Source organism: Lissotriton vulgaris, chromosome 3_1 (genome assembly GCF_964263255.1).
Source record: "Lissotriton vulgaris chromosome 3_1, aLisVul1.2, whole genome shotgun sequence".
Lineage (NCBI taxonomy): Eukaryota > Metazoa > Chordata > Amphibia > Caudata > Salamandridae > Lissotriton > Lissotriton vulgaris.
The window spans coordinates 62,701,152-62,845,330 of NC_141689.1; the positions used below are offsets into that span (position 1 = coordinate 62,701,152).

The following is a 144,179-nucleotide window of genomic DNA, read 5'->3' on the forward strand; positions in this document are numbered from 1 at the left end:
TACAGTTTTTTCACATCTTGGAACTGCAACTCCCACAATGCCGTGTGGCAGCAAGGTTGGCCGGTGAAAATAACGGGGATGGAAGGTAAGTTGTGTGTAGCGGTTCCCAGTAGCTGGCAGGCACAATGACACCATCTGCTGAATCCTCCCACGTCCGGTCTCCCCTCGAGTCCCCTTTACTACCACAGCCCCCAGTGTCAAGAGTCAATAAGGCAGGGACTAGAATGCGCAATGCAAATTGTCCAAGAGAGGTAAATTACCTCAACTGCTTGCTTACTCCTTCAACCAGGGCGGGTGCCAGGAAACTCCGTATCCGGACAAGTAGAAAAGCCGTGAGGCGTGCCAGTAGAAGCCTGAACCCAAAACGTGGCAGGGGTGTCCTGAACTGCGCTGCTGGCAAACGCAGGAAATATATGATGGTAAATTCTGCCTGTAAAGGAAGAAGCAGGAACCCAGAGGGACAGGTAGAAGAGACTTTAATGATGAGGAAACTGCTCCAGTGGCGGCAAATGCATTTCGGACATTTCCTTCTTCAGCGCCCTGCACCGGACCCAAGAATCCCCGTGAGTATCCTGCTGCAGTTAAGAATAGTTCCAACAGGTCCGCTCCTCCCCGTTGATGATCGCATTCACCTGTTGCAGTTTTTTCACATCTTGGAACTGCAACTCCCACAATGCCGTGTGGCAGCAAGGTTGGTCGGTGAAAATAACAGGGATGGAAGGCAAGTTGTTTGTAGCGGTTCCCAGTAGCTGGCAGGCACAATGACACCATCTGCTGAATCCTCCCACGTCCGGTCTCCCCTCGAGTCCCCTTTACTACCACAGCCCCCAGTGTCAAGAGTCAATAAGGCAGGGACTAGAATGCGCAATGCAAATTGTCCAAGAGAGGTAAATTACCTCAACTGCTTGCTTACTCCTTCAACCAGGGTGGGTGCCAGGAAACTCCGTATCTGGACAAGTAGAAAAGCTGTGAGGCGTGCCAGTAGAAGCCTGAACCCAAAACGTGGCAGGGGTGTCCTGAACTGCGCTGCTGGCAAACGCAGGAAATATATGAAGGTAAATTCTGCCTGTAAAGGAAGAATCAGGAACCCAGGGGGACAGGTAGAAGAGACTTTAATGATGAGGAAACTGCTCCAGTGGCGGCGAATGCATTTCGGACATTTCCTTCTTCAGCGCCCTGCACCGGACCCAAGAATCACCGTGAGTATCCTGCTGCAGTTAAGAATAGTTCCAACAGGTCCGATCCTCCCCCTTGATGATCGCATTCACCTATTGCAGTTTTTTCACATCTTGGAACTGCAACTCCCACAATGCTGTGTGGCAGCAAGGTTGGTCGGTGAAAATAATGGGGATGGAAGGTAAGTTGTTTGTAGCGGTTCCCAGTAGCTGGCAGGCACAATGACACCATCTGCTGAATCCTCCCACGTCCGGTCTCCCCTCGAGTCCCCTTTACTACCACAGCCCCCAGTGTCAAGAGTCAATAAGGCAGGGACTGGAATGCGCAATGCAAATTGTCCAAGAGAGGTAAATTACCTCAACTGCTTGCTTATGATCGCATTTACCTGTTGCAGTTTTTTCACATCTTGGAACTGCAACTCCCACAATGCCGTGTGGCAGCAAGGTTGGTCGGTGAAAATAACGGGGATGGAAGGTAAGTTGTTTGTAGCGGTTACCTAACTCGATTTAAAACCAAGACCTCGTTCGGCCTGAATGGGGACGAAGAAAAGTACATTCACCTATGAACACATGACAGCAACCATGAATTGGGTACTAAACCCTTTATGATCTCAAAGGACTGTCCTCATGCATTACATGATGGGTCTCAAAATGACAACTGAGGTACTATACCTCAAAAATTCCGACCGGAAGTGCAGTCTCATATATACCAACATATCACTGAGATTTAAATAGTCTTTCGGTCAAACACATCACCCAAAGGAAAGCATAGACCCTTAGTAAAGAGCATTAATGTGAACTGCCGCTTGATAAAGTTTTAATTGAAATGTGCAAGAAAGTTGAAAACTGTGAAGCCACAATTACCAGAAGACATCGCGCTGGTTTAAACACTGCACTACAAAAGGGTGACACAAAAAACGGACTCACTGCACCGTGAGAAAGAACATTTCTTGTTCCAAACGTTGGTGGGTGGTGGGTGGTGGATGGTGGCAGGGTTCATCATGCTTGAAAAAATACAAGCATCACAAGAGTTCCTGTTTTCTGGAATGCGGTCTTTTCAAAAATGTGTTGCTGAATTTAATACGAGGCTTTGTCTGGCCTCGAGACCGGCACCCGCTGAAAGAGCGCACCAGCCTCAGACTGTTTGTTTTTCATATATATATATAATGTTTTTATCATTTCCGCTTCCGTCAGTATTTATCCATATTTAATATGGGTTTTGTGAAAAAAGTAAAGATGAAAATAGTATATTTCCACATTTATTTAACCAATAAATATGAAGTCATACATGAATGCCTGGCAGACTTCAATGATAGGAACAACTGCAGAAGATAAATCATGGGACTTATATGAAAATATGCACATTTCAGTGTCAGCCTTGTGCATATCTACGGCTGTTTAAGCTTCTTTACTAAAATGTATTTATTGTGTAACCCCCTTAACTATCAATCCACACAGTTATTGGCCTGGCAGTCATGACAAAGTGTATTTAGAATCATTCAAAAAGCACCAAATTTCCTTTTTTTATCTAAATTTAAAAGTAAATACAGACAAGAAATTAAATGGTTTTCAGTCTGTCTTTATCTGTAAAAATCAGTAAAAACGGGAAACAGGGAGCCTTAATTATAGGTAAATATAGGGGCTTATTGTTTGCCCTCTTCTCCTGTTGTTCCTTCTGCCCGCTCCAGCATGGGGCACAGGCAGGGGCGGATTGGCAATGCGGGCATTCGGGCATCGGCCGAAGGGCCGGTATCTCCGTGCCCTCTGTGGGCCGTTTTTTTTCTCCCCTTTCCCAGCCGCACAGTGAAGCTGCATTAATTTCTCTGTCTCTGTCTCCGTGATCTCTGTGGACTAGGAAAGGGGAGAAAAAAAACCAGCCCACAGAGGGCACGGAGACAGAGACAGAGAAATGAATGCATCTTCACTGTGCAGTGATTATCCGCTGTGGCCTCTCCTTCACCCCCTGCCCAGCAAAGCAATCAGGCTGCCCAGCAAAGCAATCAGGCTGAGGGTGGCTGGGGAGGGGGTGACTGTTTGCAAAAATCGGCCTCCCTGGGAGCCAGGTTTTGCTCAGGCCTTTGAGCCATTTTCACCTCGGCCCCCCTGGGGCCCACGCAGCACATAAACAGTGTTATTTTTTTTGTTTTTAATTTAATGCGATTTTATATAGCGCGAACTTTACCAGAAGGTGTCAGAGCGCTTTACATAAGAATCAGTTGCGAAACATAAGGACTTAGGATTACATGCGTTACATAAAAGATGCAAGCAGAAAAAATTGCAAATGTACAAGATGTAAAGTCACACAAGGAAGAGATACAAACAGAATGAAAAATTGCACATGTACAAGTAGTAAAGTCACTCAAGGAAGAGAAACAAATGGATATACTCTAAGAGTCACATAGGAATGGTAGAGAGTACAAAGGTCTACTGCATATACTAGTGATTAGAGTTATCTCTAAATACCTAAGGAAGGGATACGAATGGATATACTCTAAGAGTAACATAGGAATGGTAGATAGTACAAAGGTCTACTTCATATACTAGTGATTAGAGTTCTCTATATACATATATATACACACATAGTAGATTTTCTCAGGCAGAGTTCCATTAAGTGGGGTTGGAGGGGGGATGCAGTCACAGCACCGAGGGTGGGAGGGATACAAGGGTATGGAAAAAAGGCAAAACAGAAAAGGGAAGAAACATTTGAGGATCGTCAAGGGGGAAACGAGGGAGAAGGGTACAAGACGAGGGAATGGACAAGATGGCGGGTCGGGGTCCAGAGAAAAACGGCTGAGGGAATAGTGGGCGAGGAAGAATGGGTCTCGCTGTGGGGGCCAGTTGATCTTTGCAACTTGCACCATCTTCACCTCAGCCTCCCCCTGGCTACCATGGATGACCCAGCAGCTGTGTTTTGTGCTCCCCTGCCAGGACATTGCCCTGAGGCCTGGAGGGCTGGAGAGGGCTGATTAATTTACTAATTGCAGGGCCTTACTGCTGTTCATGTGCTCCTGAGCTGAAGGTCTGGGGAAGGCTGAGTAGGTTAGTAATAGCAGGGGCTTCGCTGCTTATTAGGTGCTCCTTCCCTGAAGGGCTCGAATAATTTTGTGACAGAAAGGGGCCTTGCTGTTTTCTTAGTTGCTCAGCATGGCGCCATTGTCACCTTTCCCCTGTGTCTCCTGTGCAAGAACAGTATCCTCTCACTTTAATTCATTTCTGTGCCAAACATCTTAAGGATTTTGGGGGCCCTGGGCCAAAACTATTTTTGGGCCCCTGTTCGGAACAGATTTGAATTTATAATCCAATTTCTGATCTTTGATGCCCTCTTTCAGCTGGTCACTGGACAGTGCACTACCATACTTGTCCAAATTCCTAATGTAAATGTAAATGTACAGGAATTTATATAGCGCAAATCACCGAGCGGATTCTAAGCGCTTGCTTAGGGAACCCATCCTGGTATTCCCCTGTGAGATAACCCCGGCAGGGTATCCGCAAGGTGAAAGCCAGGCATCCCGACGCGAGGGGCCGTTGTGGAGATTAAGCAAGCTATTGCCCAGAGTCACAGAGTGTGAACCCGTGAATCGAGTAGGCACCGGAGCGAGAATTGTCGAGTCCATGGACATTTTAGGACTCAAGACCCCACCGAGCTGGGAATTGAACCCTGGTCCCGGGCTGACCTCTGCTTCCAGGTCTGCATCCTCTAACGAGTGAGCCACACTTCTCCACTAACAACATGTATTTACATCTAATATTCAAGGACATTGACTTGTGTAACCAAATGGTGTTTCATGAAAGGGCACGTCCCTTGAATGTGGGCCACGCCCCTTGAATGTGGGCCACGCCCCTTAATTGTGGGCCCCCCCCCTTGAATGTGGGTCACTTTTTTCGTCAGTGCCCGGGCCAAATTGTGATCCCAATCCGACCCTGGGCACAGGGTCGACCGGCTTCGGCCATTGGCTGACTTTAGTGTGAGTGGTCGGGCTGCTCTTTACAAGGTGCACAGCCACTTACCAAGTAGTTTGCCTCAGTGCCGAGGGCCACTAGCGCTATGTATACTTTTGTAGACCAGAAAATATATTTGATTTTAGCCAAAAAAAAAATTCTTTAAATTGTCGATGGCCTGGGAACTCTCCTAAAAATAAAGTTTTACAAAAACTATGACAAAACAAGCATTGTTGAAATTAAAATGGTAGCAGCTAATGTCACTCTTGTTAACGTTGCCATGTTTTTTTTATCTTTGCCACATTTTGTTACCATGACCCTGATTTACTAATTTTCAGGCCCATTCAGAGGCGCACTGGAAAGTGCTGCGAGCGACACCCAGTGGCGGAAGCTTACAGTCCGCATTGACGTGGCTCATGGTAGCATCTAACCACATGCGTCTGCCCCTGGGCTGTGGGCTGTTCAGCTCATGTTATTGACATTTTTAATAAATGGATTATTTGCACAGGCTCAGATAATTCTTCTTAAATGCAGCCTCCCCGGTCTAATCGGCACCTTTCCTCCTCCGGTGCCTCCTCTCGGTGACTACCCTGCGCCTGCCTGGAAAGAAAGGTCTGAGAAAGAAGCCTGCCAGCTCCACACGCAACATGGCAAGACAAGGTAAACCTATACATTCACCATCTCTTTTCTGATGTTTACTTCTTTTTCATGAAGCCTTGGAAATTAAAGTTCACTTTGAGTTGCATACTATTTCATAATCCACTCGGTGCACGAAAGCTAACCAAAACATTGCCTATTAAATATCGGTTTTCCTAGGAAGTTGCAGGTTTTACTGATCGATTCCCCCTTCCTAACCCTAATAGAAAAAGCTACCAAGATTGATCGAAATCTGGCATTTTTACTATGGCTGATCTGCAGGGACGTTTGTGCAAAAGGCAGTGGGGCAGATTTACAAGAAGGTGCTGCAGCATGGAACTGCAAGCCCTTTGTTTGCGCCACGCTGCGGCACTTTCGGAGCACAGGAATGCGGCATATTTACAATGATATGTTGCATTCCTGTGCTCTCCCCTGCGCTGGTGCACAAACAGCTGCCATGCGCCGGTGCGGGCACCCTTGCACCATGGTGCAAGGGTGTCTGCGCCGTGGGGAGATGTTCCTTCTGCAGGAAGGGGGACCTTCTTGCAAGAAAACAATCACTACAGGCATTGTCCTCTTTCAATGTGTGCTGGATAATGCAGCACGCTTTGAAAGAGGAAAAAAACAAAGGAGAAATGAAAACATTTCTCCTTGTTGCGCCTCCCTATGCCTCCCCTGGGTAGACGTAGCATACTGACGCATTTCCAAGTTTATGATTCCTCGTAAATCTGGAAATGTGTCTGGTTCCATGGATGCTGAGTGGGAACACCCCCAGCAACAACCATGGAACTTCCCTTCAATGCAAAGTGCTGCGTGTGAAGGGGACGCATTTACAAGGACAGGAAAAGCCACGCATGGTGGATTTTCCTGTCCTTGTAAATATGGGGCAGGGCAATTTGCTACCTGTACGTCACAAAAAGTGACATACTGGCAGCGCAAGGGGCTTGCAAATCTGCCCCTTTTTTTGTAGTGAAACATATTTAGTGCACTCACAACGTGCAAGTCGCCGACACCTACGACCACAACCCGGATGTCCACTCCCCATATTCAGGAGCAACCACGAGCGAGAGTCTGACTCCCGTGGTGTGGTCAAACCACGACGGAGCCCTTTCATCCAATGAAAGATCAAAGCACGGCAGGGCAGTTACATGCACAAGGGAAATGGAGGCACAAAACCGCACAGCAAGTGGTCATTTCAAAATGCTGCAACATAGATAAATACAGCAGTGATTCAAGATCCAAATTCTCCATTACACATGCTCATAGCTGCCAAGTTTTGTGTTTATATATGTGTGACATTTTCATATTTTTAGTGCTGGCACTTATGAGTGACACTTCAGGACCTTATGCGTGACACTGAGTGACACATTTTAGCCTGTAGAACAAACAAGTAATTTAATTATCTGACATGACCCTGTCTGCGGAATGTAATGACACACCATCGCATTTCTGCAGGTAACACTAAAACCAGGGGAGAATCCGTCAGTGGTATTTCCTTCACCGCTCTGCCTGCTCATATTTTAGAAGCAGCTTATTTTTCTCTGTTTAGAAAACATCTTAAAACGTGGCTCTTCTCTCTGTAGACTTCGCCTAAAGTGCTTCTCTTGTCTCTGTTGGGATTGTTGTCTTCTGGCAAGCGTTTTATTTATTTATAATAATTAAAAAAAAAAATGTCCTCATCTCACCAAAGACTCTGGCAGTTTTGACAAGTCGACTTACACGTAACTGGGTCCCACTCGACTCACTGCGTTTGTCTAGCCTACCACGGCCTTCCTCTTGATCCCGATGACTGGTGTAATCATTGGACGGATCCACAAAGCCAGGATTTGTTAACAGTTTATCAAGCGCAGGCGGCGACCCCAGATTAACAGGGGAGACCAGATGTTATCAAGCGGTTCCTCTTGGTCTAAACTAGCCATGAGCAGTGCAGCTTTCAACCAGCTTTCTCTAGTGGGGGGAGCCGGATTCTTCCATCTGATACATATCTCCCTTCTAGCCAGGATCACAAGGTAGAGAAGCAAACCAATATGTGACTGTGGAAGCGACCTTTTTACATGATTATTTATACCAAAAATCGCCAGGTGGAGATCCATCTCTAAATGCGTTTGAAAAATGGCTGTCAAGGAGTCCCCCACATTTTTCCAAAATATGGCTAATTCTGCACATTCAAAAAACATATGGATGTCCTCCACCTTACTAATAGAACACCTCGGGCATACTGGAGCAGGAACAGGTGCAAATTTGGCTATTTTGGCAGGGTGTAGTAAAGCCTGTTTAATACGAAAAAGTGATTTTTCTTTAGCCTAGCAGGCTTAATATATTTATACAGTAGCTTAAGGGAGATTTAAAAAAGCTTTCTATATCCTGAACAAGGGGGGACCTCGTGATCTTCTGCTTCAAGAAGGCTTAAATACCACAATGATATTTCTTTTTTTCCTTGGGCGTGCATCTTGGAATAATGTATATATACACTTACCTTCTGCTCTCGCGCTGCGCCTCTACTCCCGGCAATGTAGTTCCATGAGCACAGACTCCCAGCTCACCACCCAGTCCCAGATCTTCTCTCATGCTATTACTCCCAGCATGAGAGAAGCACAGGGATTGGGTGAAGCGGGCGGTTTCACGTTCCCCCAAGGACTGGGAGACGGGGCTCCTGAGCCCTGCAGATATCTCCAATGAATAGCCCGGAGATATCCAAGTGCGCATGTCGGTTTGGCCAGCCGAATACGGCCAGCCAGTTTCAGTGCCCACTACTCCTCCTCCCCCTGCTGGTGTCTCTGCAACCTGGCCCCGCACACGCCCCAGAGTCGTGAACTCGGCAAATTCGGCCAAGTCAATGAAAAATAAAATGATAATAAAAGTGTTTTAATATTGTTTTATTTGTCATGTTCTGCCTTTAACAGTGGGGGGACGCTCCTCCACCTTATCGGAGTAGCCGCCACTGCATTTCATACTATCCCAATGGTGATGGAAACTCCACTGGTGGATTTTCTCCAGGAGTTAGCACTTCATCCAGAAATCAGACGAGTCTCCAATGCCACTCGCCTCTGAATCAGGCTGGGCTGCAGGGCAGCCGAGATACTGCTTCGTACAGAAGAGCTGCACTTCCTTTGCTGTTACAGACCAGGAAACCAGTGACGCACTCCACTGCTCACGACGCCTTCTTTCTGACAGATATTCTTCTTGATTTGTTGTCTTCCTCTTCTCCATTTTGCTTTCCACCATTTTTCCTTTTATCCTTTTATCTCTCTCTTATGTCTCTCTCGTCTCTCATCCTACCTTTCCTCTCTTTATGACCCCTCTCTTGAGACTTCCCCTTCAACCTACAATCTTACTCCATCTTTGCGACTCTAATTTTACTTTCCTTTGTCTCCTTTGTCTTCTTTTCACTCACCCCTCCTCTTCTCATCTTTTCTATTCAGCCTCCTTCTCTACTATCCCTCCATCTCCTTCTTTGGTCTCTCGTCTCTCCCCTCTTTTAGTTCCTAAAAAGACTAATAACTCAGGCTCCCTGAGGTTAAACTGTAATCCACCAGGAATGATAAGTATATTGATAATTAAACCTGTGATTAGTGGGAAACCTGAAAATAGAAGTTGGACAAGGTAAAGTGCCAATGTGACCCTGGACTGGCTTCAAGTGTCAGGACAAGAACATTCACATTTCAGAGGTAATTACCCATTGAGTGTTCTCGCAGCACCTTAATTTGCACAATATAATACTCATCATTCAAACAACAATGCTTTTATGTTTTCAGGTACCCGGATAAACAATATTTAAACATTCCCAATAAAGGTTGATTTAAAAAAAGGCTACGTCACACTGACAATCCAAAAAACTGTGTTATAAAGTGCATTATGAAGGGACCCCTCCTTCACAAAAACAACCCTCGCACCATCCCTGGGGTGACACAACCCTTGCACCATCCCTGGGTGACACAACCCTCGCACCATCCCTGGATGACACAACCCTCGCACCATCCCTGGATGACACAACCCTCGCACCATCCCTGGATGACACAACCCTCACACCATCCCTGGGTGGCACAACCCTCGCACCATCCCTGGATGACACAACCCTCACACCATCCCTGGGTGGCACAACCCTCGCACCATCCCTGGATGACACAACCCTCGCACCATCCCTGGGTGGCACAACCCTCGCACCATCCCTGGATGACACAACCCTCGCACCATCCCTGGATGACACAACCCTCGCACCATCCCTGGATGACACAACCCTCGCACCATCCCTGGATGACACAACCCTCACACCATCCCTGGATGGCACAACCCTCGCACCATCCCTGGATGACACAACCCTCACACCATCCCTGGGTGGCACAGGGTTTTGACGCGTTCCCAGATTTACCTTTCTTGTAAATCTGAGACTGTGCCAAAAACGGTGGGTGTTGAGTGGGAAAACCCACAGCAACGCCCATGGCATGCCTCCCGGGGGTAGTGTGAGGCAACGCAGCGACTTGCACTGCGTTGCCTTGCACCATATCTACAACGCCTTGAAAAGCCACACAGTGTGGCCTTCCTTGGCCTCGTAGATATGGGTCTGCACTGGGCGCCGCAGGAACTGCAAAAAATGTGTTGTTCCAGCAGCTCACTGGGCTTGTAAATAAACCCCTCATGTACTATATTGTGGTGTAGGGCAGCACCACCACCCTTCCTGCTGCGCCATCTTACATCAAACGAAAATGGCAGAACGCTCAATAGAACGCTCCGTATCTATGAGATGCGGAGCGTTCCTGTCCTCTTCCACAGCGCTGGTAACAAAATGACTGCCATGTGCCAACGCAGGTACCCTTGCACCATGGTACAAGCGTGTGTGCTATGAAATCAGATTCTTTTTGTGGGGAGGGGGCACCTTCCCTCACACCCTTACTCCACCCCTGGGGAGAAGTAAGCTTTTGACGCATTCCCAGGCGTGCTGCTTGTTGTAAATCTGAGAATGCGTCAAAACCCATGGGGGTTACATGGAACACTCACCGTAACGCCTCCCCATTACAAAATATATCTATGCAGCCATGCAAAGACACTCAGGGTGGCTTTACTTGGCCTCGTAGATATGGGTAAGCCCCGTGCACCGCTAGAACGTCATAAAAAGTGACGTTCCGGCGGCGCACTGGGCTTGTAAATAAGCCCCTCAGTGTTCTTGGGTGCTACAACGATACAACACGTGCCTCTCGCTTGTATTGCAACCAGGCAGCTTTTTTTTTTCAAACGTCCTGTGATTCTGGGCCAATTTTAATCTCCTGAGCCTAAAAATGAAGGTTTCCGCCTGTAACGCAACTGGTGCTTGTGTGGATACCTTTGGGTGGAGATTGCGCTATATAAAACTGCAACAACAACAAAATCGCTCTGGATCCCAAGTAAATGATAAAAGAAAGGCTGTTAGCATTAGTCCCGGCAAGGCTAAGATCAGCAAGGCAATTTACTGTGGGCTCCAGGGAGTGCAGAATTCGAAGCACCCACCAACCGAGCACGAAGGATCCCCCTTTACAAAACACATTGGGCTGATCTCATTCAACACAGAATTCATCGTATTCTGAAACTGACTGCATTGCACAACTGCCCGCCCTCCACCCAGGGTCGGACTGGGAACCAAAACCGCCCTGGCAACCTGCTCGGTCGGGCCCCCTTGGAGGGAGGGGGATGCAGCCGAGCTGTTTGCTTGGGCCGGTTTCAGCTGATTTTGTTACAGTGGGCCGATATTGCTGACCCCTGGAAACAAAAACGGCCCCCAGGGGCCTAAAACTGGCCCTCCCACTGGGAAAACGCCCGGTGCCCGCACGGCCAGTCCAGCCGTGCCTCCACCCCCAACTAGGAGGCCCATTAGGTGGGAAAGAGGCTGCCCAGGGCTTCCCCTTCGGAGCACAGCGCAAAAAAGGCACTGCCCAGGTTTGCCAACTAGCGATCCTTCGCTGCAAATTTTCTTTGCGCATTCCACATCCTCCAGCCCCCTCTGCTGGCTCTGTGTGGTACTGTAGCATGTGGTACAATGTGGTGTTACTAATAAAAGTTACATTTCGTGCAAGTACTACAACTATCCACTCAGGGAAAAAGCCCGTTGGGCTAAAAGTGCTACAGCCCCTCCGTCGTGTGTCTTGGCCCTAGCTGCTGTAGCTTCCATGACACACTCAAATCTTTATCCGATCTATACTGGACTGGACTGCAATGGAGATATGGGCCTAAATGACAGCCCCATAATATGTGGAAAGTATTTGAAGTGCATTTAAAACATTGTGGGAACTATGATCCCCAGTGTAATGTCCCTGTGGACAGTGACACAAAATATTCTGCAACTGTTTTGCGGCTCTTTCGTCTTCAGGCAAAAGATACAGCATACCTTAATTTAAAAAGAAATGTCAAAATAATCTGTGAATAAATGCATTCTTTTAGGCTATGAAAGCTGGCTTTGGTAATAGAGTCACTGCAGATGTCTGTGTGTGTAACCAGACAGCCACATAACTGAATCCTGGTTTGGGCATGCTAGTATAGTGATCTGCAGTCAGGGCACGAGTCGAGGGTACACACAGGTACACAGCATCCACCCGCTATTTTCACAGGGTGGACACCGTCCCCCCTCCCAAGAAGTTGGGCCCCACACAAATATGTTGGTGTCCCTGGGTAATTTTCAGACACCGGGACAGGTTCAGCAGCGCCTGCACGTTGCCTGCTTTCCATTCCCAGCAGCGATGTGCAGGCAGCGAGGGGTCTTTTTTTCCACCTCCAGTTGGGCCAAAGTTAAGGGGCCATCAGGCCTCCTTTAGTTTGTATATCCTGACTGGAGGTGCCCTGGAACCTCACACTTAAATGTAAATGCAACACAGGGGAAACAAAGGCACACAGCTTGTTATCTCTTCACAGATACTTAAGAGAGGCAGTTTTGCCTTTTTTCAGTCCCTGGATATAAGAGATGCATGCACCGTAAGAATGTCAGGTGTGTTTGTCTGTCCCAGTATTTACACAAATAACAATTCCAATAGCACAATTTAATTTCTTTTATATCGCTACATAGCACAATGCAGGGTGTCAGAGCTCTTTACATGAGATACACATTATAGATTGACAATAAATCATGTACATTTGTTAGTCAATGTACAATATGAGTTACACGAGACAGTGAGGGTTACAAGGTGTAGGAGTCACATGTCCTTCATACCTCACTGTAGTCTATTAGAAGGATTAAAATTTATGAACTGCAGGTAACAAAAGTATCTCTGTGTTAAAAGCAGTAACCCACTTTACTACCTACATAAAATTAAAATCTGTCATCTGTATGTTACTGATGTGCTTTGCAGAAGACAAATTAACCAGCTATGCTACTTTGATTTAAGCCTGGGACTTCACAAAACACAGATATCTCTAACGAACGCGTTCACCCCCAGAGTTATCTCAACATTATTACTATTCCCTGAAATTTACTGGGCACCTTTAAAGCAAATGCCTTAACCCAATCACATATTTTAAAATGCAGACATTGCAACCAATCAAGGAGAATAGATCTACTGCCATGCTTCTCCTTGTTACCAATTTCTTTGTGCTAGGGTTAAAAAATATATAAATATATTAGTTGAGGCCCAGATTTTGCATCTGTGTTGCGCCACTTTATTTGCACAACCCCAACGCCAGAGCTCGTAATGTGCTGAAATGTATTAATTATATACCTGATAAACATGTATGAGGGCTTAATATCTGATGTCACTTCTTGTGATGTCACATCCAGTGAGGTACAATATCACGCGTTGTGACATTATGCGTTGTGATGCCACGCGCCATGATTTCACTTTCATACTGCCTAACCTGGTTAGTTCCCACCCACTTCTTTTTTTAGGACTTGTGCCCTATCTGTATTTATAGCGCTCCGCTGTCCCAGCCTGCGACTGAAAGCGCTGGGAATATGCAAGATTCTGTATATATATATATCGCACACAGTATAAGAAAGGCTGCTGCAAAATGTGCAGAGATTATGAGGCAAATTTACTCACTGTTCATGTAATGTAGCGAGCAACCAAAGTTGTGCTGTGTTGCGTGAAAAGCAGAGATAAGAACAGCACAACATCTAATAAATTATGGCGAATATCGCCATATCTACATAGATTTGGTGCATTTTTCTTCTCTCATTGTGTTTCCACACTTTACGCTAACATGAGCCAACACACGCACTTGCCCTTGAACAAGGGTGTGTGTTCTGGCAAGCATAGGCTTTGCTCAAGGAAGGTACTCTTCCACTGAAAGATATTCAGCTTAGACATAGTTTAATACTTTTCACACTTTATATATGTGTTGTACAGTGCAGCATGTATGTAAAGTGGGAAGAACTTGGAGAAAAAAAAACATTTCACCAAGTCAAAGCCAGCCTCAAAATTGTGTAATTCTCCTGTGCAAAGCCCTGTCCACAAATGTTAATATAGGCCTTTGTGTTACAAACAATGGGTGAGTGCATGAGAACGCCCATGTATCACCCATGCTAGGCCGCCTTGACGCAAAGCAGCACTGCACTACTTGTGTTACTTTAGGCCTACTTTCCAGTGCAAATAAAGTTCTTCACTAGAAAGTAAATTCCAAATCAATTGTTTTTATTGGCTTTCAGCACTTTTATGACGCCAACCCAGAGCAAATTGTTAGTAAATCTGCCTAATGTGTTTAAAATAAAAAGCAAGTGTGTTAAAAAGTATATATTTTTAATAATACACAGACTGTGCCCTGCACAAACCTTTTTTAATTCGTTTCCATTAGAAGGATGCACTCAAGAACGCAGCTGATAATACCCTCCATTAGATCTCAGAAACAATAAACCTTTGTCACCATGAAGCCTCAAATGACTCCATCAATTAAAGCCATATACTGCCTCCTAAGTACCCTTTAGATTAACTGATTACCCATCTGTACACGTTTACATTTCTTTCAGGTTGCTAGCACCAGGCAAGTAGATTTGATTCTTATTTTGCTGCATGGCTCTCACGTTGCTTCACAGAACAGGAGGCCGATGCCCCCACACCTTTGCTTTCAGTCGGGGGCACCTGAAGGTGGTATTCGTTCTGCAATAGTGGTGGGGTTTTCTTTTACAAAAAAAGTATGGAAACTGATTGCAAACATCATATAAGATTGGGAAAGAGGTTCCCAATAGATTCCGCCCACTTCATCCAATGAGTTCACCCGAAATCCTACTGGTAGAGGAGGAGTTGTTTGATTTCATGCCTCTCATGGCTCATGGTGTTGCATTCTCTCTGTCTACTCAGCCTACCTACAAGATGCCCATAAAAGGCATGGACCCTAACTGGAATCTGAAGAGCAGAATTCCCATGTGGAAACCCTTTCCACACAATTATTTAAGGTCCAGTGTTCCAGCTCCCAGATTTACTGGGTGGAGGAACAACAAATCCAGGTTTACTAACAGGAAAATGCAGCAGCTACAAGCACTGTCAGAAAAGGATGCATTGTAGTGAGGGTCCAATTTATGTCTCCTTCCCAAACCTCAGACGAGGCACAAGGTGCTCTCCTGCCAGCCAACATTCTCCAATCCTTCCTGCACCCTGCACGCTTTTACCACTAGCTGGAGGCAGTTGGTAAATGTGTGCATTAAACCCAACTGAAAAGGAGATACAATGTGCAATACTTATAGATAAGTTTGGGTCCTAATAGTAGTTTCCTATTCTGTGGGGTTTAACTTGCATGATATGGGTGGGTTGTTACCGCCCAGAACTGATAATTACTGACGCAGAGTTTGCAGACCATAGTGCATTCCAACTTGTAATTGGGACTATGTTGGTACTTAAATTGCCTGGGATGGATCATCAGTGTTAAAAGGCCTAGTTATCACATCCCACCACATCTACAAATACATAGTAGGATAATCCATCACATGTTAACTTCAACAAAAAGACAGAGAATGTCAATCATATCTTGTGTGTAGTGTTTCAGAATTTTTAGTGGGTGCCGTCAGGCACTATACACATGGCAGGTGGTACATTTGAGAAGAAATTGATCAAAAATGAGGAGTTGTGGCTATTTTCCTTGGAGATAGCGCTTTCTCATCTGAGGAAATCCTCAGGTGACGGGTGCCTGACCTATAGGTAAACTGGGAGATAGCTCAGCTATGGGAATCCTCAACATATCATGTATGTCTAATGAGAGGCATACCACTACCCCCTAAAGAACACACCTCCATGAGCAGTTTCTCAGGCTACATGGTAAGACAGATGTAGAATTTGCTTTAAAGTATGGTTTGTGCATTTTTTTACCAGGATGAGTTGAGTTGATAACAAAGTTTATTTAGACAATATTCTATAAACCATACATAGAGCAATGGATTACACATAGTGATAAAAGATATTTAAAACCACAATTCATTTTACACATTTACAACACTTGTAAAACCATAGCATAAAATTGGGAAACACTGTACTTTTTAATCTCTCCCGCCCTCCTTTGTTACCTCCGTTATATATTCGCTTGTTGCTTTCAGAAATTTCCCCAATGCAATTGTAATATCCAAAAAAGTCATTTCTGTAAGGAGGTCAATGGCATCTGCACGGGAGGTCACCTCATATTTTATAAAAATTGGACGTAAAAAGGCTTTCCGAATTGCTAAAATCCATGTACAATCAAACAGTATATGTAAAATATCATTTCTTACTCCTAGGCCACATTTACAGGTTCCGTCCGGGTGGATCAGACCATTCTTATTTTTCTTTCAATCTTCCATGGATTTAGGCCCACCCGAACCTTCAAGATTTCCTGTCTTAGCCATCTATTGGGCAGTAAATCCAAATATGGGAATCGGACCTCCTTTTCCCATTCATTCTTTACCCAATTCCCTGATTTTTTTAACCTCAGATAGTCCATGTCTTGTGATCTGGAAAATTCAAGCCCTTTGTCTCTAAGCATTTTTTTAGTGCAGACTATATTCCACATGGTGGAGAGAGGCTCAATTTCAAGCGCGCGGCTACAGTCTGGAGAGTTTTCTTCACATCTCGCGCCCAGTGTAAGCTGCTCGCTTGAATTTCCTCTCTACACCAAATCGATACCTTCTCTTCACCATCAGACTCCTTTCGGTTCCAAAATCTTATTAAGGACGTTTGAGTCTTTACATCCCATGATGTCAATCCCACCTCCATTCTGATAGCTTGTATCATGGAGCTATTTGGTAAGGCCAACAACATTTTCAAAATGTTACCTTCTTCCCGGTCCCACCCTCTTTTACCACTCAGGTAAAGCACCTCTGCACCATAAAGTACTTGTGGGGGGATCATCACTTCAAATGCCTTTAAAAGCGGTCTGTGTGACATGTCACCGTAATCTTTATTAAATTTTTTCAGACCACAGACCGAGGAATAAGCCTTAGCCGTTTGTGCCTCCATTTGGGTATTCCACTTTAGTGTGCTATTAAACCAGAGGCCTAAATATTTGTATTCACCTACTACGTCTAGTTTATCCTGTCCTAAAAACCAATTAAAATTATTTACCCTCTTTCCAAAGCATAGGATTTTAGTTTTTTCCATATTTACAGTTAAAAACTTTTTATCACAATATTCTTTAAAAACATTTAATTTCCTTTGGAGGCCCATTTCGGTTTGATCCAAGATCACAAGGTCATCGGCATATAAAAGGCATGACACTTTATTGCAATTCATACGTGGACTCGCACTTCTTTCAACTTCCAAGGCAGCGGGGAGATCTGCCAAGAAAATTGAAAAAAGCAAGGGTGCCAGAACGCACCCTTGTCTCAAACCGTTCCTTACTGGGATTTTTTGTGTTAGTGAGCCCTTTGTGTCTGTAATGACCTGGGCCCAATTGCCACTATGTAAGTCTTTTAAGATGTTTAATATACCCTGTGGCATTCCATAATTTTCTAATACTTCACAGAGACTACTTCGGTCCACTGTGTCGAACGCCGCCCGGAAATCGACGAAACAGCAAAATAATTTGCCATTTTGTTCCATCGATTTCCTAGCCAATGCCCACAGTGCAAAACAATGATCTATCGTCGAGTGGCCTTCTTTGAAGCCACCTTGTTCGACGGGGACGATAGACCTATGTTCCACCTAAACTTTTAGCTTTCCTAGGATTATTTTAGAATTTTTTTTTCACCTATATCCAATACGTTTATTAGCCTATAATTCTTTGGGGCATATACATCCCCTTTTCACATGTAGTGGTCTTATTATTGCTCCCTTCCAGTTTGGAGGCATAATCCCTTGGTCTAAAATTAAGGCAAACATTTTCGCAAAGAATTCCGTCCACCAGGTCTGGTTTGAGTTTAGTATTAGGGCTGGTAAATTATCTGGGCCTGCAGCTCTAGTTAGATTTAATGTCCTTATTATCTTATGGACATTTATTATTGAGCATTCTTGTTTTAGGTCCTCTACTAGGCCTTTCCAATCCCCTGGTACCTCATTTCCAGTCCCCCTCCCAGGGGCGTATAATTGCTCTATGTATTCTGCCCATGCCTCTTCTTCCACTACGCAAGACATAGGAACAACCGAAAGTCCCGTTGCTGACTGGATTAGCTTCCAGAACTGCTGTGTGTTCTTGGTTTCGATTGCTTCTAATAGCTTGCTCCAACACATTTCGTTATAGGATCTTTTAGCATTGCGAATTAGGGCAATATAATCTCTTTTTATTTTTACTAGGTTATCTGCCCTCGATTTCTCAAATTTTTTCCGTAGGCTACGTTCTTCTCTCCTAACTTCTTTTTTCTTTAGTAAGCAGTCCTGGTTAATCCAAGATCCTTGCTTTGCTTGTGCCCTTCCATTGTTCTTATTGGGGCATTCACCATGCCTTAATTCTACACTTATGCTTTTCACTACTTGAGTTATTTTCTCCACGTACCAACATAAATTTTGGCCGCACAAGTGACCTAGTTGCACCTTATGTTCCAGACTAGTTAGCCTCTCGATATATTTTTCTGTTAACCGAGTGGCTATCCGCTTAGGATAATCCATCTCTTGGGGCATAACTCTATCGCATACTATATGTTGGGCACTTACAAGCTCTAATTTTAACATTTTGTGATCGCTGCAATCCGCGGGGTCAATCCTAAAATCTTTTACCAACTCAAAATTCCAAGCCAACATAAAAAAATATTCTATCGGGCAATTTTGTGACCCATATTTAAAAGTTTTCTTCGCCGGGCAGTCCTGAGTTGTCCTTCCATTTAGACAAAATAAACTTTTTGTTGCCAAAAAATTGCCCAAGTTGGCCGCGTTAGGTGGTATTTTATTTTCCAGAAATATGGCTTTTTTTACTTCACATGCCTCTAGGATTTCTGTATACAACTGATCTGACAATTTTGGGTTTAGTTTATGGTTAAAATCTCCCAATAACAACATCAAGTCATTTCCATACTTATCACATAGTGTATCCATATCATTCTTAAAATATGACAATTCGACTCCATATTCTTTCCGTGAACTCCACTGTATATACACATTTAGAATCAACATATTTTCATATTTTTTATCAATAATTGATGTTTGAATTCTACAAGCCAAGAGCCACTTGGATGTCACGGGTATCTGAAGGGCCGTACGTAATAAACAAGTTGAGATCAAAGTCAGCAAGCCACCGGCTGGGCGGCCCGAAGTAGATTTTTCTGCTGGGCGATAAATTTGTTTAAACCCTTCCACAACCGGGGGTTCACCACAGAGCCAGGTCTCTTGTATACAAATAATTTCACACTTTTTTGCGAGATCATTCAAAGCTTCCCGTTTTATTTGGGTACCCATCCCATTTATGTTCCAAGAGACCATGCATGTGCTCCGTGCCTGCCCCTTAACCTATTCTACATCACTTAGGTGGTCATAGATTACAGATTTCTCCCTATAACTTTGTGAGGGGCCTGCCGGACTTTCAATATTGCTCCAATTTTTCCAAGACTCCACTAGGTCTGTTTACCAGGATGGTGCCAGAGCACCAGCACTCCTCATGTGCAGGCTTGGCATAGCTGGGTACTGCCTCTTTAAACTAATGTAGCTTGCCAGCAAAATGCTTGTGAAACAATATTCTGCTGCCAAACTAAGCCTAGGTACTTTTAAAGCAGCATAACTTTGATATTCGGTGTAATATGTTACCAGAACAAAACCGCTGCACAATTAAAACACTACTTTGCTCACTGCTTGTTCCTGTGTTACCATAAAAAACTGGTAGCCATGTGGTCTACTTGATTTACCTATTGTGGGCCATTCAAGGTTGTCTTTTCTTCCAAACAAACACAAGGAGATGATGGACGGAGCGCTGAAACTTTTCAGACATTCACCCCAGTCACAGATCTGGGTTGAATCCATCATCGTTCCTTAGCTCACTTCGCCACCTCAGTTCAGACCCAGCTATATGCAAATCAGTCTTGACCCTGTGCCTCATGGGAACAGTCCAGCCTGAACAGCCAAGCCAGTTCTTCCCTGAACCGGAAACAAGCTTCCTGGGACTGGTTTCTGGATAAAACCCCTAATCAGCCAGGCTAGCTGGAATCCAGTGGTAAAGTGAGCAAGGGACCCACATCTGGGCATACCCTACCAACTTAGAGCGAACAAAGCAAACGCAAGGAGATGATGGACGGAGCGCTAAAACTTTTCAGACACTCACTTCGCCACCCAATTGCAGACCCAGCCATATGCAAATCAGTCTTGACCCTGTGCCTCATGGGAACAGTCCAGCCCAAACTGTCAAGCCAGGTCTTCCCTGAACTGGAAACAAGCATCCTGGGATCGGTTTCGGGGTAAGGCAGGGCTGATTGCTATAATGAATATATACTTTATGGACAACCATTATAGAGAATATGAATAGGGTCAATCTTTTCAAAATAATTTTGAAGAACTTTGTAATAAATGTTACATTTTATGATGCTCATTGCCTCTGAACAATATTGATGGTTAGTGGGTTTCACACTTTGCACTAGGGCTTTAGAACAAAATTAGAACATTAGTTTAAGTGGCACGATTTCTGTTTCTGTTGGAATTACCTCTGTTGGACGTTACCCATCTGCCAAACTTTCTATATGTTCTGGAGCTTGAAGGAAGACATTGAAAATTGGCATAAAGGGTTGAAATATCTTTGCAAAAATTGGCTCTAAAGTGTTTTGGATTGAAATTTATGAAAGATGCTTTTAGGTTGTTTTACTCAGGCCCCTTTTTTTATAGACCTCTTTCTGTAGCCTATAATCATTGCCAAATCCACTAAAACAAGTTTGTTATAATCCGACCACATTTGATCAATATATTTAAAATGCACAATTTACCTTTCTATTTTCTTGCATTGGCTCCAAGGATAGCTCCGCCCCATTTCTTCAAATGTTTGCCCAGCCTCCATTGGTTGACTTGTTGGTCCCTCCAAAGTTCAGGTCTAGTTGCGACCCTGTATCTACTAGTACAGTATATTAATGTAAGGCAGAAACAATTCGCCGCGAATATGGTCTGCAGGGATTCACCGGGCACAGGCATTGAGGATAAAAAACAAAGCTTCCTACCCAGGCTTTCTAGAGATGCCGGGAATTGCCACCCAGGAATTCGTACACATACAAAATTGCACCAACCAGGGTACCACCTTCATTATGTCTGCACTCCCCTAATCCTCTCAGACTCACCCTGTGATATTTGCCACATGGGGCCACCTGACCAAACAGAACAAAATAGGAAGCTTCGTGTCCCATGATGCTTTAAAGCCTCCAAGGTGTCTGTGGATGATGTAACCATCTGAATGCGGGGCACTTGAATTTGAGATGCCTTCTGACAACTGGCTGAAGCGGGCAAGTAACTACCCTTCCCTCCCTGCCTTCACGAATACTTGTGCATGTTGGCAAATGGGAGTTTGGTCCAGAAACCCCCGAGTTCTTCAGGGCCCATGTATTGATAGGTTACCTATAGAGCTGAAAGAAGCAAAACAAGCATTGGTAAATGCATTAGGTCTCGTCTTGTGATTATTATTGAGCTGCTTGTGTTGTAAGTTGAAGTTTGCTGAGTAGTTGCACAATTTACGTTACTGAAAGTCTGTTAAGGTGTTATATCTTGTTTATGTACAAAAAGGCCATATATTGTGCTGGTACTAGTGGTATTGTGTGGGTAATTAATGGTAACATTTTGAAAAACAAAACTGAAGAAGGAATTACTAAAATTAATTAATGTAATAGCAATATTATGTGTTTAGAGGAGTACGTTAAATATAGCATTATGTGGTGTTTAGCGGAATTCTGACATATTTTGGCCTAGTTGCTGCTAGATAACTGCACTTGTGGTTACCTGTTTATAAATAAAATATAGCAATATTGGGTATTTAGTGGGGTGCCTGAAGCTTTTGGTCTACTGGAAAAAATCAAAGGTTACAGGGATGTTATAGTTAGGTAATAGAATCTTTAAAAAAAAAACCTTCTAACTATAATGTCCCTGAAAACTTAATTTTTATATGAATTTAGAAGTTTAAAAACAATATATATTTCCTAACTGTAACCCGTAATCTTTAAAAGTGTGAGTGGCTGTGTAGGTTGGTGAGTGGGTGTGTGAGTGGCTGTATAGGTCTGTGACTAGGTATGTGAGGGGTTTTGTGGGTGTGAGTGGCTGAATGGGTCTGTGAGTGGCTGTGTAAGTGGCTGTATGTGGATGTGTGGGTATCTGAGAGGGTCTATGAGTTGGTGCATGAGTGTCTAAGTTGGAGTCTGAGTGAGTACACAAGTGTCTGTGTGGGTGTCTGAGTGGATGCCTGAGTGAGTGTCTAAGTTGGTCTGTGAGTGGGTGTGAGAGTGTCAGAGTCGGTTTGTGAGTGCCTCCATGAATGTGCGAGTCATCTGTGAGTGAGTGCATGGGTGTTTGATTGAGTCTGCGAGTGGGTGCGTGAGTGAGTCTCTCAGTTGGGGTGGGTGTGTGAGTCTCAGAGTGGGTTCAGGAGTTGATGCATGAGTCTCTTATTAGGTCTGTGAGTGGGTGTGAGAGAGGTTGAGTGGGTATGTTAGTGAGTGCATAAGTGCCTGAGTGGGGTTTTGAGTAGGTGTGAGAGTGTCAGAGTGGATCTATGAGTGGGGGTATGAGTGTCTGAGTGGGTCTTTCAGTGTGTGTGAGAGTGTCTGAGTAGGTCTGTGAGTGGGTGTGTGAGTGTCTGAGTGTGTCTATGAGTGGGTGTATCAGTGTCTGAGTGGGCCTATCAGTGGGTGTGTGAGTGCCTGAGTGTATGAGTGGGTGTCTGTGTGGGTGTATCAGTAGCTGTGTGAGCGACTAGGCCACAGGGAATCACACCTGCCCCTTTATCAAACAAGAGTCCACAATTTAGCACAAGAAATCTACTCAAGTGGAGTGATTTGTTCTGGTTAATTTTTAACAGCCACCTCATTGAGTAAATGTCCAGTGCGTAATATATCTATTTAATTGGCCACAAGGAAATCTCTCTAGTGACATTGTGTGCATTTCAGCAATGCAATTTCGGCACCAGGGACCCCATCCCCGTGGCCTCACCACATCTTTCTGGGTGCCCTGGCCCCATCCAGGACACTCGGTTTGCATATTAGGGACCGCAGGAGAAGCTTACAGGCCCCGTGGTCCTAGCAGGCTCCCCACCTCCTGAGGGACCTGGCACTGCTCTTGCACACAGAGAGCTTCTCTAAATGCAGCTCTCTGCATGTAGAAGCAATGCTTTAATCTCTTTCCCTGCCCTCATGTCGGTGGGCAAGGAAAGAATTGAAAACTCCACTTCCAGGGAGCTGGAGCATTTTTACAGCTCCCATTTTCTGGAAGTGGAGTGCTTGCTTCTGCCTGGTGGGAGCTGTCAGTTCTCCCGCCAAACAAAAGCAACCTGCTATCTCCCATGGCTGGGCACCTTGTGAAATAGCAGGAGCCCGCCCTGAGGGGGCGGTCCCAAGAGCTATTACTGGCACAAGGAGGCTGGCAGCACGCCCCCTCCTTTAATTGGCACAGGCCGGCCCCGGTGAGGTGATGGCCCCCCAGTTTCTGAAGTTATTTGGGCCGGGGAGTCTTTGCGGCCCGCACTAGATTTATTTGAGCCCCGGGTAGGGGGTGGTCCTGGGGGCTTCAAACAGTCCCAGGAGGGGATTCCATGCAGCCACCCTCCATCAATTAAATAAAGCCCTGAGGAGGTGTGTAAGACTGATTGCAATCTTGACTTCACTATCTCTTTATGATTCCACTGCTGTTTTGCCCTGATTGAGAATTATGGGGTACCCCGTGTGTACCAACTCTGAAAGGATGCTATGTCTGACCGGCAAATTCAAGAATGGAACCTGTGGTGTTGGATTTACCAGCCAGAAACTCTGCATGTTGTCTGTTTGCACAGAGTTCTTTTTTTATGTGGCAATATCTGGTAGTATACATTGTGTGTAAGTACAGAACATGGAAATGACATTCAAAAACAGGATAAGTACAATATTCAGTTGCCACTGCCATCTAGATCCATAATACAAAATATAAGTGTTCCTTGCGTAGCCTTCTGGACACATTATTCACTGCAGAAAGCTTGCTTCTACTTCTTTGGCATCTATGTCTGAAGTTATAATTAATTCCTATCTTTTGTCAATAATAGTTGTCCTTACTAGGAAACAAGGCTTTCTTCAAACATGGCCGCTTCGCGAATCAGAAAGGTTACATTTAGTGCAAGTTGTTGCACAAGAAGATGTCATGAAAGAAAAGATGAGCGGAGGTGCATAGGGTATTTGGTGCACAAACTAGTAATCATGTAGGAGCTAGGATATGTCAGCCCGTTACCCAAAATATCAAGGCAGTATCTTCACCCCCTGGGCAGCGGACAACAGTAATAACAATAATCAATCAATCAATCAGGATTTATAAAGCACAGCAAATCACCCATGAGGGTCTCAAGGCGCTTGAGTTGCTAGTGAAAAATTAGACAAAAGCATGAGAAAGCACTCAGAAAAACAGGTAAGAGGAAGGAAAAAGCAGTACAATACGAAACAAAAGCAAGAGAAAGTGCTCAGAAAAACAGGGACAAAGGAAGGGGAAACAGTAAAAATAAAAAGAGGAAAAAGCATCAGAAAAGTTGGGAAGTATTAGAGTGGTGCAGCAGCACAGGAGATCTTGGCCTGGGGCAGATTACAAAACATTAAACGTCATGTCCAGTAACTTCTGTTAAAAACACAGATGTGACAATCTAGTCACTAGATGTGGCCGAGCACCACATTTCAGCCTGAGTCCATGGGAAGAGCAGATCAGGAGTTTCATCACCGCATAAGCGCAGGGGTGGAGCAGGTGATCGAGTGCCACTTATGCATAAGGCAAAGACAAAATGATGTGACGTGGCTATTCTTGAGGAATGCATGTCACATCAATGACCATTGGACATATGTAATAAAATGATTGAGGGACATTACATGTAGATTACCCTCATTTTAATACACATCAAGCTATTGGCCCAATTACAAGTTGTGCAGAGCAAAATTCCTTTGTGCCACTCTGCTCTGCCCAATTATAATACAATTAGTGCTTCATATCTGGGCTTAACAGGTGCTGCAACATTGGGTACCATTTCAACAGCTAGAAATTTCTGCCCCTAAAATGGGCTTAGGGATTGGACTGCAGCCCATTCCCTAAGCTCCATTCCCTCCACACCCTGACTCAAAGCAAAGGGGAGTATTTAATGCACCTCCAGTTATGCAACAATTTCCCCTAGTACACCCTTATCGTTCTGTCTCTCTCGCTCCACCCCACATAGGGTAATATGTGCAAGGGAATGTCGGAGTGCGGAGCTGCGCCAAATTTGGCAGCACTGTGCTATGACATTTCCAAAATGCAGGGATTTGCCTTATTTACAACAATACAGCGCACCCCTGTGTTTTCCCTAGCGCTGGCTCTAAAATTAGATGCCTACCGCCAACAATAGTGCAAGAGCGCCTGCATTGCAGGGCATGATTGTTTATTTGCAGGTAGGTGTCCCTTCCTGCACATAAACAATCCATAATGGCGTTTTGCTCTTTCTATGTTTGCTACAGAATGCAGCTCACATAGAAAAAGCAATAAATAGGAGAACTAAAAGTATTTCTCCTCGTGTCACTATTCTAACACCTGCTCTTTAAGGGCGTTAGTTTTTAGCACCGCCTCAGATTTAAAGATCTCTGTAAATCTGGGGCAGAGTCAAAAACCAGTGGGTGTTGCAGCGGAACGCCCACAGTATCACCCATTGCATGCCCTTTTCATGCAGATATCTACGTGAAAGGGTACCATATTTACAACGTGGCTTTAAGCCACAAAAAGGGGCTTAAAGTCATTTTGTAAATATGGAGCAGGGCATTTTGTTAAAAGTGACCCTTGTAAAAATGCCCTATAGGGTCCCAGCAGACATTTACCATCTGCCCAGAATAGGTTGTATATTTCTGTGGTGAATTCCAAGGAATATGGAAGTTCCCCGAAATTTCACAAGATTGCCTGGGGTATGTGCAGCCTGTGAAGACGCGAACCATAGCATAATAGAAAGCAGATCCCTTTCCTATTAGTCCCCAAAAGACTTCATCTTCCATTCGAAGGTGCACATTTTAATACACGTCCTTGGATATAGCACCTATGTGAGTGGTTCCCACCTGTGGTCCAGGGACCTCTGGGGGTCCGCAAAGCATCCTAAGGGGTCCACGACTACTTAGAAAACTGAATATTAACTGATTAATAAAATGCATATAAACAAAGAAGCTAAATGCACAATTACATTTTTTTAAACTTACTGCAAATGTAAAGTTATTCAAAATTGGAGGCTAAAAATTTAATTAGTTTCCTCAGATTGATTTGTAGGAGCAGTGCAGCTGCATCAAACAGAATATGCTATGGACGATGAGTGGCCTCAGTTGAATTTAGAAAACCTCCAACCTTTGTATTAAATTTAGATTTAGATAATTTTTTATTTATATGTGTTTGCAAATTAAACAAAATGTGTCATCATTTGTGTATTTGTTTGATGAATGTTTTGTCTCTATTTTTTGTACTGTTTTGGGGTTCACATCATCAACAATACTTAAGCTGGGGTCCCGGGCTTCCAGTAATGATTCAGTCAGTGTCCCTGAGTTCCAGTGGTTGATAAGCTGGGGTCCCTAGAAATCACGTCATGCATATCTAAAGTTGCTACTGTGGCATCACTAAAGAATGCACTCCAACTTGCAAGTGAAACAGCTCAGAAGGATGCAGAACAGCCTTTTCCAAACCGTAGACCACCACCTGCAAGAAAATCTAAGAGAAGGAAATCTATACAAATCACTGCTGACATTTGTTTGTCAGACACAAGAACTCACACAGCAGGAAGCCCTCCCCATGTCATGACCACTACAACGGCCACGATTTAAGCAACATGGTAGGTCACACAAGAACTTCCAGCCTGCCTGCCTCAGTTCCTGTGGCAATTGCAGCTCGCACACATGCAAGTACAACAACAGAATAGGGCATAACTGCTACAGCAATAGCTGCAGCTGCTGTGACCCAACCAGCCCTTGCAGCAGAATACAGAATTCTATTGACAGGCACTATAGCCCTTGCATTTTCAATTATCTCAGCTTTTCTTCCACTACCATCTGCGCATAAAACCACAGAGCAATGAGGTGATTAGGAAGAAGAGGATACACCAATGCCAGACCATAACCTGATCCATCTGTCTGGATCCAACAAGCAGAGGAAGAGGCTTAACCCCCACAGCACCACACACAGACCCTAGAACACTTTTCTTTTCCTACAGGATCACTGCATTGGAACCTGGTCATGTGCACCTATTGTTCAGCTCCTGAGAGGGCATGGAGATCATTCTGGAGATGGGAAATTATCTGCATACTCTGTCCTACAACATTGGACAGTTGGTTACAGCCAGCAAAGAGAATTTAGGTCTGCTATGTGCCACTGGATCCAAATGTGCTGCTACATGCACTCTTCCCAAAGGCAACATGATCGACTTGGCAGAACACAGACCATTTTGATGGGCCCGATGCGGTGTGATTTATGTTAATTGTTTATGTGAACTGAGATTTTTAAAGTGCTCACCTGAATCTCTCATGGTCCTGGGCTAGTTAGGAGGGAAGAGTCAGGACGTAATAAGTTAATCAAATATAAACAGTTCAACTTCTTCCTAAATTCAATATAGGAAGCATTAGTTTTAGATTCATTAGGTGATGCCATGGTTGAGACTCTAGGACAAAAAATAAACCACCTCCTGAAGGTGTTTATCAAAAATAAAGATCATGAGGAAGAGAAAGATGAGAGGAGAGTAAAGAGTGATCTCGAACATGTCTAGAGATGCTGTGGCTAGAAAGTCAAATAGTGACTTAAAAATACATGAAATACTCTATAACAGATGAGGAGACCGTGGAGCTAAGCCAGAAGTTGCTAATCGCTTGCAAATGATGCACTATCAAATTTAGTTATGCATTTATTTGGTTAAAGTCTCTTTGATGGGGGAACCCTTAGGGTTTTTAGAAGAACCCTCACCCACCAACCTATTGGTGGCATGCTTCATCATTGGGTTCCCATCCGGAAGGCCGAATGCCTACCAGGTGTTCTTCGACACCTGATTACAGCGGCACTGTTGTTTTCCCTTTTTTGTGTGTGGGGTGAATTTTGTAATTGTGGAAAGTTAAAACTACCTACAGGATACCTAGTCCTTCAATATATGGTCCCTGGGGTAGGATAAAAAAACTAAGGGTTTCCCCACCAAGGAGACTATAGCCAAATAAATGCAGAACAAAATTTGATAGTGCATCATTTCACTGAAACCAAAAAAAGGTTTTCTAGAAGCATAGCTCTATGCTCGTTCTACTTGTTTATGTACATTTCCAAGGGGCCTTCTAGCTTACTCCTTCGACAACATTGTTTCAGTCACACCGGAAATGACCTTAGCAATGTCCTGGTGGGCGATTGGGGATGATCTATCTCAAGGTCTGTTCTTCCTCTCAGCGAAGCTGTATATGATATTGCAGTCAGACTCTTCTATGGAGGGATGGGGAGTTCACCTTCAGAAATTACAGGTCCAAACGTTAGTCAATCAGAGCATAGACCCAGAGTATCCATTCCCTGCAGGGCCACCATACCTCAGATTTCTTACCGCATGTTGTGTGTTAGGGAGTCTCCCTGAGCTCTGCTCAGTCACAGTGTTTCTACTCTTACCCTTTTGAACTGCAGTTAATTTCTACGTCCATCTCTTCAGCCGGGTCTGGTGCCTCAGTGGAACAATTCCTCCACTGCGGGGGCCTGTGTTTTTCCTCATGGTCACATGTTCAAATCCCGGCGGGTCCACTCAGTCTTTCATACATCTGAGGTTGATAAAATGAGTACCATTGAGTTGGGTAACACGAAACATCTGCTATTCTGCACCAAGATACCTCCGGGTGAACGTGCGTTTTACAAATACACATGGTGTGTTATGTACAGTTCGGGAGTGAGTGTACCTTTTTGGTTTTCTTCAAAATGTCTAAGTCTTAAAAAAGGGTTGTTTAGGCCCTGTAAGACTTGTGGAAGGTCCAGACTTTATTCTGAGGACCCACATAAGGCATGTCTGCAGTGTCTGTATCCAGAACATGAGCCCAGAAACTGCAAGTACTGTCATACTTTCTCCCCAAAAACCCTCAAAGACCATGAGGGAAGGCTGCTTCTCTTGCTACAAAATAGGAAGTCTGCTAAGGAATCAGACTCTGAGAGTGAGGAGAAGACACATACTTCCTCCAAGAAGAGAAAGGAAGAAAGATCTTCTTTTTCCCAAAGAGATCCTAAAAAATTCAGATCTCAGAGTAAGGAAAGTAAAGAGGGCTAAAAAAGAGCAGCCTGCTCCCTCTCATGCACTTCAAAGAGTTGGCTCTGCTCCTCCACCTGTGCCGCATACTCCATTCAAAGAGGCTTCTTCAGGTAAAATCTTCCCGTCAACGAGACACTCTCTGTCTATGACCTCGGTCTCCACCAGAGGTCCAACATGCTGGTGAAGACATTTATGAAGGGCTTCTTCAGGGTCTACCCACCGATAAGACCTCCTCCAGTTCTCTGGCAGCTGAACATTGTCTTTGTCTGGAAACATGGCGGAAGGCAGATATAACGGTTGGATACGCGGCCCTGTGATGACTATTTGCATATGGTATGCATGTTTTCGCTAAGGTCTATTCTTTTTCCTATAGTACTGTTTTGTGGTTGTCTCTTTTTCTACATTTACATTGTCTGCCTTTGATTTTTATTCTCGGTTTCGGGTAGCATGGTAGGATGGTTCTCCTTTTCCCGCTTTCTTTGTTACTTGCAAACTGCTTACTATTCTGATTCAAGCATATGAATCTATAAAAAATACAATACTGGAGAAAAAATAAGTTACTAACATGTAAACTGTGGTTCTCCAGTATTGATATCTTTTATAGATTCACATGTGGCCTGCCGTCCTCCCCTGTCAGGTTCACCAATACATACCTCTATTATTCTTCTAATTGCACTTGTGCTAGAAATCTGAGGTATGGTGGCCCTGCAGGAGATGGGTACTCTGGGTCTATGCTCTAATTGGCTGAAGTTTGGATGTTCTAAAATGGTGATAACTGGTTACTGAACACTATTGAATTTCAGAGGGAATTAAGTTTAAAGCATAGTACTGCTGTTTTACTGTTACTAAGGGACTCCCACCATGATGACGGGGAAGATTTAAGCATGTGAATCTATAAAATATGTCACTGTAGAACCACAATGTACAGATAAGTAACTTGTTTTTACAGTAATCAAGATGTAGCTCTATTAATGCAGAGATGGTGGATCTCCTGCCTTCAGGCGTGAGGAGAGTTAGAACAGGCCTGAGTTTGCGCATGTCAAACACACAGGGTTAGGAAACAATTGGCATCCATCTGTAATTTGGCACCCCCTCCACCCAGGGCACAACAACCTTTGCAGATAAGGGGAGCTTGCTCTCAGTATTTCCTCCCTCCCTGGGGAGGAGCAGAAAGCTGAGGCCCATCCAGGAATCGGACCATGCTCCCACCCTATCATGAACCCAACATCAGATTGGGATGTTTACACCGAACATGTCCCTGGGTGTGAAAGAAGGTGCACTAAACCATAGAGGAAGAAGTAAATAAAGAATGAGTAGGTCTGCCCACCCAGCATTGGCTTATGCCCCCACCCCAATATGGGGCCTGAAGTATTTCTCGACCCCGTAGAGGGAAAATTGGGAGGTTCATTTTCCATTTACACCTCCCTGGGAGATCAAAACACCCGATGGAAACCAGGGTAGAAGGTAAAATCAAGGGTTGAGGAGGGAGTTCCACCCAGGCACTGGCAGTGTCCCTCCCCAAAAAGGGTCCAACAGTTTTTTGCCTTCCCAGGCTTTACTTCTAATCTGAACCCTGGAGAGGGGCCAGAAGGCCAACAAGATACAAGGCAAAAAAGATCAGAAAAAGGTAGGGCTAGGAGTGGCACTCAGAGACATAGGGCCATGACCCAGAATGGGCCCGGAAAGTCTTTTAGCTCACCCTAGAGAAGATTGCCGGATTTGCCCTCTAGTCCCCCCCTGGTGGGGGCAGATATCCAAATGGATGCTGAGGACATTAGTTAATAAAAAAGAATGGGATGATGGGATGATGTATGGCCACTTCTGGCATCAGGTCGCATCATCACCCTAAAGGCCCAACATCATTCTGCCACTCTAGGATCTAGAGTACCCCCATCTCTTTACAAGCAAGAGAAAATTTGGATTATTTCAGGTAAAATCAGATGGAGGACCGGCCGCGCAGCGGGCGCGCCGCCGGCGCATCGAAGGTGCGCCAAAGGCAAGCCCGTCTGCGCCCGTCCGCGACCCGAACGCGGCCAACGCCAGCTATGCTGCCGGTGGTGGTGGGGAGGTGAAGACGATACGCTGGAACCGAGAGGAACTGTAGTCCTATAGTAATGCAAGTTGTCCTGAGCTTCTCCCGATAGATCCTGCTGCAACTCGAATGTCAGATAGCTGCCACTCGTGTGGGCAAGGGCTAAACGGTGTGGCAAGACTGCATAAAATGATCTATTCAGGGACATCTAGCCCACAGGGCATCTTGCCAAAGCACACTGACACTTTTCGGGCATGTCTAGCCAACTGTAGATCTCTCCCTAAACATGCTGAAGATATTTGGCTGGCCCTAATGGAGTCCTCTTGGGACACCATGTTTTTAACAGAAACCTGGCTCAATGCAGATACAGTGGCAGCTATTACCCTAGCCATCCCGCCAGGTTTCAAAATGTGTTTCACTAATAGGGAGGGCAACAAAAGACGGGGTGGGATTGCTATTATTTTCAGGGATTCATGGGAATTGGTCTCTTCTAGCCCACTCGATTTACAAGGCATCGAAGTCCTTAATTTTGGCTTTCAGATAAATCCTATGGTATCCCTAGCAGGCACCCTAATCTATAGACCACCTGTTTGTGCCGCAAAGATCTGCCACGATCTTTGTAACTATAATGTCCAAAAATCGCTAACCTATGCCAACTATATGGCCCTCTGCAATTTTAATTTTCATGTAAATGATCCCAATTGTTCTTAAGCAGCCCAGCTGATCTCTTCTCTAGCGGCTGCCAATTTATTGCAAATGGTTTCTGCTCCTACGCACAAGGCAGGCCACACTTTAGATTTAGTTTTCTCTAACAACCCCTCAATGGTTATGAAAGTTCCCCGCCCCCTGGTCTGGCCGAATCATAATCTGATTCCTTTCTCATTGATGCCGTCTAATACCGACCAGGCCAGGGGTAAGCGGTCCATCATGAAGAGAAAGTGGAAAAGTCTGACTGCTGAAGCCTTGGGTCCTATTTTAGAGAACAATCTCCCCTCTCTTTCTTCAGACCCTAATATAGATGCCTTGGCATTAATCAATGGATCTCCTCAGCGGTGGAGATCGTCACCCCTGCAAAAATGATGTTATCTTGCAGACTATCCCCATCGGCCCCTTGGTTCAGAAAAAATGAGCTGTAAGAGATTAGAATGCCCGTGGAGAATAAATTACTGCGACCTGGCTAAAGGAATTTACAAAAATGCCTTGAAAAAGTTACATAAGTCATTAAAAATGGTCAGGAGAAACTATATTGCTGCCTGTATTCAAAAGCGGTACAAAAGGGGGTGGTGATGGACGGAGCATCTGAATCAATCAAACACTCACACCCAGTCAAAAGATCTGGGTTTAATCCATCACCGTTCTTTAGCCCACTCTGCCACCCCAGTTCAGCCATGGCCATATGCAAATCAGTCTGACCCTGTGCCTCATGGGAACAGTCCAGCCCGAACTGCCAAGCCATGTCTTCCCTGGACCGGAAACAAGCTTCCGAGGACCGGTTTCTGGCATTCCACCCGTCTTCAGCCCGGCTTGCTTGAATCCAGTGGCAAAGTGAGCAAGGGACTCACGTCTGAGCATACCCTGCCACACTTATGGCGGCCAAAAGCGGTACAAAAGGGGGTGGTGATAGACGGAGCATCTGAATCAATCAAACACTCACACCCAGTCAAAAGATCTGGGTTTAATCCATCACCGTTCTTTAGCCCACTCTGCCACCCCAGTTCAGCCATGGCCATATGCAAATCAGTCTGACCCTGTGCCTTATGGGAACAGTCCAGCCCAAACTGCCAAGCCATGTCTTCCCTGGACCGGAAACAAGCTTCCGAGGACCGGTTTCTGGCATTCCAGCCGTCTTCAGCCGCCGTTCTTTAGCCCACTCTGCCACCAAACTAAGCTTGTTTCCGGTCCAGGGAAGGCATGGCTTGGCAGTTCGGGCTGGACTGTTCCCATGAGGCACAGGGTCAGACTGATTTGCATATGGCCATGTCTGAACTGGGGTGGTGTGGAGTGCAAAAAAACGATGGATTTAGGCCCAGATCTCTGTACTTGGGTGAATGTATGACATTGTTCTGCATTCTTTCCATCAACTGTGGTTTTTGCCTGTATTCAAAAGGCAGATCATTTCAGTAAAGATGTGTTTAAGATAGTTCAGACCTTCTTCAAGCCTAAAGCAATAGAGACTGAAGTGAAACCTTCACCAACTCTGTGCGCAGACATTTCTAGTTTTCTTTTAAATAAGATTCTAAAGGTCTATGACTCATTTTCAGTACCTAAGGCAACAGAGAAACCGGACTCTCCTTTAAGAGGGGTGGAGGTTCCTCTGTTTTCTAACTTTCTACCAATCTGGATGCATCGTTAGAAATTCAATTATGTAGATCAGGGGTCCCAGATGATCCTGGCTCCCTAAACTTTGGAAAATAATATCCCATTCCCTTACCAATACACTCACCTATGTCTGGAACGCATCCCTTGATACTGGTGTATTTCCTGACAATTGGAGGCCTCCTACCCTCCTCCCCTTGAGAAAGAAAGCTACCGGAGATCCAGGAGACCTTAACAATCTCAGGCCAATCTCTCTACTGCTCGCACCAGGTGAAATGCTGGAGAAGTTGGTCCAGAGACAACTGATCAACTTCATTGAGTGGAATGCCATTCTGCATGAAACACAATCTGGTTTCCAGTCAGGCTTTAGCACGGAGACTGCCCTCCTTGAGGTGGCAGAGTCTGTGAGATGGGCATTAGATTCAGGGGCATCAGCATTGCTGATGCTCCTGGATCTGTCCGCAGCATTTGACACTGTCGCTCACGCTAGGCTGTTTCAGAGATTAAAAGATATAGGCCTAGAGGGGAAGGTGCTGACCTGGTTGCAATCTTACCTTAGCGGCCGCTGGCAAAGAGTCGCTCTACGCCCATTTTCATCGAAACCTAAACCTCTCTGGTGTGGCGTCCATCAGGGCTCTGCGCTGAGCCCTCTACTTTTTAATGTGTACCTAGCGCCTCTCTTCTCCTTGATTGCCAACTGGGGTGTTAAGGCAATTTCTTACGCTGATGACACCCAGGCGGTTTTCTCGTACCAGGAGCAGATGGTAGAGACTTTCAAGAATTTTAAAGGATGTCTGCGTGATATCGCCCTCTGGATGAACACAAATAAATTAAAACTTAATGCGGGAAAAACCTAGGTGATCTTTTTTTGGAAAGTGCCCAATGCCTGCGCCAGACTTGTGGTGGCCTTTAGAAATTGGTCCTCCACCTTCCTCCTATTCTAGCATCAAAAATCTGAGAGTGAGATGGGAAGCCGACCTCTCTTTCTCGGCCCAAATTCAACATGTCTACGCCAGTTGTTTTAGCAAACTAAAAACCCTTTGTAAAGTCTTGCACTTGCTACCAGAAGATTGCCGTAAATCTGTAGTCCATGCCACAGTGACATCCAGGCTGGACTACGCAAGCAGCTTATATCTTGGCCTACCTAATTATGCGATTAGACGATTGCAGATGGTGCAGAATTCATCCGCGAGGCTGATCAGACTCATCCCCTTTAGGCATCATGTCTCTCCGCACCTGCAAGATCTGCACTGGCTTCCAATAGCAAAAAGAATAAAATTAAAAGCTCTTACTTTGGCCTACTGCACACTGAAGAGAAAGTGCCCCAGCTATCTCAAACTAAGACTTTGCTGCTACAAGCAGGTTCGGTCTTTGCGTTCAAACACTCAGAACCTGCTTTATGTCCCCCGCTTCGTGAAAGCCCGGCTGGGGGGTAGAGCATACTCTGCTAGAACAGCAAAAATGTGGAAGGCCTTGCCGATGTTCCTCCCACACGCAAATACAGAGTCCTGCTTTAGAAAATCACTAAAGACATGGCTTTTTAACAACAATTAGGAATGCCCCTGTTTTTTTCTGATACCATTCTGCATGTGCTGCTTGCTGTTTGAGCGCCGGGACACCTTTGTTGTTGAGGTAGCGGTTCGCGCTTTATAAAACTTCAGTATTATTATTATTATAGTTTTGACAAATAGGTGGCAGAGAGCAGGTAAATCCCACTTTCTCTCACTTGCCATGGTAAATGGCTTCACTATTTGAGCTCTGCATCAGCCAGCAACCAGGGAGCCACACTAAACCCATTTTCAGAAAACAATTCAGGAGTTCAGAGTGGGATGATATGCATGGAGCCCACTACATTTTCCTACCTAGAATGCCCAGCAAACCTCATTCTTTGTCTAAAATTACTAATTTTCCTCACATTTCCGTGAGAGAACATTACGGAATCTGCAGTGTTCCACAAAATTCCTACATCCAGCACGTCCACATATATACTATGCAAACGTGTGTGGTTGTGTGGCTGGGCAGTTTTTTATGTGGGAACACAGAATAATTAATCAAATGTTAATACCAGTTGAATTGTTCTCCAGTTTTGGCTTCCAAATGTACGGCAGTGCGCAAGATAGAGCACGTTTTATAAAATGCTCGCTGAATCTCGTAATAGTGTCTTGACCTCAGTATTTACTGCATAGATTTTCTTCTTACCCACTGCATGCATGGCCAGTAAACAATAAAAAATCATTCTAAGCTGCAGTTCAGTGATTGTCCCATATGTTTCTCAGCAACAAACAACCTATATATCCCTGTGCACAGAACAGTCTGACAGAAGTGACAGTGTATTGCTTTTATAAATCAGACATCAGGGCAAAGAAAAACAGCTATTTCAACTCTTTCCTACTTTTAATTCAACAATTAGTCGCTTTGGAAAAACTGTTAGCGACCTACACAAATGACCATTGTGAAATTCTGAATTTTGTCTAGTTTTCAAACATGTATAGCTTTCTGTGTTCATCCATGAGCTTCACATCCGTGTACATCATAAATTGCATGTAGGTTGAAACCACAATAAATAGGAAAAAAATGATTATCACTAAAAAAAAGAAAAAACTGTGGTTCAAATCATTTGTTTTACAACTTTGCTTGTTCCTGAAAGCTGGGAGGATGGTGATGTTAATAGAAAATATAGGTTCTTGCACAGCACTTCAAAAAATAAAACCACAAAATGTTGTTACATTTAGACTATTTTCTCAGTTCCCTCTAGGAGACAAACCCTGGTTACTATTAGGTTCTGCAAAATGTGTGAAACTAAGGATGTAAATTTGGCCTGGATCCTTTTATGGAAAACAGTTATGGGGCCAGATGTAGGAAGCCTAATTCCGGTCGGTAACAGCCAAAATTACAGAATTTCGGCCATTACCGACCGGAATTAGGCTTTTCAGATGTAGGTGGCCAAATAGTAGGATTTGGTAATTTACCGAATCGGTAATTAAGGAATCTGTAAATTAGCATACCGATTCGGTAAATTACCGAATGCTTAATGTAGAGAGCACTCAAGTGAGTGCTTTTTACATTTAGGGATTCGTTATTTACCACCAACTATTAGTTGGTGGTAAATAACGAATACCTTTGAAAATGCAAATCTGTGCATTTCCAGCAGTGCCATGTGGCAGACATTCATGCTCTTAGGGCATGTATGTGTGCCACATGTGCACACAAGCACTTTTCAGGGGTGCAACACGGTGTTAATGTGACACCCTGCCACCATTGAATGTTTCTCTATTTTACCGAATCAGTATTTACCGATTCGGTAATTCACATTCATTCCTATGGGCCTCCAGTGACCTCATCCAGCAGCCTCTCCAGCCAAAAACAAATGCACCATAGCCGCCCTGATAATCACTGTGGCGTGGTTAGAAAATGTAGCTCCATATGAAGCGTAAGTTTTGTTTACACATTTAGTGGGGTTGTTTTAAGGGGTCCAACGCTGATGCCAGGGATTAGGTTAAATTAAAGATTGTGTGAAAGTCAGGTATTGTAGTTTTAACAAAGTTAGAATTCGTGTTTGTATGGCATGAGCACGGGAATGGTGGTGTGTGATTGGGGGTGGGCTCTGGGTATTTTTTTTGTGGGTTAGTCTTCGTTGTATTATGTGGGGTATTTGGTAAGTGCTTTGTTGTTCGTAGAGGATGTGAGAAGAAAACACTGCTCAATAACATTGTGAAATGGTGCTTATTACATGACACGTGTTGTTCAATCTGTTTTTTTCGTGCATGGATGCTTTGTCAATCACATTTGTTGGTTTTTGGGGTGTTATATTGGGCAAGACAGTTGGTGCCAACTCCTTCTTGTGGGCTTGGCTACAATGCACTGTTTGCCACTGCTCCAGACAATGTTTCTGCGTGCCATCTGCACTCACACACATTTACCACTCAAAATATCTTCTTGGGAAACCACATAGGGAAAAGGTGTTACTACACAGAGCGAAAATAACCTACTGAAGCTTGCAAAAACTCTCTGAAAAACGTGTCATTGTGGAGGCCTCCTGGTCTTGTCGATAAATCAAATGGATCTGAATGTCCTCATGAGCTTTGGGTGTAAATGTGGCTGCTTTGGACTTAACCATAAAGCCATGGTTTATGGAATGATGATACTCCTAATGCAAATTCCTGCTTCCTCCTAAAACTAATGAAGTATCTGTCATTCCTATAAGAATTTATCTTTTAAAGATCCTAGAGGGACCAGGAATTAAGATGTGTCTTTTCTCTTGCACCCTAGAAACCCTCCTGTTCACTATTGACAAAGCCAACAACTGCAGGATTGGCTTGCCTCCAGCAAATGTTCAAGACAACTACACAGCAAGATCCATGTCCTTGGGCCGGCTGGACAATGCCAGCCACGTCTTTTTCAACCCAAAAGGAGACATGTTTGTTGTACGGGGGACGGATCTGTACAAAGGACCCACCCCTTCGTCCCCCTGGAAGGACTGGTTCGCGAGTGCGACATGTGTAGGGAGGGTGAACTGGGACCAGTTCAAGTTCCTTTATTTCAGTCGCTCCGGGAAGTTGTTTGCTGTGACCAAGGCGGGTGCATGGTACAGAGGCCCAGAACCATACAATGAGCATGTGCCCTGGCTCTACAAGCAAGCTACTAAGATAGGCGGCAGCGACTGGCAGCTCTTTCTGGCACTGTTTTTTGACCATGAAAATATAATGCACGGGGTTATAGAAGATAAGCTGGTGAAAGGCCACCCTTTCTCGACAACAGATGGAGCTTGGTACGCCAAGAGCATTGTAATTGGACAAGGGCTGTGGAATTCACTGACCTACTTCATCAATTTCAGTCATAACGGCGACCTGTGGTGTGTCCAGCATGCGGACGGAGTCGTCTTAACAGCACCACCGCCCACCAGCAAGTCGGATGCTTGGTTGTCGAGAGCCAGGACCATGGGCCGCAACTACACTATCTATAAGTGCCTGGCATTCACCCATGATAAGACCATCAAGAAGATAAAGAGCGTTGAATTCCTGGTTGACATTGGCAAGATTCTCGCCATGGAACCCTACTTTGTGAGCGAGAAAGTCTACGACAACAAGGGCAGCTCCACTCCACTGAAATCCACCTTTGAGTAAGTATCTCACTTCACCTGTCAGTATCATTGGCCATCAAAGTGGCATCCATCTGCAAAAGATTGCTGCTTTCTTCTGCAGATGGTCCAATGTCGTCACACAGCAGCTCTTCTAGCTCTCCCCACAAGCAGCCCTAAGATCACTCCCACTGTACCTTATGGCCGACTCACCACCTTCTATTGTCCTACACACTCGCAAGTCTCAGGTCTAAAGCCTGAGCTCCATAGGGCTAATCCTTTGCACCCACATACTTCACCTTCCAATTCCTTCATTTTGCAGCACAGCCATGGCGCTCTGTACTGAGGGATTTGAACATCATATATGTTAAACATCACATAATCTTCCTTTAATCCTCTCCTTTACCCTTAAAGTTCTTAGCTGTTTGAATTATTAATTTGCATATGAATAGCTAGTTTTCTGCACCTGCTGGGTAGATTCATACACAAATTTCACATTGCTTATACTGTTTCAGAATTGTAGGCATCCTACAGCAATTAATTTAGAAGCATTACCATGTTCAACCCCCTTTACCCTACACCACTCTATTGGGGTTGTTTTTGCTTTAAATTTCTTGGCCCACCCCCTGTGCTTATTTCTCTTCAGAAGGTGCATGGTACCTCATACATATATAGATCTTGACCAAGGTTGATCAACAATATATCTGGAGATCTACAGGGCGGTAATGGAGTAGGGAGAAGATATGTCAGTGTCTCTGATTAAGGGCACCCAAGACATTTTTAAAGAGGGGCATCTGTTTGAATGGAGATATTCCAGGCCTCTGGGTACACTACCTGCAGATATTGTGCATGAAATGATATGTGCTGAACTGATGAAGTGTGATCCTATTTCCAGCATCTCAAGAATGTCTTTGGAAACAACAGGTAAACTTTCGCAGTGGGTAAAGGTCCAAGCCTACCCCACTGAGGTAGTCCAGTGGGACAAGGTTTGACTACCCACTCACCCCTGAATCCCTATATTGCACATTGAGCCCAGATGCCTCTGCTCCAACTCAAGGTCCCCCCGCCCCCACTCCCACTGCACAGACGACTTGCAGGAGGACAGGTACCACTGTAGCCCGGTCCATTCCCTCCAAGTGCTCTCTTGCCATTGCGTCCTCTGGTCCAATCACTTCAACCTGGAAAACGCGCGAACATCGTGGTTAGGTCCAGCCCCAGTTGCAAATCGCCTTACAGTTGTATTGACTTAGATAGACACTGCAACAAACTCATCTATGTCCCCCCTTCATTGAAAGTCCTTTTGAAGGCTTAGAGCCTGAATCAGAGTTTGGCTAGTAGGTTATTCTGTCACAAAAATAGGGACTATTCTGCCCACCTTATTACAAGTGACGTACAAGAGCTGGGTTTGGTCGGGGGAAAGATGGCGGCCGGCTGTTGAGACCGGTCGGGAGCTCCGTGCCTGAGCTCCGCGTGCAGTTATACCTGATGAGGATGCTCGTGAATATGCTGAATTAGGAGCGATTCTATTTCTTTCATCATGGCATACTAAATATGAGTGCCAGACCTACTCTTTAGCTATTTAAAAGTTCAGTTTAGTGGAGGTGCTGGTAGACGCTGTTAGACGCGGAAGACGCCGTTTTCCTACCTGCCGGGTGATTCTTTTTTGCCCATGTTGATTCCGCTCAGCGTTAGCGTTCAAGATCCTCCCCCAGCCCCCGCTGGTGTGTCAGAGAATACCGGGAAACGGAAACTGCCCATCGGTGACTCGGAGCTCGATTCGGAACCCTTCACGAACTCAGACGCTGGAAAGTGGCAGGCTGCCCTGCGTGCACGGCGGAGCAGCAGGAAAGTAGTAAGCCGATTTTCATTCAGTGTCAGAGGTAAGGCGGGGGCAGTAGAAGCGTTTAGAACCCGGACACACTTCTCAGGGGAGTCCTTTAGTTCTGAGGTCCAGGTAAATAATAGGAGAATCACGAAGATATACCAGTCTCAGCCTCAATCCAGTAGCACTCTCCCAGTAACTGACACACCAATTTCGGGGAATTTATTTAAACTAAACAGCCCTGACTACCTGCCTCAGCTGATTTATCTGGTAGGAGCTTGTGAGAGCAGTACATTGTCACAATATTTACAGATACAGGTACATTTACAACATACCACTTTAAGGAGATTGGGTGGTGTAAAAGTGGAGGGGCAGAAAGAAAGCACAGTTTGCTCCACCTCACCCCCAGTAATCCCTGATCTATTAAAGCAAACAAGAGTTTTAGCTAGCTCCAGTGCTACAGGTATAGATAAAATTGATAAATTTGATAAATTTGATACCATAGTAGATAAATTAGATCTGGCTGCTAATCCCGAGACTGATCTTGATTTGAATCGACAGGCAAAGTCCACTTACTGCTTAAGGAACAGGCTATTTCTTAAAAAATCAGCTCCTCCGGCTCTTAAGCAAACTGTTATTCCGCGAATCACAAAGAGAATTTCCTGTAAAGCCCCTAAAACAGATAAAGGAATACCAGTAAATAAGAAAGGAGCGTCAGAAGGGAGGCTGGAACTAGATGAAAAGAGAAGAAAATCTGCATTAAAAATCACACCCTCTTTGAGGTCTTACTTTAAAGTGCAGGACAAAAACCAAGACAAAACCCCCTCTATATCTGTAATGGATAAGCCCGCCTCACCAATGTTACCTCAGCCACTAATGGGGGATATAAGCGATCCGGGCAACTTTTTGGACAGAATTCTCATTGAGGGAGTTAGAGAATCAGGATCTTGAGGAACCACAGACGATAGTCCATTCCCAGGACCTACCCATCAGCCAGACTCTGAGTCAGACAATAACTACACCTCAAGTCTCCTCTGGAAATGAACTTACCCCTAATTGTTCTACTATGCCTTCTGCTCCAGAATTGGAGAATGCTATAAACATCGTATCCCCAGACATCAACACCTTAGATATATTTAACATTAATTCTAAATCTGGTAAATCCGATAAAATGCACTGTGAGTCTAGTAGCAATATGGAGGTCCTTATGGAAAAGATGTTTGCAGAGATGACATCCAGATTTAAGATATCAGAGGATAACCAAATCAAACTCCATGATAGATTTGAATCTCTGGACTCAAAGTTATTGGCGTTGAATGAGAGAATCTCTACAGTGGAAGCTGTAGCTGTGGGTCTGACTAAGAGGGTGGAAGCATCAGAAAAAAATATAAGAGATTTAAAAGCAAAGGACAAAAGTATGGAGGAAAAACTAGAAGCCTTGGAAAACCAGTCTAGGAGATCAAACTTGAGAATTCTTAATGTGCCGGAAGGGCGAGAAGGGTCAGACATAAAGAAATTTATAATATCGCTAATAGAGGAATATTTTCCGTGGTGTAAAACCTTAGACCTGGAAAATGATATTCAGCGGGTTCACCGTGATCCTTTTGGAAAACCTAAGGAGAGAAAGAATCCAAGGAAGATCCTGGTGAATTTTAAATCTTACAACATCAAAGAGAGGATCCTGAGTGAAGCACTAAAAACTGGAACATACAACAGGGACGACTGGTCTTTTAGGATTCGATCTGACATTGCGAAAGTGACACAAGACAGGCAATGGGAGTTGGGCCAAAAAATGCCCGAACTAAAATCACTCGGGGCTACAGTCCAAATGAAGTTCCTGGCTTCACTCAGGATTATGTGGAGGAATAAGATGTATACTATTAAAGATCCTCTAGAAGTTGATAACGTATTAGCACTGATGCGGGATCAAATTCAAATTCAATCCCAAGCCCATTCCTAGACTAAACATATTTGTTCTCAGCGGTATATACTTATAATGAGCAATGAAATCTAGTATTAAGACTTACTTTTAACACTAGCGTCCCAGGGAGGACATGTGTCTCCCCGTCCCTCCTTTTCTCTTTTCTTTTTTTTTGAGTTTTCATTGAATAACCACAAACACAAATGGCTTTCAGCCATTTTAAGAGGGAAAGAGGGGGGGGGGGTGGGAGCACATGGGGGTTGGGAGCAAAATAGGGAAAAAAAAAACGTCCTCATTTCAATCCAGGGGAGAGAATCAGGAACCAATTGATTAACAATGAGCGCCAAACCTGAAGAATATTAAAATAATTACCTGGAATGTTAATGGGTTAAGAATCAAGAGCAGAAGAAGGAAAATCTTTGAATATTTAAAAGCTGCCGATAGCGAAATTTTAATCTTGCAAGAAACACACCTTATGAAAACAGAATGGGAAGAGATCATTAAAACTCTTCATTGGGTTGAGGATTATGTTTGTACTGACCAACAGTGCGTCACAAAAGGGGTTGTAATTCTCATAAAAAAATCTCTGAAAGCAAGAATATTATCATCCGAGACAGATCCTAAGGGTAGATGGGCGCTAGCCAAGATTACTTTTCTCAATAACATCTTTATTTTAGCTGGGTATTATGGCCCTAATATAAATGATCCTACCCCATTACAATCATTATACTCCCATTTGATATCGGTAGATTTTCCTGTGATCCTAGGCGGAGACTTTAACATAATTTTAAATCCAAACACAGATCGGATCCCAAAAGGAAAACAGAACAGCCTGCCTAAAATGAGAGAATGGTGGGAATATATAAAAGAGATCTAAATCTTCTTGATGTATGGGATGAAAAGGGCTCCAAACATGATAGGTTTACCTTTAACAATAAAAAGCTTGGAATTCAATCAAGAATCGACTATTTCTTAATAGATCAGGGACTAGTAGAAAATACTCATTAATTGACCCACCTTCCCGCTCATCTTTCAGACCACTCGGCTGTCCAAATGACATTAAAAATAAAGGACGATTCAACAATACAGAGATGGACTCTAGACCGTTCTGTCCTCCTAGATCCCAAAATAATTGACCAACTTACTCAGGAGACAGAACTATATTTTCAAGACAATGATGGGAGTGCCTCACCCCAAGTGGTCTGGGATGCATACAAGGCAGTATCAAGGGGCAAGATCAGTGGCTTGGCCATTCATAAATCAAGAGACGAAAAAAAAGAGATCCAGAAAATAGAAGAGAACATAAAAACACTGGACCGACAGATCTTGATAGACACTTCTCTTCTGAGATGTCAAGATTTAATTAGGGAAAGGCTCAAATTGAAGGAAGATTTATCGACTTTATTAGAAGGCAAAATTAGGGAAAGATGGGAATGTAGTAAACTTGCCCATTATGAGTATGGAGAGGGCTGCGGGAAGATGCTCGCATGGAAGCTCAAAACAGACCGAGCTAGAAATAAAATGAATTATATAGACCCAACAGACAGCTCTAAAAATGGGTTTGAAGAGAAAGTACTAAAAGAAGAATTCTCGGCCTTTTTTACTAACCTCTACTCGGAGGATTGTAATCCGAAAATTGAAGAAATAACTAATTTCTTGCAAGCACAAAATATTCCAGCCTTAACCCCAGAGGAAAAAGTAACTTTGAATAGTGATATAAAAGCAGAGGAGGTTGCCGAAGCAATAAAAGAGCTAAAGAGAGGAAAAGCTGCAGGGCCTGATGCCCTTCCAAATGAATTCTATATAAAGCTAAAAGATTCGCTGGTTCCCCATTTAACAATACTATTTAACAAGATTTTTATAAACAATGTTAAAATTCCGGAGTCATGGAATGATGCCACAATCTCTATTATACTTAAACCAGGTAAAAATCCAAAGAAATGCGAATCCTATCGCCCAATATCCATCCTAAATTGCGACTATAAGATTTTTACTCAAATCCTGGCAAAGAGATTAGGGAAAATAGCGGGAACATTAATAAACTCTAATCAAAAGGGCTTCATGGCAGGAAGGCATCTTCAGGACCTCACACATGAGTTAATTGCAGTAATTGATATCGCTATTGTAGAGAAAATCCCACTATCAATAATTACGATTGACGCTGCTAAAGCATTTGATAGGGTAAATTGGTTCTACCTAAGTGAAGTATTAAAAAAGTTTAATCTGGGGGACAACATCATAAAAGCTGTGGAAAATATTTACAACTCGCCCAGAGCCAAAATACTAATTAACGGTCAATTAACTAACAACATCCAGATAGGTAGAGGTACACGCCAGGGATGCCCTCTCTCCCCCCTACTTTTTAACTTCTATATTGAGCCGATTGCAGAACATCTTAAGAATCTCCCTTCAATCTCCGCATTTTCCTATCAAGGGTGGCACAAGAAAGTTGCTTTATACGCGGACGATCTCATGATCTTTACTTCAGACCTAGAAGAGGCTCTTAAAACAACAGAAGAGACCTTGATAATCTTTGGGAGGATATCTGGTTATCAGATAAACCAGACAAAAACTGAAACTGTAAGCTGGAATGAAAATTTTGTATCCCCCTTTAGTAAAGAAAAAATAAGATACCTGGGTATTGATCTGGTAAAGGAGATTGATAAAATTACCCAAATAAACTTTCATAGGGTAGAGATTGAAGTTAAAAAATTACTGAAAGTCTGGAGAGCGCTGCCCTTAACATTCCTGGGTAAATCGAACATCATAAAAATGGCAATCTTACCAAAATTCACCTTTATTTTTAACGCGATCCCGTTAGAGTTCAACAGAGAAAAGATAAAAAAGATGCAGGGAGACCTATCTAGTTTCATATGGTCTTCTAAAAAACCAAGAATTGCATGGCGTAAATTAAGAAGATCTAAAGAGCAAGGGGGAATAGCAAGCCCAGACCTATTAGAATACTGCAGGGCCTTCCAATTTAAAAGTAGTAGAGTGTTGTTGGGTCCTTATGAAAATTATCCACTATTCTTACGCATTTTAACAAACAATACCAGTCACTTTCTCTACAAATTTGGTCATCCGAAGTTCTTTAAAAAAATTAAACTAAAGGTCCTCAAATCAGCCGCTAGAATATGGTACTGTATTAGATCTACAATGGATATTCCCTTTTATAGTGATAAGGCCCCGATCAGGGATTCTCAGACCACACCAGACTGCCTTAAGGACAGATTAGCAACACCGCTAAGATCAGCAGGAATAACGGAATGGGGTCAGCTTCTGTTTCAAAACAAACTGCTCGATTGGGATATATTATCTCAATGCACGAACTCCACTCTTTCGAAATTTAAATATTATCAACTACTGAGTTGGAGTAAATCCCTCAAAGAAACTAGAAAAGGAAACACCGCCCTGGAGATAAAGATGCAGACGCCTAAACCATTCCGGAAAGAAACTTCCTTCTGGTACTGGGCCTTAATCTCGGCTGGGGAGGACGACTTCCGAATTCCAGAAAGTACCTGGGGAAAAGACCTGCCGACGCTGGATACAAGCAAGGCATGGCAAGTATCTATGAGCATATGCTGGTCAATTGTAACTTCTGCTGCTCTTAAAAGAAATCATTTGCTCACTGTACACAGAGCCTACTGGACACCGAAAAGATTATCCAAATTTAACGGGGCCACAGTGAAGAGCTGCCCAAAGTGTCAATTACAGATGGCTGATGACCTACATATGTTCTGGCGTTGTCCCAGCCTGGACGCCTTCTGGAAAGAAGTGGGTACTACTTTAGAAGGGGTATTTGGAAGACAACTTTCTGTAAGTATGGACCTAGTTATTTTTGGGGTCTCAATTTCAAGAACTAATGTAGGAAGACCTTTTTCTAAAGCTCAAGAGAACTTACTTGTCATTCTGATCCTTCTGGCAAGGAGGGAGATTTGTGTAAAATGGATAACTCCTGTTCCCCCTACTCATAACGAATGGTTGGCCTCAGTCTTGAGAGTGTTTAATCTAGATAAAAATAAGAAATACGCCTCTAAAAAATATAAATTCTGGGACTTGTGGGAAGAACACCATAAGAGGTGAATTAAGTGAAGTGGTATAGATAAAAAGTGCATGTAACATGATGGTAACATTCCTGGTTTTCCCTTTACTTCCTCTTTGAACTGTCCAATGATTACGCTATCGCAACAACGTCGAGGAAGGCTTGCAAGAGTAGCAATGATGGCTAGCTCAACCTACCATACTTAATCAAGCCTCCCCCTTATAAGTACATGGATGTAAGGGGTCTCTTTCTCTAGGGGCGCCACGAAGTTGAGAAAGGTCCCTGAAAACTCCTGACTTTAACTGTTGCGTACTGAGGACATGAGAAGAAAAAGAAAAAAAGAGCTGGGTTTGGTCGCCTAGTGGAATAATGCGTTCTCTGTAGGGACCTGTGTTCAGCCTCATGGCCAAAGGTCCACTCAGCCTTTCATCCCTCTGAGGTCGATAAAATGAGAGGATGTAGCCTAATGGCTAGAGCGGTCGACCTCGATGCTGGGGAACCAGGTTTGAGTGTCGGCAAGGGACGATCAACATCCTGTGATTCTGAGCAAATCACTTAACCTCCCCGTGCCTAAAAAAAATGAATGTGTCTATCTGTAATGCAACTGGTGCCAATGTAAAGCGCTCTGATACCTTTGGGTCATGTTCGCGCCATATAAAATCCCGAAGGGAAACAAATGAGTACAATTGAGTTTTGTAACAATAAACATCTGTGATTCAGCGGCAGGATACTCTTGGGTGAATGTGCACCTTACAAATACACATTATGTTATATACTCCAAGGCGGAGAGGATCTCCTCCTTGTCTGTGATGCAGTCTCCTCCTTGTCTGTGATGCAGTAACCCGTCCCACAAACTCTAAATCGACGCCTCAGTTACAGGTCCTTTTGGCAAGGTTCTTACACATGAACCTTGCATCTTAAAATGTTAGTTCAGTTCTGAAAGATGGAGTCTAAGCCATCGTCCAGTGCTTGGGATGCTGTCATGAAGGTTCTGCAACTTAACAGGACAAGCATTGGCAAAGCCAATAGATCTGGCATAGGGTCTCCACTTTCCTAACTTTACCAATGCTCATTTTCTTTGTGAATGGTTGCTGTATAAACACTGGTGGGACACATATGTCCTGGTAGTAATGTTGGGGGTCTTAAACCTCTCTATTGGCTTAGGTGTGTCCTTTTGTTTGTTGTGGAAGGCATAAGGAGCTATTTTATACCTAAAAAAGCAGATTCTGCCATCACATCTTTGTTTATCTTATTCATTGATTGCATATACAAGGGGTGTTTGTTGTACTCTGTGGCCTGAAGGAACTGCAGATCATACCACATCACACTTCAAAAGCGCTTCACCTGTCCCGCAGCATGGGGGTGCTAAAAGCGCTTTGCCTGTCCCGCAGCACACAGGTGCTCAAAGCGCGTTGTCTGTCCCACAGCATGGGGTGTTTGCTGGGCTCTGGGGGCTTATGTCAATCTTAAATCTGCATATTACTTCAGGTCCAGCGAGTACTATATGAAACTCTCCAATGAAAACAAATTAATAATAATGATGGAATTGGGACTTGACTTTTCCCCTAACCTCTGCTGGAAAGGCGTTCTAGTCTAACACCCGCCCGCCCCAAAAAGGGATTTCAGCCAACGCTTAATTGAATTTATAGCCCCCAATGTACTTTAAACTGAACATTTTCTCTTGTTGGGTGATTTCACCTACCAAGGGGAAGACCACCTGAAGGTAGAAACTTACCACCTACTATCCGATTTAGAAACATTGGGATTACGTCAACTAGTTTCAGGACCAACCCATACTGCAGGCCATGCCCTGAACTTAATTTTTACGAACACTCCAAAACTCAGTTGTGACCCACCTAAACCTGTACTTTGGACCGATCATTCACTTATTGGTTTTCGTATCCCCTTCTACAAGTCGAAATGCCAAGCACTTACCTACCAAAATAATCCCTCCTGACAATGGCAGAAAATTAACACACTCACCTGGTCCAAGGAAAAACTGCCTCCCTTTCACTCTGAACATGCAGATGTAGACCTAGCACTTTGTAATTTTAATAGGGCTCTGAACTCTGTATTTGATAAAATAGCCCCTCTTAACACTTTAAAAAGAGTCCACACAGACCTCACGCACCCTGGTACTCATTAGATTTAAAGTCCGAGAAAGCTTCCTGCAAAAGACTATAAAGGAGATGGCATCTGGCCAATCTTCTTGGGGACACAAATACCTATAAATTGGCTCTAACAACATACCATCATAACATCAAGAATGCTCGTAAAGCTTACCTTGGGAAGCAAATAGATGAGGAGAGGAACTATTCCAAAACTCTTTTTAAAATACTCAAATCCTTCTCAAATCCAGCGGCTTGCTCCCTGGTACTAAACCCATCGCAATCTCTGTGGAATGCTTTGGCCAACCACTTTGAAGGAAAAATCAAAGCGATTTACCAAAAGTTCCCCACCATCGCTGTCCAGTCGGAGGAGAGCCTGGAAGCCCCTGCTCCTTTCCCTAATGTCACTATCAACATATACAAATTTGAAGTATATCTCTCCAGAAATCACTCACAATCTTCTGATGTCTGTAAAATCGGGCTCTCCAATAGATGTCTCCCCACCCAGAGTACTGTTACACCTTGCTCCTAATTTGGCCTACTTATTTTAAGAACTGCCTGCTTTGCCCGTTGTCCATCATCCCGCCCTGTATCGAGATACCCCTCTGGGGGTAATTCGAGCGTGTAGTAAATTAAAATAACATAACATGACTAGGACCAGTGATGCTAGCCATGTCTTTCATATGCCCCCCAGAGCCTCTGGTTCTCACATCTGGCAGAGGGATGGGTCCTCTATGGCCAGGCTGGCTGGATGGCTTCAAAGACTTTTTTAAGGGGTCCCGAATCACCGACCCGACCAGTAACTCTTCGCCCTGCGCAATCTGATTGGCAAAGACATTGGTCCACTCATCAAAGAACTGCCAGTCGCCATGTCTACCTCATATCAGGACATGAGAGCTATACTAAACAGAAAATGTCTCCACAAATGCAACCTACTATGAAAACTATACCTTCAATCTGGCATCCCAAGAAAAGGACGAATTGATGGGCGACTTTATTACAAGTCTCAAATGCCTAGCCCGATACTGCAAATTTGACAACTTCACCAGGGAAGATGCCCTTAGTCTAAGAATCATAGAGGGATGGCAGTCAGAATCACCACGCCGTAATTTACTGAATTAACATTACTCACTAGACAACATAGAAGAACTGGCAAGGCTCAATGATCAGACCAAAGAACATGCCAAGAAGATAGAAGCAGGAAAAACAGAAAAAAGCAAACAAGCATTCTGACTTCAGTCTCAGATGAAAACAAGACATCAGTCAGTTCAAAGACGAACTTCCAAGCCCACAAGCCAGACACACAGTACGACCAGGAATGGAAGCAGCCAAAAACTAGAATGCTACTGATGTGGTCAAAAATACCCTCCTGCGGGCCCCTGCCCTGCCATGGGGCAGCAATGTTACTGCTGTAGAAAAAAAAATCACTTTGAACTGGTGCGCAGAGCATCTCGCAAGGAATTAGCACAACACCAAAAGAACTTAGTATCTCACCACAATGTGAAAGCAGAATGTGACAGGCGAGAACACTCAACCAGCTCATCAAGATCCAGCGTACAATCCCATCTCATGCACCAATCTCAACGCTCGTCATGGAGGGACTCACTCCTATCTCTCAGGAGAACAATAAATATGTGTGCATAGTGGCTGACCCCGACAGACTAAAGAAATATCAAAGGCTGCACATTAAAATGTGAAACCACCCGGAACAATTTGTACTTGACACTGGAGCATCCCTCAACTACATATATGCCACTGAATACAAATAAATTAACCCAAAACCCAAACTGCAGAAGGCTGCTGTGCGCATCTTCACCCAGATACCCTAAGAACCCCTACCAAGCGTAGGATAATTTTGCACATCTTTGACATACAAAGACTTAGCGGTCTATTCCCAAATCCATGTCATAGAAGGACCTGAAGCAGCTGATTGCCTTCTAAGATTGCCCACCGCAGAATGCCTAAACCTTGTAGAGATACTATACAAATTAGATGACTCACCAGACATAATCAGAAAATTTCCAAAACTATTTACCGTACTAGAAAATGTACCCCTCTTTAAAGTCGAGTTAGACATCAATGGACAGGTAACACCCGTGGCCCAACATCACCGCAAAGTGCCATTTCAACTTCAACAAGCTGTAGATGAAGAGTTACAAGATCTATTACGAGCTGCCATCATTGAGAGGTCAACTGGACCAACTCCTTGGGAATCACCAGTGGTGGTCGTACCCAAACAGGGGTCAAACAACAAAGTGCACATCTGCGTGGATATGAGAGCCCCAAACAGGGCAATAGAAGGAGAACGGCATCCAGGCACCCACATTAGCGACATGATTACCCGGCTTAATGGGGCGATAGTCTTTTCTAAATTGTATTGAAACAAAGGACATCATCAGCTCGAGCTTCATGAGAGATCCCGCTACATGACCACATTCTCAACTCAAGGCCTCTTCTGATACCAACGCCTCAACTTTGGGATATCATCAGCCGCAGAAATATTCCAAGAAGCAGTGAGGCGAGTCATTCATCACATTCCCCACTCATTCAATTACAGTGATGACATCCTGGTGTTCGGTGACACCCTCAAGGAACATGAAAAATCCCTGAATTTAGTGTGTCATGCTCTCCTAGAAGCCAGCCTCACACTCTTCATTCATTCATTCATTTCAATCTTTATTTCGGCATGAATACCATAAAAGAACAAATACATTAATACAATAAAACATTTCTTTTTAAAATGCATAACATGCTATATAAATACATTCGATTTTCATGTCGATTCTAAAGTTGTGAGTCAAGTTATTTAAAACATCCATAATACTTGGTGAGAACACTTATGGGCAGCAGGAATAGAATTTCATTAATTAACCCTCAATTAATACTAAACAGCAATTTTGACATATCCACATTTTACAATTTGTAACCCAACTTTCTTCTTTGGAAAAAGATACTGTGCAAAAATCTGCTTACACTAAATACAATAGGTTGGCTAGTATTAGACAGAAGAATCCTTAAAGCCTGGGAACATGATCTTACACCTAATGTTAAACATATTGGTTTAATCCATCTTTTTCTAGCCTGGACATATGCTGGGCAGAAGAAGAGGATATGTAATTCATTTTCTTTTTGATTACATCCACATATGGTACATAATTCATCTTCTACATAATTCTCCGAGTTTACACCACCAGACCAACGAGCTAGTGTTGAACCGATTTGAAGATTTCCATATCTGAATTTCAGAAATAAGGTCTTTGCTAAGGGTGGTTCTATTTCATCGAGAAAGGTCTCGAAGAATGGATCATCTTTAAAGGTGAGAAACCTTGTTACAAGTGACCCACTAGAAGAAGCGTTTTTGATCATATCCGTGATATACGACCAAAAGCACTTTTTTACCATAGTTTTTGATTGAGACGGAAGTAAATCAGGATGTTCCCAGTAATGCGACAAACCTAGTAGGGTAAGCCAGAATTTAATATGTTTAAACCAGGGTATCACCTTGAAGATGTCAAGCTCCATGATTTCTATTAACCCATCCTTATATACTTGCAGCTCAGGTACACGCCACAGCCTAATCCATAACAGTAAAAGACGTAGAATGATATGGTGGTCCGTTCTACGGAAATTTAGGTCGAGCTGAAGTGGGACCAACGGAGTACTTCTAGGGACTCTGACCAGACTTCGCAAGAAGTTATTGTCCAAGACCCTGAAGGTATCTTTAGACCCTGGGCCCCAGATTTCTGAGCCGTATAGCACTGCAGGTTGAACCTTAAATGTAAAAAGTTCAACTGCAGGAGACACGGCCTTACTTGTACTTTGACCTTGCTCTCTAAGAATGGGTTTTGTGTTCTGGCTAAACATCATCTTGCATTTTTCCAGTTGGGCTTTCCAGGTAAAATTGGAGTCTAGGGTTACCCCTAGATATCCAAAGTGTGGAACTGATTCCAATTTTAGTCCATTCAAAGTTAGACAGCCCTTGTCAGTCTTGGTTGGATTTAGGACCATACATTTTGTCTTTTTCCCATTTATCTCCAATCCTTTCTTAATGCAGTAATCATTAAAAGAGTTTAAAAGAGCTTGGAGACCTTTTTTTGTCTGGGAGATCAAAATAGTATCATCCGCAAACAATAGGGAAGTAACTTTTTCGCCATTCAACTTAGGAGAGTCATTTTTACATCCCTCCAAGTATGAAGGGATGTCATTCACAAATAGCGAAAACAATGTGGGGCCAATACACACCCCTGGCGCACACCACGTTCGATCGGGATTTTAGGAGTTAATTCACCTTTAGGGCCCCATCGTACTCTGGCAAAATTGCCTCTATGGAGTTCTTTTATTTGCGCTATCAGGGTGGGTGGCATTCCTACTAGGCTTAATGTTTCCCACAATAAATTACGTGGGACTAAATCGAACGCCGCCCTTAAGTCGACGAACGCGACATACAGTTGTCCCTTTTTAATCTTGATGTACTTCCAATAAAGGCAACAAAAGCGGAAAATTTGATCAATGGTACTAACTTTTGATCTGAATCCCGCTTGGTATCTAGACAAAATTGCCTTTTCGTCCAGCCAATCATTAACTCGAAATAGGATATGTCTTGAATAGATTTTTGTAAGATATCCATAAGGCTTATTGGGCGATAATTTGAGGGGTCCATCCTGTCACCTTTCTTATATATTAAAACAATTTCAGCCCCCTTCCAGCTCTCTGGGAAGTCTAGACTCCGGGATAGCTCGTTACACAGATGGTTAATGTATGGAGCCCACATTTTTAATTTGTGCTTGTACAAGTCTCCCGGAATCTTGTCTAGCCCAGGGGCTTTACCAGACTTAATCTGGATTATTGCCAATTCTGTCTCACCTAGAGTAAAATCCAGGGTATCCCCCGGAATAGCGTTGCTTGGGGTTCTATCTAAAATGGGTGCCTCATATTCATTATAGAGGTTAGAAAAATGGTTTACCCATGTCTGTTCGTCTAAGTAGACGTCCTTGACCACTCTGCCTTGATGGTTCCCATTCGCTATCAGCCTCCAGAAGGCTATGTTATCTCGAGTTTTTGCTGCGTGCAGCAGATCTGCCCATTTTGCTTCCTCCCATGCCATTTTACATGTCTTTTGGACCAGTTTATAATTATTCCTGGCTGACAAAATGTCTGGTCGAACCTTCGATTTTATCGCAGTTAAAAGTGCCCTCTTGGACTCCCTGCAGTCCTTGTTATACCAGGGTTTGCTATGGGGCAAATTTTGTGTTTTCTGCTGCCCTTTCTTCGGCATCTTGGTAACTAGGGGCTTTAAGGCATCAAAACATTTTTGATGTAATTTCATGAAAAGACCACCACTCCCCTCCTTTGGGGTGTCATTTAAATATCCTCCAAAGATGCTAGCAAAAAGCTTATAGATTTCTACTATAATTTCACCATTATCCAGTATTAGTGGCCATTTGAGGGAACGTCTATTATTGCTAATATGTATCTCATTTTGGTCACCGTTGGTTACTTCTCCAGTCGAAGGGGAAACTGAGTCTCCTAATAGGGAGTCCTCGATCTGAAGGACTAGAGGGAAATGATCGCTTTCTAATCTTTCTATTACCTCCATGTCAAGAAGGAATTCCCATGATGACACTGAGGCAATAATGAAATCTATGTTACTTTTATAGTTCCCTCTATAGAAAGTAGGCTTTTTCTTAACATCTGATGGTAACCGTCCGTTACACGCTCTAGTGCAATGTTCGGCATTTGGAGGGCCTGGGGGCAACATTTAACTGTTTTAATATTATCTAAAACAGGGATACCATTTGCCTCATCTTCTTCTAAGAAGATGTCACTGAACCCCACAACGGGCTCAAAATTGCAATTGAAATCCCCTGCCATGATCACATACGTCTCTCTAGTGTCCAGGTTACCCAATAGGAGATCAAGATGGGTTAGTAAGGAAGATTCTTTTGCAGTGGGTGTTGGTCTGTTGTAAACGTTCACCAAATAAAGTTTTTTCCCTTTGCAAACATTGATTTTCAAAATCAGTATGTCAGGGGAGTTGGTATCCACCACTTCTATATTCACTTTTAGGTTAACTTTTACCCAGATCAACAACCCTCCCGAGGGTCTTCCACTCCTGGAGGGAATTGCACTGATACCATAAGATTTGTAACCTAGCCTAGCCTGTGTGTAATTTCAACTGACCAGGTCTCTTGCATCATGCAAAAATCAAAGGTGTCAATAAAGCTTGACCATTCAGGGTCCCTTAGGTTTTTTGAAACCCCAGCTATATTCCAGGAAACCAATTTTATGGGTTGCCATGATTCCAGAATTTTTTGCGTCAGTACATCTCCCACCACCTCAGGCACTATGATATGGCATTCTTGGCTAGTTACATCAGATTCCAAAAACATCAAATCATTTTGGTGTACAACACTTCCCCTTATTGTTGCACTGTCCCCAATTATAGGGACCAACACAGGTAATACGGTTACATCCTCCAAAAATGTGGTTTCGTTAGTGTTAACACCAGCTCTTTGTAAACAGGGTTCGCTCCCTATTCCCCCACCCCCCAACAATTTGACATTCAACAATTCGTTTCCATCCAACCCCTTAGACATTTGGCATCAATCACAGTCATCTAGACCGCTGAAAATGTCAAATCTGTTAATGGTTTCTAAAGGGGTGAAGGGCTTTAGGTGGTCCATTCTTCTGTTAGGTTTGTTTTGCCTATATGGGAAACAATTCCAACCAAAAACATCAGGTGCAGGTAGAGGGTTTAGGGGATAAAAGGGCTCCATGGGATTAGGTCTAATACGTGGTTGCATCATTTGTTGTGTATTACCAGCCCTCTGCATAACTGATGGGTAGGAACAGGATGTAATTTGAGATGTTATATGAGAGGCTGGTTGTTGCTGGGAGGGAAAAACCACAGACCTAGGGTAAAAATATGTCAATGGTCTGGGTATTATGCAGTTATTTGTAATGCCCGGGGGCCAATTTAGTACAAATTGTACTGCATTGGGATCCCTAAAATTTACAACCACCACGTCTCCCTCAATGTTTTTTGGTCTGCTTCCCAACCATTGGAGGCGTCGGACATGGACAATTTCTCCATTTATATGAGGTGCTATTGGCCTGTATAGACTTAGCCAATGCATGATCTTATTTTTTAATTGTGCAAAGCCCTCCCTCTTGCTAGTTGGTAACACCGGAACCCCTGTTAAAACTACCACAAAGGGCACTGCCTCTGGTGGTAATTCTGGATTTGGAACCGGTTTGGGCCTTCCCCATCCTGGCTTTTGTCCCCTCACTTCCGTCGATTGGCTTTCATTTGGGATGCTAGCTACTTCATTAGATGGTTTAGTTGTGACAGTAGCTGGCTTAGAAGCCGATTTGTTTTGTGAGTTTTTTGGGGGTGGGATTAATTGAACAGTTGTTGTAGTGTTCCCTTTAGGCACCAAAGTAGAAGGGTTCACCAACGGTGTAGAACTAACTGATGGAGCTGGGGCGACTGGGCTGGGCTTAGTCACGCTAGATGTTTTGTGCGTTATTAGGTTTGATGTTTTTGGAATCAATTCGCCCTTATTTCCCAGTGCACGCTCAAGTGAGCTTAGTCTTGATTCTACTTCAAGCAACCTCTCCAGGATCGATGCAGAGTAGGTGTTGATTAAGTTTTCTATAGAATCTAAAGTAGCAGAATCACGAGCTATAATGGGCGCCTTAGACTGCACAGAGACTTCCATAATGTCCTCTGTGTCTATGGCCACAGCAGTAGATGGCGGAGAAGCAATGGTGATAGGCCCTTCATTAGCAGCTGGTGTAATAACAGTGCTGACTACAGCTTTAGCCTTTTTTCCGAAATCTGAGTGACTTAATTTTGATTGCGATTGAACCCCCCCTTTACGTCGTTTTTTGCATGGAGGTGGCCCATGTACCCTTGAGGCTAACGTGGGTTTCTTTGCTCTACTGCGCACTACTTTTGATGGTATGGGAGTGGGAGGTCTTAAAACATTAGGGGTGCTCGTGTGTGTAATGACATAAAGACCAATCGTGTCCAGTAGGGGAGAGTTAGTTGTACAGGGAGTGCTAACTGCTGATACCACATGTTGACTGTCCATTGTGTGGACAATGACGTCAGCTAGCTGGGAATTTACACTAGTGTTCACGGGAGGTATGGATAATGGCGACAAGCGCCGATTTTTTAAACTTTCCACAGAGCGGCGGCGCTCGGCACGACGCTCTGCCAGGACTGTTTCCAAAGGCATGTCTGGAGAAGCTTTGGTGAAGTAATCATCAAGAGTTTTGTTTAACAATGCTCCCTGTTTTTCAGACATGCTAGCTACAATTATTAAACCACAACGATGTTTTCCAAGGGCACGAAAACACAACGATTTAAAAACAATGAGTCACAGAATTGATACCAGTGTTTTATGTCCGGTCCGGTCTCCTCGGTTCTCGGAGGGTCTCAGAGGGTCCGCCCTTAGTCCAGGCTTTGTCCCGGGTGATGTCCCGGGTGATGTCCCGCACACGCGTCCCGCTGACGCGTAATGACTTCAGGTCTTATGCTGACTGTGGATAGAGGGGGTGGAGTCACGGGAAGAGGCGGCAGGTGTGCTCGATGGGGCACGCACAGCCTGCTGGGCCTCGCAGTCCCGTCCTCCTGCACAACAGCTCCCCACGCGATTTCCAATGCCCAACGGGGCTCCTTGCACACAGGTCCACAGGTTCTAATGCCCAACGGGGCTCCAGGAGACAGCAGGCAAAGCAGGTTCAAAGTCTCCTCAGCAGGCAAAACGGATTCAAAGTCTCCTCTGCGAGCGCCCCCCGCGAAGCGGGGGCCGCAAGGAGTTATCAACGGTCAGCAGGTCAGCAGGGGGCGGAGTCACGGGAAGAGGCGGCAGGTGTGCTCGATGGGGCACGCACAGCCTGCTGGGCCTCGCAGTCCCGTCCTCCTGCACAACAGCTCCCCACGCGATTTCCAATGCCCAACGGGGCTCCTTGCACACAGGTCCACAGGTTCTAATGCCCAACGGGGCTCCAGGAGACAGCAGGCAAAGCGGGTTCAAAGTCTCCTCAGCAGGCAAAACGGATTCAAAGTCTCCTCTCGCATAGACTTGCCACCGGAGGCGGCTCCATATTTAGCTGTACTGCTAGGGATCTCCGAACTACTTGATGTAAAGAAGAGGGTCTCTAGAGTTGCGGCAGAACCCGGGATGCAATAGCGCGCCGCTTGGCATCGATGTATGTGCGTCATCAGCCTCACACTCAATTGAGATAAATGTGAGTTTCACAAATCCACATCCTTCTTGGTTTTTTGATCGCAGCTTTCATGCATTTCCAAGGTATTGTTTGATTGGTCCTTTTTGGTTTTTCTGCTTTCTTTTTGTGATTGGTCATTTAGGTGGCGATATATAACTTGCACAAGGCCTACTTGATTCTGCGCCTCCAGAGATACATTTACTTTGTTCTAATTATTGATGCCTACTACTAGGGTCTGCCTATATTTAAAGGGGAGGTACGGAGAAGCAGAAAGCTGCCAGCTCCAAGGGTGGGACGGGACCGTACACACTAATCTTGCACACATTCTTAGCCCATGCAGTTGGAATTATTAGTGAAGATATTGACCTGGCAGAGAGATGCCTCTCACTAGATATAGGCAATCTGCCTCTCCCCGTTTTCTACCTTGGCCGAAATTTGTTCTAATAGATTCCACCTGTGTGAATAGGAATTCTGCCCAAGAGCCTGCGGGACTTACAAGGGCACACCCTGGCAAGCCGTCAGCCACAGGCAAAAGGAGGACTAAGTGTGCTTCCTATTACCCAGAGCTTCTTCCCTCATTAATCTTGTTTCCTCATCAACATTGGCCCTGAAACCCTTAGGCAGGTTAAGTGATGACTCCTAGGATATTTTAAGTGATATGTTAAAATTATAATGCATGTATCACCCCTTGCGTTATAAATATTGAGTTTCTAGAAACTGACATTTTTTTACTTTCAAAGTGTATCCAACCATCAGCCACTCCAACTTGCTCTGTGCTCTTACCATTAGCAGCACAGCCACTTTTAGGTACACCAGTCACTGTGCCCAGCAAACCTCCAGTCGTTATTGCCTTGTCATCTGGCACTACCCATACAACTCCTACAAGGTCATTATCCTACTGCAATCCAACCTGTGTTCCAGCTGTACCATCTCACGAGCCAGGGCAATCCAATCCAGTATCTACTTGTGCTGGTGGGTCTAATAATATTCACTTTCACTTTGGTCCACCTGAATGAAAGCTGCCTATTCATTTTGATTATGGCCAACCTGCTGGAGCTAGCTGGTACGCCACTTGAGACAACTTCGCTACTTAAACACAAGGTTAGCCGGGATTATGACAGTATTCTGTTTGTGTGGAGAGTTGATTGGATTGGTCTCTTATCAAACGGGTTCAGGGCAACTCTGTTAATCTTAATTTCAGATATCCAGGAATAGCTAGGCGTGTACTTCCTCAGCAACCTCTGTAAGTGAATGAGAAGGAGAGCATCATACTCATGCCCCTTGGTTTCTTCTGTAGACATCTATACCCCAGGCAAACCAGTTGCGTAACATAAGCCCCTGCACCACCTGAGGGTGTGGGTGGCCCGAACTCCAGGTGGCCCCCACAGCACGGTACACTGACTGGGTCTAGGACCGACGTGGTAGGTGGTGGGCTGGGGGAGCCCCCAAGTTTTGTTACACCACTGAGGCAAGCTCCAGTTAATCATGGCCCATTACCAGCCCCTTTTCTGAACCATTACCAGTCTGAGCACTCCAGGGCGGGGGGCTGCATTTTGGTAACAATTGTTTGAATCTTTAACAGGGATATATGTCGTTACAACGCGTGCATTACAACGACCTACCATTACAACGTGGTTGTAACAACGCAAGTTGTTACAACGACTTGCGTTGAGGGGGCGCTAATTTAAAACATTTAAATTACTATTCCAACACCAGTCCCCGTGGATAGCAGGGAAGGTGTTGGGATAGTAAATTAAATGATTTACTATCCTCGAGCGCCCCCCAGCGCAATGCGTTGTAACAACTTTCGTTGTTACAACCGCGTGGTAATAGTAGGTCGTGGTAACGCGCGCGTTGTAAGCGTTGTATACCTTTAACAGATCTGTATGAATTGGATTTACACGAATGGTCCCAGGGATCTATAGTGGGTGTCTTTTTGCAGGTTGTGCAGGACAACCTCTTAGAGAAAATCCCTCTTCTGGGGAGTACCAATATGGGCACCACCATCACCTCAGTCTCTCCAGCCAAACTGTCACAAGAAACCTGGCTACTGGAAATAATAGCTTGGGATTGATTTCAGAGCTTCTGCATCTCTGCTCACAGGTTGGAATTGGCAAGGCTAGGGTGGTATGCTAACCATTTGGCTGTGTATCTAGTGATTATGATATTGCTCCTGTACCCATCACCCTTCGTGGCATTCTGAGTTAATAACATTTCTTTTCAGTCAAATGTAATTAATTTTTTTTATTATTAATTTCTACAGTGCTGTTTTTCAACAGACATTGGTCCCAATGTAGATGCTTTATTTACTGTTGTACAGTGTTGAAGGGGTAGGTCCTTCCTTTTGTTAGGTTGATTAAATATTCTAACGGGAGGGTTAATGCCCATGCCATAGAGTTATTTGGTGATACCGGTTTCCAGCCTATTACCTTTATTGGATGACAGAGAAGCATGATAATTAACTATGTTTTTGTCTTCCCCTAATAGGTGAATATGTGCAATCACTTTCTGTCGTACACACTGCCTATAGTTATCATAATGCTACTGAACTGGTTTTCTTTTTCCCCATTCCTGCTAATCCTATCCCAGCAAGTGGTTCAACCAACCTAACAATGGCTGATGGGAGGGTTTAGGATTAGATGGCGTAGTGTGGACATCCGTTCCTTGCTCACCAACATGGTGCATTCCAAGTTTGCTATGATTTACCTTTTATATGTACGTCAGCCAAGTGATTTGATAATTGAAACTGTTGTAACACTGAACGATAAAATGAAAAACTGTATTCTGAGTCCAGTATAAGCTCATAAGAAATGTAAACATGGGTGGTTCACTAAGGACTGCAGTGTGGCTAAGATCAGGTTGTGGAAGGCGTTCAATAGCAATCCCAGGGATATTGCATTAATTGTGTAAGATGATTAGAACAATGTCTTAATCTAAATCTGATTATCAACAAATACACAACTGTAAAGGGAGGCATGGTTTCTCCTTGTAGGACATTTTGTACAAAATCTGGTGGGCAATTTTCTTCAGCCTAGAGAATGTCATAACCAAATATTTGGTTCTCCCAAAAGAGAACGTTAATGGTGCAAGTTATATAACCTGCTATTTGGAGTTGTAAATTCATATACTCTGCCTGAAAAACAAACTCTCTAATCTAGTGTTTCCACCTGAACAAACTCATTAGTTGCTCTTGCCAACAGAAACTCTTGAAGATTCAGGTGAACTATTGTGACATCTGCCATGCTGTCTGGCAGAGTTAGAGCCCACTCCTTGTTCAGAAGCAGAGTCCTCAATATGTGTGGCATGTTTATGTAAGATTCCAGCCTCTTTCTTCTTTTTAAATTGAGGCTTTTGTTATGGAAGCTTTTCTTCCTTGTTTACTTTGAAGTCAGAGGAGTGTTGTAAAGTATACGTAGATCTGCTGCTGTGTGGGTTGCTAATTAAGGATATTGTGTGTAGCCGGCTAAGACTGATCATGTTGGTCTGTCATTGCACACAGGACCCAGTCCAACAATAGCTAATGAATATGGAAGAGTACCTTGAAACCAGTTTATGTGTTCCTGATACATTAGTACTTTTAAAAAAATTGTATATGGTCTGTAATTGCTCTGCACTACTGCTATAGTGTATGCGTTAAAGTTTCCTGTGTTGGCATCAGCTACCGGAAATGTTACCCATGAATAGAATACCTCTGTTTTATACGCTTCAGATGGCTCTACCATGAAGGTAACATCCCCTCCTGCTAGTGGGAGCCCATGTTTTGCAACATCTGTGTTACTACATGTCTGCAGTTTTGTAGTATGTCTACTAGAACTGGATTAGTCTTTGAATATGTGGAATTCAGAGAGGGTTACTATAGAGAGGTGATCCTTTGAAATGTTTAAGCTTGAACAACATACAGGCAGAAATAAGGGTGCCCTATTTTGCTGAGGAGGATTTTTCCCTTACACAACAAACGTCTCTGGTTAAGTGACCTTAAACTTTGGTGATACCTTGTCATACGGTTCCTAGTATTTCAGTAAGGCGGTGCATTTGGGCAACTTAATTGTCAAAACTATGTGGGACTGAGTCCGAGCACACCATCAGAACATGATGACCTAATTCCGGGCTTGCTCACAGTGCATCATCTGGACCTCTAAGCCTTACAAGGTACCGGATGGTGTCTGCAGCTTTAGAACATGACAACCCTGAGTCCTCAGGGAAATAGGGGAAACCGACCCACCTTTTCGTTGTTAACTCAGGCATGCCCAAATGGAGACACAAGAAATGCACACATTGGCACTTCAAATGTTTATTGAAGCAACTGGACTTTTGTGTAAAATACATGTGCTGCAATGATTAATAGAATGAAGCAAAACAATATTACCAGTGTTACAAGAATGATGAACAGGATTAATCATTCAACCTTTGTGCATTTGCATTTAAATATATGAATAGTTATAATTGTACTCCTACCTAGCGCTGCCTATCCAATGAAGCCTAGGGTGTGCAGGTCTGCCAGAATACCTTAGAGTGGTCTAACTCCTCATTTGCCTGTGGGTGTATGTCATCTGATGGCCAGTCTTGGTGTACGGCACAATGTCATTCTCAGGATAGTGATAGACTCAGCTGGGCCAGAATTTCTACATGGGGTGACCTCGACAACCCATCAACATGCTCCTCTCTCTAAAGAAAGGCTTGGTGCAGTTTATATAATGAACGGGCCCATTTGTTCTGTGACTGGGCTCTGCTCCGGCTACCATTGTTGATTCTACCCACCCAGAGCTGTCGCCAAACAGACAACAACAAATAACATTTTGTGCGGTGTACCTAGTTCTTGTACAGATGTTCAAAGGCCTTCTTAATATGCCTATGAAGAAGTCTAAGTGTACACAAACTATTTGTGTTAGAATGAGGTCAAACCAAAATCTAGTTGACGTCACTGCGGGGTCAGTGCCTCAGTAAGGTTTGGTCCAGCCGGAGATTGCCCTTGACCTTTTGTGTTACAGTGGGGTGCTCAACATGGCTGTGTCCTTGATCCAATTTTGTTTCTATTGTATAAAAAGTTGAATACTTGTTTGCAAAGCTCTAGAAAAGACCTGTCAAAGTTTAATTCTGCCCTTGTGCCTGCCTTGCTTAATGCAGACAATTACGTCTTGCTTTCTAATACATCTAACGGATTGAGAGCTTTAGTTGAAAGTTTTATGTCACTAATGGAAAATGTATATCTTGAGATTAACACTTCAAAAATCAAGCTCATGGTTTATGGACCTAAACAGTAAAACAGGAATTATCAGAATCAAGGGGAAATGTATTGAGACGGTCAATCATTTCTCATAATTCTGAATTATTTTTGACTCACTTACTATTTGGTCGGCTTGCTCTGCAAATAGATTTAATTAAAGCTGCTCCTCTGTTGCTATGGGTTTATGTCTGGGCAAACAAATGTATTTGCTTTAACGAGCCATTCTCTGACATTGTTTGGCCTAGGATAAGATATATCTGAATCCTTGGTTTAAGCCCATTTAAGCTTCCACCAAAGCCATCCGCAGCCATGACTTTATTTACCTTGCCTCACAGGCTAACTAAGACATATATTGTTCAGGTAAAAAGCTATTTCTGTCCTGTTTTGAATTATCCCGGGAACAGGAGGAATTGGGGAACTATGCTACTGTTGAAACATCATTAACCCTGGAACTGTATTTGGCCTGGACTAAAAATCCATGGGGAAGGCAGCTCTTGTTAACATTTCAGCGGGGGTCTATAAGATATTAATCTTTGCTTGGGAAATATGATACTGCTTCCTTCTGAATTTGTCCCTGCGATGAGACTTTAGTGCAAATTCTAAAGCATTTGTGTCTTTTTCTGCTCTTTTTATAAACCTTTCACAAGGGCATTTTTAAAACCGATTCTTAAACTTTATGGTTTAAAACCGTACAAACCAGCTCTGTAAATTAATTTTTTTGTTATAGTGTTGAAAGTTTTCTAAAAAAAGAAAAAGCTGTGCAAAATCGAATTTTTATATTTCTTTTAAAGTTTGTCAACTTGTACAATGTTATTATGTGTTGTATCTGATGCTTTTATGATTGTTTTTAATAATCGAATAAGGCTATTTTGATGATCATGCAAAGCAATATTTATGTCTTGCCCTGCAGAGGAAATCTCTTAGGTGCTTTTGTCATCGGTGGACTAGGAGATGGGTCTCCATTTAATCTAAAGATGTAAAAGGCCAGCCGTACTTTTTCCCGATGAAGATTAGAGATTATCAGAGATTACTACAATGGAGAAGGAAAGCTTTTGCACTATACTGCCAATAGAAGTCCTCCTAGAAAGCATAATGGCTTCACAGCCCTTCCTTGCTTTCAAATTACACTTTGGAAGCACAAGTTACGCAAAGGGCACACAACAGTGATATCTTGAGAAAATATTTCCAGAACAGCTTTACAACTAGGTTCAAGTTTTCCTATCAGAAGTGCAATAAACAAACATGTTAACTTTTGCACGATCACTTTTCTGATTTCTCATGAACAGACTTCCTCCATTAAACTTGTCCTTTCTTTTTAGGGATTGAGATGTGCACCCCTATGGAAAATGGCAACTGCACAACTTTTCTGGGAGGACTGTAACATCCTGTAATGTTTGCACACAATGAGTATACATAACAGCAACACCAGTGTATTGGCATATGCGCAAAGGATTCAAATCCACTGTAGTTGCTCAAGTTGTTACTTGAGATCTTTCTCAAGTGAGATACAGTTGCTTAAAAGTGTTAATCACAAAGCTGAAGTGGTGTGGATTGAATTAAAAAAAATTGTATATGCACTCATACTACTCCAATGGCTTGTTCTAATTGTTCTCAAGGATAAAAATGATACCAAAGTTGGTTGGTAGTGATGTGTCAATATTGCAACTTACCAGTAAATGCCTTAAATGTTATGGCAATAGTTGATGGCACCTTACTATACATAGTGACTAGCAATCCCTGAGGAGTACAATTGTCCTAAAGTATAGTTTGTGGGGAACAATTAGCAGTCAGTGAGGACAAAAGTGTCTCAAAGTTTTATTGTTGGCAAGTATTTTTAGGTGTATTTATACTATACTGCCAACTGAAGTCTTCACGGAACTGCTGGAAAATGTAGATGGAAAACGTGTTGCACTCTACTACCAAGAGAGGTCCTCACAGAAGAGTAAAATAGAGATGGAAATGGAGACTGAAACGGAGATGGTCATGAAGAAGTGGAAGGAGACAGAGATGGAGTCAGATTAAGATGGAAAGCAGCAGTTTCTCGATACTACCAAGAGAGGTCCTCGCAGAAGAATGCAATGGAGATGGAGAAGCAAAGCTGCGTTAGCTGCATACTATGAATAGAGGTCCTCACAGAAGAATGCATTAGAGATGGAGAGGGAGATGGACATGAACATGGAAAGCAGCAGTAATGATATACTACCAACAGAAGAGCTCAAAGACTAGCACAATGGAAATAGAAAGCCGCAATTGTGCTATACCACCAATAGAGGTCCCACAGAAGAGCACAATAAAGATTGAAAGCTGCAGTTGTACTATACTACCAATAGAGGTCCCACAGAAGAGCACAATAAAGATTGAAAGCTGCAGTTCTGCTATACTACCAATAGAGGTCCCACAGAAGAGCACAATAAAGATTGAAAGCTGCAGTTCTGCTATACTACCAATAGAGGTCCCACAGAAGACCACAATAAAGATTGAAAGCTGCAGTTCTGCTATACTACCAATAGAGGTCCCACAGAAGAGCACAATAAAGATTGAAAGCTGCAGTTCTGCTATACTACCAATAGAGGGCCCACAGAAGAACACAATAAAGATTGAAAGCTGCAGTTCTGCTATACTACCAATAGAGGTCCCACAGAAGAGCACAATAAAGATTGAAAGCTGCAGTTCTGCTATACTACCAATAGAGGTCCCACAGAAGAGCACAATAAAGATTGAAAGCTGCAGTTATGCTATACTAACAATTGAGGTCTTCAGAAAAGACTGCCATGAAGGCTTGTTGCACAATTCCGCCAGCAGATGTCCTCACTCAAGAGTACAAAGTAAATAGAAACGTTGTTATACTCTACTACCAACAGAGGCCCTCACTGAAAATGGAAAGCTGTAGTTGTTCTACTGTGCCAAAAAAGATCGTCACAGACGAGTGCAATAGTGATGGAAAGGGGTGTGGCTGCAACCGAGAAATTTGCATATAGAATCTTACCACTCTAATGTCTTGTGTTTGTTTTTGAAAAGGATCAATAGATAATACAAAGCTGGTTGACACTGATGAATCAACATTGCAGCTTACAATAAATGTGTTGTGTTATGGAAATAGTTGATGGCACCGTCCTTCACAATAGGACTAGCAGTCACTGAGGTAAACAAGTGTTTAAAAAGTAGAATTTGTGGTCAACCATTTGTCAATCAGAAAGTGAGGGGCATGGCTTCAAATCAGACTAGCATTTACTGGGGAGTGTGTGTCTAAAATGTTTTATTCATGGGTAACTCTTTTTTAGGTTTACCCTAAGGTTTAGGTTTAGGTAGACAATTCAGCCCCTCAAGGTGAGGATATTCAATGACTAGAGTAAGCTGGTCCATTGACCTTTAATTGAGCCTCTGTTGGAAAGGAACCTTTTTTGTGTAAGAATGAAAAGACCAATGGTGTAAGACTATTGACTGAGAGCCCCATATGTGTATGTGTTTTTGTATGATATTTTTGGGAAACACGAGACTGGCAAGTCAGCTAACTGTGTCTTTAGGCCATACCTAAAAAGAGGCTTGTGCATTGAAAAGGGTGATGCCTTACCCAGTGACTTTTTGGAATCAGAAATTGAGGGAGTATCCCAACCAAAATACATAAACTGCCTCTTTGAATGGACCTGAAACATCCAAAAGGAACAAAATTCCTTCAGGACCCACCAATTTGAAGTTCAAAATAAGCTACCCAAAAGGTGAGTTCTATAACGTCTATTGTTCAAAAACAATCAAGATGGATAATAGGTAAAGCAGGTGTGTCCTGAATATGCAAATACATAAGCCTACTGCATGGACGATTCACCAATACGCCCTGGGTAGTGAAAGTGAAAGAGTGCCCTTTAAATCCTGAAGATTTTTCCTCACCGTCTCGTATTTGTAACTAGAAATTCGTCAGAGTCTAGTTTGCCTGATTTCTTCTCTAAACCCAAGTGGTAAGTAAACTACTTGGGCAGTAATTATGTCCTTGTGAACTTTTGGAAACTCTGCAGGCCTGCAGATGTGAAGAGCAAACGATCAGTGACCTGTGCCAGCCTCTTCTGCTTGTGATATCAATGCATTTAATCTGTCCATGAATAGAAAATAAGGCTAAGATTCACTAAGGGCTTGCATAGCCCTTGCATCACGCAAGGTAATGCAAGGGCAGCGCAAGCCCTTAACACCTTGCGTGCGGCGCCGATTCCCCCCCGGTGCTGAACATTCCATTCCATTTGTGGGTGTGGTCGTGGCAGAACCATTCCGTCATCCGCACAGCTGAACCGTGAGGCATGACAGAAGGGTTTTGTCACAAGCATTGAAGGGGCTAAGTGAAATTAGCTTTACCATGCAGAGTCGGCGGTCATGGCTCTGCGCGACACTGTAAATCTGGAGTAACCCACGGCAGAGCAAGTTGCTGCTTGGCATTACTCTGCATTGGGATGGCATTCCAAGGGTGGAGTGTGAATTTTCTCCCGCATCCACCCATGGTTTTTGGTGCATGCCCAGATTTACTACCAGTAGTAACCCTGGGAATTCTTCAAAATGCTGCACCTTTCCAGAGGAGCCATTACAAGGAGAAAAAAGCCTCAGAGGGTACATTTTGTGCAGGAAGGTGTCCCTGCAACATGGTGCAAGGGTCCCAGCACTGGTGCTTGACAGACACTAGTGCACCAGTGCAGAGGGATGGTAGGAATATCTTATAGGGCAGGAATTCTTAGTAGAGATGCATGAGGCATATCTTATTAGAACTAGTTAGGAGTCAATGTCTTGTGGAGACAAGAATCTCACATGTCAGGATCACTTCCGAAAGTGATCCTGACATGTGAGACCTCTGGTGTGTGGAAATATGCTGCTTTTTCAAGCCCTGATTGTGCCCCCTGATGCCAGCACAAATCCAATCCTCAGTCAATCAGCAGCCTTATATTTTTGCTACTGAGGGGCTTGGGGGTAGGAGTGGGAACTACAGGAGTTTACCAAGGATTCCCAGGATTCAGTACTCTTTTATATCTAGATCAGTGTGAAAAGCCATGGTGATTGCATAGGTGCATGCTGCACCGGGCCCCTTGCCTGACCTTGCCTTACTTTGCTAGCCTTGCCCTAATGAAGCTCTTGTGTAGATCAGTTATTCACATATTGTGTGAGCTTTCACAGAGTCTGAGACCACCTTGATAAACCGGCTTGTGTCAATTGCAGTACTCTGGTTATGAGGGTCAACTGGCTGCTGTTGTTGGCTGGTGGAAAGAATCCATGAGTAGAATTTGATTGCAAATGTATAGAGATGTCACTGAAGGATAATGTTATCCCTCCAATAAGGTTTGTCAGTCTCTATCCCAAAGTATACAATAAAGTGTGTAAGACTTTTATGAATGCTATTAGTTATCGACTTGTGTTTTTACATTGTATATTTTCTAAAGTTCTCTACTACCCAATTGACATAAAATTTAATGTAAAATGTATATCTTGCCCTATGCCTTCCAATACATTCATCTGAAGTTCTGAATCGCCTTCCGTACATGAACTAAAAGTCCATGCTTCCCTTTTATCTTTTTAGGGTTAACAAGGTAGAATGTGTGGAGAGCTCATTTACCCATGAACATGGTTTTGAGTTCAGTGTTGAAGCTGAAACAACTTTTGAATCTGGTCTCCCCATTGTGGGCAGAGGAAGCATCCGTATGGCTGCAACTGCCACCACAACTCATAGTTGGAGTTTTACTGAGGTTAATAAAACTGAGGTAAGACATTTCTCTCTTTTTGTATTTCTTTTGCTGTTTTGTCGAATACCGATATACTTTATTTCAGTCAACTCATGCCATTATCTGTTTCTCTATTCTGCCTCCTACTAAGTACTTGCATTGCAATTTGTGAGTGACAATTTCACATCTCAAAATTACACTGAATCAATAAACATTGTTATGTTATGTCGATTTGTATAGCATGACTTATCACCCGTGAGGATATCCAGGTGCTGGAACGTAGGCAAGGCGGAACTCCTAGTTGAACAGCCAGGTCTTCAATTTCTTGCAAAAGTTTAGTAGCGAAGAAGTTGTCTTGATGTGCTGAGGAAGTTCCTTCCAGGTCTGGGTGGCGATGAAGGAGAAGGAGCCACTCCTGACTTGCTTCTGCAGATGCGAGGAACCATGGAAAGGTGATAGAGGTTTAGCGCAGCTTTCTAGATGGATGGCACATTTGAAGTTGGCCGCTGAGGTATCGTGGTTCTGCATATGGAGGGCTTTGTAGGTGTGGGCGATCAGTTTGAATTGGCAATTTTTCTGGATGGGTGGCCAGTGTAGCTCAGTGAGATAGGGAGGTGAGTGCTCCTAAGCACATCTAAGAAGAATCTAGCAGCTGTGTTTTGGATAGACTGGAGTCATTGCTTGACCTGGTTGGAGATGCTAGCATAGAGTGTGTTGCTGTAGTCAAGTCTGCTAGTTATAAGGGCCTGGGTGAATGTGTGTCTCATGTGCATGGCGAGTCAGTTGAAAATCTGGCAAAGCATTCTAAGAATGAGGCAGAAGGATGCGTCACAGCATTAATCGGTTTATTTATTGTGAGTTTGTCGTCTAGCATGATGCTGAAGTTTCTGGTGTGGTCTGTGGGGTGGATGTGGGTCCTAGTTTGGATAGCCACCCGGAGAAGTCCCACGAGCACCTAGTACTATCTGTCATTTTCTGCCCCTACTAGTTCTGCACCTTAAGTTTAGCTTCAGCGCCCGGACACCCCCTCAGGGGGTAGCCGTGCCCTCTTCAAATCCCACAAATAAAAATATTGAATGGAGAGCTCTTGTGTCCGAAGATCAGGAGCTCAATTTTGTCAGTTTTGAGATTCAGGCAGTTTTTCGTCATCAATTTGGCCTCGTTGGTCATGCAGGAGGGGAAGTTAGTTCTTCTGGTGTTCTCATCATTGGGGAAGGTGATGAGCAGAGTGTCATTAGCATCCCATACCTCGGCCAGTGTACCAAGGCCTACTTTTTCCCACCATGAGAAGCCCTGAAGACTAGTCATCCATCTCAGTCTAATTCCCTCCCAGTGGGGCATATCTGGTTTGAGTCTCTTGTACCACTTCATCTCTCTACAGAGGCTGTTCCATGTGTCCAGCACTGTAATACAACAGATGCATATGGCTATGATCTCCCATTCTCCACCTGTCCACCTGCACTGCTGGATCTTCTCTTGACAAATACATTCAGTCATTTATTACTGCAACCTGCACTGGCTCATTTTTTCTGCAGGTTTGGTAATGCAGTAACTCTGTCATATTTCGCTCATTGCAGTGTCTGTAGTGCAAAACAGGGTTGTCCCCCATCCAGAGCAGCGTCCTTTGTAAGTTTATCTATGTGCAGCACAAGTGTCTTCGGTAATTTAGAAGTGCAATTCTGCAGACCGTACTGCAACAGTATTGCCCATCAGCAACAGGGCAGAATGCTCCAATGTCTGACGTCCCTTTCCAGACTTTGAAGCAGCAGTTTAAGATTAGCTCGAATACGAGATTCTGCGATTTTAGTTATCGATGTTTCCAGGAACTTACAACTATGGCGTTCCACCCATACTGGTAGGGACATCGGGCCCATTGGTATCCATCCCACCATGGGAAACAGGAGTGACTTTTCCCAATTAATGGCAAAGTCTGAGATCTCTCCAAATATTTGGAATATATCACTAACTCAGGCGAGCTATTGATCCGTGCAGGTCAGGTAAAGTAGGATGTCATCTGCATATATGGATATACGTTCTTCCAATCCCAAGGTTCACGTCCAGCCCCATATTCGGGCATCTATCCTCATGAGGTGCACTAATGGCTCTATTGCAAGGGCGAAGAGCATCGAGAAGAGACTGCATGCCTGTCTCGTTCTCCTCCGATTGGGAAACTCCTGGACATGCTGACATTAATCTTTATTCTGGCGGAAGGTTTCCGGCATAGCAGTCTAATCCAATTAATGCAACAGGGCCCAAATCCCATTCTTGGAAGAACCAGAAACAGATAAGGCCATTTAACCAAATCAAATGCCTTATTGATTTCCAGGGATAACAATTCCCAGGGTTCACCCCCAGTATCTGCTTGCACTATAACATCATGAAGGCACCCTAAGTTAAGCCTGGTCTGATTTTTGGTGAAGTGACTTATGTGCAAGAGAAGTGAGACCCTGTGGGTTCCTTGCTGGACTCCTCCAGAAGGGGAGATTGGATAGCTCTCTGTTCGACTGAATGAAAACTATCTGAACTAAAGCGCAGTCTCCATGATAAAGCAAGACGCCTAATGTCTACCTCCCCGAGTCTGAAAAAAAAGAAAGAAAGAATAAATAAAAGAAAATAACTGCAACGAAGAAAATATGGAACGCAGCAAGGAAGGCAGCCAGTAAGAAAGAACTGGAAAGGCAAGGAAGGATAATTCAATTTTTAATTTACCAAAGTACCTTTGCTAAGAACTTTATATCACAAATCCTATGATCTGTAAAAGGCAATAGATGTTTTTACAATAACGTAACTATAGAAAGATAAAATGCTGTTTTTGCACAAGTGCAAAAACAACATTTTGTTCCAACAACAATAATAATAATAGACAATAAATATTGAACAATAGCTTTGTAAAATGATTGAAATACTCGATTTCACTTTGGTCAGATCAACATATTGACTGTGCAACAATGTTCTTCGGGGGCCTAGGAAAGGGATGCATGGAGTGGTTTCTACCTGCACTGCATATGCCATGATGTGAAATGTGCATTGTTTAGGTCTTTCCACTGAAGGTCACTTTTGCTCCATCACTTTGTTTTGCAGACACATTTCGTTCTCACATCCGAGTTTGAAGTAGAGCCGGGAAAGGCGGTCCGTCAAATCGCCAAGGCCACGAAAGCCACGGTTGATGTTCCATACCGCGCCAACATCATCACCATCTTCGGTTGTGAGACCACAATATCGGGCACTTGGAAGGGGGCCTGTTTGTTTGACATCCAAATTAAGCAGGAAGATGCCTAGATGCACCTACAACATCCATGTGTATGCAGCATGCCTTGTACACATGGATACAGGTGGCCACACGTCACCTTGAAGTGAAGCAACTCCAATAGAAACCAGATTGTCAAAAGGAGGTGTTTGGAAGTGAAATTAACTACTTACAACAAATGTGTAGCCAGAGTAACTGATGCAAAATAAAAATGATCTTAAATGCTCACAGGTATTTTGTTATTTTCTGTTTAAACATTTATTTGAGCTAAGCATCTATGTGAGATAATACCAGTTTTATGATTTCATTGTTTCAGAAGGTTAAACCTTCAAGAGCTTTAAGAAATGCAGCCTTTTGCCGAGGCAATAACGGTTGTTAAAGTCCTGAGCCACAGGCAAGGACCAATAACGTGGGTGATGGCCTTTAACAACAGTTGTGGCACGAGGCAGAAGGGCTATGGGAAGATCACACCCACAGGGACTCCCACTGCAATGTTGAGCAGGAGGTCTGCTCCAGCCATTGCTAGCCCTGAGCCACTTCATTCCCTTCAATCAAGCTCTCACCATGTTCTAATTCATGTTATTCCCCAAACTCAAAGATGCTCAGTTTATCAATGTGGGAAAGATTATCTACTAATTGGCAAATAGGCTGCTCTTGTTATACATGGGGAGTGACTTAGAGCTTCAAGTAGAACCTGGTTGGGAGGAGGTTGGGTAGGCAGACGTTCTGCAGACAGAGGTACAGAAATGGGGCAAGCTGGGAGAAGTGTGTGCACATAGTAGTGTGGGCAAGTTGAGGTGGATCCAGAGAGAAAAACAGCAAGGAGGGGTGCAGTTTTGGAGAGCTGGGTGAGGGCAGGAAGCGGAATGAGTAGAGTCAATTGTGGACTAAAACAGGAGCAGGCTGAGAAATGTACAGCTAGGCAGTAGTGCACACGGAGGTAGGTGTGGGGTGGATACAGGCTGGCAGATGTATGGAAAAGGAGTAATGCAGGCAGAAGTAGGTGTGGGGTGGATCCAGGCTGGCAGATTATGGAAAAGGGGTGATGTAGCCACAGGTAGGTGGGTGGATGCAGGCTGGCAGATGTATGGCATAAGATTGATATAGACAGAGGTAGATATGGATGTAGGTTGGCAGATGTATGTAAATGGAGTGATGCAGCCAGAGGTAGGTGCAAGATGGATCCAGGCTGGCAGATGTATGGAAAATGAGTGATACAGACAGAAGTAGGTGGGTGGATGCAGGCTGGCAGATGTATGGGAAAGGATTGATGCAGGAAGAGGTAGGTGTGGCATGGATTCAGGCTGGCAAATGTATGGGAAAGGATTGATGCAGGAAGAGGTTGGCGTGCCATGGATTCAGGCTAGCAGATGTATGGAAAAGGATTAATGCAGGAAGAGGTACGTGTGGCATGGATTCAGGCTGATAGATGTATGGGAAGTCTTTTGTGTCACTGAAGAATGTAGAAAGGTAAAGATGCCTTCAAGGGACTTTGTTCAATCTAAGTTTTGTTATTTAAAATTAATATGAGAAGAACCAATTTATCGTCCTTACAATGAGTGAATCAAAACTGATCAAATTGTGTTGTAAACATGAAACATATAAACAAAGACACAGGGTGTATACGAAAAAAGTGTTTTTATCAAATAATTCATTAAGAAAAATCAGCTTCATATACAGACAAATAAGCGAATAAGATTTTAGGACTGTGCACTTCATCCCTTGCTTTATTTTACTCAGTGTGTTTTGGGATAGGTGTCTTTTAGGTTCTGTTGAGTCACTTAGCAATTTATTTTTATGTGTACCCACAGTCCTAAAATCTTATTCGCTTATTTGTCTGTATATGAAGCTGATTTTTCTTAATGAATTATTTGATAAAAACACTTTTTTCGTATACACCCTGTGTCTTTGTTTATATGTTTCATGTTTACAACACAATTTGATCAGTTTTGATTCACTCATTGTAAGGACGATAAATTGGTTCTTCTCATATTAATTTTAAATAACAAAACTTAGATTGAACAAAGTCCCTTGAAGGCATCTTTACCTTTCTATATTTACTTACCCAAGCCCTCAAGGGTATTCCGGGTTGCTCACTTCCTTAATAATTACTGAAGAATGTAAGCACTCAATAAGTCATTACACATGCACTGTCCCTCTTTTTTCCACTCAGGCATCCATTCATCCATCCACTGGCTCAATCGTGCATCCCCTCTCTGACCCAACAACAAGGAAAGACACACATATTGAAGATAAATAAAAAGAATGCTTAAACACGGTGGGCAAATACTACTTAATAACAAAACTAAACATAGCAGCGGTTGTCTATCTTTGTGGCATTGTACCTATAATATCATTTCTTAAATTTAAAGCATGGCTGCCATGTTTAGAACCATCATGGAGACGTAGAACAATGATACACAGTGGACAACAGCATTCCATAATGGTCACCAGGTTAGAGGAAGTGGCCGGGCGGTAGGTGGCACACTGCATATGAAATGAATGGCAATCAAGCAGCCGGTTAGCACTGTCTGGGGAGATATAGTATGCGCTTAAGAAAAGTTTAAATAGAAAGTAAATAAGTTCAAGGGGAACTATAAAAGAAGAAAGCTGAGAATATATGGACTGGCCTCCAGCCCAGATACTGTAACACACTTATTTTCAGGTGTTCCGAAAGTTTTGTAATTCCCACTGCATGAGTGCCAATGACTGATCTTGACTGAACCACTACCATATCCAGTACGCTGTCGTGGGTGAAATTAGATTGTAAATGAGACTCAGACAGCCTAATGACAGTAGAGGCTGGCCCAACGGCATTCTATGTATCTATACATATATATACATACATATATAAATTGATGTGTGCATTATTTAATTATTTTTTTATCATCAGTATGCCCTAACCAACCATTGCAATCCACTTGCGGACTTTGGTGACTGCAGCCAAATTCCACCAATCACTGCATGGCGGAATTTGTATCCCACAAGTCTCCAGAAATGTGAGCCGGTGAGTCCGAGTGAGATTTGGCATCAAATTTCAAAATTAAAATTCTCTATCTCCTAAGAGGATCGAACAGTCTCACAGTGGAAATCTTCTATAATGCAAGGTTTGTCGGAAAGTGTGACCAAAACCAAACCACTTGCCTCTATGGTAATCTGTGAGATTCCATTTAGCAAAATACCTATCTGAATGCATTTTTACAGAGTCTAAACCATCCACCCTGAAATGCCTATTAAATTTAACATACGCTTACAGAATCAATGTCAGGCTTACTGCCTTTAGTGTAACTTTTCATATTAAACAGCCAGTAAATAACCTCTATCATTTGGCTTTTCACCATAACCAATATAGATGCTACTGTGTTGGGTATAAGCTTTCCCACATGGAAACCATCAGGTTGTAATAAAATGCAAATACCTGCAAAATTACAGTTGCCAAAACACTATAAAATAATAAGGATAGTCATACTGCAACTCTTCAAAATCCAACAGCCCTTGCATTCTATGGTAATCTGTGAGATTCTGCACAAAAAGACAGCTCCACAGAGGGAAGGGAAGGGGGACAATGACCCCTCCAGTTGGATGATGATAACAACTCGTCCATTTCTTCAAACACCAGGTTCATACTTCCAGTTAGTGGAGGGAAGGGGAGGCTCCCATACACAGGAACCAGAGCAGTCATTTCCAGAGAGGCAGCATGAGGATCAGTTAGCTTCCATAATTCAGCTTGAGGCTCAGTTAGCTTCCATAATTCAGAAAAAGAGGAAGTTGAACCTAGCTAGAGAGAAGTGGGAGGAGGCGAAACCCAGAGAAAATGTGGCAGCAAAAATGAAGAAGATGCTGAGATGTCAAGGGGTGGTTGGCATGCTCCCAGGCTTCTCAAGGGAACACTTCCCTTGTTTATAGAAGGGGACGACATGGACAGATGGCGGATTGCATTTGAGGGACCGCTTTAATTATTGGGGTTCCCTTGTGGGGATGGATTACAATAGCTGGGAGCAATAGGCTCCTGCCCATACATGAGGTAAGCTGGTTATCGCTGAGGGTGGGAGAAGGCATTTCCACTCCATTCAGGTAAATGGGATTCATGCCATTGGCCTGCGAGACACTTGTGCCAGTCACAATATAGTGAGTGACAGAAGAGACTAGAAGAGTGGGGAAGCCTCAGGTGAGGTCACCAACAAACCTGTACCTATAGTGCCCCTAGAATGGGTGGGTACCCTTACCTGGTTTGAGGTGGTAGTCAGTGCAGACCTCCCCTTAGATTGTCTCCTGGGCAACCTCCCAAAGGTTGGTCTGAGCCCAAAGTCAGGCGGTCGGCCCCGGGGTTCCCATCAAACCCAAAGTTCCTGGGGAGCCATTTCCTACAGTTAGGAGATGGGGTCATAAAGGAAAAGAAAAAAGAAGAGGAAAGGTGACCCACTCTTTAAGAGAGTTCCAGTGGGCCAGGGTTGTTCTGTTCCAGTAAGGGAGAAACCCAAAGTTGGCACTGGGGAAGCTTTACCTGACCCTAAGGAAGTTCTCAGAAGTCAAGCAGCTGTCCAGTATGATCAGTCACACTCACCCGCGGACAAACAGTGAGGTAAGCTGCAATCAGATTCAAAGGCATCTTGAGGCATGTAAAATAGCATGTGTGAAACACTTTTGTGTGCTTTTAATGCCTTTGTGAATAAGCCCCAAAACGCCTAAAATGACAGCATCCAGGGAATCTTCAGACATGAATAAAACATAGAACTGTCTCCCAGGACGCTTCGGGCTGCTACACAAAGGCATGTAGTAGTAAGCAAGAGTACTCTTTCCACAGTCGTAGAAGCTTTTGTGAATCAGCCCCACAGTCCTCTAGTTAGGGCAGAAGAATAATACCATTTTGATATGTGAACTTTCCTAAAGGACCGGCAAACAACACGTTTCACAGATTCCTACATTCACTGGCTCAACTGACAAAAATGGTGGCAAGCCTGTTCCCAGAGGATGGAGATGCTTCAGAGCACCTGCACATGATGACGTATGAGGTGGCAATGTGATGCCTTCTAGAAAGGAGACCACCTCCTGGAGATTAGAGAGCAGTGAGGTATCCTAAAGAGCAATGCATCTCTATAACCTAGGCATACTGTGGATTTCACCAAGGGATCCCTTGCTTTCATCTCCTTAATATTTCTTCTCTTCAATAGAGTAAGACATGAACACAAAATGCACCTCTCTGCCGACTTGCAAAGTAGGAAAATCCACCAATGTGTTCTAAGCGAGGAGCTAGATTGCAGAAGTTACCTAGCAGTCACTGGGAGCAACACCCTGTGTCAAGAGGCTTCCCTACTCTGCATCTTTTTTTTCTTCAATCAAGCATACAACTACTACCCACAGAGGAGTTTTAATGTGCATGGCATACATGGAGTAGCAGGGCCATGCCCTGCATCAGTAGACCCAACTCCTTCTCTGTGTAATTACTTTTGTATGGAGTTTTAATGTGCATTACAAATCCTGTTAAACCCCCCCCCCTGCCTTTCGTCTGCCAGGAGAGGATGAAGGATGGACGGTGACAATTCAGAAGGCAGTGGGGACCAATCCTGGACAGCATGTATTTAATTCTCTTTACAATGGGGAAGTCCACGCAGGTGTAGCTTGCGTGGATCCCCCATCATTTTCCTAACTAGAATCTCCTGCAAACCTCGAATTTAACTGGAAAAAGAAAATCAAATTTTCCTCACATCCTGTCTAGTTGTCAGACATGTCTGGGTTTGGTAGATTCCCTAGATGGTGACCGGGCCAGAGGCCAAAAACCCAGGTGACCACCCTTGCAAAACCAGGTCATTTTGTGATAGGTAATTTTGATGTCTCCACAATACACTTTGGGCCCTTCCCTGCCGTGGGGACTTGGCCCATCCACACAAGTGATGTTTAATTTTATCTGGAGACTTAGGGGAATGTGGGATAGGTGGAAGTTTCTGGATCCACACAGATTCCAGAACATTCCATCACCAAAATGTGAGGAAAATGTGTTATTTTTAACAAAGTTTGAGGTTTGCAAGGGATTCTAGGTAATAGAACCTCCTGAGAGTCACACAAGTCACCCCACCCTGGATTCTCCTGGGTGTCTTGTTTTCAAAAATGTATAGGTTTGCTAGGTTTTACTAGGTGCCGCCTGAGATTGGGGCCAAAATCCAGCTGGGCACATCGGGAAAAGAGGTCAGTTTTCTTTAGAAAAATGCAATATATATCAATGTTGTGTTTCGGGCAGTTTCCTGTCACAGGCACTAGGCCTACCCAATGGTTTTTATCGGAAGACAAAGGAACACAGAATAGTAGAACAAATTTTATTATCAATTGATATTCTTTGCATTTCTACCTTCCAAATGTAAGACAATTTGTAAAAACAAAGTAATTTTGAAAAATGGCCTACAATTCAAATGTTTGTATGGATACCTACAATTTTGGAGATGTGCAAATATCTTAAGTTACTTACCTGTAATCCTAGTTCTCTTCCAGGGGTATCCTCATCAAAGTCATAAGCACTGAATATTCCCGCCCGCGTGCGGGGACCCCGGAAATAATATAAAATTATATATGTAAATCACATATAAATAGCTCCACATATATGTATGCACATATATCATTTTTTCTCACACCAATGCAGCCCCAAAACAGAGGCTAAACAATGTAAATACTCATACATACACTGTAATTAGCAAGGAAACAAAAAACACATTAGGTCAAATAGCCCTTGAACTTTGTGTTTTAATGAGCAAAACACTCATAAATCCTGAAAATTGCTAATAAATATACATTGTTAGCCACAGGATGCATTGAACAGCAATAGCATAGAAAATTAAACAATTTTCAACAAAAACTGGCACCGTGCCTTTGAGGCAGCCATGACCCCTGGCTTCCCATCATGCCTCAGGGGTGACAGTTAGGTCAGTTGTTCTTTGCATAACCCTGAAGTCAGGGCTCAAGCACAAGTCTTAGAACAGACAAAATCTCATTTACCTGGGGAGTCGGGTGGGTTGCTTATGACTTTGATGAGGATACCCCTGGAAGAGAACTAGGATTACAGGTAAGTAACTTATCCTTCTCTTCCAGGGGATCCTCATCAATAGTCAAACACTGAATATTCAATTCAATTCATAATCTTTATTCGATTGTAGGTTTTACAATCATAAAAGTGCATTTTATAAGCACACAGTTAAAAACATTACACACAATTCATTTACAAATGGCAAATAATGACACAGTAAACAGTACAATATATCAGACAATAGGAGCATGGGCAATATATGGTTAAAAATATAAATAACTGTGATCTTAAAAAACACCAGCAATATTTTGCAGCATGGTTAGCCATCCATGCTTTTCCTGAAGCAGATGGCCTTCTTTAAAAAGTTACATACAAACAAAGTACAGTCAATATTCAGTAGTTGTAAGTAATAAAGTGCGGGTTTAATTTGTGTGAAACTCATTTTTTTAAAGCACGGTTTAAGGTATAATTTCCGTGGGGTAGAGTAATAAGGGCAAATAAAAAGGAAGTGTGCCAGATCTTGTGGAGACTTACCGTCGCAGCCACAAGCTGGCAACACTTCGCCCCGTTGAGCACCACTTGGGAATGCCAATAGGAGATGATAAAGGTCAAAGCGGAACCTTGTTAGCAGAAACCGTTCATAGCTAGACATAGGCCATGTCAGGTAAGGTTCTGTTTGCAAGCATGTTTTTAACAATAGATGTTTCCTAACACTGACCTTCTGTATCTCGGCCTCTTCCCTGTCGGTACATCTTGACAAAACTATGGCATTCTTGACCAGGTTCACATCAGATTTTCTAATTGTGTTTGGGGCATAAAACAGATCCTGTCGACCAATTGCCGTTAGGCTGTCCTTTATGTACTTTACCCACGGTACCTTAAATCTCCCGTTTAGCTGTAAAGCTTCTTTCAATAGGGCATGTGTTAATGGGATTTCATTGTTTAGCCAACATTTCAACCAACATATAACTGGGCTTACTGCTATTCTGTCACCTAAATAGGGGACCCCCAGCTCCTCGTGTACTGAGTAATTCCCGATACCCCTGGGCAGTCTTAGGATCTTTTTTAGGAAGTTATTTTCTGCGACCTCTAGGTCTTTAGTCTTGCGATAGCCCCAGAGCTGTTTCCCATAACAGGCAACAGCAACGCTTTTTGCCTGGTACAATTTAAGCAATGCGGCCAGCGGGCAATTGCCGATTTTTTTTGCAAAGCCAAGGATGGCCGCATTGACCCTTGTTGTTTCTCCCTTCTTTTTGGAGACTGCTGGGCCCCATGATAACTTATGATCTATCAGGACCCCGAGGTAAGAGAAGGAGTTGGTTGATGGAATTTTCTCCCCGTTTATACTAAAATGGCCAGGTTTCAGAATACCCTTACTTGCTTTCATAACGAAGGACTTGGAGTTATTTATACTTAAACCACGTGACTCCATAAATTTGTGGAAGGAATTTAAAAGTTTCTGGAGGCCGATTGCTGTTCTAGAAATAAGAACAGCATCGTCGGCGTAGAGTAATACAGGTACCCCTTTGCGCTCGACTAAGGGGTAATCTGCTTCTACAAGTAAAAGAAATTCCTCCAGTTCGTTTATATACAGGTTAAATAAAAAAGGGGCCAAGATACAACCTTGTCGGACACCCCGATTTATTTTAAATTCATCCGTTACGTTAAGGTCTTGAGAGTAACGGACGTTCGCCCTTGTGTCTGTATGCAGGTCAACGAGGAAATTAACAAGGTTCCTCTCTACACCCATTCTCAGCAGAGTGGCCCATAGTAGGCTTCTGTCTACACAGTCAAAAGCGGACGACAGGTCCATGAAGGCCATGTAGACAGTGCCTTGTCTTGCCAATGTATACTTACTTAGAATAAGGTATAGGTTCAGACACTGCGTGATGGTCGAATGATCTGGTCTAAACCCGTATTGTATGGGTGAAAGAATATTATTTTCTTTAGCCCAGGTAGATAACCTGTTAAGAATTACACCCCCTACCACTTTAACTACTGAATTCAGTAAAGAAATTGGCCTGTAACATAACGGGCTACTGCGATCGCCCTTCTTAAAAATGGGGACTATAGTCGAAAGACCCCAAATTCTTGGGCATCCAGTTGTCACTGCTGCATTTATTACAGCCGTGAGAACCGGGGCCCAAAAAGGGATACTAGACTTAAACAGGTCCGGCGGCAATCCATCCGGACCCGGGGCCTTGTTGGTAGTTAGACCCTGTATTCCCCTAACGGTCTCTTGTACTGTGAAACACAGTGGAGTCGCAGTTGGAATTAAAAGGTCAGAGACTTCCCGTTGCTCATTGCTCTTAAAAATTGTACTGAAATGGGACACCCACTCCCCCTCTGGGATGTTTGTTCCAATAGCTGTGTCGTTTGGATTTTCAAACACAGGTTTGTTAATTATTTGCCAGAACTTGCTGCTATTCCCCAACACAGATGGGTCTAAAAGGGATTCAATAATGTTTGCCTTAATTTCCTTTTTTCTAATGGCTATTACTTTCCTATAGGCCATGCGAAGATTTTTTATCAATTCACGATCTCTTGGTTTAGTTTTTAATGCAAGTTTCAGATCCCTGCTTGCCTTTGAGCAGTTATGATCAAACCATTTAGAGTTATTCTCACTATGACCCTTTGTTGGCGCTGTGAGCATGGAACCAATTTTGGCGACCAGCCCCTCGAATTTGGACAAAATGTTCGAGGGGATTGAATCAGATGAAAGACAAACGGACAGCTCCTCTTCACATGCGCTGGTTATATTAGAATACAGGGTATCTTGATTTACCATTGACCACCTAATGCGACGCCTGCCATTTACGCACCTTAACATGCCATGATCGAAGCGTGACTGACGTTTTGCAATAAATGGTCCACCCAAGTTTATAACAAGGGGATTATGATCACTGTATATACTGGTGAGAATAGAGAAATGCAAGACCCATTGAACAGCATCTGGAGATATTAATATGTGATCGATAAAGGAACCCTGCCCGTGCCCTTTAAAGGTTGGGGTGTCAAAGATTTTTATATCGGGGACCAACGACATTGCTACAGTCAAACTGTGCTCATTCATTAGATCGTTTAGGTTCTTGCCACCCCTACTATGGGAGAAGTGAAAACCTTCCTCATTATGACACCCTAAAGACCCCATTGGCGTACTAGCTGGGTTACCACATGGTTGAACGTTAAAATCGCCTGCTATCAACAAATGCCGTGATACATTGTAAACATTTTTGCTTAGAATATCATTTAGGGAGGCAATATTGCAAGTTTCATTACTACTGTTAGCATTATAAAAATTAACCAGTGTCAACACAATCTTGCCATTTTTTAAATCAATCTTCTGTAAATTCAAATTTACACTATGGTAGTTGCTTACATTACATCGCAGACCTTGGTTAATGAAGATGGCCAAGCCACCGAGGCAACTGCTGGAGTAATAAAGCTTAGAAAGCCCTCCATATGAACATTATTATCCTCTATCCAGGTTTCTTGGAGACACACAATGCTAAATTTTCTAATAAATGATAGCCATACTGGATCTCGTAGCTTATTTGTCAAGCCTGCAATATTCCAAGAGATTAAATTTACACTGTCATTGAGGGCAGGGCAAGTAACAGACTCTCTGATTAGTTGGGTGGATGTTGAAGTAGGCAACACTGCGCCTGCCACCACCGGGCCCACAGTACTCACTGCATCTGACTCCCGATGCTCGGATGTATCGCTATTGACTAGCCTTGTATCTGGTAGGGGTATGAAGGGCACCTCGATATCCCCAGAAGACGCTGTGGGTGGTGCTTTAGGGGGACTACTGTTTTTAACAGCAATGGTTTGGGCAATATATGAATTTTTATCATAGCAGCGACCCCCTAGCTTCTCAGGTGACCTTGAAGTACATGAAGCACTTACCCCATCCCCCATAGCTTCTGCATTCCTTAAACATCAATCACAGTCCTCTAGGCCGCTAAAGGCCGTGAACCTGTTGGAAAGCTCTAGGGGCGTGAATGGTAACAAATTTGACATGTTCCCATTAAAACCTGTTTTATGATTAAAAGGAATGGTATTCCACCCATGTATAGCTGGTGGTGGAGCCAGTTGGTGCATGTATACAGGGTTTAGAGCGGACTCGATGTTAGGGAACTGGGAAGAGGAAAAGGTATTGTTATTATAGTATTGTGGGGGGAAGACAGTGGATCTGGGGTAAAAGTATGTCAGGGGGCGTGGTACTATACAGTTCTTTTCATTTCCGTAAGGCCAGTTCAGGATATGTTGTACGGCTCTCTTGTCTCTAAAATTTATGACCACGACATCGCCACCAATGTCCTTTGCTCTGCCCCCCAGCCAGGACAGGCGCCGGACATGGACTATCTCACCGTTTATCGCAATGGGTTTGGGTCTATAAAGAGAGAGCCAATGCGTTATTTTATTTTTTAATTGTGAGTATCCCTCACTTTTACCATTGGGCAGTTCTGGGACCCCAGTGAGTATGACCACATACGGTAATGCTTCTGGGGGAAGTTCTGTGGGTGGTGTCCTAGACTGGCCCCCTCTTCCCCAGTTATTCTCCTTCCCTTCAGGTCTAGGGGATCTTCCCGGGAGAGTACTTGGTTCCCTAGATGGAATATTTGCGGGAGTGGTTGTTTTGCTAGGAGGTAGTAAGGTAGTAAGTTTACCCTGTGTAGAGGTTGAAGCTGTTGTTAGAGAGTTTTTACAGGTATTACCGCCAAGTGCTTTCGGTGCCACATTTGAGGAATTAGGGGTGGCTGAAGCTGCTACAGCTGCCTGGCTATTACTTGTGCTAGGTTTAGACGGTGTGGGACCCACAGTATTTTTTAAGAGGGGTTGGGTTGTTGTGATGACTTGTTGGTGCTGTACTTTAGACTGTCCTTGTTGGCGTACAAAATTCCCTAACACAGTCAAATCCCCCTCAATTTTACCTAGACGTGCCTCCATCCCCTTAAATCTGTCTGACAAAGCAAGCATGTAACTACGTATGATCAACTCAATATTGTCCAGAAGCGACTTGGGGGTGACGGGTTGCAAGTCCTCCTCCAACTGGATAAGAGTAGTTTCTGAGTCTGTAGATGCTTGAGGTAGAGATAACGGTAAAGTAGGGCTAACTGTTATGGTTTGGGTTGTATCAGAGACTCCCATTAATGGTAGTGTAGCAGTGTTCTTCTTTTTACCAAACTCGGTGTGACTTGTTTTGGGCTTGTTAGCTGTTATGGTTTTCCTTCTTCTTTTAGGTGGAGGGGGCCCATGCGTTTTATCTGTCACTAGCCTCGAGCTTTTGCCTCTTACGACTTTACCAGGCCTTATTGTAGGGGATATTAGGATCTTAGGGATGTTATTATGTTCAGTGGTCACTGTAGGGGTGGTTTCTTGAGTTTGAGTGGGTGACAGTGCCGGAGCTAAACATTCTTGGAGGAGCAAGGGTACGCTGCAAGTCAGTAAGGTGTTGTCTACTGGGGTGCTGATCAGGTCGTCGTCTAAAGAAACAGACATTATAGGTTCTGAGAATGTTCTGTTTTTTATGCGCTCAATAGAACGACGGCGGTCTGCCCTCCTCTCGGCTAACAAAAGCTCCTTGTTACCATCTACGGCTGGTTTGAGGAAATAATCATCCAGTGTTCGGTTGATGATATTTTTGTCCAACCCCACTAGTGCAGGGCTTGTAGCCGCAGCAGCCATTCGGTGGTAAGGGGTGTTCACGAGGTGGGCACACAACAGAGACAGTTACTTACGTGGTCCTTGTGCCAGGGTCTCTGGCCCAGCCCAGCCTCTTCTAGCCGATGAGGGCCGTAGAGGGCCCGCCCTTTGCCCTGGAGGTCAGCTGCACCATAACTCGAGGCCGCAGCCTACAGCGGCCTACAGCGAGTGTGCCCCGGCGGGGGAGCGGAGGCCGGCCGGTGTGGGATTGGACGCACGGCCCGAGAGATAGAGATTGGGGCCCCATCTGAGAGCCGCAACAAAGCCGGAGCAGGACACTGACGTCGGGGCAAAGGGAGGCATTACCCGGTGCTTCGGGGTCCGGCTAGAGGGGACACCAGACTCAGACCGCAGGAGAAGTTGCCGCACAGGGATCCCCAGGCCTGGGTGCCTGCCCGCTGCCGCTATAGCAGTGCAGACCGAGGGCGGCCAAGGGGATTAAGACTGATTCAGCCGAGGAGGGCCACTTGGGGCTGAAAGGGATAGGTGCGGCGAATCAGCGTAGGGGCCCGCGCCGACCGCATGGAGGACTAGGCCCAGTAGCCCGGGCGCTCAACAGTTGTGGGGCCTCCTCTCAGATGTTGCGGAGGTGGCAACAAGATATTCAGCGACCCCTCCACGCCTAGGGCTCATGGCACAGACGGTTGGACACTACTGGAGCACCGACCAGTCATCTGGGACTAAGGCACAGACAGCTGTACAAACATAGACACTGCCTGGCTGGGTACAGAACACCTCAGGTTGGAACGCACGCCTCCGCCGGGAAGTAGAGGCCGGAGCTTGTGCCGTGCGCATTGGTCCGGCGAGTGGCCCGTGAGCGGAGTGGTGGGCCCGTGGACGAAATGGCGGGACAGAAGGGCAGCAAGAGGAATGATCGCACGCTCCCTGAGATGCTCGGCAGGACCCAGGCCAGGGGGGACAGGAATCTATCTTCGCCGAGCTCGGCAGGAGACTCACAGTCAGCAGGAGTCGGGGAACCCCCAGTCACTAGGTCCTTTCTGGAATCCCTTTTTGGCACGTTACGAGACGACTTCCAGGCCCTGAAACAGGAAGTAGCGGGAGAGGTACGTGAAGTGCGTAGAGAAGTAGATGGCTTGGGTGAGAGAGTGGCCACAGTGGAAAGCTCTACGCAGCGGCAGGACGAGGAAATTGTACAACTACAGCAGGAAGTGCTGCACCTCAGATCAACAACTGGACCTTCAAGCGCACAATGAGGATTTGGAAAATAGGTCTCGACGAAACAACATAAGGGTCCGAGGAATACCATCCACGGAAGAGGGCACAGATGTGGCCGGTTATTTGCGGGAGCTCTTCAGAGACATATTGGGAGAGGCTACAGACTTTCCCATACGGATAGACAGGGCGCACAGAGTGGGACCCCAGCGGCGCACAGCGGCCCCACCACCGGACATACTGGCTTTCCTCCCCGACTTCCCGCTGAAGGAACGGATCATGGCCGAGGCACGAAAGAAGCACTTGTTGGCGTTCCGTGGTCACCCTGTGGCTTTATATCAGGACCTGTCCGCGATCACACTACAAAAGCGCAAAGCATTCAAAATTGCGACAGACTTTCTGAGGCAGCACAAGCACCCTACCCCTTGAGGCAACCCCTTCCGCCTCATCTTCAAATGGAATGGCGAGACGCATCAGCTGCGGTCTCTGCAGGACACGTGTGAAGTATTGGGGTTCACAGCGGAAGAAGAGGAATCGACCACGCCACGAAGGAGACGCACCACTGATGACGGTTGGCGAAGGGTCTCAAGGCGCAGAACATCGACCACGTCACGGAGGCCGGGCTCACCCACCATCAGAGCCGAGATGGCGAGCGCCATCCAAAACGTATCCAGAGACTCAGCTGTTGATGGAGGTGTCGCATTGACAGCGTAAGACTGCTCCGGGGGGAGAACGACATAGCATTGCTGTTATTGCAGGCTTGGGGGCGTGAAAAGGGGGGAGGGAGCGGGACGGAGGATGCGTGTGGCTGGACGTCCACTAAGGTACCATACCACAGACTTGTCCGGTTGGGGCATGACTGGGACTATACGTTCGAAGGTTCTAGGGGGTTGGGAGAGGGTGAAGGGGAAGTTGGGAGGGATGGTTGGGGGAGTGGGAGGGGGGGAGTTGGGGAGTTGGGGGACAGGGGACTGGGGAGCTGGGTGGGGGGGGAAAGGAAGGTCCGTCCAGTGCTCTTGATGCATCCGCACTGCCCCGACGGGGCTCTCATTTCCGTTTGGCTCACGGTCTGTTGCTCAGTGTCTCTGACCCACTGCTTCTGTCACATTGTTTCACTCACCCATGGGGGGCCTTAAAGTTGTGACCTTAAATGTCAAGGGGCTTAATAATCCCACTAAAAGAAGAGCGGTCCTGTCGTTACTGGAGGGCACGCAAGCAGACATCTGTCTTCTACAGGAGACTCATCTGCTGACGCGTGACTGCCATAGACTGCGGTCACGCAACTTCCCCACACAGTTCTTCTCCTCGAACACTACCAAAGCAGCTGGGGTGGCAATCCTAGTGTCTAGGTCCTTCAGGGGAGAGATTTTACACAAATTCGCAGAGCAGAAAGGGAGGCTTTTAGCGTATAGATTCAAACTGGGGGCCTTGGCGTTCACTATTGGGACAATATACAGCCCGAACGAGCATCAAGAACGCTTCCTTCATTCTGCACTAGTGGACATCACAGCGTCACCTGACAGACACATCATTCAAGGGGGGGATCTGAACATGGTGTTTGACTCGTCGGTGCATAGGTCGGCTCAGCGTCACCCACAAACTGGGGAATTGTCGCAAGCGGGGAAGATGCAACTGGCTGACCTGGATCTTCACGATCTTTGGCGCTGGCTTCACCCCTCAGGTAGGGACTACTCTTACTATTCGCATGCGCACAAGACATACGCAAGACTAGACTATCTGATGGTCACCGGTCCGGTCCGCGATCTAGCCGCGGCGTCTGAGATAGGTGTCCTCTCTCTTTCGGATCATGCGCCGGTTTCTGGGACCTTCGCTCTACCGTCGGATCCGGCTCATCGCAGGGTATGGCGCCTCAGAGACGCTCTCCTGCACACAAAAAAACAGTGGTGAACCGCATTATAGAGTCGATAGGGGAATTCCAGTCTCACAATGACAACGCTGACACCCCGCTGGCGACTCAATGGGCAGCACTTAAAGCAGTATTGAGGGGAGAATTCATCCCGATCTCCTCAGCGGAAAACAAGGAAAGGCGGCTAAAACGGGAAGAACTCACGCAAAAAGTCAGGGAACTTGAACAGGTACATCGCCGCACTGGGCCCTCAGGATTTGGAGGCAGCTGAAGGCAGCGAGGAAACTCCTGTCGACCTTGGACTTGGACAGAGTGGAATACGCGGCGCTGCATCTGCTTACTACACGGGAGGGGACAGATGTGGTCGTCTATTAGCAAACAAACTCAGGGTGGCACACCAATGTCATCGGGTAAAAGAGATTTTGGTTGGTGACGGGTTGATGGTCACCGACGACGCCGAGATAGCTGAAGCCTTTCGCCAATTCTACGCTGAGCTGTACGCGGGGGGAGAGTCCGATGTTGCGGGAACCGGAGGACTATCTGAACACGGTCACCCTTTCATCCCTAGCACCACAGCAAACAGAGTACTTAGAACAAGAGATCCGGACCGAGGAGGTTATTGCTGCCATCTCTAGACTTAAGCATGGGAAAGTACCGGGCCCTGATGGCTACACCACACTCTTTTACAGAACATTTAGCACCACACTGGCACCCATTCTAGCCAGACTGTTTAACTCCTTCTCCGCCCCAGGGGCTATCCCACCGGATCTCTCGCAAGCCACGGTGTCGGTCATACCTAAACCGGGAAAGGACCGGACCCACTGCAGCTCGTACCGGCCGATCTCCCTCTTAAATGTAGACCTCAAACTATACACAGGGATCCTTGCAGCTAGACTAGCACTACACCTCCCAGGTTTGGTGGAGCCAGACCAAGCCGGCTTTGTGCCTGGGAGACAGACCGTAGATAATACCAAGAGAGTAGTACACATCTTGGAAAAGGCCTCCCGGATCCCTGGAGAGAGGATGTTGCTGTCGGTCGACGCTGAAAAAGTGTTCGATCGAGTGCACTGGCCTAATCTGGAACGGGTGATGGAGAAAATGGGTATAGGCGAGAAATTTCGTTCCTTGGTGTTTAACTGCTACAGGTTCCCGTCGGCAGTGATGCGGGTGAACGGTTGTAGCTCTAAGCGGTTTGCCATTGAACGGGGCACTAGACAGGGGTGCCCACTGTCCCCACTCTTCTTCACTCTGTATATGGAGCCATTTGCCCAGAGAATACGGCAGAACCCAGACGCGACGGGCGTGAGGATGGGAGGGTATATCCATACAGTCAGCCTTTACGCAGACGATGTGATACTGGCACTGGAGGACCCGAGACGTGCCTTGCCCGCGTGTATTGGCAAACTAGAGGCCTTTTCGAGGGTGGCGGAATTCAGAATGAACATGGGGAAGTCAGCAGCACTAGACATCTCTTTGACACCCGCAACGAGACAGGAGTTGCAGGGGCTCTTTCCCATGCATTGGTCGACACACGAAGTACAGTACTTGGGTATCTTGCTGGCACCCACACTGCAGACGATGGTGACTGTTAATTATGCGGCTCTGGGAAAGAAGTTCAAGGAGGAATTGGGGAGATGGGGTAAGGGCACAATATCCTGGCTCGGCAGGATAGCGGCGATCAAGATGACGGTCTTGCCCCAGATCCTGTACCTGTTCCGGGCATTGCCGCTACAGCCACCCAAGGGTTGGATCCAGCAGACACAGGCGGACTTATCCCGCTTTGTTTGGCAAGGCCGCAAACCCCGGATGAAAAGGGCTCTCACCACGTTAGCGCCTGAGTCAGGGGGACTGGGTATCCCAGACCTACGCAAATATTTTCAGGCGTCGCAGCTGCAGTACCTGGTGGAGTGGAGCAGGTGGGAGTCAGACAAGCACTGGCTATTCCAGGACCAGGCGGTGGCGGGCCATCCCTTATAGGAGGTACCCTTCCTGCATAGATCACACCGCCCTCCGAACCTATACGCGTCTTATGTCACGCGGGTCCCACTGAGAGTGTGGGATGCTACCAACAAGAACCACGACCTCACCACGTTCCCCTTTCAGTTCACGCCCATCGTGGACAACCCGGACTTTACACCGGGGACGGAACCGGAAGCCTTCACGCACTGGCGGACAACCGGTTGCAGGGCACTCTTTCAACTGTATGGTGCAGACGGGGTCCTTCCTTTTCAGAGTCTCAAAGAGGACTATCAGCTGTCCGAAACGGACAGGATGCGATACTGGTAGGTGCGATACTGGGCCCTACAGCCACACGTGAGGGAGTCGGCAGACAGGAAACTGCTGCCATACGGGAAATGGTTGGTGACGTGCACTTCAGACGCAAAACTCATTACAGATCTCTATGAGATGTTACAGCCCCCTCCTTCCCACTTTCTTATCCCTGGCAGAGAATGATGGAACAGGGAACTGGGCAGGACGCTGAGCCATAAAGAATGGGACCAGATTTCGTATTGCGCAAGGCACTCCGCTTACCACATAGGCCTCACCGAAACATTTACCAAAGTGTGTCCACATATTGGTATCACACCCCGGAACGGCTGCATGAGATGAATCGGCATATAGAGAACACCTGTTGGCGCGAGTGTGGGCAAATAGGTACACTGACACATGTCTTATGGGATTGCCCACTTCTACATCCCTACTGGAAGGAGGTGATCGATGAGATTCATACTCACTTTGAAATAGAGATGCCCCGCCTCCCGGCATATGTCCTGTTGGGTCTCCCTAATGGCTTAATGTACCCACTGAAATCACGCAGAGGTAGGCAAATTGCCATATCATTGGGCTCAGCGGTCCAGAACATCCTAATACACTGGCGCACAACCACTACCCCTTCCATTACGGGTTGGCTACACAGATTGTGGCATGTCCTGGGCATGGAAAAATTATCACTCATGATGACCGGGGAGGTGGAACAATTTGAAGAGCTGGGCAACCATTTCATGCACTCCTAGCTACAGAATTCAAGGAACTTACATGCCCGAGATACCTGAGATTACTGAGGCTTACACCACCGATAGAACACACTGTTTACCAGCTATTGCACCGGGCAGAGTTTGAGAGGAGGGGCGGGGGCAGACATACACACATTAAACTACATAAGGCACTGGACGGGGAGGGAGAGGAGGGAGGGCGGGGAGGGTAGGGTAAGGGTGGGAGTTGGGGGGGTAGTTTCGCCAAAAAAGGAAGGGTATAGGTTTGTTCCTATCTGTGTTCTTTAACTCAAGACTAAGCATACAGGAGCGAAGCCGACAGGGCCCCCACTACAAGGCCTGGGGATCCTGAGCACTACTTCCAGATGGGCCCCTCGGCACACAGCACTGATCCAATTGCTTGAATGTTTCCTTATCTGTCTCTGTACTCTTTCAATAAAATACTTTAAACATAAACTGGCCTGGCAATTTGCACAATATTTTTTTTAACCATTAAATGTTTTTCTATCTAGCTTTAATCCCATGTTTTAGTCACACACAAGCTTCATTTTCACGCTCTTTTTATTGTAAAATTTGTATTTATTTATTTTTTAAATATCTTTATTCAGATTTTTAACCATTGCTTACAAAATCCTAAACACCTACCCCCCTCCGTGACGGACAGGTAAACCATACTACACATTGTCATCAACAGTATTACATTTTGATTTACCATGATTATATAACAATCATATAAAACATTTTCAGCATACAATTTCCAAAATCACGTGTATTATTCTGAGAGAAAAAGAAAAGAAAAAAAGGAAGTAAAGCGGAAAAGCTACAAAAAGATATCCAGGAAAGCTAGTTAGAAAACCTTAAAGAAAGCTGAGAGCATGTGGATAGTATCATACCGCTGTATTACTGATTTTGTATGGCGTGCCATTGTGTGAGAGGAGTCCAGATTCTCAGACCCCTTTTGCGGCGCGGTTTACCTTTCCGTTTGTAAATGGCTGCCTCAATGTTATGTATGGCCAATAGCCTAGCTAACCACTGCTGAAATGAGGGTGCAATAGTGTCTAACCATGCAGATGCGATGCATAGCAGCAAAACCAACATTGCGACAAATATGAGCTCATGGCCACTGCCGGGATTGTCTGGATCGTCTGCCCCTAGTAAGATTACCTCGCTTGTCAAAGTGACCTCTCTATAGAGGGCGGACGTCAAGAACCTCTCTATATCTTGTTTTAAAAATGTTAGTGCAGAACAAGAGGCGAAGATATGAATAGAGTCGGCATTGAATAATTTACATCTTGGACTGCAAGTCCCTTTGCCAGTTCCGCACTTAGCGATTTTGTCTGGTGTATAGTATAGAAAGAAACAGGTTTTATAAAATTGTGCCTGAAGCTTGGTGGAAATAAGAATGGTTTGCTCTAGCTGGTAGGTGTATAAAAATCCCTCGTTTGAAATCTCAAGTTTGCTTTGCCACTTTAGTGATGTTTTATCTAAATCATCCGGGAATATTGCCATCAAAGAAGCGTAGACTCCGCTGATAGTGTGGTCCCTAGAGTGAATAATTGTCTCAACCGGGGTTGACTTTTCCCCTAATGTCCTCCCCCGAGGCTTGCGTAGCAAAAAGTCCCTGATTTGAAGATATTTTAAAAAGTTCAGCCAAATTAGATGAAATTCTTCTTTCAGGACTTCAAAGGATTTAATCCCCTGTGTTGTAAACATGTATCCTAGCTGAGTTATTCCTATCCTGTGACATTTGTTTATGCAGCTATCCCTGAAAATACTTAGTGGAAGAATTGGATTGTTCATTACAGGAGTACAGTGTAAAATGTGTCCTATTCCTAGTATATTACAGCTTTCCATACCTTAAAGCTACTGTACAAAGTCTTGAATCTAACTTTTTTTGTGCTAGCTATCATGTACATTCCTCCACAAATAATCTCGGCTAGAGTTCCCCAAAAGCAGCTGAAATATAGATGGTGTATGTTCATCTGCACTTCTTTCATCTTGTAGTAACTCCCTGCTGTAGAGTAATACGGACGCCCAATAGTCCCTTCTTAGGTTGGGGAGAGCTAACCCGCCTCTATCCTTAGGGAGGGTGAGATATTTATAGGCTCTCCGGGGTTGTGCATATGCCCAGATAAATCTAGAAAATGTGCACTCAACTGCTGTAAAACACTGATTGGAGAATTCGAGACAAACTGCCCTAAATAAATATAGGATTTTGGGAAAGAAAACCATTTTCACTGCATTTGCTCTTCCGATTATGGATAGGTGGAGGTTATCTAGGCGTCGTAGATCTTTTTGTATTGAGCCCAATATTGGTTTAACATTAATATCCACCAATTCCTCAAGGTCAGAGGAAATGGTAACTCCCAAGTATGTCGCTTTCCTCACCACTCTAGGATTGTCCATCGCACTTTTTTGGTTCAGGACAATTTGCATCTTCCCTAGATTGAGCGCGTAGCTAGAAACGAGGCCACATTTCCTAGCTTCAATCTCGATGGGGTGCATTGCTATTGTAGGGTCAGTAGTAACTATAGCAATGTCGTCTGCATATGCTCATGTTTTTTTGGAGTATTCCTGTAATATGATAGGAGCTACTTCGTTGTTCTTTTCTAGGCAGCGGATAAAAGGATCTATATATATATTGCGAAGAGCAGTGGTGAGCATGGGCAGCCCTGGCGTGTTCCTCGGGAGATAGCAATTTACTTAGTTAAGCTTCCATTAACCAATACTACGCCCTTGGGATTAACATACATTTTTTGTATGGCCTGAATGAAGCTAGTTTGGAATCTTACCAATGCCATTGCTTTCCAGAGAAACTGCCAGGAGACCCTATTGAAAGCCTTCTCTGCATCCAGAAGGATCAATGCCATAGGGTCTCCTGCAGTCTACGTTCCGACAAAGAGAGTGATAACTCTCTGGATGTGATTTATTGTTAATCTCCCAGGAACAAAGCTGTGTTGGCTTTTGGCAATCACCTTATGTATTATAGGTGCAACCCTGTTTGCCAAGATCTTTGAATACATTTTTGAGTCTGCATTGATAAGAGTTATGGGGCGGTATGATCCTAGATGTTCTGGAGGTTTACTTTTTTTTAGGTAAAATAACAATTTTACCGCTGGACCAAGAATTGGGAGGCTGACCCCCAGAGACTATATGTATAACCAAGTCAGTTAAGATATGCTTGATTTGTTCTAAAAATATACCATACAACTCCGAAGGAATACTATCTAGTTTAGTGGCTTTCCCTTTTGGAAGACTTTTAAAAGCGGTTACGACTTCTGCTATTCTAGGGGATTCCTCCAATACCTTCTGATCATCATCCTCTAATCTTACACTTTCACCACTCTCTAGATATCTCTCTATTTCAACAACGTCCCCCCCCTACCATCTTCACTATATAGATCTCTGTAAAACCGCCAAAAGGCTTCTCCGATATGTTCTGGGTCCCTTAATTGCCCTGCCACCGGATTGTTAATTTCCCCGATTAAGTTAGAGTTGGTCTGTTGTCGCATTCGAACCGCTAATTGGTGGCCCACTTGCTCATTAACTTAGTTTACTAATTTCTTTCGTGTTGTGGCTTTCCGAATTGCTTTATCTGTAAAGATGTTAGTGATGGGTGCTTTAGCAATTGCTACCTGAACTAGGATGCTGGAGATTTCTATGGTTGTGTCTCCTCCACTCGTGGCACTGGCCAGTTTTTCTTCTGCTAGCCTAAGTTCGTCCTGTAAACTCTGCAAGGTTTCCCTTTCTTGTTTATTTGCACTAAATGAGTACTGCATAGTCTCTCCCCAAATCCCGGCTTTCAAGGTGTCCCAAACAATATACGATATTCTCGTCTAGGAATTTGGGGATCCAATTTCTCATATGGAGACAGTACTTCTGGTCACTCAATAGAGCTTTTTCAAATGTCCAGACAGTAGGCTTTAATTTTGCATATCTAACGGTTAAGGTACACAAAAGGGGATTATGATCAGATAATACTCGGGGCAATTTCTCAGTTTGGCAGTTATTTTTAAGTGAATTTGATAGTAAAATATAATCTATTCTTGCATGTGTACGGTGTGGAGTAGAAAAAAAGGTATACCCCGAGTCAGTGGTACTGGATGTCTGCCAGCTGTCAACAAGTCCATGTACAAGACCCATATTTCTTAGGGAGCGATATATCTTTGGTTTGCGCCCCTTGTATACCCAGTCACCTTTCAAAGACCATTCGACAGGGAGGTTTATGTGGAAATCTCCACAAACCATTAACGGGAGAGGCCAGTGTGAGAGCTCATTAGAGATTTCATGAAAGACCGCTGGATCATCTGTACTGCTCCGATATATAGCACATATTGTCAGTTTTTGGCCTGTTTGATATTGGCATTCAGTGATAGCTCATCGGCCAAATTTGTCAGCTTTAGAATGGCTAAAATCCTACCCACTCCCTTTGGACATAATGGCAACCCCCGTACTGAGCCCCTTGTGAGGTAGCACACACCAATGTGTACCCTAGTGCATTTAACAGCTGGCTCTGAGATCCTTTGATGTGCGTCTCTTGAATGCATACAATATTCGCCCCCCCCAATTCCGTAAACCAATTGAGACGGTTTGTCTTTTTTTAGGATCATTCGACCACATATATTTATGGATAGTATTTTTAACCCACCCATATTTCTAATGGAGTTGTACCAGAGCTATCAGTGTAATATGCAGGTTATAACATTGTTTATACCATTTTTAACCTTATACCTCTCCTTCTGTCTTTCTATGTCGCTTAAGTGCTTGTTCCTATTCCTTCTTGACATGAATATTATTAACCTGTCCGTCAGTCCCACTCTCCCCCCCCCTCCCCTCCCCAAGGTCCTCCGCCCACCACCCATCTTGGAGGTTACTTGGCTGCAGCGCCAGGGGTGTGACATCCGACCAACAATCCCTCAGTGAGCCCCCCAAGCCGTCCCCGTGTGTATAAAAACCTTCATTGTAGTGGTGGCTATGAAGAAAAAAAAACTGTTTACAGACCCCATTTTTTATTATTTTTTTTAAATAAAAACACAGCATTTCAAGCTGAGGAGATTCCCCCTATTCCCATAGCACATCTAGCTGCTCTAACAAAACAAACCATCTCTTGATGTGCTTTTAGTTAAGTGTTTAGCAAGGGGTTTAGTGGAGTGAGAAAAAGCACAGCAAAGAGTTATGATAATGGGAGCAGACATATAGTTTGGTTTCCAAATGTGTCTACCTAAGACGGATCCATTTATATTAATGCCACATTAATATTGTATTTGATCATTGTTTGTGGGCTGCAATTTCCTCCAAGTAATTTTGGCCTGGATTTCGGAGATGAAACTACGAGTAGCCCCATTAAAAATAACCTTGAGTCTAGCAGGATTTTGTAGGTATACTGTAGCCCCCAACTTCTGAAAAGGGTCAAAGAGTTGTCTTAATCTCCACCTACGCTCGACCGTGGTGTATGCGAAGTCTGGTCTGGTGAAAAAAGCGAATCCTTCAAATGACCGTTTGTTGTTGGGTCTTGCCAGATCAAATAGTGTTTGCCGGAGCAGAAAATTTCCAAAGAATACCAACATGGCCCAAGGATGTTGTTGTTATGCCTGGGTTCGCTTGTTAGGGAACATTGGAAATCGATGGGCTCTTTGTACTTCTTTGTCCCAGTCCGAATCCTTCAGCTCAGGAAAAGTGCCTTTGAGAGTAGAAATCATAAAGTTCCTAGGATCGTCCTTTTCAACTCCCTCCGGGAACCCCAGGAATCTCAGATTGTTCCGTCATTGCCGGTTTTCTTGCTCCTCTACCTTCCACATCAGATCCTTAACCGCTCCCTCATGTTCCTCAATTGTATTCTTGAGCTTGATGACATCCTCTGTCAGGATTCACCCGGCCGCTGGTAAATCACTGACTGCTTTGAGAGTCAGTAAGGGCTTGGAAACTACATTTTCCATGAGCCTTCGCGCGGCGCACTAGAATGACGCTGTGCGACCGGAAAAGATATCATGGCGTTTCCTGATGGAGGCGCTGCCGATTATTCTGCCTGGCGAGTAGTTTGACTGCTTGTGTTTCCTGATTTCCAGTCGGCGGTTGGCGTGTTGAGCTGCGGTAAGCTTAGGTCATCGCTATTCCGGAGCTTTGGATTACTTTGGTGGGGCTTAGGAAGCGCCCGCAACGAGAACGGATTCCCGGTGTCCCCTATTCCTGTGTTGTGGATTACTTTGGTGGGGCTTAGGAAGCGCCCGAATTCCAGAGCGGAGAACGCTGTTACAGGTTTTCCTAATAGCAAGCGGGGCGCTTGTGTTTCGAGGGCATTCCGGGGGAGCATGGTGTTTGCTTTAACTGCTCCGCTGCTATCTAAGGGGAGCGTGATTCTCCGGTCACTGCAGGACACCTAGGCTTAGGTGCCGCTTGTTCATCCTATGAACCTTCCCTTCCTGTTGGCGCTTGCAGAGAAGTATCTGTAGAGACGCTGTGTATTGCTTTGCGCTGGGCCTATTTTCTGTTTGCTAATTTTGTACCAGGAACTTACTTGGTGTACAAACATTCTAAGGGATGTATGAAGCATAACGGGATGGACTCTTTAACTTTCTGAGCCGACCCTGGTACTTTCCTATCATACATATCCTCGGAGGGGGAATCCTTACAAACATACTAGGAAGATACCTGAAAGGATTGATCTTTACTTATGTTTTGTGTCCTGGGCAGTCAGGTCATCTTCATCCCTAATTCGGGGTAGGTTTCCCTACCTCTTCTTGTTTTATCTGAGTAAGGGTACGGAAAGGGAGGTACAGTGGTTTACTGATGCTTTCCTTTTGTTGTGTCTTATAGTAGAGAAAACCAGGTGATGTAGAAGAAGCCCTTTTATATCATCCTTTCGTTTCTGCACTCCTGTAGGCTATTGCAGGTGAGGTAAAGCATAGTGTATTGTTTAGTTTAAGTTACCAGCGGAGGGCTAACATTTCACTCATCCTATGCTTTCTATATCTGCAGGTTTTCGGTTCCAGTTGCCCCGCTGTTCCCCTCCGGACCTACCTTTTCCCCCGCTTGATCTCCTTAACAGTCTGTGTCCTTGATAGCCATACTTGGGATGATCTAGAGGTGGGCCCCTTTTATAGCATCAATCCAATCCTGAGGAGCAACCACGACAGACCTGACAGAATAATCGGCCCAAGAGTTTTGCTCCTCCTGGTTGAATTGATCTAAGGGATGGCCTCTTTAGACGATGTACTGGCCGCACTTGGCTTAGTGCAGGCGGAACTAGCCACCTCCCGTCAGGAAACTGCGGCGTTGCAGGCACGGATGGATGCCTTGCAACGGAACCCTTTTGATGCAGGTAACCCTGCCCCTCCACCTGCCTCAGTAGTGGTAGAAATGCCTTCCCCTGTTCCCTTAGCTCCCCCTGAAAGATTTCTGGGAGATAGAAAAAAGGTGCAGGTATTTATGACCCAGGTGATGTTACATTTCACCTGTAAACCCAAGTGTTTTCTTACTAACCAATCCAGGGTTTCTTTTCTGATTTCCTACTTGGGTGGAGAGGCAGGTCAGTGGGCGGTCCCTATCGTCAAGAATAACGATGCGATCCTGTATGATTGGGATTTGTTTCGTACCGAATTTGAAAAGACTTTTGACAGGAGAGCAGAAACCTTTTCCGCTGATAAGGAGTTGCTTGTCCTCAAACAAGGCAATTCCGATTTAGTTACATATCTGAACCACTTTAGGAGGTTAATCGCAGAAACTGATTGGCCTGAAGTTAAGCAGATGGTTTTGTTCTACCAAGGACTCACAGACAATTTAAAGGATGTCATAGCCCAAGTTGAACCCCAGCCTACAACGTGTGCTGCTTTTATAGATCTGGCCTAGCGATTGGACCACAGGTTACGAGAAAGAAAAGGAGAGCTCGGAAGAAAAGACAGACCACTACTAATGGGGGATAAACCAACCAGTGGGGAAAAGCCTGACAGAAAAACCGAACCGATGGAAATTGGTGTAGTACGAGCGTCCCTCACCTCGAGTGAAAGAGAACATCGCCGCAAATTCGGGCTCTGTCTTTACTGCGGGAAGAAAGGACATTTCCTGCGCGAATGTCCAGTGAAGCCTAAGGGAGGGCGCTATCGTACAGGACAAGGAGCGGTATCCACAGTCGACAAGGGATCGGAAAACTCCAACGCTTGAGTTCAAAGGAAGGGAGGACCTCGAGCGCGCACTTCATCCCTTCAGTCACAGAAGAGGACTTAGTGGGAAACCAACTATTCTTTTTGGACATAGAATTATGGATAGACCAAAACGCCAAGAATATCCGAGCCATGGTAGATTCAGGTGCAACGGGTTGTTTTATGGATCTGACGGAAGCCCGGAGATTGGGGGTGACTCCTGTTGCTAAACCCGTCCCTGAAGCGGTGTTTGCCGTAGATGGTCATGTATTGGAATCTGGTCCTATCACCCAACATACACCTGAGTACGAGTTGTGGTATGGGGGTTACCACATGGAACGTCTTTCGTTCAATCTCATCAATGCCCCTAACTATGGAGTGATATTGGGACTCCCTTGGCTGAAGAAACATGAACCCTCCATTAGGTGGACGGAGCAGTCCTTGGAATTCTCTTCCCCGTATTGTCAAAATCACTGCATCAGAGAGAACCCTCGACCCTCTAGGGTGTTGGCTGTTACCCATCTTGTCTCTACCGCCGCTGAAAAGGAGGTGGTATTACCCAGTTGTTACCAGGAATATGGGGAGGTTTTCAGTAAAGTGAAAGCAGAAGTGCTCCCTCCTCACAGAGAATACGACTGCCGTATCGACCTAACACCTGGGTCTGTCATTCCATGTGGAAGGATATATGCTTTGTCACAACCCGAAACAAAACATCTCCGGGAATATTTGGATAACCTCCTTGCTTTGGGATTCATCAGACCTTCTAGGTCTCCAGCAGCTTCCCCGCTTTTTTTTTATCCCGAAGGCTAATGGGGAATTACGCTGCTGTATTGACTATAGGGCATTGAATGCCATAACGATAAAGAAGCAATACCCCCTCCCATTGATACCGGTATTGTTGGAGCAGGTGAGATCGGCCAGAATCTATACAAAATTGGACCTGAGAGGAGCCTACCATTTAGTGCGCATGCGAAGCGGCGACGAATGGAAGACCGCATTTAAGACAAGGTATGGGCTCTTTGAGTATCTGGTGATGCCCTTTGGGCTCTGCAACGCCCTTGCCTCATTCCAATTCTTCCTCAACAAGGTGTTAAGAGACTTCATAGACATCTTTGTAGTCGTCTTTATAGACGACATCTTGATCTACTCCAACGACGAACCAGAACATCAAACACATGTGTGTCAGGTACTGGAGGCTTTAAACCAAAATCATCTGTACTGTAAACTAACAAAATGTGAATTCCACGTAACCACCGTTGAGTTTTTAGGAGTCATGCTCACACCATCAGGGCAAATAATGGCAGAAAGGAAGGTACGTGCCATTGTGGATTGGCCTAGACCCACCTGTGTCAAAGACATTCAAAAACTCCTTGGATTTGCAAACTTTTATAGGAGGTTCATCTCGCACTTTTCGGACATGGTAACCCCACTCACGAAATTGACCCGGAAGAACACCCCCTTTGTGTAAGGCTTCGACGAACAAGCTGCCTTTGACCGATTGAAAACCGCATTCACGTCGGCACCTATATTAATCCATGCTGATCCGAAACTCCCCTTTGTGGTAGAGGCTGATGCATCAGAACTAGCTGTCGGGCCGTTCTTTCGCAAAGGAATGAGAGTACGGGTCATCTCCATCCCATCGCGTTCATGTCACGCAAACTTAATCCTGCAGAATGCAACTACACCATTGCTGAGAAGGAACTGTTAGCAATCAAGGACGCCTTCACCGAATGGAGGCATTGGTTGATGGGCGCCTCTCAACAAATCACGGTATACACCGACCATCGGAATTTGCAATTCATGCGAGCAGCTCGCCATCTCACCCCCAGACAACTTAGATGGATGCTTTTTTTTCTGAATTTCATTTTGTAGTTACCTTTCGTCCGGGATGTGACAACCGGAAGGCGGATGCTCTCACGCGTCAGGAAAGTCACCCTGCATTAACAGCGTTGCCAGAGACAAGCATCATTAAACCCCAAAAGGTAGTAGGTGTGATACACACTGAGGAGTTTCTCCACAAAGTTAAGAGAGGAGTCCAAACCTTCGCTTGGAAAACATGGATCCGGCTGCATCCTGAATGGAGAGTCCGTCAGGGGTTGCCAAGAAAAGGGTCTCAGTTGCTTCTTCCCACACTCGCTTTGAGACAACAAGCCTTCAAATGGTGTCACGATCTACCGTGTGCGGGACACACTGGAGGGAAGAAAACCTTGGAGAAATTGCTACGCACCTATTGGTGGCCAACCATCCGGCCTGATGTGTTTGCTTGGGTTCAACGATGTGACATCTGTTCGCAGGCTAAAAGCGATCATCGACCTGCACAAGGGCTTTTGCAAACCATGCCCACTCCTGTGAGTCCTTGGGAGAGCTTTTCGGTGGATTTCGTGGTGGGTCTCCCTAAAGATCACGGGATGACAGCTATAGTAGTAGTTGTGGATTACTTAACTAAGATGGGTCACTTTATAGCCTGTAAAGGGGTTCCCACAGCTAGCCAGCTCGCCCATTTCCTACTTCTTCATGTAATCCGGTTGCATGGACTTCCCAAGTTTATAGTCTCTGATAGAGGAGCACAATTCACCACAACATTTTGGAAGGTCTGGTGTGACAGGTTAGGCATTGCCTCTTCCTTGTCCACCAGCTTTCATCCTCAAACGGATGGGCAGACCGAAAGGTTAAACCAGACCCTCAAAGAATACCTAAGGTGTTTTGTAGATACCACTACTGAGGCATGGGTGGACTGGTTGTGGTCGGCTGAGGTAGCCTATAACGATGCAGTCCATTCGTCTACCTTGTTCACCCCATTCTTCTGTACCTATGGGTTTCATCCCAGATTTGCCCCCTTGAGTGTGCCGGTCACTGAAGCTCAGATTCTGCAGTTACAGTCCAGATTAGTGCAGTTGCGGAAAACAGTACTGCAAGCTAGAAGGAATCTTGAGAAAGCGAAACAGAAGTACAAGACTCAGGCTGATAAACACCGTAGGTGCTGCCCTGTATACAAGAAAGGGGATTGGGTGTGGTTGTCCACTCGAAATATCCGTTTCCGACGGTACAGTGTCTTCAACCCCAGGTTCATTGGCCCTTACCAAGTGATTCGCCACGTCAACCCTGTGGCGGGGAAATTGAGACTTCCATCGCATTTCAGGATACACCCGGTGTTCCATGTCTCGCTGCTCAAGCCTGCTCGGGGTCCTTGTTCTAAGGCCCCTGCGCCTGTGAGTGTACAGCAGGATGTGGAGTACGAGGTACGGTGCATCTTGGACGCTCGTAGGGTGAGAGGTAAACTCCAGTACTTGGTATCTTGGAAGGGTTATGGCCCGGAGGAGGACTCTTGGGAGCCTGTTGGTGCTATACATGCTCCCAGACTGGTGCGGAGGTTCCATTTTTCTCATCCTGGTAAACCTGGTGGCAGTCAGTGAATGTTGTGAGAGGGGGTGTACTGTCGGGATTCCCCCGGCCGCTGGTAAATCACTGACTGCTTTGCGAGTCAGTAAGGGCTTGGAAACTACATTTCCCATGAGCCTTCGCGCAGCGCACTAGAATGACGCTGTGCGACCGGAAAAGATATCATGGCGTTTCCTGATGGAGGCGCTGCCGAATATTCTGCCTGGCGAGTAGTTTGACTGCTTGTGTTTCCTGATTTCCAGTCGGCGGTTGGCGTGTTGAGCTGCGGTAAGCTTAAGTCATCGCTATTCCGGAGCTTTGGATTACTTTGGTGGGGCGTAGGAAGCGCCCGCAACGAGAACGGATTCCCGGTGTCCCCTATTCCTGTGTTGTGGATTACTTTGGTGGGGCTTAGGAAGCGCCCGAATTCCAGAGCGGAGAACGCTGTTACAGGTTTTCCTAATAGCAAGCGGGGCGCTTGTGTTTCGAGGGCATTCCGGGGGAGCATGGTGTTTGCTTTAACTGCTTCGCTGCTATCTAAGGGGAGCGTGATTCTCCGGTCACTGCAGGACACCTAGGCTTAGGTGCCGCTTGTTCATCCTATGAACCTTCCCTTCCTGTTGGCGCTTGCAGAGAAGTATCTGTAGAGACGCTGTGTATTGCTTTGCGCTGGGCTTATTTTCTGTTTGCTAATTTTGTACCAGGAACTTACTTGGTGTACAAACATTCTAAGGGATGTATGAAGCATAACGGGATGGACTCTTTAACTTTCTGAGCCGACCCTGGTACTTTCCTATTATACATATTCTCGGAGGGGTAATCCTTACAAACATACTAGGAAGATACCTGAAAGGAGTGATCTTTACTTATGTTTTGTGTCCTGGGCAGTCAGGTCATCTTCATCCCTAATTCGGGGTAGGTTTCCCTACCTCTTCTTGTTTTATCTGAGTAAGGGTACGGAAAGGAAGGTACAGTGGTTTACTGATGCTTTCCTTTTGTTGTGTCTTATAGTAGAGAAAACCAGGGGATGTAGAAGAAGCCCTTTTATATCATCCTTTCGTTTCTGCACTCCTGTAGGCTATTGCAGGTGAGGTAAAGCATAGTGTATTGTTTAGTTTAAGTTACCAGCGGAGGGCTAACATTTCACTCATCCTATGCTTTCTATATCTGCAGGTTTTCGGTTCCAGTTGCCCCGCTGTTCCCCTCCGGACCTACCTTTTCCCCCGCTTGATCTCCTTAGCAGTCTGTGTCCTTGATAGCCATACTTGGGATGATCTAGAGGTGGGCCCCTTTTATAGCATCAATCCAATCCTGAGGAGCAACCACGACAGACCTGACATCCTCTTCAAGTTGTTCAGTTCTCACTTCAACTGATGCCATACGATCCGCAATCTCTGCGCAAGTCTTTCCAACTTTTCTGACTGCCCCCTGTAGCTTCTTAGCGGCTAGGCGGGATCTGCGGCTGTCGATTTTACCTTCAGCCTGGAAGCTCTTGATGGTCTGCAAGATATCAGTTAAAGCAGGTTGCTGGTTGTGCTCTTGAGGCAGGATTTCTCTCCTAGCAGTATTTCCCGTGGGAGTCTGGGGTCTATCCAAAGGTGATTCAGGATTAGAAAGTACTGTAAGAGTAGTGTCCTCATAGTCCCACTTTAGCTCAATATTGTCATCACTGTTAGAGGAGTCATATTCCTTTGTTTTGCGTTGACCCCGGTGGTTCTTTTTTCTGGCCTTTTTAGTGGGCTGCCTGTGTTTCAAAGGGTCTGTATTTGAACTGCTATATCATTTGACTCCATCTACCTTCCCGTTGGGAGCCTGCTACCAAAATTTTGGGGTGCAGTCAAAGGAGTCGAATTTCTGCTATGGATATTGTTCAGGGTATTGGAGCACTCTGGGCTCTTTGTTAGCCCCTCTGCCAACCCCCCCTCCTGTTGATTTGTAGGGGTGATAACAACTGTAGGTACAACATTAACAGGGGAAGATAATGTATTTGTATCTTCTTGTAGCAGTGGCAGCAGCACTTGGGCCTCACACACTTCTTTTTACTCCTTTTGTGCCATTAATACCAAGTCATCAGCGTAGCTTCCTCCTACCATGGAGCCATTTCCTGCATTCATTGCTTTGCTTGTAGTGCCAAAGCTCGTAGTTACAAATGGTTGTGTGCTGGTATTGTCTTTGATGAGGTGCGCCGTGCCTTTCTTAGTAACAGCAGACTTTATCACCTCGCACACAGTGCCCTCTGTGCTAGCAACTTCCACTTTTCTTCCTTTATCCCCCCACACTTCGGCCTCGCTCCCAGGGACTCAGGTTTTTTTTGCCGTGTCAGAATCGGCGCTGTGTCCCCCTGGGAGGAGCTGGAGACATTCTTTATCTTTCCTCCGCACCACCCCCTTACCGGTCATGCTGTCCTTACCAGAGCTGAATTGTAGAAGCGCTATGCCGATGCTGACGCTTCTTTTCCAAGGATGCAGAGTTCCCCTACGTGGTGCAGCAAATCAGTGATTGCTTTCCACGTCTCTCCCGTGCCGTGATGCGAGCTCTGAGATCGGATGGTGGTCACGCAGGGCAGCGGCAATCAGGGATACTAGAAAGATGCAAGAATCCTTGCGGCAGCAAAACCAGCGTATCTTGAGACAGCAAGTGTTCCGAATGCCGGCATCCCTTAGGTTTGCCCATATCTAGTGACATGATACGATTTTCCAAGGTGAGTCATAGCCCTTGGAGGCGCTCTTCACACAGGGATGCTCAGCGGAGCTGAACTACGGCACAATCAGCCGGATGCCAATTTTGCCTCAGGGGTCATATGATGCACCAATTTGTATTGGTTTTAATTATATAAATACAATAAACTTACTTAAATGGGCTCAGCTTAAAACCGTGGGACTGGAAGGACACAAGTAGTTAGGCCATGCTTCAGGCGAGGAACAAACACAAGAAGAGGAAGGAAAGCTCAAACATCCCAAGGAAAAAAATCATCAAAAGAGATTGACGAGGAAGCTAGCCGATGGTAAGCAATGGTACCTGACCATACCTCTTTTCGCAAACCGCTACATAGCGCTGTCCGGTAGGAAAGACCTAAAACAAAGCCTATATCTAACAGGAAATGTTCTCTAAGGAAGTGTAAGATATACACACATTAATACGTAGGATATCTGTTTTTAACTTGGGGCAGGCAAGCATACATACAGTCAGTAAAGAAGAAACTTGCAAATCTAAAAAACAAGGTAGATAACATGTGAAAAATATTTCCCATAATTCAAGTAGCATTAAGTTGGTCAACAGCATTTGCTACATTTCGATGAAATTAAGTTCTTCAATGGAGGAAGTAGCGGCTCCTTCATCACAGGCATTTGCAAGTCTGACAGACCGACTGGTCTAGTTTAAAGTGACACTTAAAGTCCCAATTTGTCCCGTTAACAAATATGCTGGAGTGGAGTGAAGTCTGAGAGCACCAATTACTTGAATCAGAGTATCTCTTATCCTGATAGAGTGTCAATTTTATTTATAATTCGAAGTGAAACCACTCCTCACCAAATGGAGAAACTCAGTGTTTCTTTGGAATTGAATATTTACACAGCACTCACTAACATAGTCCATACAACTGTATTTTTGCATACCAAAAAAATAAGCATGCAATGAAAACTCAATATGCCCCAACTTGCCCTGGATATTAGATGTAACAGTAATTCTAGTGCACTACACATTATTTTAAATTTAGAGGCCACATAGTTCGCCAACAGTGGTATCCCGACCAATACATGAGGAAAAAAAAAGACATCTCCTGAGATGGTTTATTGGCTTGCTTAAGATGCTCCACTTTGGTGAAGGAATATTTTTTAAAAAAAATATTTTGTGTACAAAGCAGTTGCTATATCTTGGTACGGAGTGTCAGAGTCCGACTTGGTGCTGGGAATTCGGAATGCCTGGCGCAGTTTTGGAGAGCGGAGAAGAAGATTGTGTGCTAAACCCACACAACTGGAGGATAACCAGTACAACGCCATAGACTAGAAGAAGAGAGAATAATTGAAACAGGAGTCATTTATCCGACTTGTCATAAAAAATAGTGTACAAAATCTGTTGTGGATTCCTTTAACAAAAGGAAAGATCAAACAGTCAAACAAACAATATCCAGAGAGCTCACAAACACACATTAAGAGGATTGTCTACCTGGCACTTTTCTCTAATAATAGCTACCTCTTGATTTTGTGGTGCAGTTCAGGCCAAACCAAAATAAATGCATCAATACTGCACTCTGCCAGCTAATTGGATAAAAAAGTCTAGCTGGTCGTTTCGTTTCAAAAACTTTATTCGATTCATAAAATGGATCATAAAAGTATTGAACATACAATTCATCATGCCTCAAAGGATAAGAAAGTTCTTATTTAAAAACACAATTTTTCAGAATTTATAAGAAGACATAAAAATGACCATAAAATGTACATAAGACATGATTTTCACCAAGAAATGTTCTATACAACGTAATGCTACCCATAGGCCTTCCTGATCTTTAATGAAATTCTAATAAAATTTAGCATGGAGCAGCAGGTTTCTACGGAGGATAATGCTAACAGATATTCATACCCTTCTTTATAAGTGCAAGGTTGCCTCCCCTTCAAGATTGGTTTAATAAACCGAAGTCTTGGCTCTTGGTATAAAGAGCAAAAAAGGACCATATGTAAAGTGCTTTGACTATCCCTATTATTACATGGACAAGGGGGCAGCCTCTCACACCAACCCCCTTGTTTTGGGAATGCAAGCAAAAAGTGCAAAATGTCCAGTCTAAACCTTGTTAGTAGGAATCACCATTGCACATTAAGGGTAAATGTTAGGTAAAACTGGGGTTGGGGTTTACAGGCATATACAGTAGCATTGTCAGTAGCATTGTCCAAAGCTGGTGGGTTCAATGATTTCCAATACCTTACTTTTATGTCCACCTTATAGTTTCCCTCAATTTTTTCCGGATTGTCATAGTAGGAACCCAATCCAATCTTGTTTAGCATATTACAGACATAAGACAACCAGGGGATCTGTTTTGAGTTTTCTAAAGCCATGCAATCGATGATAATGTCTTTAGTAAGTTGCAGGTCTTCAGACTGCCAAACTTTACCCCATAACAGTAGAGGAGACAAGCGAATTGTATCAGAAACACTGACCATACCAATTTCTTTGTGGCAGAAAATATTTGAGCAGGCTTTGGAAACTGATAAGACCCTTTTTATAAAAATTATTTTCCACCACCTGTATCACAGATGGTGTTTCCGTCCCCCACCCCTGCCCCATAAGTGGCTACTGATAAACATTTTGAAGAATATAGGGTTCTGAGGTGCATAACATGTTTTTGCCCCAGTTTACTACAGAAACAAAAAATACCTTCTATCGCCCTTGTCATGTTCTGGGCTCGAACCTTCATGACCGGCGTCCAACTTAATTTACTATTGAACAGATTACCAAGGTAGTTAAAGTTTCCCACCTTTCCAATTATGCGATTGTTTACCACGAATTTCCTAATATTTGACCCTTTGGGGCCACAAGACATTACAAAGGATTTGTCAAAGTTCACCTTTAGTTCAAGATCAAGCATGAATGTATTGAAGGCATCTAAACACACTTGCATGCTATTTCCTGTTAATGTCATTAGGACGGTATTGTCTGCATAAGAAAGCATGGGAATACTTTTACCATTAATTTTTGGGAAGTCACAACCCTGGTTTAAAAGATACTTTTCTAATCCATTTGTATAAACCAAGAAAAGAAAAGGCGCCAAAATGCATCCTTGACGCACGCCTTCAGTTGAAGGTATTGGTTTTGTTATTTCCCCTCCAGAACCAAATCTGATGGATACAGTTGTTGCTGCATGTAACCTGCGGAGCAGTGTAACTAGAGGTTCCTCAAAGCCCATATCATCCATCATCAATGGGATATTATTATTATTATTTGGGAACCATCCAGGGTAATCTGCGCCCTGAAACCTTGGTCTTCGTGGGTTATAAGGAACTTGTGTGAAGGGGCCCATACTTGGTGGTCCCATGAACGGGCCAACTGTCTCATGCCAAGTTGCGTGATAATTTTGTGGGCCTTGATTCATGTTCAGATTATGTGCCCAACCCATGTGATGTTCACCATTTGTTCTGTACCCACGGTGGTTGGGGTTTTGGTTTGGGGCAGTCTGATAAAGGTTGGGATAGAAATATTCAAGTCCCACACACTGAATATCCCCCATCCTACCAAACCTCGCCTTACTACAAATGATGTCCTTAACCCAATTGTCTCTAAAGTTAATCAGGATGCAATCTCCCTCCAGGTCTTTTTTACTTGGCCCGACCCAGGGGACCCTTCGCACACTTAAGATTTTTGTGGCAGTGTCTTCGGTTAAAGGCCTATTAGTATTTAGCCAAAATTTTGTTTTATTTAAGAGGTCCTCCCTTTTCTCATATTTGTTCTCTGGAATTAATGGAACACCTGTCAGGATTGCCATATACGGGGCAGACTCCGGGGGTATATTTACATAAATCTGTTCACCTTGTAAAGGGGTTTTACTAGGGACAAGATGTTCACTAGCTGGAGTTTCTTTCCCTTCAGTATTAGGCAGGGTCGGGGCAGCTGTGTTTACCGGTGTAGCCACCACCATAGAGTTGTTAGACTTAGGGCCTGCAGTAGTGGCTGGCTTAGTTTTAGCTAAAGTAGCTGGTGCTATACAAGGGGTGATACCATTGAGATCTGTAGACACTGCAGATTTAGGTTGCTGTAGTTGTGTCTGGTTGTTCTTGGAACCCTTTTTTCCTAAACTAGAATTATTGCTATGGCCACCAGTAGTAACGGGTTGTTTGTTATTACCTACAAGACTCTCCAACAGAGCGGTGTTTTTAGATGTTAAAAACTCCAATTGATCTAATTTTAGATTTATAATTTGAGTTTTTTCCATCAGGGGATTCAGCAGACTTTTTGTCAACTTCTCAAGACTGGCCATGAAGTCTTTATCTTCTTTATAAGTTGGTTTTTTATCTAAGTTTGAAATGCTTTTTTCCATGTTCGAAAGCTGGGATCCTATCTGTGCTAGTCTATCTTCAAAGGGATTTAGGAGCTTTTTAAGTATTTCCCATACCACAGTCAGGAATTCAACGTCTTTCCCTTTTATGACACAGAATGGCACCCCACTAGATTCATTCTCTATAACGAGATTCTTGTTATCATGAGTTACCACCAGCGACTCTATATCAACTTCTGGTGTCAAATCAGAAGGCTGCGTGTTGATCATTGGGGGCGGAGATGGTGGCTTGGTAGATAGCTGTGCCTTCGCAATCTTAGCCTTTTTCCTAGCGTATGCTGTTAAGTTGTTACGTTTCCTTTTAGTATATGGCCCTTGCTGTTTAATGTCAGAAATTCCCTGACTCGGCTCCATTGATTTTGGTCTTTGCGCCATTTCCGGGGAACCTCCATTACACTCCTTCATTTCCCCTTCTAACCCAGCCATAGGAGTTTTTAAAGAGTTAGAAAATACTGATGGTAAGCCCTCCTTTGTTAAGGATATAATGGGTGCTAATGGCTGGTGAATATCTGCCTTGGTTTCAATCATGGTAAGAGGTGGGCCAACTAAACGGTCAGGGGTTTTTGCGAAAGCTATGGGCCCTAGTGAAGATTTTTTGGCCGCTGCTAACTCCTGTGACAGCCTCCTTGCAGCTTCCAATTCAATCGAAACTCGGTGCTGCATTTTGGCAATCTCTGTGTCTATGGCTGTGTGAGTCCTAGTGATAAAGTCATCTAGAGTACCATTTTTCAATTTGGATTTGGCAGCCCTCTCTTTGTACTCACGGGATGACATAATGGGTTGTCAAACGGACCGAGGATTAGGGCCAAAATGGGATGGCCCAGTCCAGTCCTCTCAGTCCTCGAACGGCCTCAAACGGCCCGGTCTTTGCCCGGTCTTCGCCCCGAGCTGCGTCCCGCGCTGCGGGAGTCTGAGGATGTAATATAGGGGGGCGTGTTAGGCGGGGGGCGGGCCAGCAGGGAGAGCGGACCGGATGGTGGTTCCCGGTCTAGCAGGGGCTCCTGGTAGTTGGAGTCCCCCGCACACTCACAGCCCCGCCGAGACTCACGCCCAAGCCGCCTTGCTGCCTGAAGGTCCAAGCCCCACGCACTCCTGAGCGAAGCAGCACCCGCGGAGCGGGTGCGGCGAGGTGTGGGCGAAGTCTCAATGGAAAATGCCGCCTGAAGAGGTATGCCTCCGTGGATGCTGGTAGAACAGAAATCCCGCCGATGAAAGGTGCAGGGCGCCTTTACAGCCCTCAGGTGGGCGGGGGGCGGGCCAGCAGGGAGAGCGGACCGGATGGTGGTTCCCGGTCTAGCAGGGGCTCCTGGTAGTTGGAGTCCCCCGCACACTCGCAGCCCCGCCGAGCCTCACGCCCAAGCCGCCTTGCTGCCTGAAGGTCCAAGCCCCACGCACTCCTGTGCGATGCGGCACCCGCGGAGCGGGTGCGGCGAGGTGTGGGCGAAGTCTCAATAGAAAATGCCGCCTGAAGAGGTATGCCTCCGTGGATGCTGGTAGAACAGAAATCCTGCCGATGAAAGGTGCAGGGCCCCTTTACAGCCCTCAGGTGGGCGGGGGGGTGGGCCAGCAGGGAGAGCGGACCGGATGATGGTTCCCGGTCTAGCAGGGGCTCCTGGTAGTTGGAGTCCCCCGCACACTCGCTGCCCCGCCGAGCCTCACGCCCAAGCCGCCTTGCTGCCTGAAGGTCCAAGCCCCACGCACTCCTGTGCGATGCGGCACCCGCGGAGCGTGTGCGGCGAGGTGTGGGCGAAGTCTCAATGGAAAATGCCGCCTGAAGAGGTATGCCTCCGTGGATGCTGGTAGAACAGAAATCCCTGGTCGCTTTTGGAAATGTCTCATGCTGAAAAGAAGACATGTTTTTGCTTGGAAACAGCATTGGGTAGGACTGGTTTCTCTGTAGTATCGTACAATGTCATTGTCAGTTTGCTGCTCATAGCAAATGTTTTTAAATCACTCCTTTCACTAGACCACTTTGGGTCTATAACCCAGTCTCAATGGAAAATGCCGCCTGAAGAGGTATGCCTCCGTGGATGCTGGTAGAACAGAAATCCCGCCGATGAAAGGTGCAGGGCGCCTTTACAGCCCTCAGGTGGGCGGGGGGCGGGCCAGCAGGGAGAGCGGACCGGATGATGGTTCCCGGTCTAGCAGGGGCTCCTGGTAGTTGGAGTCCCCCGCACACTCGCAGCCCCGCCGAGCCTCACGCCCAAGCCGCCTTGCTGCCTGAAGGTCCAAGCCCCACGCACTCCTGTGCGATGCAGCACCCGCGGAGCGTGTGCGGCGAGGTGTGGGCGAAGTCTCAATGGAAAATGCCGCCTGAAGAGGTATGCCTCCGTGGATGCTGGTAGAACAGAAATCCCTGGTCGCTTTTGGAAATGTCTCATGCTGAAAAGAAGACATGTATTTGCTTGGAAACAGCATTGGGTAGGACTGGTTTCTCTGTAGTATCGCACAATGCCATTGTCAGTTTGCTGCTCATAGCAAATGTTTTTAAATCACTCCTTTCACTAGACCACTTTGGGTCTATAACCCAGCCGCTCAAACTCTCCTAACTGTACATCTGAAACACCAGCTACTTGGGCCCGAGAGACCCCGTCACCTTTCAGTTGTCCACAACATGGAGCCCACATTTTTACAATACTTTTTGCAAACTTCAGGACTATCACACCTCCTTGCTACTAAGACTCCTCTTTCTAGTCCTGGTCTTTTCTTTCACAAGTCACTGTCTTCAAGTCTAATGTGCCATTAGGTTGAACGGGAATGAACCAAAACAACAAGTCTCAGAACGGACTAATGTGATGAATGAAACTCTAAACTAAACAAAGATATCTTCACGACAAGGCATCATGTGGCAACCATAAATATGTGTTATCTAACAGGCCATGTACAAGGACAACCCAACCCAACATTCCTTACAAACAAGCTTCCTTCAGTTGACAGCACCCACAAGGTTCTTCAAAACCAGATCCAAAGACAATCCCTGCAGGATGAGGACATTCATTTAGTGTTGTGTGCCAGCATGTCTGCAGCCAGACCTTCCCCCACCTTGTTGCGTCTCCGCTAACTCCCCAAGACCAACTTCAAGGTATAGATGATCTATTAAAAATCTATGGGAGTTCTAAAATACCAAAGCAACCTGTGACCAATCCACATACGTTCAAGCATATAACTTACCAAATGATTCAGCCTACCCAGCCAATATTCCTCTGTGCCCAGCCCTCCTACCGTCTCCCCTTATTGTTCCTCATCTGCAAGACCCAATTTGGATCCTGGATCCCAAAGATCCACCCATCAGACCAACCGTACTAAATAGAGACCCTTGGCTCCGGTGGTTACATTGCTGGAGTACTAAAATGTAAATGTAAATTGATACTTGTATAGCGCACTACTCAGCCGCAAGGGTCTCAAGGCGCTTGTACGAATACCGCTGTGGTACCCATCCTGGCTTTCCCTGTGAGGCGTCCACTCCTGGGCACCCCCAAGGTGGAGGCCAGGCAACCTTAGCGTTGTGGAGATTAAGCAAGCTATTGCCCAGAGTTGCAGAGTGGGACTCCATGATTGGAATAGGCACAGAGGCGAGAATTATCAGGTCCGTGGAATTTTGAGCCCAAGACCCGCCGAGGTGGGGAACTGAACCTCTGCATCAGGGTCTGCCGCTCTAACCATTGAGCCACACTTCTCCACGCACTGGAGAGTACCGCAAGATAATTAATATTTCTAACACTATTAAAAGCAGCACTACGGTCCATGTGACATTTTTGGCATGTAAGAAGAAACAAATAAATATTAATAAGCACCCCTTCGATTCAGTGTGAGGGTTCTACATGGTGGATAAGCTGCCTCAACAGGGTTTAATGGAACGATGCTTAAGGACAGTGGATGATACAGACCAATCAATGGTACTTACAGAAGGAACAGTGGCAGCGATGGGGATCATAGCTACAGAGACTGCACGGATGAAGTTGGTAACATACTTCTGAAATCTGGACAGCTCAATTTTTCTTATTGCAAACATCTGTAGAAAAAGATACCTTTGATTTCAAAATGGGAAACAGGTGGTTGCTGGAAGAAGAATGGTTTCAAAGTTCAAAAGCAGCAGAAATCCACTAACACAAACACCACAAACTTCAGATAGAGAGCACCCAAGTGTACAGTAACACATGTACATCAATATTGCTGCCTATCACACTGCTCACAACTATGCCCGCTACCCACTTATGTCATACACTACATACAATTCTTGTCAAATACACGTTTTTCCCAACACTACAAACCACCTAGAAACACAACAGAACAAGGCAAATATCTTGCAGTCTAGGAAAACAATGTACAGAATATTTAACATACTTTGAAAGGCTCTACAGAAGATGTGCCTCTTCAGAGCGACTCACGGGCAGGCCCAGGGACCCTGTGAGCGAGGCACAGAGAGGGTGGACATTTCGTGACTCAGGGCTTGTTACAGAGACAAACATAGGTAGCTGTTTTGTGTACACCTGCCAGTGATGAAGACAAGAATTGAAAGCAATCTTCTGCATAATGAGATTTTAAAAACAATCACCTCCACGATGAGCAAATTCAGGACCCCTAGCGAGATTGGAATAATCCACGTGGAATCAGGAAGAGTGAGGGCAGGAAACCACAAGGTGTCGCCTTCTGCTAACTGCATCCGAACAGATTCAACTGTGAACCAAAAACAAGTATTCAACTCTCTTATTGAAACAGGATTATGCATAGAAGTGTTTTCAGTAAGAGACACACATCCAGTAAAAGAAACAACTCACATTAGAAATATATGTTCCCTCTCAGTGTTGCATTGATGGCTCAAACACATGAGCAAAAACAAAGTGTAGGTCATTAAAATAAAATATTTGATCTGTCATGCAACTGAGTTGACCTAATGTTTGTTTGAGTGTGATCAAAGGCTTTCAGGCGTATCTTCAAAGTGTGACATTACAGTGGTCAAATATGGTTAGTGTGTCCCCGCAGTAATGACACTGAATCCAAAAGTATTCGTCATTCAAAATCTTCCTAGCTAATGAATGCATTGATGATAAAGACTAAGGGCCCTATGTGGTGTTGTCGTGTCATGCCTGAAATCAGGAACACTGCTGGGTTCCGGATTCCATGGATGACAGTTACGACCCAGGCTTCACGTATAGACTGGTTTTCTGTACCTTCCAATAAATCATCTTTACTCTGCATTGCTGTCCTCGGAATTACCTTCATTTCACTGGCGACGATTGGGCAAGAACTTTTGAATAAGCCAGGAGTCCCTACCTGCATCGTTGTTTTTCGTTAGATGCGGAGGATCAAGAACTGTCCATGAAAGCTGTCGGAACTGTCGGCGCTGTGTCACGGACCATAACGGAATCATTCAGGTGAAATCGCCACGGTTTTGTGCCCATCTGTGACTGATATTTTCTATTTTGGGCATTTTCTGGAGTCGAACGTTGGTGCTTTGAAACTACGCAAATCTTGTAGTTCAAGCCTGTGCGCATGCGCGTGACGTCACAACGTTTTATCACGCATTTTGACGCATGGCGGCCATCTTTTGGGACATCATTTAATGAAATGCAATGAGAACGTGATAATATCACGTGTTTAGCCTTTCATCGATTGTTTAGAAGTTTTGCATTTGGTATTAAAACTGCCAGAAAGTTGGATCGTTTAGAAGTTTTACATTTGGTATTAAAACTGCGAGAAAGTTTGGTATTGCCTTATAATTAAAAAAAAAAAAAAAAAGGAAAACGACCCAATTCAATAAGGAACACTTCAATTCACCTACTAATTTATTTTAGGTTTTTGCTTTATCGAAATGGAAAGTTTTTCAGCTCCACCTCCTTTTCTACCAAATCCAGGTGAACCCATTCTTGAATGGAAAAGATGGAAAGAAGGTTTTCATGCTTACATTGAAGCTATTGGTGGAGATGACTACACCGATAAACGGAAACTAGCTATTTTAAAACACTGTTTAGGTGCTGTAGGAAGACATGTCTTAAGTCATTTACCTTTGTCTGCAGGTAGTGTAACTTCCTCTGAAGAAGTGATAGATGTTTTCGAGGAAGCGATCAAACAGTTGGATAAACAATATATTAAGAAAGTCAACGTCGTAGTTGCCCGTCATAAATTCTTGAGTAGAGGTCAATTACAAAGTGAATCTGTTGACTCATTTATGAATGACTTGAGAGTTTTGGCATCTAAGTGCAATTATTCAACCTTTCATGATCAAATGTTGCGTGATCAAATGGTCCACAAAATTGCTGATGTCAAGCTTCAAGGAAAACTTTTAGACACTGAGGATCTGACTTTAGACAAAGCGTTAGATATCGCACATCGTTTTGAGAACATGAAACTGGGTGTGAAAGAACTTGCAGAAAGAAATATTGCTGAAGTCAATATTGTAAAGAAATCTAATTTTGAGGAAAGAACTTCATTTAGAAACAGAAACCAACCATTCAAAGAGAGGAGAGAATATGCATGTTTCAAATGTGGTAGTCCGGATCACCTAGCGAATGACAGAAAATGTCCGGCAATTGGACAAGTGTGCAGATATTGCAAATTGAAAGGTCATTTTAGTAAAATGTGTAAAAATAAGAACAAGTTTAAAAGTAAGGGTTTTGTTCAAAAAAAGAGTTCTGATGAGCATGTTAATGAAATTGATGATGATTACTTAGAAGAAGAATTTCTTTATGCGGTGTATGAAGTTAATGCGTGTGATAAAGAGTCCCCATATTGCACTGCAAATGTTGGAGGGAAGGATATCAGTGTTATGGCAGACTCTGGGGCAAAACGTACTCTCATTGGCGAGGAATGGGTAAAAGAGTTTCCGGGTTTAAAATGATCTCCTCCAAACATTAAGGGCCCGATGTAGGTAAACGCGATTTTCCGATTTCAAAATACCGAGGCGGGCCGAATCGGTATTCTGAAATCGGAAAACGATATGTAGGAAAAAAATACCGAATGAAAACCGATTCGGTCGGCATCGGTAATGAGATTCGGTACGTTCCGATTCAGCTCGGTCCGAATCGGAAATTACCGAATCGGCCAACAACGAATCGGAAAACACCGATTCGGCTACCACCGAATCGGATATTTCCGATTCGGCGAATACCGATTCGGTAAAAGCCGACTCGGTAAAAACCGAATCGGCAATCATAGACCCATGGCGAAAAAGCCCATAGGAATGCATTGCATGAACCGATTCGGCTTTTACCGATTCGGATAATACCGAATCGGATTTTACCGAATCGGATTTTACCGAATCGGTAAAAGCCGACTCGGCAATAGGCGATTCAGCCAATGAGGTGGCTCCCCCTCCCCCACCCAAACAGGGAGTGGCAACCCTGGCAGGTGCAGACAATTAAGAAGTTTCTAGAAGTTTCTGGAAAGCCTGCCTGAGCCCAACACACAGTTAGCAGCAGTGGGAGAAGGAGGTTGCAGACTGAACAGCAGCAAAATGGCAGATCAGGCAGGAAGCCAGAAGTCCTCCCAAAAGAGGAAGCCCAAATTCACCACCACAGAACTGCAGGTGCTGGTTGAGGAGGTGGTGAGGGTGCACCGCCAGCTCTTTGGCAAGCTGTCCCTCAACGTGCCAGACAGCACCAAGAGGAGATTGTGGGCCGACATCGCCCAGAAGGTCAATGCTGCTGGAGTCACCCCCAGGTCCATTGAGGAACTTAAGAAAAGGTTTTACGACCTCCGCAGCCTCACGAAGAGGAAGCTGGCCGACCTCCAAAGGCAGGCTGGACACACCGGAGGAGGCAAGAACCCGGCGCCACCCCTCACCGAGCTGGAGGAAATTGTCTCCAGCACCATCGAGAGGGCGAGCATCGTAGGGATCGGGACCCTGGACAGCACTGCGATGGCCACAGCTACAGGTAAGAAGCATGCGCATCATGACACACCCTACCAGACACCTCCCCATTAGACACAATGCATAGGCAAACCCCAGCACTGTACTGTCACCAACATACAAGAGACAAGCATCATGGTACATGTAGTCAGCAGAAGTTAGCCAAATATGTCAGTGCAGAATCACAAGACAGGAAACAGTGTGACACGGTGTAAGGAGATGCAAGGACATGTGGAATGCCATAATTGTACTGCCTGTAATACATCGGCACTCAGTTTACAAATGCTTCTTTGTACCTAGGGGCACCATCAGGCAGCACCACTGTGGCAGCAGAGGGAGCTTCGACATCAAATACTGCAGTGGCAGGGCCGAGCACCAGCCAGCCTGGCCAGGAGGAGGAGGATGAGGATGAGGAAGGAGACACCCCAGGGCTTTGAATGGAGGGAGTCCTGGTGATTGATTTCCAGGCAGTGCACTCCCCAGTACTGCCCAGCTCACCCCCCTTGCAATTTTCACCTGATAACTCCCCTACAAGGCAGACCATTCCGCCGACAACAGCTCCTGCCACAACTGTGGCCTTGCCACCCGTCCAACCTGTCGTGGGAGCAGGGGCTCCGGGACCGGCCAGCACCACACCACCACCAGTGGCACCCCAGCCCACTCAGCAGGCCGGAGGCAGCAGTGCCAGACGCCGTGCCACCACCACCACCACTGCTGCACCAGCACGGGAGGGCAGTGTGTTCCTGGGCCTGGAGGGCCAGATGGTAAAAATCCAGCGCCAACAGGCCAAATCCACCATGGCCTGCCAACGCCAGCTCCTGCAGCACAACCTGCAGATGGGGGAGTTGGTGAAGGGTTTCCAGGCTGTTGTGGACAGCAACAAGGAGGTGGCAGCAGGGTTGGGCAGGCTGACCACTGCCATCACCCACTCCTCTGCCAGGCAGGAGGAGCATGAGGTTGCGCGCAGGAGGGATGCCCGGGTGCTCAACCGGGCCATGGCCCGCCTTGCAGCCGCGACCGCACAGCTGTGCCATCGCAGCTCAAATCAGGAATCGGCGCTCAGTCAGCATACAGCTGAGCTGACTAGGGGGATGGCCAGGATCACCACGGCCATGGAGGCCATGTTAATATCAAACGCCGCCTCCAATCCTGCCCTGGACCTGGGTGATGCTGGAGACAGCAGCAGCCGCAGCAGCCCGGCCAGCGCTGCATCAGAGCCAAGGAGGAGCACCAGGCGATCCGCTGATGCTGCTGGCCATTCGGAGGGGGCCGAGGGACACCCCAGTGGGTCTGGAAAGCGGGCCAAAAAATAGGCTGGCAAGGGGGGATGAGCAAACCAGAACCCTGGACTTTATTTGAGTTAACAATCTCCATTATTTGATGCACATCAGTGCTGTAACTGTGGTGCATCTTTATTAAAATCTTTTTTTTTCCAAGCAACATTTAGCTGTCTTTGCATCTGTACTCAGTCAGAAATAGTTCTCAGTGATCTCCTCACGTCTGTATCTGCCATCACATGGCGTACACACCCCAGCTGGCTGTGTCAGTGGCACAGCTTCGTCGTCGTCATAGTCCTCGTAGTCAGACAACTCCACCTCAGTGCCCTTCTTGACCGCAAGGTTGTGTAACATTGCACATACAGCTATGATCTTGCAGCAGGTGATGGGGGTATACTGCCTTGCACCTCCACTCTTGTGCAGGCATCTGAATCTACTTTTCCAGATGCCAAAGGTCCGTTCAACAACATTCCTGGTGCGTATGTGGGCCCGGTTATACCTCCTTTGGCTGGGTGTGGAGGGGTTGAGGTAGGGGGTGAGTATGAATGAGCGGAGGGCATATGCACTGTCGCCTGGAAGAGAAAGGGGTCACATTAGACACATGCATACATGTATTACACCTACCTACTATGTGTTATGGGGGTCTGATGATGTGGCTCACCTAGGAGGTATCCTTCTCCAAAATCGCCAGCCATCAGCCGTGCATATATGCCGCTCTGTTGGAATATATATGAGTCATGGGTACTTCCTGGAAATTTTGCTACCAGGTCTGTGATGGTGCACTTGGCATTGCAGATCACCTGCACGTTGATGGTGTGTGTAGATTTCCGATTGCGGTATATGTATTCGGTGTCCGCTGGTGGGCAAATCGGAATATGCGTGCCATCTATGCAACCGATGACTTGGGGAAAGTGTGCCATCTGGTAGAAGTCCACTTTGGTTTGTAGCAGTTCTGCGTGGGTTGCAGGGAATGAGATGTATTGGTCCATCCTGTCAATCATGGCGTCAAGGAATATGTGGAAGAACCTTGACAGGCTGCTCTGGCTCACCCCTCCTGCTGCTGCTACTCCACTTTGATAGCTGCCAGACGCTACCAGGTGTAGGCTGCATAGCACCTGGACGTGCGCAGGGATGGCGTGTGCCCTTGGGGTGTGGTGGTCCAAGTATGGCTTAAGGTCCCTGATGAGCTCAAGTATGGTGTCAGAGTCCAGCCTGTATCTCTGTAGGATCTCAGCCTCAGTGAGCATGAACAGGGTTATCCTCTGTCTGTAGACCTGTTCATTTCTTAGCCATTCCCTCTGTCCTTCCTGCTGTAGCCGTAGCCGCCTCGCAATGACATAGAAAGCTGCCATCCTGCAAGTTGCAATGCATTTTGGGACTGTTTATATGGGTTGGAGTTGGTTACCACCTGATTGCAATCCATGGTAAATACCGAGTGAATTCTACCGATTTTGAGCCGTTTTCGGTGTTTCTGTGCCTCCCTACATCTCCCCAACTGTCGGAATCGGGGAATTTCCCGATCGGAGATTCATACGAATCGGCATGTTTTCCGATTCGGTTCATGTCCGAATCGGTATTTTTTCCGATTCGGTACATGGACCGAATCGGTGATTTTCCGAATCGGTGTCACTAACGAATCGGTAGTAGGACCGATTCGGTGATTTTCCGAATCGGTGTCACTAACGAATCGGTAGTAGGACCGAATCGGTGATTTTCCGATTCGGTGTCACTAACGAATCGGTAGTAGGACCGAATCGGTGATTTTCCGATTCGGTGTCACTAACGAATCGGTACATGGACCGATTCGGTCTTTGTGACCGAATCGGTGTTTTTCCGATTCGTTACATATCCGATTTTCGGTATGTACGTATCGGAATCTTTCCCATTCGGTACACATTCTGAATCGGTTTTCTATCCGATTCGTTCTGTTTTTGGTTCCCTACATCTCGATGGCTGTTTACCGATCGGTAAGGGCCAAAAATCGGTATTTTCGGCCGATACCGATCGGTAAAGCCCTACCTACATCGGGCCCTAAGTTACTTGGGTATGGGAAGAAACCCATTGAAATTCTTGGTTTTTTTACAACATCCCTAAGTTTCAAGGGTAAAACCATTAATTCCAAGGTTTATGTGGCAAAAGATGGCTCTTGTTTATTGGGATGGCCTCAACAGAGGGACTTAATGATACAATTGGATCCCAATCATCCTGAACAAGTGCTTGGTTATTCAGACCTGGTCATGAGTGTAGAGTCTGATCTCGGTTCTGAGTGTGAAAAGAAGTTCCCTTCTGTTTTTTCTACATCTGCATTAGGTCTCTTAAAAAACTTTGAACATAAAATCATTCTTAGGGAAGATGCTGTACCAAAAGTCCATAAAGTTAGGAATGTCCCTTTACATTTAAGAGATGCTGTAAAGTCTGAACTGAAAAGATTATGTGATTTAGATGTCATTGAGGAGATAGAATCTTCTATTTGGTTGTCCCCAGTCGTTGTCGCTCACAAGCCCAACGGCAAAGTGAGACTTTGTGTGGATTTAAGAGATTTAAACGGGAACGTATGGGTGGATAGACATCCGTTGCCTAATATTAATGAAATGTTCACAAAATTGAAGGGGGCATCCATTTTTTCTACATTAGACCTGTCTAATGCTTATCACCAGATAGCGTTACACAAGGACAGTAAGCATTTGACGTCTTTCATCACTTCAGAAGGTGCTTTCAGGTACAAAAGGATGCCTTTTGGTCTAATATCAGCATCTTCTGTCTTTCAAAGAGTGATACACAACCTTTTTAAGGATTTCGATAATGTCTTGTACTTCCAGGACGACATTTTGATCTTTGCATCTAATCCATCTGATCATTCTGAAATTTTGTATAAGGTATTATGTGTGTTGCAAGATAGTGGTCTCACACTCACAAAAGAAAAATGTAAATTTGGTGTGTCTTCTGTTGACTATTTGGGACATACTATTAGTAAGGAGGGCATTTCCCCGAAAATGAATTTAGTCAAGGCCATTGAATTTGCTCCAGACCCTGTGAATAAAGATCAGCTCAGGTCTTTCTTGGGGCTTGCCGAATATTACTCCAAATTTATTCCCCTGTTCTCTGATAAGACTGCAAGCATGAGGAACTTGATGAAAAAAAATGTTCAATTTCTTTGGGAGGAAAATTGCAAAAAAGAGTTCATGTTGTTGAAGCAAAACATTGCATCTGCACCTGCTTTAGCAACGTTTAATACTGCACATTGTTCATTTATCATCACTGATGCAAGTAATGTGGGTATTGGTGCAGTTTTAATGCAGCGTCAAAAGGGTCAAATGGTAACAATTGGATTCACAACAAGACCTTTAAGGGATGCTGAGTGCAAGTATTCTACTTTAGAAAAGGAAGCTCTTGCTTGCTGGTGGGGTATAGAGTATTTCCGCAAGTATGTGTACGGTACTGTTTTTAAACTCTGGTCTGACCATCGTCCTTTAGTGGATTTATTTACTACGAAAGGTTGTGGAAAAGCGACTTCAAGGATTGCTAGATGGCAATACAAGCTTCAGTATTTTCATTTTAATGTGGAGTATATCCCTGGTGTTAGGAATGTGTTAGCTTACTGTTTATCTAGATTGCCTGTGCCTGATGACAATATTGTTGAAGAAGACAAGGATGATGATAATGTTGTGTCAATGTGTGAAATTTCCAAAGGTTGTGTTGATGAGGATGCATGGAAATTGGCGTGTTGTGGTGACTCTGTTTTCAGTGATATTTGTAATTTTGTAAAAACCCAGTGGCCACGCAAAGTTTTGTTGTCTGATGATATTCTTCCTTTCTTTCACGTTGCTCAAGAGTTGTCTGTGGTTGAAGGAGTATTGTTTAGGGGTCTGCAATTAGTGGTGCCTCGTTAATTACAACCTAAGATTTTAGAAATGGCTCATGAGGGGCATCCTGGAATGACATCTATGAAAAGGAGGATTAGAAGTGAATTCTGGTGGCCAGGGATGGATAAGTGCATAGAACAGCATGTCAGAGACTGTATGGATTGCTGTTTGAGTGATAAGTCTCAAAAGCATATTGCATATGAACGATTTCCCATTTCTAGACCTTCACGGGTTTGGGAAACTGTATCATTGGATATTACTGGTCCTTTGTCATTTAACAAGAGTGTGATGTATGCTATAATCTTGATAGATCAGTTGTCTCAGTGGCCTGAGGTAAAAATGCTTTCTAACATAACATCTAGTGTGGTGATCAAGTTTTTAAATGAAGTGTTTGAAAGGGAGAGTTTTCCAGAGTCTATTACTACTGACAATGGTGTGCAATTTGTATCCCAGGAGATGAAGGAGTTGTTGGAGCGTCATGGTATTAAACATAAACGTGTGTCGGTTTATTATCCCAAAAGTAATGGCATTGTTGAGAGGTGGATCAGGGTGTTTAAGGAGGGCCTTCAATTAGCCTTGCTGAATGGCAGAGATTGTAAACAGACAATTAGTGAAGTCCTGTGGTGTTACAGAAACACACCTAGGAGTATGGGTGATCTGTCTCCTTTTGAGAAGATGAGAGGGAGGAGGAGTGGCTCCAACATGAGTAATAATAATAATAATAATAATAAAAATAATAATAAATAATAATAATAATAATAATACTAGGAGGATTTGTAGAGCGCATGGTGACGCCTACGGCGTGTCCCGCGCTGAAGATCCTAGTGCTAGCAGAAGAGGTGAAGAGGTGGGTCGCTATTGGGCGTAAAGAAATGTTTTAAGTTTAGCTCTGAAGATGGACTGAGGGTTCCAGGCGAAGCGCCACAGGGAGTTTATTCCAGCTGGATGCTGCCAGGTACCTGAAGGACCTGCCACCCATCTTAGCCTTGGACATCTTTGGGATGGACAGGCGTCCCGTGCCAGAAGATCTGAGGGAACGCTTAGGCTCGTATTGTGCCAGGAGATCCTGCAAGGGGAGAGGTGCCCTGCCGTTGATGATCCGGTGACACGTGCAAAGGGCTTTAAATTTCACCCTGTGTGTCACCGGGAGCCAGTGCAGCGTTTGGAGCGCGGATTTTGATGCTGATCTTCTGGGCTGTCTGAGGACCAGTCGAGCTGCGGCGTTTTGTAAGACCTGCAGGCGGTTTAAGTTCTTCTCGAGGGTCCCTAAGTAGAGCAGGTTGCCGTAGTCCATTTTGGATGTTACTAGTGCGTGCACAAGTGTTTAGCGGGCTTTGATGGGGAGGAACTCCAAGACCTTCCTGAGGGTCTTGAGAGTCCCAAAACATGAGCCGACCACACGGTTGACCTGGGGTCCGAAAGTAAGGTTGGAATCGAACCAAACACCGAGATTCCTCGCTTCCTGGCAAGGGATTGGTGTGGGTCCGAGGCAGGGTGGCCACCACTCTGACGTCCAGGCCGCTTGGTCTCCCCCTACCACCAGCACCTCGGTCTTGCCTCCGTTGAGCTTGAGACAGTTGGCAGACACCCAGGCAGCTAGATCTTGCATGCATGCTCTGAAGATGTCTGCCGCAAGACCGGGCGCCCGTGATAGGGAGATGACCAGCTGCGTGTCATCAGCGTACGATACCATGCGCAGGCCGTGACTCTCCACTATGGTGGCAACCGGGGCAACATAAAGATTAAAAAGAGTTGGGCTCAGGGACGAGCCCTGTGGGACCCCCTGGTCTAGAGCAACTCGCTCGGAGTAGCAGTCACCTAGTCTGACTTGGAAACCACGGCCAGATAGGAACGACTGGATCCATTTGAGGGCTGCTCCTCCTACCCCTCCTTTGTTCAGACACTGTAGCAGGATGGAATGAGCTATTGCACCCTTACCTTAACAGCGGCCCCTCTGCCTTGGTCCATCGCGGCTTCTGCCGATTGTGTGGAGGGCGGCTCACCTACCGCGGCTCCTAGTGCCGGGCTGGTGGTGGGAACGGGCGCCATATTGGGAGGAGCCAGAGAGCGCAGGGACCTGTGGCAGCGGTCCAGTCGCTCGAGGCTCCCTCCCATAAAACGATAGGGAGTCCTTCCTCACTCGTGGATTCCGGGTTGGTGGTAGCAGCCCGGCGCCATTATTTGAGAGACGCTGCATTACGGCAGATTGAATTACAATTGTTCACCTCATTTTTAAACTTGCTTATTGACCTTGCTATGTGTTTTTAAACAGTTACTGTGTGACTGCAACGGTGTATCTGGTTGTGTGCAGGGCGGCTGATTGATAGCGCTATTGCACCCTTACCTTAACAGCGGCCCCTCTGCCTTGGTCCATCGCGGCTTCTGCCGATTGTGTGGAGGGCGGCTCACCTACCGCGGCTCCTAGTGCCGGGCTGGTGGTGGGAACGGGCGCCATATTGGGAGGAGCCAGAGAGCGCAGGGACCTGTGGCAGCGGTCCAGTCGCTCGAGGCTCCCTCACATAAAACGTAATGTGGTGGAGGGAGCGCAGCGGACGAGCGCAGCGGGCGCGACGGAGGCGCGCCGGAGTCGCGCTAGAGTCAAGCTCGTCTGCGCTCGTCCGCGAGCGTCCGGGACTAGGGGCTAGGGACTCTGTATGTCCTTTGGTGTATACATCCGCTGAATTATTAGCGCTGAAACCTTCTATCATGAAGTGCCCCCCCGTACCCCTCAACACGGTGAAGCGGACGTTTCGCCTAGGCATCACTAACCCCATCAACCTAACTACGGACTCTGCCTCTACGTACGCGGTCTCGGAAAGCACGCCAGGTACCACTTGTAATTTTAGATGTGTTTATTTAAACACTCGTTCCATGACCAAACATCAGACAGATATTTTTCTGTTACTATCCGACACTAAACCGGATTTACTTCTGTTGACCGAAACATGGCTTACACCGGATTCTTTACCGGACATCTTAGCTGCCTTGCCTGCCGATTATTATATTATCTCCGTGTTACGACCGGCAGGTAAAATTGGGGGCGGGGTGGCCATCATCTCCAATAAGAAACATCAACTTAGACAACTCCCCTCCTTAGATATTTCTAATGTGGAGAATATTGTTGCCAAATTGGATACTGTCAATGGGACACTTGTGGTGGTTTTATTATACCGCCCGCCCCAAACTATGGTTATGTTCCCTGCTATTCTTGCGGAGCAACTGGCCATATTAGCCACTAATAACTCAAAACTGCTCCTGGTCGGGGATTTAAATCTCTGGTTTGATAACATCCTATCAGATCCCCAAGCAGCTGAGACTAGGGACCTTCTGAGTGATCTGAATTTAATACAATATATAGATACTCAGACCCATCAAAAGGGCCACAGTCTCGATCAACTTTGGTCATTGAATCTAGCTATTGATTCTATTGATATTAAACCTTGTAGCTGGTCTGATCATTTTACTATTAGTTTCTCATTTTGTGTTGTGAAAGCTCTTCAATTTAAGCTGAAGGCTACCAGTCTGACTCGGAAATGGTCCTCGCTGGACATGTCAGCTTTTTTAAATCTGTTAAAGTCTACTCTGCCAGAGCAGAGCTCAGATGTGGAGACAGCCGACTGTAGGCTTCAAGACTGGCTAAATTCGGCCATTAATGTTTGTGTTCCCCTCACTCGCTTTGATAACTCACGCAGCGCGGATGTGCATAAGTGGTTCACACCGGAGTTGAGGAAACTAAAACTTGAAGTGAGGCAGCAAGAAAGAACATGGCGCTCCAATTATTGTCCTCAAGCAAGGATCGCTTACTGCTCCACTCGCAAAGCCTACCAAAAAACGTTGCACACTCACAAAACTGCTTATTTCTCTTCTAAAATACTTAACGCCACCAATAAGTCGAAGGAAATTTTCAGGATTGTGACTGAGTTGTGCAACGATGAGAGAACTTCTCCCCCGGTTGTCCCTTCACAATCGCTCTGCAACTCGCTGAACGACTATTTTAATGACAAAATAGTGCTGATTAAGGACACTCTATCCAAGCTCCCAGTTTGTGCCCCGATAGACGACACTTTTTTAAACCCTCTCACCTTGCACTCCTTCCTTTTAATCACTCACCAAACCCTTCAAGATTTGCTCACTAGAGTTAAATCAGGATCTCCTCAGGATGCCTGCCCTCCCCAAGTAATGAGAGAAATTGGTCGGGCACTCCCAAGTAGCCTGATTCCACTGCTTAACAACTCCCTCGTGTCAGGGAATGTCCCTAATAGTTTTAAACAGGCCTTATTGATTCCTTTGAAAAAGAAACCTGGCATTGATTCCTTGGACCTTTCTAATTATAGACCAATATCGTTACTGCCTTACTTATCCAAAATTTTGGAGGCGCATGTAACCAACTGCCTATCAAGCTTTGTGGAAGCCTCTGGGTATTTACAACCCAACCAGGCAGGTTTCCGGCCTGGTCACTCCACTGAGGCAGTGATATTGGCCGTTCAGAATACTTTAAGGTCTAATGCTGACAGAGACTTGCACCAGGCTTTGGTGCTATTGGACCTGTCTGCGGCGTTCGACACGGTTGACTATACCATCTTGGTCAACCGTGTCGAACAGGCCGGTCTTCGAGACTCGGCCTTGGCCTGGCTCAAGTCCTTTATTTCTGGACGTACCCAATCGGTTCGACTAGGTTCCTTCACAGCCCCTAAAAAAACTTCCTTTTGTGGGGTTCCTCAAGGATCCTCCTTGTCCCCTTTATTATTTAATTTGTATATGCGGCCACTGTTATTCTCTCTACGAGAGTTTAAGGTTGACGTATATAACTATGCAGACGACCTGCAGCTGGTCTTTGTGCTAAACTCCCACAATGCTGCCGAGGAATTCCGAGCAACCATGTCTTTTATCCAGAGGTGGATGTCTCTAAACCACCTTAAGTTAAATCCGGGAAAAACGGAGCTCATTCTACCCGGGAAGAGTGAGATCAGTTGGAGTCCTAGTTTTTGGCCATCGGACATGGGCTCGCCTCCAAAAAAATCCCGTACAGTAAAAAGTTTGGGAGTGACTCTTAGTGAGGACTTTACCTTGGTGAGTCAAGTCGGAACTGTGGTCTCCTCGGGGTTTTTTCAACTGAGGAAGATCAAGAAGATAGCACATCTTCTTACAGGTCTGGCCTTAATTCAGACAGTCAGTGCTCTAGTCCTGTCCCACATTGATTTCTCAAATGGCCTCTATTTGGGGGCACCCATTGGCCAACTTAAAAGATTGCAATACTTGCAAAATCAAGCTGCGAGACTCATTTGCAAAGTACCTAAGTGGGAATCAATCAGACATGGACTAGAGACCTTACACTGGCTGCCTGTGGAACAGAGAGCCACCTTTAAGGTGGGTTGCATTGTGTTTAAGGCTCTGGAGGGTAAGGGTCCTATGTTCCTTAGATCACTACTGCGCAAATATACACCTTCGCGCAGTTTGAGATCAATCCACAAAGATCTACTTGAGGTCCCCCGTTTCAAAAAGAAACGCCAGGGAGGCAGTAGTTTTCAATTCTTAGCCTCCTCACTGTGGAATTCCCTCCCTTTGACTCTGCGACATAGCAAGGACCTCCTTGCTTTTAGGAAGGCATTTAAACTTTTCTTTTTTCCCAGGCCTATGGTAAATAGTGATTGTATTTCTTTTATGTACTGTTATGTTTGACTCTCTCACCAGCGCCAAGAAGCCCCTGGGCGTATGCGCGCTTAACAAATAATAAATAACATAACATAACATAACATACAGTGTCGAACGCAGCGCTTAGATCTAGTAGGATCAGGGCCATAGTGTGGCCCTCGTCAACGCCCTGCCTGATGGATTCGGTTGCCATGAGAAGAGCCGACTCCGTTGAATGTCGGGGCCGGAATCCGAACTGGGTGGGGTGTAGGAGACTCGTGTTCTCCACAAATTGCATTAACTGCAAATTAGCCACCTTCTCCGCCACTTTTGAGAAGTAGGGTAGAAGGGAGATGGGACGCAGATTCTCCAACTTATCGAAGCTGATATTTGGCTTCTTGCGGAGGGGGAGCACCACAGCTTGTTTCCATTCCATAGGCATGCATCTGGAGCTAAAGGAGACATCCAGCAGATGCCTAATATATGGTTCAAGTGTTGTCAAGCTGTCGCCCAACCGTTTAGGAGATGCTGGGTCCCGAGGGGAGCCTGATTTTACTGATTTACAAATTTTGATCAGGTCTTCTGCTGGTGGGGTGGATAAGTTGAGCAGCATATTTTGTCCATCAGCCTCTCTAGCTGGTATTTTAACTTCCCCTCCTGCTACGGGTTGGACAGGGAAGGCAGAGTAGATTTTAGCTACTTTGTCGCTGAAATAGTCAGCAATGCGGTTGCATGCAGCAACTGAGCGATCCTCTGAACCTGTCGAGGACTTGAGGACAGCCAGGGATTTGTAGACACAGAATAATTCCTTAGCTGAATTTTCTGCATCCATGATCCTGACGGAATAGTAGGCCGTTTTTGCTTTCTTAATAAGGTTGTGGTATGTTCGTCTATTAGCGAGGTACTTTTCTCTTACTTGGCTGTCATATGCTGACCGCCACTGCCTTTCTGCTTGCTTACAGTTTTTCTTGGCGCTCCGTAGTTCCTCGTTGGATCAGGGTGCCGTCCTCTGTTTACGACCGCCCACCTTCGGCCGGCCGAGAGGGGCCGTCCGGTCAAGAGCCGCCGTGATACGGGCGTTAAGCAGTTTTTTTGCCGTATCCGCGTCGTCTCCTCCAGGGGGGCCCTCTGTCATGAGAGCTTCATTGAAGTCTGGTAGGGAGAACCTGGCCCAATTACGCATGGGGTAGTTGAGGGGAGTGGAGTCTGTCACCTTGTGTTTTGGGAAGGAAATTTTAAATGGTACCAGGGAATGATCAGTCCAGGGGAGAGGCATGGGGGGAGCTGCTGTTACTTCCTCCCAGTTAGCAAACACTGGGTCGAGCAGATGATTATGCTGATGAGTCGGGAGCTGGCCCTTTAGCTCTAATTGTAGGGCCTGGAGTTCTTGACGAAACTCCATTGCTCCTTTGTCCATCTGATCCTCTAAGTGTATGTTTAGGTCTCCTAGTAAAAGAAACTTATCTCTCCTCAGCGCCATCTCAGTAACACACTCTATCAAGTTGTTTTTAAACCTTGCCAGGGGGCCAGGGGGGGCGGTAGATTAAATAGCCCTTCACCGTGTTGCCCCCATTGACTTTTAAGGTAAAAACACCGGCCTCGCAGTCTGCCATGTGGACTTGTCCAGTTGACAAGCCAGTTGCTGTTTAAATGCAATGGCTATACCTCCTCCTCTGCCGTCAGGTCTGTCCAACCTCACCAATAGGTATTCTTCCGGTAATGCCTGAATGATGTCGGGGTCAGATTGCCCATCCAGCCACGTTTCTGTGAGGAATAACAGGTCCGGTAGTCTATTCATAAGTAGGTCATAGATGTCGAATTTATGGCGTCGTAGCGATCTCACATTGAGTAAGCCACAGGACAGGGTAGAGCAGCCCCGGAAGTCAGCTATTGACGTGGTACATTGAAATTGACAGTGACTACAACCAGTTTCCTCCCCTGTCTTTATTGTGTGGAGGCCGGGATTGCATATAATGGTGGACAGGTTTACAAGCTCGTTCCGACTCCACCTTATGCGGGTGGCAGGGCCAGGGGGGGTGGCCCTTGGCCGCGGACGGGCGCAGAGGGGCTTGGCTTAGGTGCGGCTTCGGCGCGCATCCGGCGCCCGCTGCGCTCCCTGGTGCCAGGTGACATTTTATGCAGGCAGGGGCGGACGGAGTGCTCGCCCAGCTCGTCCCCCTCAACCAAGATGGCGGGTCTGGTGAGGTGGGAACGCGGGTTCGCGCCCTGCTAGGTACACAATATGCAGGTAATTTTTTAAAAAATAGTGAGAAACAGAATAAAATACACGCAGTCTGTATTTTAAAAGTAGCAGCAATTTACACAGTAAAAACGGGTGGAAAATACAGTCCCGGCTTCCGCCTCAGGACACGCTCCTACCGCGCTAGTGATCAGCGCGATTGAAGGTCACAATGAGCTTTTATGCAGGCAGGGGCGGGCGGGGTGGAGCACTAGAGTGCTCGCCCAGCTCGTCTCCCTCAACCAAGATGGCGGGTCTGGTGAGGCGGGAACGCGGGTTTGCGCCCTGCTAGGTACACAATATGCAGGTAATTTTTTAAAAAATAGTGAGAAACATAATAAAATACACGCAGTCTGTATTTTAAAAGTAGCAGCAATTTACACAGTAAAAACGGGTGGAAAATACAGTTCCGGCTTCCGCCTCAGGACACGCTCCTACCGCGCTAGTGATCAGCGCGATTGAAGGTCACAATGAGCTTTTATGCAGGCAGGGGCGGGCGGGGTGTAGCACTAGAGTGCTCGCCCTGCTCGTCCCCCTCAACCAAGATGGCGGGTCTGGTGAGGCGGGAACGCGGGTTCGCGCCCTGCTAGGTACACAATATGCAGGTCATTTTTAAAAAATAGTGAGGAACAGAATAAAATACACGCAGTCTGTATTTTAAAAGTAGCAGCAATTTACACAGTAAAAACGGGTGGAAAATACAGTCCCGGCTTCCGCCTCAGGACACGCTCCTACCGCGCTAGTGATCAGCGCAATTGAAGGTCACAATGGGCTTTTATGCAGGCAGGGGCGGGCAGGGCGGAGCACTGGAGTGCTCGCCCAGCTCGTCCCCCTCAACCAAGATGGCGGGTCTGGTGAGGCGGGAACGCGGGTTCGCGCCCTGCTAGATACACAATATGCAGGTAATTTTTTTAAAAAATAGTGAGGAACAGAATAAAATACACGCAGTCTGTATTTTAAAAGTAGCAGCAATTTACACAGTAAAAACAGGTGGAAAATACAGTCCCGGCTTCCGCCTCAGGACACGCTCCTACCACGCTAGTGATCAGCAGCGGCAGGAGTCAGCCTTGGATGAGAATGCTTGGTACTGGAAGGGCCGTTAAGGTTGATCGTGCTCTTTGTAGTGATTCTTCCCAGTTCTGTGTCAATGATTGGGTCCGTGTTAAGAAGTGTAGATATGTCAAGTCTGGTTAGTCACGGTATTCTGGTCCTTTGATGGTCACGTGTGTTGGAAGACAGGTTGTTGAGCTTTCAGATGGCAACGTGTGGAGTTTGTCTAAAGTGGTAAAGGTTCCTTGGTGGTTGTGGCCCAAGGAGGTGTCCCCAGAGTCTAGAGTTCCGTCCGGCTTAAAGTCTTCCAATGGTGCTAGGAATTGGGGGAAATTCTCTGGTTCTACAACCCTTCACAGTGTTCCTGAAAGCAAGTCTTCCTGTTCTTCTGATGACTCTGTGCCTGTCCAACGAGCACAGAGGAAATGTCATGTTCCTGTGTGGTCTAAAGACTATCAACTTTATAGTTGATCTGATTTGTGTAATATGCAATTTGTTCTCCAATTATTCATACTAATGTCTTTTCTTTTCAGAATTCATGTTGTATATTGTTTATTTGTTCTTGTTCTTTATCTATTGCTTAAGTCGCTCTATTTCCCTTTACGAAGGGGAATGTGTGGTGTTTTCGTGTCATGCCTGGAATCAGGAACACTGCTGGGTTCCGGATTCCATGGATGACAGTTACGACCCAGGCTTCACGTATAGACTGGTTTTCTGTACCTTCCAATAAATCATCTTTACTCGGCATTGCTGTCCTCGGAATTACCTTCATTTCACCCTATTCAGAAAAGTAACTTACACTTTTGAGTAAAGTTACACTTTTGAGTAAGTTTACTACGTTTCGGTAGTCACAAAATGCAGTTTTGTAGTTACTCCACTTTTGTGGCAACCACAGGTACTGCAACACCTTCCCATTTCAAATAATGGAGATAGAGACTTGAAATAAAACCCTATTAGAAAATAAATGTAAATTAAATGTAAAACAGTGAAGCATATTGACATAATTTAATGTTCAAAAAGTATACAAAATATGTATTATTGAATTATAAAATATTTAATGTTTTGAATTTAAAAAATAATGTAACAATTAGTACAAAACCGTACGTCACTATAAAAGTGTCATTTGTGAATACCGAAATAGTAAACTTCCTCAAAAGTGCAGTTTTTGAATCAGGCCCATGATTCGCTCTGTACTCTTGCGAAAAGCTTTTACTTTTTATGTCTCTCTACCGGGTTTCCCAAAACCACAAACCTGCCCAGGACAATCATGGGCACAGATAACCTGGTCATATGGCCTAAAATAAGGAAATATCCAAAAAGAACAAAGGTTTAAAATAATAACTTGGTTAACTGTACCTCCATAACAGAAAACAAAGCTAAAGTGACAAAGTATAGCAAAAAAAAACAACTACAGATATCAAGCCAACACATTTGAGTTAATGATGGAAATCCTTTAAGACGGATGCCCGAAAGAAAGCGTTACGATAAATTCGGCCACTGAAAGTGTAACTTTGTGACTCGTTCTTGGCGACGCTGATAGGAAGGATGAATTTAAAGAAGACACTTATTGCATGGAATTTCCAGACAATGTTACCGTGTTATCTTGAAATGTTTCCAATCTTCTCAGTCTACATTATTAATCATTTATGGGTTACCTCAGTTACCGATAATATACGCAAGCGTAAATCATCCAATTGTCTATGGTAATGATTACCACGTACACAAGTTTAAGGTTAGAAAATAATGGACATTCTCCTAAAAAGCATTTATGAATTTGAAAAATAAAAATGCAGATTGTACACTTTAACATAATATACATGTAAAGCGTAATATTAGCAGACTGCTCCAAAAGATGAAATGTGAAAGTGGCAAGGCGTTTGTGAGAATCACACATAGTAAGTAGTATCAGGGAAATATTGTGCGTATGTACATACAGGTATGGCTACTACGGGTTTATATGCACTGGCTCCAGAGGCTAACAATTCCCTCTGGGTATTGTAACTAAGGAGTACTTACAGTTCATAATGTAGGAAGCTGACTCTTTACATAGTATACCAAAAAGAGGTATACTGTGCAAAGAGTCTAGGTATTCCCTTATGAGTGGACAGGGTGTTTGCACTAGCAATCACAAGGAGCTCTTCTGGGGTAATGGGGGTGCGGTCAAGCATCTTTGGGCTTAACAGAGTAGTGTTGGACTTCTGCAATACACACACAGTCAATAAATGATGCACATGACAATAAGGAGACCCAGACCAATTTATAAAAATAACTTATCTTTACAAGTTTCGGCAACAAGTTCATCAACACACAGTTGTTCGGACACCCAGCTTGTCATGTGGGAGTAGAAAGCCTCTGTAAACCACACACACACAGTAGTAATATGGCAAACATCAGAGCAAACATAGAAACACGTATGAATGAGCAGGATGCAATAGGTTTAGGGAGATAAAAGTGAAGACTCTAATAACTGTACAATTTCTAGTTAGTTGGGAGATCCGGACATTCTCTAGATAGTGGGAGGGTCTGAGATTAGGTTGGTCAGGCAGCAATAAGACCCGGGAGGAAAAAAAAAAAAAACGGGGAAGAAACCATTTCGTGTTTTTTTTTTCCAGCACATAGCAGTAAATTGCTACAAACTATCCTTGCATCAGACGAATGTTGCTAAACTTTTTCGAGATCAATCGGCGGTCTCCGCTGTGGCGTGCTACACTTTGCCTGTGCTGGGCACAGAGCAGTGTCTTCCCTGGTAGAGGTGGCTCACGGAAGAAAAAGAGGACGCCACTTCCACTTTCTATCGCCACACGCAGTAACAGAAAAATTGGTCCTGGGCCAGAACTGAATAACGTGGAGCAAGAGAACGAGGAGATCGAGATGGCAGAGGCAACTAAAACCACCACCAAACAGGGTAAGAACTCTAATAAGGGGGCTGCTGCTAAATCTAACGAAACACTTGGTACAAAAAGCTCTGCATTACAAACTTTACCAGACTTATTTGAAAAGCATGCCGCAAGAAAAAAAACTGATACTGAAAATCAAAGCACTGATATAGCTCATATAACTGTATCTCAAACCACTAATCAATCATCTATAAGCGGTGATAATCAGCATAATTCAAATAATCCCTCTACATTGACACCTATTTCGATATCGACCGATTCTTCAAAGAGGGGTATTATGGGATTTGTAGTTCCAACCTTGGGTGGAGCTATCACAAATAGAGCGTGTTCTCTCCCATCGCTGATATTACTTTCAGATGAAGTGCCAAGTGTAGTACGAAATGTAAAAGAAACTATTGTACAGCAACAAAATCAAGAGCTCCCTGAAAACTTTTATTCATTATCTGAACTCTCATCCGACGAGGCAAATAAAGACTGGGCAGACTTTAGTGGGGAGAGCCTATCCTCTGAGGGTGAGATTAGTATGAGTCCTGATAATACTAATGCAGCAACCATTATAAAAAAGAAGCGGAAAAAGAAGAGATCGTCTCGTACAATGAGTCAAGAGGCTGCTCCTAATTCTCCATCCATTGCCCCTGTTGCCAATGATATCCCGGGGTCTGGCCATAGCGCTATACATGATTCTAGTATACAGCAAGAGAACAGTGACGAGATTACACTGAAGACAATATCTGACACTATGATGTGCCATAGAGCAGAGAGCAAGGCTGAGAATCAACGAACGCAAATGACATGCGCCAAAGTCAAAAACGCAGTAAGACGCGCAATCAAATTATGTTCAGAGACTGCTGATAGGGTCACTGAAGCTGAGGCCAGGATTTCCGTACTAGAAGAAGAATGCATGGCCCAAAGACAAGAAGTGGGAGACTTTAAAACTCAAAAGGACGATCTATCTGACAAACTAGCTAGTTTGGAAAACCAGGCCCGTAGAACCAACTTGCGTTTTTTGGGGATCCCTGAAAATAAAGAAGGAGGTGACCCGAGGAAATTTATCATTAATTTGCTAAACGATGCTTTTCCTGAATTTACTGATTGGGATTGGGCTCGGGAAGTACAACGAGCACACAGATTTCCATTCATAACAAGGAAACCACGACAAGGACAGGAAAATTATCCCAGGGCCATCTTGGTGTCATTTAACAATTTCCTTGCTCGTGAATTGATATTTCAAAACGCTAGACCAGATAAGAAAGCGGACGGTCTAGGTTTTCAGTTCTTTGTGAGACCAGACTATTGTCAAGCTACTGTGGCTCAACGATGGCAACTGAAACAACTAATTCCTGATTTTCAGAAGAAGCAAGTAGCAGTATTCCTTCAGGGTCCCGCAAAATTAAAAACTATCTACAAGGGCCAAACAAAATACTTCATTTCTATCATTAAAGCTAAGGAGTATTTGGACTCACTTTGAATAAAAAAGAGGAACTTTAATGTATAGTACGTTAAAGCAGAATATAGAATCTAAGAGTATTAACCACATGGTTTAATAACTATTTGATTGTAGGACCATCATGTTTCTCTATCTCTATAGTCTCTTTCTCGCTTTCTTGAATTTTCTGAATTTTCTCTCTTGCCTACTCTTCTTCTTCCCTCCTTTCTTTTCTTTCTTTTTTTTCTCTTTCTCTTCTCTTCTCCTTTCTTCTGCTTTCTTTATCTTTATCTTTAGTAGTGACGCCATGGGCCAGGGACACGGCATCCATTCGCTCCAGGAACTGAAAGTTCCTGTGCCTCATATGGTGGGGAGGGTGGGGGGGGGGCTCCGGGAAAAAGGGTGGGGGTGGGTAAGGGCAAGGGTTGGTGGTGGGGGTGTAAGGCAGAGGTGTTCAACGCAGGGATGAATATAAGGCATCTAGATGATAACATTGAAGAGCAAATACTTGTGATGATGGTCGATGATTTTTTTCTATTATTTTTGATATGTCTAAAAAGGTGAAAATATGTACTATTAATATCAATGGTCTTAACGATTTAAAGAAGATTGCTATGCTTCGAACTATGCTCCAAGTGCTGAATATTGATCTGCTTTGTATGCAGGAAACCCACATTTCATTAGATAAACGGTCTCTTTTGAATAATTTGGGATTGGAAGTTTTAACTACGTCTAAGCAAATGGGTATCAAAAGGGGTGTAGCCATTTGTATGCGAAAAGGAGTAGGGAAATGTTTAAAAACACTCTCTGATAAATGGGGTAGATGGGGACTGGCTGAGATAAAAATTGGAAGTTGTAAATTTACCTTATGTTGCATTTATGGTCCCAATTTGGATGATGCCGAATTGTTGAACACTATGAATACAGAATTATCTACTTGGACACAACCGATTCTGTGGAGACCTTAATATACACATGTCAGCCGATTGGAATATTAGATCAGAAAAGAGATATATGGGCCGGAAGGTTAAAACTTATAAAGCACTTAGAGATTTGGTACTTAGCAATGGGCTAACTGATGTCTGGAATAAATTTCATTATAATGACCCCGGATATACTTTTTTTTCTACTCCCCACCATAAATTTGTTCGGTTAGACTATTTTTTTGTATCCTCAATGTTTTTGGATAAAACTCGCATTGAGATATTACCGCAAGTTATCTCAGATCATAATCCCATAATTGTTGAGATGCAATTTTCTACTGATTACCATAACTCCACTAGATCCTGGTCATTTCAAAGAAATTTATTACTAGATGAAGAATATCTTCAATTTATGGTTAATGTTATTAAAGATTATTTTCTATTAAATAACGATACTGCCTCTCCACAAGTAGTTTGGGATTCTTTTAAATCCATTGTACGGGGTGAGACAATCAGCTTTGCAAATTATAAGAGGAAAAAAAAACAAACAGATTTTAGGGACAGACTAAACAAGATCAGGCAGGCGGAGTTGGATTTAGCTACCGCATACAAAAATAACGCCAATATAGAGGATGTACAAATACGACTAACCATTGAACGCTCAGGTCTTAGAACACATATTGCCGAAGAAGTAGCCGCAAAATTTAAACAATATAAAACGGAACAGTACGAATTTAGTGAACGTACAGGAAAAATTTTAGCACAGCGTTTACGACAGAAATCGTCCTATAACGAAGTACAATGTGTTAAAGACACTAATGAAGTGCTCCACGAAAGCAGGGAAGGCATATTAGAGGCATTTCAGGGTTTCTATAAGATGTTATATAACAATCTCAACAATGAAGTTGATAAGACTCTTAATTCCACAGATTATTTTCAAACCATCAACCAACTTTCTTTGAGTACAGATGAGATGGATATATTTGCTAGGTCAATAAGCTGGGAAGAGATTGAAAGGGCTATCACGAGCCTCGTAGCTGGTAAAGCTATGGGGCCCGACCAGATCCCTCTTGAATTTTATCGGACATTCAGATTCTTGCTGAAACCAGAATTGCTTAAAATCTTTAATATAGCATTTCAAGACAAAGCCCCTGATTCCTGGTCTACGGCTACTATAGTCGTTTTTGTCAAAAAGAACAAGGATCCAAAGGAATTAGGCTCGTATCGGCCCATATCCTTGATTACAGCTGACAGCAAGATTTACTCCAAAATTCTTGCAAATAGACTAAACGACGTTATGCCGGGTTTGGTTTCCAACATTCAACACGGGTTTATTAAACACAGGGACACCACAGATCACGTGAAACGGGTTATTGCACTGCTGGATTGGGCCCAGGCAAAGGAATCCCCAGTCGGAGTTATTCTACTTGATGCTGAAAAAGCGTTCGATAGAGTCGATTGGGGGTTCCTTTGGTCTGTGCTAAAATGGAAGGGTTTTCCATCACAATTTATTCAAGCTGTACAGTCACTTTATTCAAATGCAAAGGGTGTAATAAGGTTAGGTGCGGATATTTCCAGTCCATTCCTAATCACCAGGGGGACCAGGCAAGGGTGCCCCTGTTCTCCACTTTTATTTGCACTTTACTTAGAACCTTATTTGAATAGATTAATTACAGAACCTGGTATCCCACCTGTCCGACTCTATGGGATCGACCACAAAGTCTTAGCTTACGCAGACGATGTGGCCATTGTAACTTCTGATTCTTCTTCTGCCTTACCTAAAATAATAGAAATTGCTAGTGACTTTGGAAAATTCTCTGGATACAAATTAAACATCTCAAAAACCCAAATTATACACTCTGAAAATGGTTCACCTACTGATATCCCAATAAACGACACTGCTATATATCTTGGTGTAACTATTTCATCCAAAGTAGATGATATTGTTGGACTAAATCTGGATCCTCTACTTATATCCACTAACAGAACCTTAGAAAGGTTAAATAATCTACATTTATCTCTATTTGGACGGGCCAATGTCATTAAGATGTTGATTTTCCCAAAATTTCTTTATTTTTTTCGAACAATTCCCCTATTTTTTTCTATGTTTCTTTTTAATAAAATAGATAGGATGTTGTCCAGATTTCTTTGGGGGTACCGTCGCTCAAGAAGATCTTTAAAATGGTGTATTTTACCGCAAGGGCGTGGTGGGCTGGGAATCCCGAATTTCAGAATGTACTATTGGGCTATAACCCTTAAAACAATCAAGGTTTTATTATTTCATGATCATGTTAATGAAACCTTCCTGTCACCATCTATCTTTGAAATGCTTCTTGGAGCTCATGTGCGCCAATGTTTATTGATATTCATGGAGCCGAGCTACTACAAAAAAACAAAATTTAAGGTTTTTCTTTCTGCTTTTTTGGTTTGGAGACAAATAAATAAAGCTTTACGGATAATTCCAAAATTTTATTTTTATACACCCATTTCTTGTAATATTTCGTTATCCGGTACCCTCCAAGATATCCCCATGAATCGATTTCGCCTAGGACAGATTCATTCAATTGGGCAATTGTATAAAAATGGGGCTTTAATGTCTTTCTCCGAACTTCAGGATATATTTGGTCTCTCCAGAAACGAATTTTTCAAATATTTACAAATTCGCAGCTTTCTGGAAAAAAAAAATCTCTTATATAGCGACGAAATGGAGACCAATGTTGTTATGGAGAGCGGTAGGAGGGATAGCCGCATTGGCACAATTTATAAGCTAATGGTCAATAGGCTGCATGATGATCTCGATCAACAAACCCAGAAATGGGAAAGGAAATTGTGTATAGAAGGGTTAGATCTGGTAGGGGCGTTTGAGATCAGCAATAAAACATTAATTAACAGCTCTCTTAAAAGTCAACATTATATGGCATCTTTAGACCTTTACTACACACCGGCGAAACTGGCCAAATGGAAAGCTACGAAAGGCATTAATTGTAGCCGATGTGGTACTTTAGCAGCAGACTCATGTCATATGTTTTTTAGTTGTTCTAAATTATCTGTATATATAGATAGGATAGAAAAGTTTTTGACTAATTTGCTTAACACTAATATTAAGTTATGTCCATCTGTGATAATTTTTGGCTTATATGTTCCTCCCGAGAGTTTATCTGCTGATCAAGAGCATTTTTTGTTTATTGGAATGTCTATCTATCGCTTTTGTATTACCTCAAGATGGCTAGATGTTGACCCACCATCATTTGAGCAATGGTTGGGAAAGTTGTTAAACGTATACAGAATGGATAAAGCAGTGTATAAATTGAAAGGACACAGAAAGAAGATATTTGCTAGGAAATTATGGTCTCCTGTTGACAATTGGATTTAATTTTCGACCACATCTGTAAAAAGAGATATCTTATGTTTTCTATATATTTATTGTTTTTCCTCATCCTTGTATTTTGTATGCCTCTGCCATTGAAAATAATAAAAAAAAAAAAAAAAAAAAAAAGACCCGGGAGGCAGTTCACCCATGGAAATCTAGCAACTAAGCCACAATCTCAGCAAGCCCTGACACAAGAACAACCCTATGCACACGTAGTGAGCTAACGGCAGGAGAGATAAGGGTCCTAGCAAGGTGTTGGTAGAAACACGGACTGTGTCAGGAACAATGAGATTGGTCTACATGATACAAAGTACTTCTTTATCATACAACCGCTTCAGAACAAGTGGTGTGAATATTTGGATATTTGGAAGACAAAGCATAAATAAAAATAAATTGAGACATTTAAGAACAAAAACCTCCAGAACCAAAGGCACACATCAGCAGAACAAGGTGACAGAATTCTCAAACTCACATAAAAGAAGTGAGGCCCATTAGCGCAGCTTTGGCCTTTAGTAAGCTGCTCAGGGTGGTCTTAAGGAATTGAGGGGTCTTGGAATAGTAATTACCAGTACAAGCCTTTGTTGTAAAAGGTCTCTACTGGATACTGGACAATATATTATAACATCATTGCATTATTTAAAATAGAAAAAAACATTCATTAATGAGACTTGGGGGTAGGGAAAAGCAAGACAGTTTGTTGCATCGGGATATGAATGCACTCGACATCTAATACAGAAGCCCTTTAAAGTACAAGCCAGGCAGCAACTGATGAAAACACAACAGGTGCCCTTTCCAGAAGACCATTTTAAAGTACAGCGGAGTTACACACTTACTTTGCAACTTTCTTAGACCAGCCCTTCTGTTTTCCAATCACAAATACTTCATAGCGGAGTTGCTTGGCTAAGTTGTCTATCTCAGGCTGCAACTTTTCCACCTAACTAGAGAAAGAGAAGATTTTATAGGCAATTATTTAGATGTAGAATTTGATACTCTATATTGTTAGAATAAGTATTATGTCTACCACCTAGAAAAATGGTACACATTTCACAAACCCAGCACCAAGACAGTAGTTGGAAATACATGACATGTGTTGAGTATGCCAATTTGAACGAAAGAAACGTGTTGGATTTGTCGGGATGCCCATCGTCGCGGTATGGATGTGCGTTCAAGAGGCAGATCCAAATGACTGCTAAAGCACCTAGAGAAACACAATTCTGATTACACTTCACAATAAGAGTCTAAATGGTGGAGCACTACCCAAAGTGATTTTAGCGGTCTGAGAAGATTGACCCAAACGATTGTTCGGTATAAATAGTGGTGGTATGTCTATGCTGACACAGGCATGCAGTCTGTACATTAACCAAGGGAAATCAATTATATATTCAGAAATTGATGCACCATTTTAGAGAGACATTACAAGCAGAAATGACATATCTGTTTTTTTTTTTATTCTTTTGTTTAATGAAAATAGATACATCTGAGGGTATGTGGAAGATTATTTGCCCCCATAGTCTAGTCTTTAAATTAAGGATTTTACCATGAATGGATTTTGCAATCAAGTAAAGGTTTACATCGATTTCTGACCTTACTGTTGAAAGGTTAGGAGTTCATTTCCACTGGTCACATTCCTATGGTGTTCAGGTGAGGAATACCATGGGTTAAATACAAAGGATCAGGAAGTGATATTGCGTACAACGATAGATGTAAGGGAGAATGATTTTTAATAAATTTTACACTCAGAAGACGGTAAATTGAAATCACAACAGGGTAAATACTTAAAGAAAATGGTGGTCCCTAATGTGTTGAATAGGTGGCAGATACTACTGAAGATTTAAAGGTGAACAATGCTTCCAGCCATGCCGGGTTCCTCCGCAAATATTATAACACCTCTGCTAAGATACCGTTGCCCATGTGAAAGAACTGCACATGAACTTAAGAAATTGAGGACAGTTGCACTCACGATATCCAAAGTGGTCAATATTATGGTTCAAAAACAAGGAAAGGCGCATCAACCTCAAGCACCCAGCCGCGGACGGTAGTGGGAGTACCTGCCGGGCGGTGACGTTGGGAGGAGGAGGGGCAGGGTGGGGGGTAGTAATGTATGGATTACGGACCTTAACAGGTAAGTAAACATGTAAATAAATAAAACGAATTTCGTTGCATGTACCAAATGCGATGCAGTGCGCGCAACGAAATTCGTTTTATTTATTTATATGTTTACTTACCTGTTAAGGTCCATAATCTATACATTACATCCCCCTGACCCTGCCCCTCCCCTTCCTCACGCCACCGCCCGGCAGGTACTCCCACTACCGCCGCGGCTGCAAGCACCTACACCAGGAACCTCACAGAATCATTGTTAGAAAATGTGAAATGATCATTCAAGTCAACACCATCACAGCTTCCTGTCCCCCCCCAATGACTATTGAGTGGTACCTGCAAAATGATTACAGACGCCCTAAGCACTAGCAGGTTGGGCTACAGAAACTTCCTCTTTGCCGAGATCAGCAATTCACTCACTAGACGCCTGAAAACAATTCAGAACTTGGCAGCCAGAATTGTTCTCAACCTCCTATGCAGCACATACACCATAATGCACCTACATGAGCTCCACTGGCTCCCGATACACAAGCGTGCACAATTCAAACTCCTCACACTTTTAACGCACAACACAATCCTGGCCCAGCCTACCTCAAATGCTGCATCTCCTTTCACAAGCTATCCAGACGCCTTTTCCGGGGTGATAGAGAACTGGTGCCAAAAGCCCACATGCCTGAAAATACTTCCAAGTGAAGGCAGTGGGTCACCATTAATAAACAACAGATAGAGGTTCTGCATGACACAGGAACCAGTATGACAGTCAGGTGTCAACTGGTGACAGCAGAGCAGGCCCTGCTGAACACATTCCACCAAGCCATAGTCGCCGGCAATCGTCGAGCCATCTACTGGTGATTCTGGTTCTCGTTGAGTGGGGAGTGGGGGTCTCAAGCTCTCTGAAAGTTGCTGTGAGCCCTGCCAAGCATGCAGATTGTCTGTTAGTAAATGTCCTGGAGGACACCACCTGGAGGGAGGTAGAGCTCAAGTCTGCCTTGGAGATGATGGGATTGCCACAGTGGGTCTGTATGACCACTCGGTCCATGGATGCCCGGGAAGGGTCGCCAATGATGTCTGGAGCCTGGAACAATGGCCCAAACATCTGCCAAGAAGAGGGCCAGGGGTGTGGGAAACCAGCACCTGATGTTCCTGGTGTGGAGGTTGATGGGGTCCCTGAAGAAAAGGCCCCTGAATCAACTGGGAATGACATTGTCGCCCTGAGTGACTTACTGTAGCTTGCTGCCTAGCAAGTTGAGGGTGCGCCCACCAGGGGGAACATTTTGCAAAGTGCAGAGTTAGTGTTCCACTTTTGGGGCTTGAGGTGACAGGCCTCAACCAATGCAGCAGGTGAAGCCTCTTGGGATCACCTACTCGCCTGGGAGAAAGAGAGTGAGGGGGTAGCCCCTGGTGCCTGGCACCCATTGGGCACTCTCCCTCCTACCAGGTCAGGTAAGGTATCCTGACACTGGTCCAATACCCCAGGATCTCTAGCCAGAGTCCGGACAGGAGACTGGGTAGAGATCCACAGCTTTCATTTTCTCCATCCCTTAGTGGGGCTCAACCCAAAGCAATAGACAATCAAAATATAAAGCCTTACCAACACTTTACAAAGCAGTTGCAAAGCAGGAGTGATTGTCAACACTTTAAACAGACTGGAAAGTTTGTGCTACTAAGAGGCCATGGCCCACCCAATAAGGTGACTCGAGTGCAGCAAACTTCTATATCATGGCCTCCTCCAGTAAGCAAATGTATAGTGCTTGAAAAAATGATTGGTAACAGTGAGGTGAAATAGCCGGCACATGGTCGGCGAACCACAAACTACGTTAAATACTCAGTACCGGGGGGCAGATTAGAATACAGCTGCAGAGAAAATTAAATTGAGGGGGATGAGGACCCAAATCCTATTCCTAATCCAGCAAGAAAAAAACAAAAAAGTTACAGTGCCTCGTGGAGCGGCAGTTGATCCCCAAGAAATGTCAGGAAACCAAACTCAAAGCGGGTGGCCCTGCCCTGCCTCTTCCTGGCAATGACGTGCAAGGACGGCCCCGGCCTTGGCCAGGGCTTTGCCCA

At 44.7% G+C, this 144,179-nt stretch overlaps 1 protein-coding gene and 1 long non-coding RNA gene across 2 annotated transcripts; one reads left to right on the forward strand and one right to left on the reverse strand.

Moving 5' to 3' along the window:
- The first annotated feature begins 5,653 nt into the window (after positions 1–5,653).
- LOC147725957 (uncharacterized) lies at positions 5,654–72,407 on the forward strand. The gene is made up of 4 exons (XM_086960080.1): positions 5,654–5,774; positions 38,083–38,932; positions 68,793–68,973; positions 72,016–72,407. Exons 1-4 carry the CDS (start codon positions 5,762–5,764, stop codon positions 72,211–72,213), a joined length of 1,242 nt encoding a protein of 413 aa, XP_086816206.1. The 5' UTR covers positions 5,654–5,761; the 3' UTR covers positions 72,214–72,407.
- Positions 72,408–106,305: 33,898 nt separating this feature from the next.
- Positions 106,306–114,158, reverse strand: LOC147725958 (uncharacterized). The gene is made up of 3 exons (XR_015309404.1): positions 114,046–114,158; positions 113,395–113,502; positions 106,306–106,449 (listed from the first exon to the last, which is right to left on the reverse strand). It is a non-coding gene; the product is annotated as an uncharacterized LOC147725958 (long non-coding RNA).
- Between the last annotated feature and the right edge of the window lie 30,021 nt (positions 114,159–144,179).

Coding starts and splice junctions, on each gene's coding strand:
- LOC147725957 (XM_086960080.1), top strand. Junction 38,933..68,792: donor CCACTGAAATCCACCTTTGA/GTAAGTATCTCA, acceptor TTATCTTTTTAG/GGTTAACAAGGTAGAATGTG. Junction 68,974..72,015: donor CTGAGGTTAATAAAACTGAG/GTAAGACATTTC, acceptor TTTGTTTTGCAG/ACACATTTCGTTCTCACATC.